This window comes from Camellia sinensis, chromosome 8 (genome assembly GCF_055761805.1).
Source record: "Camellia sinensis isolate YWXY chromosome 8, ASM5576180v1, whole genome shotgun sequence".
In the NCBI taxonomy this organism is placed as follows: domain Eukaryota; kingdom Viridiplantae; phylum Streptophyta; class Magnoliopsida; order Ericales; family Theaceae; genus Camellia; species Camellia sinensis.
Window position 1 is genome coordinate 40,477,280 of NC_138968.1, and position 144,179 is coordinate 40,621,458.

Sequence of the window (144,179 nt, forward strand, 5' to 3'; positions counted from 1 at the left end):
CTAGTTACTTGTTATTTGGTTATTGCCTTTTTTTAGTTAATTATTTTAGTTTGGAATTAAAAGTTTGTTTGGTTTGATTTTTTTTACTGTTATGAAAAATAAAATAAAATAATTATGATTTAAATGTAACATTTTATCTTATTAACTTATTTAACTTATTCTATTTATTTATTTATACTTTTTTAACCAAAACGTTATTGCCAAACAACCCCATAAGTCCACGGATTTTCTCTTACCCACAATCTGTTAAACTAGACTTACTCATTTTATCACTTGGACGCAAGTCATTACATTTTGTGAATGGACAATGTTTTTGCTATCTAATCCACGTCGTAGGTAATTTTAATATAAAATTATATAAGTTTTTATAAATTTATATAAATAATATCATAAAAATGTATAAATTAAATATAAATTCGTGTAAGTTCGTAAAAATTTATGTGATTAATTCATATAAATTCGAGAAAATTTATGTGATTTTATAAATTTATACAAATTTGTATTTAACTTATACATTTTTATAAAATTATTTATATAAATTTATCAAAATTTACGTAATTTTATATTACAATTATATACGGTATACATTACATATTAAAATTTTTTCCTTTATGGATTAACTTTTTAGTTTTTTCTACCATAAAATTTGCACCTGTATCTATACCAAATGGAGTGGCTTACGTGGCCTCACGGCAACCACTGTTGCGCAAATGACGGGCCCTGATTTTTAGAGTCTATTGAGATAATTTAAATTATTTATTTTTTAGAATATATTGAGCATTATATATTTGTAAAAAATTAAATTGATCAGACATTAATAGTCATTTCATCCAATTGCATTTGTATATAAAAAATTGAATGATAAATATGATTTGAAGTATAAAATTAAATACAAATATAATTTGATGAAAGAGTAATTGAAATCTAGTTAACTTAATTTTTTACAAATATATTCTACTTAATATACTTTAAAATATAAACGATTTGAATTATTAAAATGAATTTTAAAATAGACTTCGCAATCTGCACAATAGTGAATTTTGTATATAATTATAACTATATGAGATTGAGAAGTATCAAAAATAAAAAAAAATAGAAACTATATGAGAGAGAGAGAGAGAGTTACTCTTAAAGTTGTGTGATTTTTTTAGGAAAATATCTCGTAACTCAAATTTTGTGGCTCAAATGACTAAAACGACGTCGTTTTGGCCATTTTTATGTTGTTTTATACTCAAAACGACGTCGTTTTGGCCATTTGAGCCATTTTTGAGCCACAAAATTTGAGTTACGTAACATTGTCGATTTTTTTATTTGCTTTTTTTTTTCGACTTTTTAGTTATGTTTGGGATTAAAAGTTTGTTTAGTTTGACTTTTTTTATTTTTGTACAAAAAAAAAAGTGAAATTATTATAATTTAAATATAATATTTTATTTTATTAACTTTTGTATTTTTTTTAGTTAAAAAGTCAAATGTCAAACGAAACTTATGAGTTGTTTGGAATAATCTAAATAAGTGCACTTTTTATCTTTTTACGAAAAGATGTGTAAAAAAGTAGAGAGGTGATGTAATGGAAAAAAGATAAAAAGATAAAAAGATAGATTATTTTAGAATTGCCAAACTTGACCTTAAGTTTGAAAAAAGTAGCCGACAGAGGTAAGTTGAAGAAGTTATTACATATGTTTGAAAATTTATAATTTTAATAATTAATATTGATAAAATTTATTATTAATTTGTAATTATTTTCAACTTTTACATTGATTTGAAAATTTTACCTTAAGTTTCAACCGTACATTATTTATGGCAACTATTATGCCTGAAAATTATTGGTGATAGTTTGCCATGATTAGGCTTTTGATTATAGTTTGCCATAAATGGGCGACCATATTATGGATGGTTGTGGGATAAATTTATGTAAGATTTATTGATTAAAATAATAAAATTCTTATACTTTTTACTAATTTTTTGAAAAATAATTTAATATCTATTGATTAAAATAATAACATTTTATACTTTTTACTAGATTTTATAAAAACAAAAGTCATATATCAAAAAAGTAAGTATCGAAAAGTCACATAAAATTTCTTATACACTATTAAGTCCTATTCCCGCAAGATCCTCTTACTATATTTATTGGAGATTCTAAATGTAAATATATTTCATTTGTGTATTATTATCTTATTAAACACTTTCGAAATGTGTCATTCTTAAAATATAATATCATTTTAATAGTGCACTATTATCTATTAGTATGTTCCATTTGAGAGATTTTAATGTGAAATAAAATTTATGAATTCATAAAAATATTTATGCAACTAAATACTATAGAAGTCATGAATATATAATTTATTAGGGCCTGTTTGGTAATGTTTACGTTTTTAGTTTATATTTACAAAAATTTTATAAACTGATTTTTGTTTTTTTTTTAGAAAAACATAAACTACAAACGAGTTTGGTTTAGACAAAATGTTTAAAAAAATTTAAAAATATAAAAAAGAGTGAGAAATGGCAAGTGGTGGTGGGTGGTGACGAGTGGTGGCGGTGGTGGAAAATGGTGACAAGTGGTGAGTGATGGTGGTAGAAGACGGTGGTGGAAAGTGATGGCAAGTGGCGGGTGGGTGGGTGGTGGGTAGTGGTGGCAGGTGGGTGGTGGTGGTGGTGGTGGCGGGTGGGTGGGTGGGTGGTGGGTGGTGGTGGGTGGTGGTGGTAGTGGTGGTAGTGGCGGGTGGTGGATGGTGATGGCGGGTGGGTGGCAAGTGGCTGGTAGGTGCTGGTGGCAGGTGGTGGATGGTGGTGTCAGGTAGGTGGCGGGCGGATGGATGGATGGTAGTGACGAGTGGTGGGTAGTAACGGGTGGGTTGTAGGTGGGTGGTGGGTGGTGGTGATGCTGGTGGTAGTAGGGGGTGGTGGCGGGTGGGTGGCAGGTGGTGGGTGGTGGATGATGGTGGTAAGTAGGTGGTGGCGCGTGGTGAGTGGTGGCGCGTGGGTGGCAGGGGGGTGGTGGTGATGGTGGTGACGGCGGTGGCGAGGGGTGGGTGGTGGTGGCGAGTGGGTGGCAGGTGGGTGGTGGCGAGTGGGTGGCAGGTGGGTGGTGGATGGTAGTGGTGAGTGGTGGTGGCAGATGGTGGTGGGAGGTGGGTGGTGGTGGCGGAAGACGGTGGTGGAAAATGGTAGTGGGTGGTGGCTAGTGTTGGGTGGTAAAAAAAAAAACTGAAAACTCAAAACGTAAACTCATTTTTCGAGTTTACATTTTTTGGTCAAATTTATAAACTGAGACCACTGATTTATAAATAAAAAATTTACCAAACAAGTTTTTATTTGAATTTTTTAAAATTTTTGTAAATATAAACTGAAAATTGAAAATGTAAGTTTGGTAACGTTTATGTTTTCAGTTTATATTTACAAAATTTTTATAAATTGGTTTTTGTTTATTTTTAGAAAAACATAAACTACAAACGCGTTTGGTAATTGACAAAATGTTTAAAAAAATTTAAAAATATAAAAAAAAAGTGAGAAATGGCAAATGGTAGCAAGTGGCAACGGAAGATGGTAGTGAAAAGTGGTGACGGTGGGTGGTGGGTAGCTGGTGGTGATGGGTGGATGGGTGATGGTGGCGAGTGGTGTGTGGTAGTGGTGGTGGTGGTGGGTGGGTGGGTGACGGTGACGGTGACGGTGACGGGTGGTGGGTGGTAGCTAATGGGTGGTGGTGGTGGCGGGTGGTGGTGGTAAGTAGGTGGTGGCGGATGGGTAGTGGTGACGGGTGGTCGTGGTGGGTGAGTAGGTGACAGTGGCGGGTGGGTGGTGGCGGGTGGTGAATAGTAGCGAGTGGGTGGTAGTGGCAGGTGGGTGGCGGATGACTGGTGGTGGTGGGTAGTGGCAGGTGGTGATGGTGGGTGGATGGGTGACGATAGCTGGTGGTGGGTGGTAGCGAGTGGGTGGTGGCGGTGGTGGTGGCGGGTGGTGGTGGTGGCAAGTGGGTGGCGAATTACGGGTGGTGGCGGGTGGTAGGTGGTAGCGAGTGGGTAGTGGTGATGGTGGTGGTGGTGGGTGGTGGGTGATAGTGGTGGTGGTGGTGGCGGGTGGCTGGTGGTAGCAGGTGGTAGATGGTGGTGGCAGGTGGGTGGTGAGTGGTGGTGGCAAGTGTGTGGCAGGTGGTGACGGCGGGCGGTGGATGGTAGTGACGGGTGGTGAGTGGTGCGGGTGGATGCCAGGTGGGTGGTAGGTAGTGATGGTGGTGGCGGTGGCGGTGGCGACGGCGAGGGGTGGGTGGTGGTGGCGAGTGGGTGACAGGTGGGTGGTGGTGGCAGGTGGTTGGTGAGTGGTGGTGGTAGGTGGTGGTGGGGGGTGAGTGGTGAGTGGTGGTGGCGAAAGACGGTGGTGGAAAATGGTGGCAGGTGATGATTAGTGTTGGGTGGTAAAAAAAAAAAATTAAAAACTCAAAACGGAAATTTTTTTTTTGTGTTTTCATTTTTTAGCCAAATTTATAAACTGAGACCACTTATTTATAAATCAAAAATTTTACCAAATAAGTTTTTATTTGAGTTTTTAAAATTTTTGTAAATATAAACAGAAAATTAAAAACGTAAGTGTTACCAAACGGTACCAAAGTGTTACCAAACGCCACCTTAGTAAATGCCAAAAAAAGAACTAAAGTTGTCGTTATTTGATTATCACTTCATATTTATTTTTATTTTATTTTGTCTTCATTTTGAATATGAAAAGAAGGATCAGTCTTCTTTCCGGTTCAAAATTGAACTAGAACATGTTGTTAGGCTTGTGGAGACGTGCCACAAGTTCTATTTCGATAATCCAAATTATTCAACATGTAAAACTCATCCAACACTTCATCATTGTAAAAAATCACGTTGATCGGATATTAATAGTCACTTAATCAAATCATATTTTCATCAACAGTAAATATGATTTTCAAAATAAATTGTTGATAGAAATCTATTTCGATCAAATAACTACCGAGATCCGATCAATATGATTTTTTTAATAATGAAATACTCGACGAGTTTTACACATTAAACGATTTAGATTATCGAAACATAACTTGTGGTGAGTCCAATGAACCCGAACTGCATGGTTCAATCGTGAAAGGAATTCAAGTTGGCTTGGTAAGATAGCTCGGCATCAAAATAACGATTTGTGGGAAGAAAATGTATATTTAGAGCATCAGCATCAGCATCAGCATCAGCATCAACATGACTCTTGCTATATTAGTTTTGAGGTTATATTAGTCCGACAATGGTTAAAAACACTCTTGCATTAGGCTAGGTATAGGAAAACAAATTTTAATATTGTTACAACATATTGCTTGATGCAAAGATGTATTATTTATAAGTTATATACTATTTTATTATTCATTCTAAAAAAAATATATCTCTTTCATTTAGCAAAATTAAGTAATTTTCACCAAGTGGTTGATCATTCAGTCATCCACTTGATGACCACCCAATATCTTACATTTGACAAAATTGGATAATTTTCGCCAAGTGTCGACCACCCGATTGATCACCTAATATTTTTTATTTTTATTTTTTCTCCTTTTTGAGATAGCGTTAGTTTGTTAGTAAATTGAGATTACAACTAAAGGGTCGCCGTTGCTCTATCAACTTGAACTCTTGGCCTCCCACTTACTACACTCTAAGGTGTAGTTATTAGACCATTGGGCCACACCCCAATGTCATATTTTGCTTTGTTGATTGTTGATTTTTGTTTTAATTATTTAACTAGAAAGGAAAATGAATATTTTATAAAATTAAATTTTAGAATAGAAAATGTTAATAAAATATAGCAGCAAATTTTTTTGCTATAATTTGATTCAAAATTTATTAAGTCTGATGCAAATGCTCTTATATAGGTATTGTTTGGAATGACATAAATAAGTATATTTTTTAACTTTTTTATGAAAAAAAGTGTAAAAAAATACAGAAATAATATGATTCTAAATATCTAAATAAGTGTACTTATTTAATTTATACCAAATAATGTCATAAATTTTTTTTTGGCCGAAAAAAATGAATATACAGATAGGCTACTCCAACATATCTGTCATGGAATATTACCTCATAGCACCTACAATATATTTGCAGAGAATCTCACTGCGCCTACGTCGGGGCTGAGACTTAGGTTCCTGTGTGCTTCAAGCGCTAAAGAGTATGGGATAATTTGGGAACTTGCTAAAAAAATTAGGCTCTGTTTGTTTGTGTTTTGGAACTTTAGTTCTAGTGTAATGTTCACAGTTGGTGTTTGTTTACACCTTTCAAAAATTAATTCCACCCGAACTTTTGAAAACTCGATCGAAGGCGGGAAAATTTGGACTAACCGGACGTCCCACCGATCGTCCGGCCGGTTGACTAGAACAGTGAATTTTTTTTTTCAAATATCATATGTCACATCAAAAATTTCCCACTTAATTCAAAACTCTTTTCAAAACTCATTTACCAAACAAATTTTCTACACTGAAATCATAATTTCAAAACTTACAAATTAAAAATACAACTCCTATTCTCAAATTATATTTAGAAAATTCTACCAAATGCAACCTTAATTTTTTGGTTTTTTAACTTTTTTACAAAAAAAAAATCACAAAAAACCAAATTTTAACACAAAAAGCCAAAAAAATTAAAAAAATAATTTTTTTTTATCAATTTCTCAAACACCATTCAGTGTGTTTGGTTTGAGTCTTCTGGATTAAGTTTTTTAAAAACTAAGTTTTTTGGTTTTCGTATTCTTTTGTTTTTAGTGAATATTTTTTAAATTTTAAACATTTTTTTTTTACTTTTTTAGATGCACCTTAGTTAGATGTATCTAAAAAGTAAAAAATTTGCTAAAAAATATTTTAAAAAATTAATAAATACATAAAAATACAAAAAATGTATTGAATTCTTATATAGATATATATATATATATATATTTATGTTTTTGGTACTTAGTGAATTTTTAAAAGATTTTTTTTACAATTTTTTTTTTAATTTTTAAGTGTATTTATGTTAGGTGTGTTTTAAAAGTAAAAAATTTGCTTAAAATATTAAAAAAATTCAGTAAAAATAAAAAAACACAAAAAATAAGAAAATAGAATTTTCTGAAAAGTGTTTTCTGAAAAATGAAAACAAACAAGCTGATTATGTGGGTGTTTGGGAAGTGAGTTTTTATGTAAGTTTTTTAGTTATAAGATATTATTGGATACAAATTTTTTGGTATTTGAGAAAATAGTTAAATTTTTTGTAATTAGATGTGATATTTGTAAAAAAAAAAAAAAAATAATTATAAAATTAAATGTGATATTTTATTTAAATGTATTTATTTTTAATTTTCTAAAAAAAAAAATAAAAAAAAATCTCAAACCCAAGTTTCCAAACACCACATATATTTAATCCCAACAAAAAGTTATATGCAGACTCAAACCCAAACATTATGGGAGGGATTTAAAGATTTTACCCACTCAACTAACCCCTGCCGGTAAATAATGTCATATATGACATCTTATAACGAGCCGTTTCACACGTCAAGGTCACTGGCTTTTTAAACAGTCTTGGCGCCGACTTCAATTCCTATCTCCCTCTCCTCCGTGTCTGTTTTCCCATCACAACTGCATAGAGAGAGAATTCTAGAGAGAGAGAGAGCGACGGAACCATCAGTCAGCTAACGACTTTTAAAAAGGTCGAAACAGGGCCTCACAACAAAACCAAGCTTCCCAAACACGACACTAGGACTTTTTAGAGAGAGAGAGAGAGAGAGAGAGATTTTGATATATCGAAGAAGATCGTAGACTTTGCTGCAAAAGAACGATTTTCACAAATTTCTCTGTACCTTCTTTGTTTTGGAGGTTCGTCTTTTCAAAACACAAATTTCTCTCATTTCCCTTTTTCTGATTATATATATATATATATATATATATATACATCGTCCTTGTTGGTTTAGCCATCGTTTTAATAATATATGCCGATTTAGTTCTTCTTTTGACAATTCTGGATCTTCAAAATCACGGTTCCAAAAATGGTATGTGTTTTTTTCAATCATCTTTTATCACCTCGATTTTGCTAAGTGTGTCCAGGTTTCGATCTCACTAATCCAACTCCATATAATCCCCATTTCTCTCTTTCTCTCTCTCTCTCTCTCACACACACACACACACACACACATATATATCAGTAATTACTGAATTTAAGTCCTGGGTAGTCTAGTCTCAATGGAGAGTAGGAAATGAAACTTTAATGGTTTATTAGATGTTATAGGCTCTGATCAAGTGAGATTGTTTATTTTATTTTATTTGGTTGGAAAATTTGGATAGGATTCGAAAAAAGAAAGGAAGAGCTTTGTGAAATTACGGGAAATGAAAATATATTTTATTCATATTTTACAGATTTTTTCTTTTCTCTTTCTAAATTACTTCCCAAATTCCCAACTAAACACGGCCAAGGAAAAGATGAATTTGGATGATCTCTCTTGGCTTGTTGATTTTGTTAAAGCAGTTAGATTAATTTATATAATTTTATACACCAAGTTTGACCATTTATTGCAATACTTTAGAGCTCAATTTCAATTCTTTTGTAGAATTATTATTCTGTTTGAATTTGGCCCCCGCTTTGTTCCTGGTTGTTCTATATTTTTTTAAACAATAAAAAATTAAAAGCTACATGTAAATAAATATTGGGCTTTGTGTGCCTGTTGACTGGATTGTAGTGGCTTGACCAATAAGATTTTTTTTTTTTCCCCTCTTTACCGTTTAGCCAATTATCATTTTTTCACATCCTTCTAATATGATCTTCGTTTTTTTTTTTTTTTTTTTTTGTGGTAATTGATTTGATGATTTACATCGGATTACTAATTTAGGCATGAATTCTTTGATAAAAGTATAATTTGGTCAATACCATGTTGCGGTTTCTGATATTTAATGAGTGATCACTTGATTTCCTTAATTAGATATCGGAGAACAATTTGGATTGTGATTCTCTCCATTGCATATTTGTAGTGGAGAGATCCATACATCATCTAATGGTGAGTATTATGATATTTTTTAATTTAAAATAATTACAAATTTGAATTCCTATTTCACAGTCATTTGATATGTAATGGAAATCCTTAATTACATACATGGAATGAAAATGATCAAAGTCCGAAAAATTTAGGGTTTCCATATTAAAAATTGTCAAATGGGTAGCAGAAGGAATCATTTCGACTCTATACTATAAATAAACCCAAGCTACCTTCTGCATTTGCAATGAGTGCTAAAAATATAGTTATTTCTGATGATGTGTTTAGCACACGTCTCTGTAGGGAGATTGAGGTGTACAAATGAAGTTAACTTCAGCAAACAGGGAAATGGAAGTGATTGTTTTCGAACTAAACCTTTCTACTTAAAGACTGATAGCCAAATAATTGAAAAGGCGACCATAACTTACCAAAAACAATGAAAAATAAAATTAAGGGGGTGAACAACAGAACAAGTACTAAGCAATTAATCATTAGCAAAAGTACCTTAGCAAAAATAGAGGTGCCAAGAATGAATAAGAGGACACGAAATCTGTTGTATTTAAATTCCAAAGTGGCTTCTCAAAGTTTCATTAGTGGACTTATCATTACATGCTTCCTTTCTTAATTTTGTTGACATGCTCATCTCTATTCATTGGTTATTACTCCTTCTTAGAGTCTTCAGCTTTTACACTAAACCTGAAGAATGTTGCTTATATTGGGTACTTTATGGTCATTCTATGTATATTCCATTAGTTTTCTTCAATCTGTTCCTGAGGCTCGTTGCTATAATCCTATAATGCACAATTTCCTTTTGCATTCATCTGCATGAGAGTGATTTGATTGGTTGATGAATCTGCAAAGCCCTCAACTAAACCTTTCACAAATAGGATTACTCGATCTTCCCCCTGATTATCTAGTCTAATCTCTATTATTCTAAGTAGTTCCAATTTCAACCCTGCCCTTTCTTCCTCTACTCCACCTTTTAGCCCCTTTATGTTAAGAAGTTTAGCTGCTGATGTGATCTGGCAACTTTCACTTTGAACATCATAAATTTTGATGTATGCATACTCTATAGCATAATTGTAATTTGTATAATCATTCTTTCCAAAGTGGTATTTTTATTACTAAAGCCGCAAATTCTAATTGTTTAGTAAGTGCTTTTGAGAAACTGACCATCCTGTGATGTCTATATATTGTGATGCCTCATAAAGTCAGCCACATCTGTGTAGATGAAGTTTCAGTTAACAGTATGCATAACTATACGCAGCTATTCCTTTGTTCAGTGAGTTATTTTGGATTGGAAGAGAAATCTTAAATTCTGTTGCATAAAAAATTATCCGAGTGCTTTTTAGCAATTGAACATTCTTTGAGGGTCACAATGGTGATGCCTCATTGAGGTCAGCAAATCCTTGTAGATTTAGTCTATGTACCATATGATTTGCTTGTTATTATCTCATAATCGTGCAATAAAATAAAAGCCATCTTTATTTTCTAATGCAGATGATTGGAGATAGTGAGAGCATGGCTAGTCAGTTGCCAACTAATTTTCGGCTGGTTAGATGTGGTAGGTGCAATCACGTTCTCCCGGAGTTTGCGAACATTCCGGTGTATCAGTGTGGAGGATGTGGCACAATTCTCCAAGGTAATAATATTCTTTTTTCTCCCTTTCTTTTCCTCTTCCTTATGCTTTATTTTTACAAATTTTTTTTTTCCCGATTTCCCAACTGCTTGTTTAATATTAGAAATTTGCCTAGAAATTTTTTTATTCCCTTTTAGTAATTTGGATAATTCAAAATTTAAACAATTCAAGCAAATGTTGTATGCACATATACATAGAGGAGCAATGCTACATCTACTTAAATTCTTATTAACAATCTTACTAAAAATGTACATGTCACCACATCATTGAATGCTTAAGTATCATCATTTTTTTAACAACCAATTACGTTTGACTTCTTGTATTTTTAGTAAGATTGTTAGAGTTCGTTTGGGAAGAGGGTTGGTTTTTTGTCTTTTTTAGCTATTTTAGTCTGGAGCTAAAAAGTCTAGTTTGGGAAGGGTTTTTGGCTTTTTTGGCCTTTTTGTGAGAGAAAGAATGTAATGATTATAGGTTGGATGTGATGTTTTTTCTTATTGAGCTAAAAAGTCTATTTTGTTTTTTGTGGCTATTTTAGCCCAAAAAGCCTCAAAACCAACTTCCCAAACGGAGGCTTAGTATATGTAAAATTATTCATAGATAGAGAGACGTTGAAGGACAAAGGAAGACGAAGACATTTTTTTTGGATGAGAGAGAGAGAGAGAGAGAGAGAGAGAGAGAGAGAGAGAGATTCTTGTTTTGATATTCCTTTTTATAACTTTTGGTTCAATCTAAAAATAACATTAAGATCAAAGTCTTGGAAGTTGTTTCCCAATATTTTTCTTAAATTTTGGAATAGCTTTTTCTAAATTTTTGGAATTAATAATCTTATTTTGCAAATTTCTTGTGAAGCAAACGCAACCTTATTTTTTTTGGAATTATTTATTTATATTTTGTGTGGGTTTCCCATCTTTCTTAAATAGCTTTCTCTTTAAGTTTGAATTGATTTGTTACAATCCTTTTTTTTTTCACGCAGCTAAAAATCGCAAAAATGACACCAAGGGCACAGGATCACTCATACATGAAACAGATGCTGCCCAGAAATATGAGTTAGAGCAAGCATCTGAAGACAGAGAAACTGGAAGCTTAAGACAAGAGGAATCGCTTCCTTCCACGGAAGAACTGCCATTGGAAAAAAACAGCGGGAGCGGTCAAAATGAAATTAAGGATAGCAATAGGGAGCAGTCTGGAGATATGAACTTTTCGAGTGAACTTTCTACAGAGCTCACTTGCCATGGAAACGAAGAGTCATCACCAGCAGCCATGGCAGAAACAGACGTTGAGCAAGATATACATTCTTTGGAACAAAACAATGGAGGGGATCAAAATGAACATGGATATTGCAATGGAAATCAGCCTGGAGGTGTTAAATTTTCTGATGGAGTTGTTTCATCAACTGAGCTTAATCATCATGAGAGTGAAGAGTCATCACAGGTTGCTGAAGCTCATAGTGAAGCGGATGAAAATAGGAATTGTTTCGAACAAAACAATGGAAGGAATCAAAATGAATATGGGTATTGCAATGGAAAGCATCCTGGAGGTGAAAACTTTTCCGATGAAGTTGTTTCATCAACTGAGCTTAATCATCATAAGACTGAGGAGTCATCACCGGTTGCTGGATGTCATAGTGAAGTAGAACATAAGAATTGTTTGGAACAAAATAATGGAAGGAATCAAAGTGAATTTGGAGATTGCAATGGGAAGCATCCTGGAGGTGAAGACTTTTCGAATGAAGTTGTTTCATCAACTGAGCTTAACCATCATGAGAGTGTAGATTCATCACTGGTAGCTGGAGCTCGTAGTGTTGTGGATGAAACTAAAAATTGTTTGGAACAAAACAATGGAAGGAATCAAAGTGAATTTGGAGATTGCAATGGGAAGCATCCTGGAGATGATGACTTTTCTGATGAAGTTGCTTCAGCATCTGAGCTTAATCATCATGAGGGTGAAGATTCATCATGGCTAGCTGGAGTTCATAGTGAAGTGGATGAAAATAGGAATTGTTTGGAACAAAACAATGGAATGAATCGAAATGAATATGGGTATTGCAATGGGAAGCATCCTGGAGGTGTAAACTTTCATGGTGAAGTTGCTTCATCAACTGAGCTTATTTGTCAGGAAATTGAAGAGTCATCTCCAATGGTCGGAATAAATACAAAATGTGATGAGAATTGTAAGAGTCTGATAGTTGGAAGCTCGGGGGTGGAAAACCTGCTGGCTGCTAGTCCGAGGGATTCAATCATTGCTGCTCAGAGGCTGTCGAGTGAAAGCATTTTGACTGATAATCTTTTGTCTCCTCACAGTAAACAGCTGGAGCAGTTTCAGAAAAGAGTACATGATGGTTTTGACCGTGTAACTTCTATTGATACATCGGAAAATACGGCACTAGCAAACCCTAGCTCTGAGTTCAGTGATACGCTCAGAGATATGTGTAAATCTCCAACAACCAGTAGCTATTATCCTTATGATGGCAGTGTCTCTTCCTTTGATGAAACTGATGATCAAGTCCCCATCCAGCATCCACAACTATCCAAAAGAAAATTCAAGGAGGCAGAGTATTTCAGTACCAAAGCAATGCCCAGAAGGGATCCCAAAATGCAACATCAAGCTTGGAATCCCACATCAATTTCATCAGAAAAGAAGCATTATGGCATGAAAGAAAGCCAATGGTGTCGAGATGAATTGCTGGAACCCTCAAGACATGGCCATCCAGTTAGGAGCAGGATGAAATTTGGGACGGATGAACGTCAATCTAGGGTGCCCTTCTATTCAAGAGGTTCCCCAGTTGACTATGAAAATGGCAGCCCTTCTAATTATGGACAGAATGAGTTCCAATGCAGTACAAGCTATCATTTGCCTAACAAGCCCGAAAACCCAAAAGAGGAGAACATCAAACTGCTAAAAATTGTTTTTGAACTGCAAGATCAGCTTAACAGAACACATATTTCAGAAGGGAAGGCAGTTGCAAGATCTCCTGGAGTTGCCAGGATGCAGAATTCGATTCCCTCATGCTGTGATCACGTAGCACCAGAGGTAGAAATATGCCATGATTTAAGATGTGCTAGATACCCCAGAAGATGCAATCAAGGAAAAAACTGGCAGACACGAATACCTTTCTCGGCAGAGGCCACAGTCACCAGACACCAAGCCAATCACTCCTGTATACATTGCTGTCCCCAAGATTGGAAGTGTTCAGCCCCGTTGTCTACACACATTTGCTGTAAAAATACCCAGCATACTTCCCACTCGAATCAGCAATTTTACGATCTCTACCGCTCTAGTCCCTTGAGTCCCCGGTGTTATGAAAGCTCCGAGTTTTCCTTACGGAGCTGTGCTGCAAAGTCTGGTGATCACTGGCATAAAAATCATGAGGTGAAGAAATATTCCAGGGAGCGGCGTCAATTAGTGAAGAGATACGTCCGTCCTGTAGCAGGTGGAGCCCCTTTCCTCGTCTGTTATCGTTGCTCAGAGATGCTGCAACTGCCTACAGATTTCCTTCTCTTCAAAAGGAGATCTCTTCGGCTAAGATGCAGTGCTTGTTCGGTTATATTAAAGTTTTCGCTTCAAAATGGGACTCATATAGTTCGATACACTGATTATACTCCTGATGCTATTGCCCCTCCGCCCAGTGAGGTTGATGATTTCACCGATGCCAACAATGGAAGGAACTTCGCATCAGTGCCTTATGGTGGTAATTGCCCACATGCAGACCCTGTTTCATATTCTGATGATTATGGACCGTCCTTCTGTAAAAGTTGCTCTACCGAAGGAGAGCCATTCTCTGCCGTGCTCCCATTCCACTCCCTCAAAAGGGATTCAAACAACAGAAAGACGTCATCTGGTAGTTCTTTTGACCCTATGGAAGAGAGAAAAAAGCAGCCTATCTTCAATGAGTCTCGAAACAAATACAGGAATCATGAGGTAACAGGGTCTCCATCCAAGATGTCCGAAGGGAAGAAATTATCCTCGGAAATTGAGGAATTGCCACCGAGAGGAGGCTCATCACTTCATAAGCTCATGGGATATTCTTCTCCAAATGCAGTGATGGATATCTAGCAAGTTCATATGTGATGTGGATTCATAAATGTCGATTTCGGAGATGATGTTGACTCGTGTGTATGTAATGCAGCGAATGTTTTTGGACGTTGAATCATTCTCTCCTGCCATCAACTGCCCAAAGGGTTGTTTCAGTCCTCAATTCAATCTGTCTGGTAGAATTTTCCGTATCATCTTATCTGATTTGTAGGATTATTTGAATGGAGACTATGCAGCAGGAAGACAGAAGCATAGATGCGGATATAATTGACTAACGGTTGAAAATGTGAAATTTCAGAAATTTGATCAGAGTTTGATAGCAAGTTCCGGTTCTTTGTTCTTCACATTGTGTACAGGTAAAATTAAGTTAGAACTTCGTAGCTTTCAGAGTACAGATTTGTAGAGATATTTCAACATTTAGTAGTCCCATATGATTTGTTCATTTGTGTGATCATAATCACCTGTATGTACTGAACTGTAATAACTGTTTTGGGTATTGTAATATAATGTTTGTTTCAATGGAACTCCTCTTTCCCATCAAATCTGATGCAAGGTTCATTCATTCTGGAGTATATATCAGAAGGTGAAATCTTGACGCTCACAGGTATTGATCTTCACCAGGGAAAGAATGGCTTATTTGTTTCTTCAAAATTGGTCCGATAGCAGATTGAACTTTTTCTTGGTGTATCAGAATGTTCCTTCTGACAAAATACCCCAACTTTCCACGGTTCTGAGCGAGTTGAAGGTTTTTATTTTGTCGATATTCATCTTCAACAGAAAGTTCTGTTCAGTTGACTCATATATTGCTTATTTAGGATGTTTTTCTTGTGCCTTCCGAGCACCTCACAGCCATAATTAATCCAGCGGCAATAGAAGCTCGGATTGTGTTAGCACTGGCACAAGGTCCTGGATTAGTTTGTACCCGTGTAGCCCTCTAAGACGTACTCCCTCTGTCCCAAATTGTTTATGCAGCATGGTAAATAAGAACTCAAAGAAAGCATAAGCATCATAAACAGAGGGAGTATTTGATGAATTCAATTCTCATTTTCTCGTAAGCATTGGCTCATTTTGGGATGTTGGTTATAAGCCAAAACGTAAAAAGTGACTTTTTTTTGCCATAAATTGATTTGGGATGTTGGTTATAAGCCAAAAGAAAAATTACGAAATTACCCTCCATAGATGGAAAATGAAAGGGTAAAAATGTGTAATTTTTCAATTGGCTAGGGATACTTTAGTCATTTCATTATGATTTGACATTATAAACAAATATTAATGAAAAAAGTCAAAAGTCACTTTTTACTAACTTCCCAAATTATTTGTCTAAAAAAGCCAAAAGCTTGGTTAAAAGTCAAAAAGTCACTTTTGGTCATTGAAGTAAACTATAGCTTTTCTGGGTGTCGCTCTTCCATTTTTTATTTCTTTTTTGAAATGTTGTGGCTCATCTATGCTATGTTACTCTCGTTCAAAAAAAATAAAAATCTATGCTATGTTTACTGTTTCAGTTGTATGCTGTCACTAGACAAGCTTGTTAGCCTAGTTTTAAAAAAATAAAAGCAATTTTTCCTGAGAGAGAGAATTTTTGACACGACATGATAGAGAATTAGTTAAATATTTTAATATTATTTTTACTAAAAAATGCCTTGACTTCTTTATTTTTTTATATAACACTATCCAATTTATTAAAAAGTACATAAAATAGAATTTTAATTTTAACACGAATCAGAAATAATAAGACACACCAACACAACCTAAAAAGATATGACACGATGCCGAACTCTAATTTTTTGGCATTATTACACTTGCTTAAGAAGCCTGTGTAGTCTGATTGAATTTATCTTGAGCTTGCCAGTGTCTGAATGACCAAGAGGCAAGCCCCACAAAACCTCAGTTCAAAATCCAATTGAGTCAATGGATATGGATGTCTCCTTCAAAACTACCTAACTTATAACTCTAATTTGTGTACTGTCAAATGAGGCTAGTGTTGAAGTACTCTTTCCCAATCTCGGGTCAAATTGCAATTGGGACTCATAAAATTTAGAAGTATTTACGCGTAGATCTTAATAAGTGAATTTATTATTTAATAGGTCATATGAAAAAAATTTATCATTAAAAAAAGTAATTAATTATAAGTTTTAGCGACAATTTATAAAAATTATTACAAAAAAAAGTCACTAATTGTCAGTTTTTAAAGACGTATGTAAAAAATTATCACAAAAAAATTATTTTTACCGACAATATTATCAAGATTTATTTTCAATAGGACTTGATGGAAATAAAATCCAACTATTAGGACCTATTGATAATTTATCTTATAATTTGTCCAATTCAAACCCCCGAACCTAAAATATAATTTCAAGTCACGCAAATTTTGAGTGGGTTCGGCCAGCCATCAGGTCATGTCCAACCCTAATTCGGTGGCAGATCATTAAAATTTGCGGGTTCGGCCAACCATCGGGTCATGTCCAACCCCAATTCGGTGACAGATCATTTGAATTGTTGATTAACATTCTCTTGAAAAATTCTAATATATATTTATTTAAAAAGATATATTACATATATTCCATCTTCTTTATTTATGATATTATTTTATTTATTACTTATAAAATTTTTTAGTTATATTTCATATTATATTTAGTGACATTTTTTTTTTAATTACAACTCAAAAAATTAAAATTATACCATTTTTCTTTTATTATAACTTACATAGTGTTCCCCGCTCTCTTCTTTTGCTTTTGCCTCTCTCTCTTCCTTCTCTCTCAAACCACATTCAATGAGCTGAAAGTACAGAAACCATTAAATTGCTTGGAAAAGTTTGAGGGGGTTCTCTCTCCCAAGCCACTTTATATATCTTCCCCAAACAGCAAATAAAAAAAAAAAGAAGAAAAAGAAAAAGGAAAAGGAAAAAAAACAGCTGGGATTTCATACTTATCCCTTTTGTTGATAAATAACAATTTTCCTCTCACTGACATAATTAAAGTTCTTTGTTTTCTTTCCTCCTTTTTAATTATCCAAAAGATTTATCATTTAGTTACTCAACTTTAAAATAATATATTTGGACGACTCAATTTTGATTTGATTTTATTTTTTAAGAAAATCTTATAAATGTTCCCTTTTTAATGAGTGAAAAGTAATACAATTTTCAATGTTAAAATGATCACATTTTGCTTATCAATGCTACATTAATATAATAGATCCAACCATCCAAATGTAATAGATCTATTATATCTACTATTCATAATATCAAAGGTCCAACCATCCAAATATACTGTTTTGTTGCCCTGCTTCTACTGATCGGCTGTCCATCATAACAACTTGGCAATACTACTATGCTATTGCACATGGAAGATCTGCCATGAGCAATAAAACTCAAATATCCTTGGCCATTCAAGTGAGTCCTTAAGCTTTGCATCTTAGAATTATGAAAGCATTGGAGGGAAAAAAATAAAATAAAACAATGTTAGAATGACATGAATCTTGAAGAGGAATGAAAATATGATTATTAGTAATAAAATTATTGCTAATAAAATTCCAATATTAATGTTATTCTTAAATGACTAGCATTCCTCCCAAAATGTGATATTCTTATGTGAAAGTAGGAAAATAAAATTCCTACTTAGGGAATGTGATTCCTGCTGAAATAGATAATCTGGAATCACATTCCTATTCCAATCTGTTCCAAACACTGGAATTATGAAAACCCGAAATCATTATTCCCTCTCAAGATTACTATCATTCAAATATAGCTTAGAGGTAAAAGGGAAAAAAATCAAAGTTAAAATCTTTTCTCCGTTCCCTTTCTGTTTTTTCCCTCCACAAATCCATCCAAAATTCAAACATAGCCTATAAAAAAGTAATGTTGGTGCTAGAATGTAGTAGTATGTCTATGCCATGAGGTGACAAAGTGTCCCACTGGTGGTAGTATATGTTAATGTACACCTAAACCTACTCCACCAAACCTAACCCACTACACCACTCCACCTCCACTTCACCTACTCCACTACACACTCCACTTCACCTACTACACCACTCCACCTCCACTTCACCTACTCCACTACACACTCCACCACCTACTACACCTACTCCACCCACTTCACCTACTACATCTCCTATATAAAGAACATACTCACCATGTGTAATATACAACATATATCAATCAATAATACAATCATTTCTCTTTATACATTAAATTTCTACATGGTATCAGAGCAATAGGTTAAACTCTTGGTATTCTTCGCCTTCCGGCGGGCGGCAACCTTGCCTTGACCGCCCGCCGGACCTCAACCAATTTGAGACCTCCATCAACTCGCAAGACCTTCTGCAAGAGCTTCAGTGCCTCCTCAGGTTCATTAAAAGATTCATAAATGGTTGAAATTTCTGTCATCCCACTTGCAATCTCTTCTGCAGTGGTTCCAGGCACAGGTTTTGCATATATCCTAAGGGCATTTTCACAATAGGATCTGGACTCTCGCAGCTTCCCTGTCTTGTAGTATAGGTCAGCAAGGCGTACAAAAACAGAGGCAACTGAAGGGTGGCTGTCACCCTTTGATGATTTGAAGACAGTGAGTGCCTTCTGGTAGGAGAAGACAGCCCCATCAAAGCGAGATAGGGACATGTAGATGTTGCCAATGCTGACATCAATTGAAGCAACCTCATTTTCTTGTCCATTGGCAATCATTGCCCTGCTGGCAAGGAGAAGGTGTTCAAGAGCTGATTTGTAATCTCCTTTAGCCTCACATATGAGGGCCATCAACCTGCGGTCTGCCACTTCCTCGAGAGATGCTGGTGGACTGTGCACACGATGGATTTCAAGAGTCTTCTTGCTCAAATTTTCTGCTTCATCAAATTGCATTGCTTGAACATGGGCCTCAGCCAAATACCTGCAAGTCTCTGCAACTCTCGGATCTGTGTCTCCCAAAGCCTCCATCTGAATTTTCAACCCCTCTTTATAACAATCGATCGATCGATCCAGCTACCCAAGCATTGAATACGTGTCGCCGAGCTGCATATACCCTGAAAATGCCGCGAGAGCATGATCTGCACCTCTGGTAGGCTTCTTGCAGTCTCTCTCTCTCTCTCTCTCTCTCTCTCTCTCTCCTCAGTTTCTATTGAGGGTTTTCCCAGAAAATCGTCGTTGGAGCTGATTGGTGATGGCTCCAAAGCAACCTAACACTGGCCTCTTTATGGGTCTAAACAAAGGACATGTTGTGACCAAGAAGGAATTGGCTCCACGCTCTTCTGATAGAAAGGGGAAAACAAGTAAAAGGGTCCATTTTGTGAGAACCCTCCTCAGGGAAGTTGCTGGCTCTCATATCCTGTTCCTCACCCTTTATTTTTTTATTCTCTTTGTTCCCACCATGTCTCACCCATCACTCTGACCAACCACCACTCTTCTTTTATTTACACATAAAACCCTCTCTCCACTCATTCATTTTATTATTATTATGCACACACTCAGCATCCACAATCCATGTGCTCTTTGACCCTTTTTATCAACCCTTCCACCCAGACCCACACACCCACATATATATATTTTGATTACTTTTCATTAGTATATATCTTTTACTTACTTTTCCATTAGTGGTAGGATCCGCCCAACTTTGCATCTCACCTTTCCTTTTTTTATTACTTTAACATTCTCCTACTTCTCTTCACATTTATTTTCTTTTATCCTTTATTTTCTCCCACTACCTCTCTGTTTATGTCATTGCGATACATTGAACAAAAAAAAAAAAAAGCAGAAGAAGACGAACTGCACACCAAACTCATTTTATTCATGTCGGGGCTGCTCCCCCCGATCACCATTTTACACCCGGAAAAAAAAAAAAAAAAAAAAAAAAAAAAAAAAAAAAACAAACAAACAAACAAACAAACAAACCAACAACACCCACCCACAGGCGGGATTTTTCTTTTCCCTTCTCTACTCTACTGCAGGTCTCTTCTTCTTACTTTTATCTTGGGTGTCCCGTGCCAGTCCGGTCTCCGTGTTTCCCACTCCACTGGGCACGATCACTACTCCCTGCTCCTCCACTGCAGCATATGGCGGCCCTCCAAATCGGAACATCACAGTGGCCTTCCGCTTCAGCTCCTTATTTTCCGCCTTCAGCACACTTATCTCTGCTCGCGCATCCTTATACATGCGTTGGAGCAGCGCCAGTTGGGCGTTTAACTGCTGCACCTCATTTGTCCTACTCTGCAGCCGGTGCGACAAGTTTGTGACCGCCGTCATGGTTTCCACACATGACTTCAAAGTATACTGATTGGCCTCCACATCCGACTGCACTGCCATTCTTTGCTCCACAGACCGCATCGGAAAGTTCAACAGAGCAAACTCCGGGGCGCTTGGTTGAGGTTCCAGTGCCACCGCACCAGTTATCTCTCTTGTTGACTCGTTGAGGTCGGGAAAGAGGGTGAGCAGTCCACGGGAAGACGAGGCCATTTTCTGGGCAACAGAGTGTTACAGACTATCTCTCTCAGCAAAAGGAACTTTCTCTCTCTGACAGTGAAGAGTTTGTTTTTCAGAGTTTTTTTCTCAGTTTCTTGTCTCAGCCTCTGCCTCGGCCTCAGCCTCCGTCTTGGTTAAATAGCCGAGGCAGCCACGCGTATCGCGCGCCACTTGACGCCAAACGACAAACGGGCGCGCCAGCCAAGGTACTCACGTGCCTCGCCATCATATCTGGCACACCTTTTTATGGATTGGGCACGCCTTTTGATGGCACGCCTTTTTATGGATTGGGCACGCCTTTTGATGGAACGCTTTTTGAAAGATTGGGCACACCTTTTGAGGGTGTGACTTTTTAGGGGTCTGACAAGACTCTGTAAATTGTCCCGACATTGATTCCGGTTAGCTCCTTTAAGGGTCCGACAAGACTTAGTAAATTGTCCCGACGCTGATTCCGGTTAGCTCCTTTAGGGGTCCGACAAGACTATGTAAACTGTCCCGACATTGATTCCGGTTAGCTCCTTCAAGGGTCCGACAAGACTCAGTAAACTGTCCCGACATTGATTCCGGTTCGCTCCTTCAAAGGGTCCGACAAGACTCTGTAAACTGTCCCGACATTGATTCCGGTTAGTTTCTACAAGGGTCCAGCAAGACTCCGTAAACTGTCACAACAACTGTCACAATAGTGTCTGTTACAACGGTCCGACATGACCCCGTAAACTGTCTTCTACATCGGTCCGACATGACCCCATAAACTGTCTTCTACATCGGTCTGACACGACCACACAGTGTCTGCTACAACGGTCCGACATGACCCTGTAAACTGTCTGCTACAACGGTCCGACATGACCCCATAAACTGTCTGCTACATCGGTCTGACACGACCATACCGTGTCTCCTATTCTGTTTTATTTTATTTATCAGTTTACTTTCCTATTTTGTTACTCTCTTCAAACTCAAGTTGGTTAGTTCCTATCCTCCTTGAGTTTGAGGGGGGCTGTTAATGTACACTTAAACCTACTCTACTAAACCTAACCCACTACACCACTCCACCTCCACTTCACCTACTCCACTACACACTCCACTTCACCTACTACACCACTCCACCTCCACTTCACCTACTCCACTACACACTCCACTTCACCTACTCCACCACCTACTACACCTACTCCACCCACTTCACCTACTACATCTCCTATATAAAGAACATACTCACCATGTGTAATATACAACATATATCAATCAATAATACAATCATTTCTCTTTATACATTAAATTTCTACAGTATAAGATGAGAGGCATTTACCCAAGCCAAAGCAAGTTAACTGCCTCTTAGGATGGTATTATGAGAATATTTGGAAAAAGACCAATCTATATTTGACATCATAGGATGCTGCAAATGTAATATCATAGAGCTAACTAGTTATTTACAGGTTTGATGACAAATTTATCAACCACTGATTTTTCTCATGTATGCTATACCAACAGCAACAAAAGAAGTCTGATTTTCTGTAGAATTGTATGTAAAATTACTTCGGGGTGATTCTTTTTGGCAATATTTACAAAAGTTGTAGTAGAACAAAAACAAAGCTAGAGTACATACCAGCAGAAAATTACATCATTGCCATACATGATAGAGATCGCCTCATTGGTAAATGTTCCTTTTGCTGCTGCTTCGATTTGACACAATGGTGATCCTCTGGTCCTGGAGCATGTTCAAATTGGGAGCTAACAACCGGGTATACCGATCAAAATAGAGAAGCTGTTTCATGAGAAGTGCAAACTCTCGAGGAAATCTCAGGCCATATGATTCACTAACACGAACCTATGAAACAAAAAGAGAACATAAAAGAAGAAAGTTGAATAAAATAGGGAACATTGAGCTTGAGTAAAATAAAACTTATTACAGCATATGAGTCTCAGCAAATTCTCTAAATTTCTAATAGTTCTTCTGACATTATTCCTTATTGTCTTCATTAAACATGCAAATTCAATTCTCACTTGTACTTCAAAAATTGTATTACTCATCCTCATGCCAAAACATCCCATATGACACTTTTAATACATGAGGGGAAAAAAAAAAGGAAAAAATAATAAAAAAAACTTGATAGAAATAAAGTAGCTCCCACTAAACGTGAGAGAGAGAGAGAGATTTGCATAACTCATTCAAGACAATTTTCCAATTGGTGTTTGGATTTTGAATAATCCCCCGATCTTGAATGTCACAATCTAACTCGCAACAATTCCTGAAGATTCTATACATATGCCCACCAAGAGACTATTGACTACCTAACGGTGTGTTTGGATCTACGATTTGAGCAGAGATTTGTGAAAGGAAAAGAAAAGGTGAGGGAAATAAAGAGAAAATTTAGCTTCTATTGCCCTCACATTTTCCTTTCTCTCCATAAATCGCTACTCAAATCCTAGATCCAAACACAACCTAAAGGGTTCTGTTACAATGACCTAGAAATTCATCTGCCCTTGTTCCATAGACACTAGATCAAGATGTCCAAGCAAGATGAACACTAGATCGTGCAACCAAAAGTGTTCAGACCACCTCATGTGCAACTAATAAGGTGTCTGTCAGTGAAGTTCATAATACAACATCCAGTGACAGGTCCATGGTGAAAGGCCTTAGAAAACAAACCAAAATGTTACCTTAGGTGCCCATATAACTCAAATTATCCATGACTGTTCAAGAGTAGAATAGCTTACCACGTCAAGAAATAGTGCATTCATCTGCCTCTCATCAACAACGACATTAGCAGATGCAGCAGTGGCATTGGTATTTGTTCCCCTGGCTGTTGCAACAATGATTTCTGTATCCAAATCCTGCATTGCAATAAAAGAAAACCATAGATTTAGAACTGATTGGTGTTACAACATTCAATAGGCCCAGACTCCCTCAGATCCTTTGAGAAGTCCTCCCTTTAGAAATCAACATGGGTATGGAAGCTCTCACTTCAGTTACAACATTTTAAGATTACCAATTATACAACAGTGATACCACTTATCCACTAGTTATGACATTCCTATAATGGCTCACATTCTTTCTTAAATAGAAGCTTTCTTTCTTACATAGTAGATTCTATCCTAATCCTTCCACAACTTAAATCCCAGTAAACAATCAACCATTGACTGGATATTTGGTTGGGCTACAGAGTCTCATATAGAATGGGTTGAAACCAGCTCAAACTTTTACTTCAATACTACTGTTCTTTTATGTAAGAAATAATGTATAGAGAAAGAGAGAGAATAAATTGTATGTATTATTATTGATTGATATTTTGTGTAGATATTACAATTACAAGGATTCCTATTATATAGGAGTGTGTTTGGGAGTAGGTGGAGAGTAGGTGAAGTGGAGGTGGTAGTGGTGTAGTGGGTTAGGTTTAGTGGAGTAGGTGAGGTGGTAGTGGTGTAGTGGGTTAGGTTTAGTGGAGTAGGTGAGGTGGTAGTGGTGGTAGGTTTATGGTAAATTCTAACAGCCCCCCGCAAACTCAAGGAGGATAGAAACAAGCCAACTTGAGTTTGAAGAGAGGAACAAAACAAGAAAATACATAAAAATAAAAAAGGATAGGAGACACTGTATGGTCGTGTCAGACCGTTGTAGCAGACAGTTTATGGGGTCATGTCGGACCGTTGTAGCAGACAGTTTACAGGGTCATGTCGGACCGTTGTAGCAGACACTGTGTGGTTGTGTCAGACCGATGTAGAAGACAGTTTATGGGGTCATGTCGGACCGTTGTAGAAGACAGTTTATGGGGTCATGTCGGACCGTTGTAGAAGACAGTTTATGGGGTCATGTCGGACCGTTGTAGAAGACAGTTTACGGAGTCTTGTCGGACCCTTGTAGAAACTAACCGGAATCTATGTCGGGACAGTTTACAGAGTCTTGTCGGACCCATAAAGGAGCTAACCGGAATCAATGTCGGGACAGTTTACAGAGTCTTGTCGGACCCATAAGGGAGCTAACCGGAATCAATGTCGGGACAGTTTACAGAGTCTTGTCGGACCCATAAAGGAGCTAACCGGAATTAATGTCGGGACAGTTTACAGAGTCTTGTCGGACTCTTAAAAAGTTGCACCCTCAAAAGGTGTGCCCAATTTTGTCAAAAGGCGTGCCATCAAAAGGCGTGCCCAATTCATCAAAAGGCGTGCCATCAAAAGGCGTGCCATCAAAAGGTGTGTCCACTTTGTCAAAAGATGTGCCATGAAAAGGCGTGCCAGTTTGTCGGGCGGCAAGAGGCGCGCGATACGCGTGGCTGCCTCGGCTATTTAACCAAGACGAAGGCTGAGGCTGAGGCATACCATTCTGAAACCTCTGAAACCAACCCTTCGCTGAAAAAAACTCTGCCTCTGCGGAGAGAGAAACTGTGGAACACTTTGTTGCCATTCTGTCACCAACCCTTCCGAACATTACCAGTCTGAAATTGCTATTTCGCTGAAACACTTAGCAACCCAAAAACATGGCCTCTTCTTCCCGTCCAGCTACCCAGAACCTGCTCACGCTCTTTCCAGAACTGAACGAGCCCACAAGAGAAATAACTGGTGCGGTGGCCAGTGAACCTCAACCAAACACCTCTGGTTTTGCTCCATTGAACTTTCCGATGCGGTCGGTGGAGCAAAAAATGGCGGTGCAAACTGATATTGAGGCTAATCAGTATACTCTGAAGTCATGCGTGGAAACCATGACGGCGGTCACAAATTTGTCGAACCGGCTGCAGAGTAGGACAAATGAGGTGCAGCATTTAAATTCCCAGCTGGCTCTGCTCCAACGCATGTATAAGGATGCGCGAGCAGAGATAAGTGTGCTGAAAGCAGAAAATAAGGAGCTGAAGCGGAAGGCCACTGTGATGTTCCGATTTGGAGGTCCGCCGTATGCTGCAGTGGAGGAGTATGGAGGAGTGAACGTGCTCGGCGGCGTAGGAAACACGGAGGCAGCACCGTCAAGGGCCGCCCAGGACGGAGGAAAGAAGAAGAGATCTGCAGCAGAGTAGAGAAGAAAAATCCCACTGTGGGTGCTGGGTGTGTTATGGTGGTTTTGTTTTGTTTTTTTTTTGTTTTGTTTTTTTTTTTTTTTTTTTTCTCGTGTAAAATTATGATCGGGGTTGATCCTGACATGAATAAAATAAGTGTGTTTGGCAAACTCGAATGGTAGGTGTGGTAAGGCAGAAAAATCAACTGGAATGAATTTTTTTTTTTTTTTTTTTTTTTTTGTGAAAATAATAATAATAATAATAATAATAATAATAATAATATTAATATGGAAATCATGGAGTGGGCGGTGGTACAAAAATATTGTGTAAAAAAGAGGGAGATGGTGGAAAAGAGAGGCCACTCATGTTATTAAAATAAATTAAGGAATTAAAAAAAGTGATATTGGTTTTGTTTTCAAAAAGATGGATTAAAATAAATATAAAAAAAAGAAAAAGAAAGTGGAGACCATGATGAAAGGTGGGAACAAGTGTGCTGGTGCTGTGTTGTAATGGTCAGAAAGAGAGATAAGAAAATAAAATAAAATAAATTTCAAGGTGCTGTGTTGTAATGGCATTGAAATATCCACCATCATAAAGAGTATCAGTGGTGCTGCATATGTTTATGAGCATTATTTGAGGCCTTTCTTTCTTAACCCACAGCAGACTGTTAACGTCTAGTATGTCCCAAGGAAGAAGGACATCTTCAGTAAGCCAGATGACATTCTAACTGCTGCTGAGAAGTACATAGAAGAACATGGCCCGGAAGCATTTGAGAAGCTTGTTAGCAAGGATAGGGAAACCAAGTTCAGGAGTAGCAATTACACGTATTTTGATGAGGACCACAGCTATTGAGCCTTGTTTGGCTGAGGGAAACACCTTTTTTCCGCTGCTGTTAGGAGTATCTTTCCGGTGGAGAAGCTGCTATGGACTATTTGGGGAGAGTGATGTCGAAAGCCGGAGCCTTGGATCTCGCCACCGGCGTCGGCGGAAAGATCGAGAAAGACGATGTTCTCTCCGCTGTCCAGAAGTATGAGCAGTATCACGGCTACTATGATGCCGAGAGAGAATGAGATGTTATGAAGATATGATGAGGAGGTAGGTATGTAGTAGACAATTCTAGCGGACTAGGTTGAGGTCCGGCGGGCGGCTAAGGTGAGGTTGCCGCCCGCCGGGGAAGCGAAAATACTAAGTTTTAAACCAGCTCTGATACCATGTAAGAAATAATGTATAGAGAAAGAGAGAGAATAAATTGTATGTATTATTATTGATTGATATTTTGTGTAGATATTACAATTACAAGGATTCCTATTATATAGGAGTGTGTTTGGGAGTAGGTGGAGAGTAGGTGAAGTGGAGGTGGTAGTGGTGTAGTGGGTTAGGTTTAGTGGAGTAGGTGAGGTGGTAGTGGTGTAGTGGGTTAGGTTTAGTGGAGTAGGTGAGGTGGTAGTGGTGGTAGGTTTATGGTAAATTCTAACATTTTATTTTATTTTTTTCTTTTCCCTGAAGTAAAATGCAATGGGTATACTAATAATTTCAGGTGTCCTCATCATCCATAGAAGGTCTTGCACCAGACCTTTCTTCACACTAGTTTATTAAGCTATGCTCACTCATCAGACTCCCCTACCCTAATAAATGTAATGATCAAAAACAGCATGGACATCGAGGACAATAATAAAATGTGTTTTTAAAACAAACCAAGATTTGATATGGCAAATGATAAAGCTTACCTGTATTGATGAAAATATTTTTTCCAGATCTCTTGCAAAGGCCTTAGTATCAACATCCTTGTTTGTAGCACCCATTTCAGTCAACGCAGATGCCATTGACTCATATTCTTCAGTTGAAATTGAAGCCAAAAATATTTCCATAGCAGCCCATGTTTTGGGGGATATACGCCCAACAATTCCTGTATTCAAATTTTATTCAAGACATCAGATGTCAATTAATAGGGAAACAAATGAAGTGATTGTTATTTTTAGAGAATACCAAGATTAGGAAATGATTAGGATATCATCCCCTATTTATATTAGTGAAGTTAATAATTACAAGGGAGCCTTAAGGCATAGAATAATTACAAAATAATAACCCAAATAGTAATATATTATTCTAACACTCCCTCTCAAGCTGGTGCGAAGATATCTCTCATGCCCAACTTGCCTAAGAGGTCATGAAATGGCTTACTCCCAACTCCCTTGGTGAGGATGTCAGCAAGTTGTTCACAAGACTACACAAAGGGAGTACGTATTGTGCCACTAGTGAGTTTCTCCTTAATGAAGTGGAGATCAATCTCAACATGCTTTTTCTTGTCATGTTGATAGCGGCATTATTATCACAGTATAACCGCATGGAGTCCGTCTGATCAGTACTGAGATCACTCAACAATAACTTGATCCATAAGAGCTCACACACCCCTTGTGCCAGAGCTCTAAACTCAGCTTCTGCACTTGACTTGGCAATCACATTCTGTTTCTTACTCCTCCAAATAACTAGGTTGTCTCCAACAAAAGTGTAATGCTTTGAAGTCGATCTCCTATCAGTCACTGATTCAGCCCAGTCAGCATCTGTATAGACGTCCACACAAAGATGATCATACTTTGAAAAATAAAGACCCTTACCAGGAGCGGACTTCAAGTACCTCAAAATTCTCATGACAGCTTCGAAGTGAATCTGATGAGGAGCATGCATAACTGGCTAACCACACTGACAGCAACAGCAATATCAGGACGGGAGTGAGATAGGTAAATGAGCTTACCCACTAATCGCTGATAGCTCCTCCTGTCAATTGCTGCTCCTTCTTCATCATCCCCCAATTTCTGATTGGGCTCCAGTGGAGTGTCACAAGCCTTGCAGCCAAGCATCCTAGTTTCTTTCAACAGATCAAGCATATACTTCCTCTGTGAGATAAATATCTCATCCTTGGAGTGAGCAATTCTAATTCCCAAAAAATACTTCAAGCTCCCCAAGTCTTTGATTTCAAACTCACTAGCTAAATATTTCTTCAACAGAGGAATTTCCTCACTATCATCGCTAGTAAGAAGTATTTCATCTACATGAACAATGAGTGTTGTAGTCTTACCAAGTGAGGAATGTTTCACAAACAAGGTGTGATCTGCCTGACTCTGTTTGAAGCCATATTTAAGCATAGCCTGAGTGAATCTCTCAAATTAAGCTCTTGGAGACTGTTTGAAATTATATAATGACTTTCAAAGCCTGCATATTTTGCCTTTTGTCTAATGATCTTCAAAATCAAGAGTAATGTCCATATATACCTCTTCTTCGAGGTCACCATGGAAAAAGGTATTCTTTACATCAAACTGATGAAGTGGCCAATCTAGATTAGCTGCTAAAGAGAGAAGTACTCTGACTGAATTCATCTTAACCGCAGGTGCAAAGGTCCCCTGATAGTCAACACCATATGTCTAAGTGAACCCTTTTGCCACAAGTCTAGCTTTGTAACGCTCAATAGAACCATCCGCTTTGTGTTTCATAGTACACACCCATTTGCATCCCACATGTTGTTTGCCCTTAGATAACTCAGTCAATTCGCAAGTGTCATTCTTCCCAAGTGCTTTCATTTCCTCAATCATGGCAAGTTTCCACTCAGAGGTAGCAAGAGCATCCTGAAAATGGTTAGGAATGCTAACAAAGAAAATATTTGACACAAACGCTCTATATGAGAACGACAAATGAGAGTAGGACACAAAATTTGAGATGGGCTGTTTAGCACAAGATCTCATATCCTTTCTCTTGGCAGTAGGAACCTATGAAGCACGGATACGGACACGGGCACGGGACACGGCAATTTCTAAAAAATGGGGATCCGGACACGGCAGGGGACATGGCAAATTTTTTATTTTTTTTATAAATATTTTTATTTTAATACACATTAATTATTTTATTTATTTATTATATTTTTTAAATAATGTGTTCCAATTAATTTTTTTTATTTTATTTTACCTAGACATTTTTCCTATTAATTAACATTAACATTAGAAGGATTAAAAAAAAAAAAAGAATTTACATACTATATATATATATAAACCTATAATTAATTTTTTTTTTTTAAACTACAGTTTTAGTTTTAGATATATAAACAATAAAAAAAAAACAAAAAACAAGTCTTACATATATATAAATTTATATATAAAGAAATAAAAATTAGTCTAACTCTTACATATATATATATATATAAACGTATAAAAAAAATAAAAATAAAAATAAAAATAAAAATAAAACTATAAATCAGTGTTTACCTTCGAAGTCGAAAACAGACCACAAAGAGAGAGAGAGAGAGGGCTTCGACTGAGACGAGGGCTTCGATCGACTGAGAGAGGGCTTCGACTGAGACGACTGAGAGAGAGAGCTTCGATCGACTGAGAGAGAGAGGGCTTCTATTCAGAAGGTCTTCGCAGGTTCACTATATTTCTTCACCCTCAGTTTTTACTTTTTAAATATTACACTTTGACCCCAAATACATATAACAAATTCAAAAAAGAGCCCCGTCGTGTCCCATAGCATGTCCAAATGTGGACACGCATGTCCCCGCCATGTCCCCTTCCAAAAAAAACATTAAATTAAAGGGACACGCCATCTGGCGTGTCTCGTACGTGTCCCCGGCGTGTCCGCGTGTCGGACATCGCCACGGCATCAATTTTGGAGTGTCCATGCTTCATAGATAGGAACATCAAGATCAATGGACTCAAGAGATTCAAAGTTACCTGGAATCTCATCAGAAACAGGAAATGGCAGTCGAGCAGAAGTGGTCTCTTGCATCCAGTTAACTTTCTGTTTGTTTTTGTCCCTGACATAAACTTGCCCTTCCCTATCCTTAGTGACATTGGGTTTTGTAGTCCCAGTAGGAGGTGGTGGTGCAAGAACAACTGGTTCCACCATAGGAATCACAAGAATCACTTCACACCAAGACTCCCCCTGAAGAGAGGACTAGGACACCAGAGAGGACAAGAAATAGGATTGGGACTCAAAGAATGTGACATCCATGGACATAAACCACTTACGAGAAGGAGGGTGGTAACACTTATACCCTTTTTGAGTAGGAGAGTACCCAAGGAAAACAAATTTGGAAAAACAAGGGTCCAACTTACCACGAGTAGGAGAGTGATTATGGACAAAACAGACAACTAAATATGTTGGGAGGAATAGAAAACAGGGACTAGGAACCGAGGAGGATTTGAAGAGGAGCTTGTTTTTGCAAGGCCTGGGTAGAAAGACAATTAATAAAATGGGTAGCGGTGAGAACAGCGTCGCCCCAGTAGGATCGTGGCACTCATAGAAAAACACATGCACCGAGCCATGTCAAGAAGATGGAGATTCTTACATTCTGCCACCCCATTTTGTTGAGGGATATTGGTGCAAAAGGTCTGATGGATAATGCCATGAGTAGAAAAATATTGCCCTAACCAAGAATCTATGTATTCACCCCTATTATCAGAACGGAATATTTTGATAGTGGCCCCAAACTGAATACAAATCATCTTATGAAAATTGCAGAACACAGAAAAAACGTCACTCTTGTCTTTCATGAGATACACCCAAGTAGTACAAGAAAAATCATCAATAAATGTAAAAAACCAGCGATAACCTTTCACAGACACAACACGAGATAGAACCTGTAAAAATTTATGTTAGAAATATTGATAGAGAGAGAAAGAGAATAAATTGTATTATTGATGGATATCTTGATGTATTACAAGATTGATAAATTACAATTCCTATACAATCTATATATAGAAGAAAATGTGGTAGTAGGTGTAGTGGAGGTGATAGTGGGTTAGGTGAAGTGGAGTGTGTGGTGAAGTGGAGTGTGTAGTGGAGTAGGTGTAGTGGAGGTGATAGTGGGTTAGGTGAAGTGGAGTGTGTGGTGAAGTGGAGGTAGGTGAAGTGGAGTGTGTAGTGGAGTAGGTGAGGTGGTAGTGGTGTAGTGGGTTAGGTTTAGTGGAGTAGGTGAAGTGGAGGTGGTAGTGGTGTAGTGGGTTAGGTTTAGTGGAGTAGGTTTAAGTGGGTGAAGTAGGTGATAGGTTTTAACAGCCCCCCGCAAACTCAAGGGGGATAGGAACTAGCCAACTTGAGTTTGGAGAGAGTAACAAAACAAGAAAAATAAAATAAAATAAAAATGGATAGGAGACACTGTATGGTCGTGTCAGACCGTTGTAGAAGACTGTATGGTTATGGCAGACCGATGTAGAAGACAGTTTATGGGGTCATGTCGGACCGTTGTAGAAGACAGTTTATGGGGTCATGTCGGACCGTTGTAGAAGACAGTTTATGGGGTCATGTCGGACCGTTTGTAGAAGACAGTTTATGGGGTCATGTCGGACCGTTGTAGAAGACAGTTTATGGGGTCATGTCGGACCGTTGTAGAAGACAATGTTGTGACAGTTTACGGAGTCTTGCTGGACCCTTGTAGAAACTAACCGGAATCAATGTCGGGACAGTTTACAGAGTCTTGTCGGACCCTTGTAGAAACTAACCGGAATCTATGTCGGGACAGTTTACAGAGTCTTGTCGGACCCATAAAGGAGCTAACCGGAATCAATGTCGGGACAGTTTACAGAGTCTTGTCGGACCCTTGGAAAAGCTAACCGGAATCAAATGTCGGGACAGTTTACAGAGTCTTGTCGGATCCTTAAAAAGTCGCACCCTCAAAAGGTGTGCCCAATTTTGTCAAAAGGCGTGCCATCAAAAGGCGTGCCCAATTCATCAAAAGGCGTGCCATCAAAAGGCGTGTCCACTTTATCAAAATATGTGCCATGAAAAGGCGTGCCAGTTTGTCGGGCGGCAAGAGGCGCGCGATACGCGTGGCTGCCTCGGCTATTTAACCAAGACGAAGGCTGAGGCTGAGGCATACCATTCGGAAACCTCTGAAACCAACCCTTCGCTGAAAAACTCTGCCTCTGCGGAGAGAGAAACTGTGGAACACTTTGTTGCCATTCTGTCACTAACCCTTCCGAACATTACCAGTCTGAAATTGCTATTTCGCTGAAACACTTAGCAACCCAAAAACATGGCCTCTTCTTCCCGTCCAGCTACCCAGAACCTGCTCACGCTCTTTCCAGAACTGAACGAGCCCACAAGAGAAATAACTGGTGCGATGGCCAGTGAACCTCAACCAAACACCTCTGGTTTTGCTCCATTGAACTTTCCGATGCGGTCGGTGGAGCAAAAAATGGCGGTGCAAACTGATATTGAGGCTAATCAGTATACTCTGAAGTCATGCGTGGAAACCATGACGGCGGTCACAAATTTGTCGAACCGGCTGCAAAGTAGAACAAATGAGGTGCAGCATTTAAACTCCCAGCTGGCTCTGCTCCAACGCATGTATAAGGATGCGCGAGCAGAGATAAGTGTGCTGAAAGCAGAAAATAAGGAGTTGAAGCGGAAGGCCACCGTGATGTTCCGATTTGGAGGTCCACCATATGCTGCAGTGGAGGAGCAGGGAGTAGTGATCATGCCCAGTGGAGTGGGAAACACGGAGGCAGCACCGTCAAGGGCCGCCCAGGACGGAGGCAAGAAGAAGAGACCGGCTGCAGAGTAGAGAAGAAAAAATCTGCCAGTGGATGTGGTTGTTTTTTTTTTTTTTTTTTTTTTTTTTTTTTGTAACAGTGTGATCGGGGTTGATCCCTGAGATGAATAAAATATGGGTGTTGTGCAAACTCGAATGGTAGGTGTGGTAATGCAGAAAAATCAACAGAAAAATTGTTGCTCCTTAAGTTGCTTGGCCACATCTTTAGCAGAAGATCCAGAAACCTCAATCCAAGTTTTTTGAGAACAGTGCACAGGCTGACAGCATGAACTCTAAATAGAAGAGAGCATGAAAGGGATTGGCTGCCATGTCTGCCAAGCTTGATGGTGCAGTAACATAGTAAGCAAGACCACCAACTGGGATAGACTGGCCTGAGGAACAAACATCAATGACTGGAATATGAACAATAGGGTCACACATTAGAGGTGTGAATGGTAGGATCTGGGGTGAACTTGATCTAGATAGTGGCAACCTGACCAGTGGCTCAGGCAGCAAAGTAGGAAAATCCAGAGGGGGGAGATCAGACACATTAAGAGGTGATATTGGTGTCAACACACTAGAAGACCTTGTAGCTGGTAGTAAAGAAGAAAGTGGAGGTAAAGATAGTGATTCAGTGAATGACATAGGCAGTTGTGGAGGTTTTACTGTGTATTGAAAAATTGATGCCATAGGAGGGCACCAACAATAATAGGGAGAAAAAAGGGATGAGCCCATTGAAGGTTCTTGAGATCCTGGGCATAAAAAGGGTGGTGTACCAGACTTGCCAAGTGATTCCAACAAATTTGGAGAGAATAAGCCCATTCCAGTAGCTTCTGGATGTTTATCCTTTCCAGAAAGATTTGAACCAGATGCATCCATGGGGCTTACTGGTGAAGAAGCAACAGACAGGTTATCAACAACTGAAAATTGGATGTCCCCACGTCTCCTCAGCTTTTCTCGGGTAACACTTTTCAAGGAAGTTGAGTTTCTGAGAAGGTAGCAGATTATGTTGCTGAAAATCTGGGAAAGAACATTGTGAAAGCACTTGAATTTGTCAGAGACGAAGAAGATCAGTTAGAAGCAGCCATACATAGCGGCTATTTGGACACTGATAAGGAATTTCTTAGTCAGGGAGTAAATGGAGGAGCATGTGCAGCAAGTGTACTGTTTAGAGATGGAAATCTATATGTAGCGAAAATACTGTTTAGAGATGGAATAGGTAGAGGTCCGGCGGGCGGCCAAGGCGAGGCTGCCGCCCGCCGGTGAAGCAAAATGAGTAGGTTGTTAACCTTGCTCTGATACCATGTTAGAAATATTGATAGAGAGAGAAAGAGAATAAATTGTATTATTGATGGATATCTTGATGTATTACAAGATTGATAAATTACAATTCCTATACAATCTATATATAGAAGAAAATGTGGTAGTAGGTGTAGTGGAGGTGATAGTGGGTTAGGTGAAGTGGAGTGTGTAGTGGAGTAGGTGTAGTGGAGGTGATAGTGGGTTAGGTGAAGTGGAGTGTGTGGTGAAGTGGAGGTAGGTGAAGTGGAGTGTGTAGTGGAGTAGGTGAGGTGGTAGTGGTGTAGTGGGTTAGGTTTAGTGGAGTAGGTGAAGTGGAGGTGGTAGTGGTGTAGTGGGTTAGGTTTAGTGGAGTAGGTTTAAGTGGGTGAAGTAGGTGATAGGTTTTAACAATTTATGTATTATTGATTGATATATGTGTAGATACTATTGATATCTATTACAATGATTCATGATTCCTATATATAGAAGAGGGTGAGTATGTAGTAGGTAAGGAGTAGGTGAAGTGGAGGTGGTAGTGGTGTAGTGGGTTAGGTTTAGTGGAGTAGGTGAGGTGGTAGTGGTGTAGTGGGTTAGGTTTAGTGGAGTAGGTTTAAGTGGGAAAGTAGGTGATAGGTTTTAACAGCCCCCCGCAAACTCAAGGGGGATAGGAACTAGCCAACTTGAGTTTGGAGAGAGTAACAAAACAAGAAAATAGACGAATACATAAAAGAAAAGATGATAGGAGACACTGTATGGTCGTGTCAGACCGATGGTGAAGACACTGTATGGTGGTGTCATAACGTTGTAGAGGACACTGGATGGTTGTGTCAGACCGATGTAGAAGACAGTTTATGGGGTCATGTCGGACCGTTGTAGCAGACAATGTTGTGATAGTTGTTGTGACAGTTTACGGAGTCTTGCTGGACCCTTGTAGAAACTAACCGAAATCAATGTCGGGACAGTTTACAGAGTCTTGTTGGACCCATGAAGGAGCTAACCGGAATCAATGTCTCAATGTCGGGACAGTTTACAGAGTCTTGTCGGACCCTTGAAGGAGCTAACCGGAATCAATGTCGGAACAGTTTACAGAGTCTTGTCGGACCCTTAAAGGAGCTAACCGGAATCAATGTCGGGACAGTTTACAGAGTCTTGTCGGACCCATAAAGGAGCTAACCGGAATCAATGTCGGGACAGTTTACAGAGTCTTGTCGGATCCCTAAAAAGTCGCACCCTCAAAAGGTGTGCCCAATCTGTCAAAAAGCGTGCCATCAAAAGGCGTGCCCAATCCATAAAAAGGCGTGCCATCAAAAGGCGAGCCCAAGTCATAAAAAGATGTGCCGGACATGATGGCGAGGCACGTGAGTGCCTTGGCTGGCGCGCCCGTTTGTCGTCTGGCGTCATGTGGCGCGCGATACGCGTGGCTGCCTCGCTATTTAACCAAGGTTGATGCTGAGGCTGAGGCAGACAAAAAACTTCTGAAAATCCTCTGAAAGAACTCTTCCGTTGCTGAGAGAGAAACTCTGTAATACTCTGTAACCAACCCGTCTCTGAAACACTCAGCAACATGGCCTCTTCTTCCCGTTCAGCTACCCAGAATATGGCCTCTTCATCCCGTGGTCTACTCACTCTCTTTCCCGACCTCAACGAGTCAACAAGAGAGATAACTGGTGCGGAGGCCCGTGAACCTCAACCAAACACCTCTGGTTTTGCTCCGTTGAACTTTCCGATGCGGTCGGTGGAGCAAAGAATGGCAGTGCAGTCGGATGTGGAGGCCAATCAGTATACATTGAAGTCATGTGTGGAAACCATGACTGCGGTTACAAATTTGTCGAACCGGCTGCAGAGTAGGACAAATGAGGTGCAGCAGTTAAACGCCCAACTGGCTCTGCTCCAACGCATGTATAAGGATGCACGAGCAGAGTTAAGTGTGCTAAAGGCGGAAAATAAGGAGCTGAAGCGGAAGGCCACCGTGATGTTCCGATTTGGAGGTCCACCGTATGCTGTAGTGGAGGAGCAGGGAGGAGGCAACTTGCTTGGTGGTCTAGGAAGCACGGAGGCAACACCGGCAAGGACCACCCAGGACGGAGGCAAGAAGAAAAGACCGGCGGCTGAGTAGAGAAGAAAAATCCCACTGTGGGTGTGGTAGTTTTGTTTTTGTTTGTGTGGGTTTTTTTTTTTTTTTTTTTTTTTTTTGATGTAAAAGTGTGATCGGGGTTGATCCCCTGATATGAATAAAATGACAAGGTTGTGGAATGTTGTTGGTGTTATTTTGTGGTGTTGTTTTGTTTAATAAGAAAAATAAAATAAAAGAAAATAATGGATAAAGAAAATAGAGAAAAATATTTGTGGATGGGTGATAAGAAAAACAGCAGTGTGATTTTTTTTTTTTTTTTTTTTGGTGGAATATAAAATAAATAATAATAAGAGAATGGAAAACGGGTGATGCTTACTAACAAGGGATAGGGAAAATATATTATAATGAAATATATATATATATTAAAATAAAAGAAAAGGGTGAAAGAACGTGGATGAAATAAATTAAGAGAAATGAGAGATATGATTAAAGTGGATTTGAAAGTGGGAAAAGATGAGAGAGAGGGAGATAGAGTGGGTGCATGATGATGATGTTGGGTCCATGGAGAGAGAGAGAGAGAGAGGGATGTCCAAGAAGCTTGTGCTTTTGATAGTTACACATTACCCAAGCTGTATGTGAAGATGCATGTTACTGTCTTACACTTCTGCAGGCTTGGTATTCTTTGTGGGGCACTTGCAACACGTGACATTGAAAATTGTATTCGAAAATGATGACATCTCCAACATGAAACGTCTTGGAAGCAGCCCAGGCCTTGTAATCAATATTCCCAATGATGGTTCAACCAGCGGAGTCCCCAACCTTGTACACTGCTGCCATTGAAACGTTCAAGCCAGCAAACATGGCTACCAACAACAGAGCCACAGCTCTACACCCCACACCCAAATCCATGGCTAAAAGAGAGAGAGCAAATCGGGAAAAAAAAAAAACAGCAGTGACGAGCAGAAAAGCAGCGCCAGAAACGCCAACGACGACGACGAGTAAGAGTACAACCACAGATATGTGAGAGGCGAGGTGAACGACGATAGAGGCTAGACGATGATGCGGGTGCCGCCGCCGACATAGCGGAGGAGGGGTGTAAGAAAATGTTGAAGAAGTCAAGGTATGTGTAGAAAATAAGCGGACTAGGTTGAGGTCCGGCGGGCGGCCAAGGCGAGGTTGCCGCCCGCCGGTGAAGCGAGAAATACTAAGGTCTTAACCTTGCTCTGATACCATGTAAAAATTTATGTATTATTGATTGATATATGTGTAGATACTATTGATATCTATTACAATGATTCATGATTCCTATATATAGAAGAGGGTGAGTGTGTAGTAGGTAAGGAGTAGGTGAAGTGGAGGTGGTAGTGGTGTAGTGGGTTAGGTTTAGTGGAGTAGGTGAGGTGGTAGTGGTGTAGTGGGTTAGGTTTAGTGGAGTAGGTTTAAGTGGGGAAGTAGGTGATAGGTTTTAACAGAACCCAAACATCAGAATGTATTAATAAGAAAGGAACTGAACTTTTATTAAAGCTGGGAGCAAAAGAAACTCTATGTTGTTTTCCAAGCTGACAAGACTCACAAAGAAATTCAGACACATTATTGTTTGAAAAAATAGATAGAAATAAATGCTTAAGTAAATAAAAAAAAGGATACCCAAGACGCTGATGCCACAGCCATATATCATCGGTGGTAGTAGGACTCGTGGTGGAAGAATGAGCAAGCTTGTCCGGTTAATCCAGGAAGTAAAGACCATTTTCTGCACTACCACTGTCAATCGTCTTCCTCGTGACAAGGTCCTAAAAAAGACAATGATCAGGAAAAAATGTCATTACAATTCAAATCCTTTATAAGACAACTCAATAATAGCAGGTTAACAGAAACATTGGGAACATGGAGAATAGAATAGAGGTAAAGTAGGAGTGACATGGACTAAACCTTTCCCAGAAATAGAAAAAACAGTACCATTTACAATCCTAACTTTGTCCTGACCTTAAGAGGGCTTATAGGCAGAGAAAAGATCAGAGGAGCCAGACATATGATCTGAGGCACCAGAATAATAATCTAGGGCAAAGACTTATGAGACAGGAAAACACAAGGAGAAGAGACTAAGTTACCTGAGCGGACAAATGACAAGGAAGATGTACTGAGAGTAGTAGAAGACCGGCGGTCCAGCAAGTGACACAGAACATCCTCAAGCTCATGAGTAGGCATGCCAGAGAGACCATCAGAAGTCTGGCCAACGGAAGCAGAAGTAGAATCAAGTGTATCAACGACACTAGACTGATGAGCCCGTGGATAGAAGCCACATCCTCGAGACTGGCCTGACCGACCTCCTTTAGAACCAGACCGATCACCTCGACCCCCGGATGGAGTCCCATGAAGCTTCCAACACGTCTCACGAGTATGCCGTGGCTTCTTACAGTAATCATAGAATACAGACTCCTTAGCGGCAGACGGAGGGATGAGAGTCAAGCTGAGGCCATCTCTAGAGGTAGACAATAATGCTAAGCGGTCAGTAGAGACAGGGGACATCATAGCAGACTGGCAACTCTCCTCATTCTGTACATAGGCAAATGCCTCCTGAAGTGAAGGAAGAATATCCATACTCAGAACCCAACTCCGAATCGGATCATACTCCACATTGAGACCGGCCAAAAACTTGAAGACCCTTTCCTGTGCAATGAACTTCCTGTACCCGATTGAATCAGTAGTGCAAACAAGTTTATAATCCTGCAGGTGATCAAGGCATTTCCAGCCATTGGTGAGGAAGGTTAAGTATTGAAGAACCGTCTGCTCCCCCTGAATAAAGCTCTCAATAACTCAAATGCTTGTGAGAAATTCCCTTTGCGGGAATAGGTGGTAGCCATAACATCCCAAACATCCTGGGTAGTCTCCATAGATAAGTAGCCCTCGCCAATATCTGGTACCATCGAATGAATAAGCCAACCTATAATCAAAGAATTAGAAATCTCCCATTAGTCAGAACCTGGGTCAGTTGTGCTGGATGCCTGTATCCTACCATCTACATACCCCAACTTCCCTCTGCTCTTCAAAAACATAGTCAAACTCTGTGATCACACAAGACAGTTCTGACTATTAAATAGAGAGGTAGTGATTTTAAGACTAGGGTTGGGGTTCTCAGTCATAGTAGTAGGTATAGGGAAACTCTCACTCTTAGGTGTTTGAGAAATAGTGGACACACCGATGGAATTTGTCATAAGACACTGTACTACTGAATCCTCAACAAAACTAGTGCCAATCACAAACCCAAAAAGTTGAGGAATACAAACACAATGACTACTAAGAAAATTAAAGACTTAAAAAACTCATCAACCTTTTTTTTTCTTTACTGCACTTTTTTTTCTCTTTTTTTTTTATTAAATTGAAAGGAAAACGAGGCAGAGGTGAGTTGAATACAGACCACAAACAGAGATTCCAAGTCACGAAGAGAACTCAACAATACATTATCACGAAGACAACAAATGGTCGACAAGGACAGACACACCCAGTCAGGACTGCCTAGGGCTCTCCCAACCTAGTTGGCTACTGCCGTCAGGCCTCCTGGCCTTAACTCGTCGGTGACACACCCAGTTGGGGCTGCCTAGGGCTCTTCCAGCCCAGTCAGCCACTGCCGTCAGGCCTCCTGACCTTAGCTTCGTCGGCGAGTGACGATGGTCCTAAGGGTGTGACAGTGGAAGATGACTGTGTGGTGGCTCTGTGGTGGCTCCGGTGGGTATTGTAGGGGTAGAGGAACTTAGGTTTTAGGGTTAGGCTCTAATACCATGTTATTTTTAGAGAATACCAAGATTAGGAAATGATTATGATATCATCCCCTATTTATATTAATGAAGTTAATAATTACAAGTGAGCCCTAAGACATAGAATAATCACAAAATAATAACCCAAATAATAATATACTAACAGTGATTATATAATGATTCAACAGCTAATTAGAAGTCATATCATGTGAATTACATAACGATTGACGAATTCATTAAGACTGAACATGAAAATTGTGGCAAATTAAAGGAACAAAGTTGCAACTGATTAAACTACAAGTTAACCAATGCAGAAGGTAAACACATACCAAAGTCAAGAAACCCAATACGACCGTCACGTAACAACCACAAATTGCCTGCATGAACATCTGCATGGAAGGTTTCACAGGCAAGCAAACTACCAAACCTGCACAAATTTCACACAGATTGAAATCTTACGGATTATGTACCAAATGTAATTTACATCAAAAGTCTCAAGTAAACAAACTGCAGATATAGCATTCAGCCCTACCATACGTTTAGGGCAGTTATAAGAGTGGCCTCTGGACTTGAAACAAGTGAGCTTATGGAGTCCAAGTCAGTAAGAGGAACTCCATAAAGCCTTTGCATTGTCAAAACTCGTCGGGTGCTGCACTGCTGATATACTTTCGGCGCTGTAGCCTGCCTTGTAAGTCCCATGGCTTCCAAATATCTCCTAAAGGACTCAATATTAACAGCCTCCTTATTGAAGTCAACTTCTTCAAGCATTGATTCCCTTATGTCTTGGACAATGCCAACCTACTTAAGAAATGAAAGTATTATGGCAAGAACTTCAAGCCACCATTATTTTAAAAGATAAAAGATATTGATGACAAAAATATTTAAATCCATTATTTCATGATCAAAAAATAAGTGAAGAAAGAACTAACTGAAATAATAATACCCTAATGAGCCATCACTCTTGTAGCCCATAATTTGAGAAAGTCAGGTATGAGGAAGGGTTCTGGCCAGCATCAGTAGAGTAGGGTTCAAGTATATTTCAAAGTTGTGACAGTTTTGTGTTTGTAGGTTTACAAAGGAGAAAATTGGTCTCAACTTGGCATCGCAGTCTTTTGCAGAAGATATTTTCTTTTACTGGGTCACTTAAGTAAACTATAGCAAGAATATTCTTCAAATCAATGAGAGATTTTCCAAGTTTTTCAAATCACTTAAAAGGTCTACATAATTTTCCAGCCAAGACAATTATACTAATCACTTGTTGAACAAATCTACATCATACCAAGGATGTACGGTTCAACTCAGGATTCAAGAACTCCAAAATGCGAGCAACAACATAGACAAAGTTCAGATCTGCCATTAATATATCTTCTATTCCGGGTTTCAAAACCTTGATCACTACATCCTCTTGGGAGCCTCTGAGCCTTGCACCATGAACCTGGAGATTACAATTTAAAATTCCATTCATTAACTATGCTTTACTCTCCCACAAATAAACCAGTGTAGAAAATAGAGTCAAAACAGTTCTAAACCTGTGCTATTGAGGCTGAGGCAATAGGTGTGGGATCAACATACTCGTAGATACTATCTAGTGGTCTCCCTAACTCCTCAAGCATGATTTTTTGGATCTCTTCAAAGGGAACTGCTGGAGTTCTGTCAAAACAATACTGAAATTCCTGGACATATTCCGGTGGAAATAATGTGGGTGCTGATGCTATGAACTGGAAATCCCAAGATAAATGAAGCATTAGTGGCAGATTAATTGAAAAAAGGAAAAATATTGTTAGTAGACCAAGACCCAAAAAAAAATTAAAAAAAAAATAACCGACTGATTTATTGATGGAATAAATTTGTTGTGTGAACCTAAGTAACATGAACTCTTTGAAATTTGTGAATCATTCATGTAAGACACTTGACACATTGGCAAGGGTATGAGATATGTGTCTGACATGTGTAGTTAGACATACACCCATCAAATATGTATAAATAATTGGTTTTATTATATATCTATGCATAAGACTCACACCGTATGCATAAAATATTTCATAGTAGTTTGTAAACACCATTTCATCTAAAAAACAAAACAAAACAAAATTTTCAAAATATAAAATCTGTGTCCTCGTATTTTTGGAAATGAGAATTAGATGAATGTGACATTTAAAATACCAACACCCGACACTTGTACTTGAGTCAACATAACGTAAGTGTGAACATTCAAAGTAGCAAAGCTAAACTTAAACAAAATGATTACACATTATTGCAACACTCTATCTGTATAAGTAAAACTGACAGCTTACAACTGAAAATCAAAGTATCAGACAAACAAAAGTTCACTTTTGTTTTCTATTTAAAGGTTTACCACTTTAAAGAAACCCAGAAAAGCAATGACCCTCAAACTTACCTGACCTAATTTGATATAGGTGGCGCCCATGCGTTCAAACAATTTCCTGAGGTAAACAGGGGATAATAACCCAAGCTGCATCTGAGTTGTTAATCCAGTGGATGAATTTGCTGACTACAGAAAATTAAAGGCTGTTACCACTTCTATCTAAATCGTATAGTTTTTGTATGAAAGAAAAACTATGTCAGAAGAAATGCAGATAAAAATGAACTGACACCATTAGCTAAGAGTTAGAACAATATATAAACAGAAATCGTAACACAATGCATGCATCCACAAATCAAGACCCATTACTCTATAAGCATCATATGGACATTATTCAATCAATAATTTCAATCACATGAAAGTAACTCCAGTTAGATGTGTTCATTTATTCATTGAGAAATTGGATAAGCTGTTGTGCATACAAGGTGAAATGTTAACTAATGCAAACATGTATATACTGGCAAATCAAGAAAGACAGTAGTTAACGTTGTTTCAAAATGATATAAAGTAGGCATTATCTTTAAATCAAATCTTTTGTTTCTGCCAATCCTAACAAAACCAACAGATAAATGAGAAGGCAACACTTTGACAACATAAAATAATGAAGATTTCATAACAAATTGCCAAAAGAAAAACTGAACTTCACTTACCTTTGATACATCTGCCAGCCACTCACTACCTACCCCAATAACTGCTTGAATACCTTGAGCTAGCCTTAGGGCTCCACGAGGACCTGTGTTAATTGATGTCTGTACAATATCCTCCACAAGTTTGGGCAAGTTTGCCATATTGTCTGCAGGAAATAATGGTTACTCAAAAGCTTCAAAATGGACCCATGCCTATAGAATTATCAAAAGAGTAGATATAAATATAGACCAACAACAGAGAAGGACTGGCAGCATGAAGCACTTGTATATCAAGTTCCACGTCACTTTTGACAGGTTTTTAACCAAGTTCCATAATGCCTGCTAAATGGTACAAGCACTGGCAAGGTAAGTCTTCGTTTCTTTTGTCCTTCTATTTTTAGGACATATTTTTAGCTAAACTCCTAATACCTGAAAATTTAAAAAGTTTTTATATTTCAAAAAAAAGTTCTGCAGGTCAAGACAGACTGAACAAATTTCTTATTCTGACAAAGCAGACATTATTAAACCATGATAATTAAAAACTAAGTAAAAGTGGTTGGTTGGTCAAGGGAAACACACACACGTTCACAATGGAGAAGTAATTGTTGAGAATATAAATAACTAAAGTTTCAAATACTCGAAAAATATGGTCATACAAATACAGGGTACTTACTTGGTATGAATACCCATATTGGGTATGTGATATGTCATGGATACAACTCAAATAAGACTCGGGTACAGCATGGGTACATTTTGGGTATTTTGTGGGTACGTTTGGGGCAAAAATGTAATTTTAAAAAAATACAAATATACCAGAACAATTATATTGTGCCTAGAGGGTATTTTTGCAATTATAAAAATACAACAAATACATATGCTTTGGTTTTTGGCCAATACAGAGAGATATGAAGGTCAGGGGCGGCCCAACCCTTTTGTAGGCCTAAGGTAAAAAATAGAAGTGAGGCTTTTCTTTAAAAATAATTGAGGTTTATTGACATTAATTATAGTTGTCAAATCGTGAATCGATATGGCCTTGTACCGAATCGTGAATCGAATCAAATAGTAAATCTTAAAGATTCAATCACCCTTTTCTAAATTACTTAGAAAAAATATATACACTTAGATATTAAATATATCTTATAAATATAACATATTTAGACTTAAATAATGAAAATGTTGTTTTAAATGATGATCACGTGGTTTAACAGATAAGAAGTTAACACAGGTTCTTATGTAAGATCACCATATTAACTTTTCTTTTTTTTAGATATTGTTTATCAACCATTCTTAATAAATAAAATAAAAAAGTAAACGAAAACGAACTCTCAATTTCCAAGTAATAATAACTTAATAACGATATTGATATTTCATAAGTATACATACTTTTACAAGGACCAATGACACAAATAAAAAATAATTAATTGAAATATTTTATTTTAAAACTTAAAATATTTTAAAAGGTATACATGCTTATTTAAAATAAAATAAAAAAAAAAAAAAACTTGTAGAACCATTGACTTTAACTAACCTCACCCATATAATACTAAATTATATTCATTTCAATAAAATAGTAATAGATAATTCATATTGCAAATTACTTTAATCTTAAATATCTTTAGAAAATACGGTTTTTTTTTTTTTTTTTTTTTGAATGTGAGAAGAAAAAGTTAAAAAACATGTTGGGTTTGACTAAATCTAATTAAATCTTATTAAAAAATCTTTGATCTCCCAAATAATAACAAATCATGTGCATATATTGTTATTTGCATATAACACACTATTAGAAGTTATATTATATCATTTTAACTAAAAAAAATGAAGAAAAAGATAAAATATGTTGGACATGATAGTTTTAGGGATTGCATCAATTGTAAAAAGTGAATAAAATTGTGAATCGATTATGAATCGTGAGATTTATTAGAGATTCACTTTCAAAATAGATTCACTCGTAGATTCATATCGATTTTGCAAAAATTGCAAATCGAATCGTGAATCGCATCTCGAATCGTAAGATTTTGATAATAGATTAACTAGTAATAATTTTTGTATCATTTTTTAAATTTTTTGTTGTATCTTTTTTGTGTAACTCTGCCGGAGTTGTTTAATAACTCTGCCGGTCCTAAGTCCGAATAAAGGAGGAGAGTTGTGTGTTAGGTAGCCGACAGCTAACGTGTAAAACAGCCTCTCAGATCCCTTATGACAATGAATCCTACTTTGAATCGATTAAATGCTACGTCGTTCCCCTTAAGTGATGCGTTGTGCCTGTAAATTTTTTGAATGAAATTGTATATTCAATTGATAAAAAATACAAAGGATACATATGATTATATAGTATTCCTAACCCTAAAACCAAAAAGGAAACAAATTACAATCTCACTACACTGCCATATATACATATATACACAATATTCTCACACTTCCGCTCAAACTCAAGGTATTTTAGCAGAAAACACTAAGAGTTTGCCAAGAAGAAATTGAAACCGGGCAGTGGTGTGAGTCTTGGTAAAGAAGTCAGCAAGTTGCAGAGCCGAAGAGATGAAAGGAAGAGAGATAGAGCTAGACTGCAGATGTTGACGAACGAAGTGACAATCAATCTCAATGTGCTTGGTCCGCTCATGGAAGACAGTGTTATGAGCAATTTGAATAGCACTGCGGTTGTCACAATAAAGAGAGGTTGGAAAAGACTGAGGGACGCCCAAGTCAGAGAGAAGACAACGAAATTAGACAACTTCAGCAGTAGCATGAGCCATAGCACGATACTCAGCTTCGGCAGTAAAGCGAGCAACAACAATTTGTTTCTTTCTTTTCCAAGAGATCAAGGAATCAACAAGAAACATACAGAAACCAGACGTGGACTTGCGATCAATAACATCACCAGCCCAATCAAAATCAGCATAGGCCACCAAATCCAGAGAGGAAGTACATAACAATTGCTGGAAATTTGTGTTCATGTATATAATATGATAGTGGTGTTGGTGGTAGATAGTGGCATGTATAGAATATGATAGTGGTGTTAGTGGTAGATAGTGGCATGTATATAATATGATAGTGGTAGATAGTGGTAATATATAATATGTAAGTGGCATATAATGGGTGCTGGAAATTTGTGTTAATGCATATAATAAGCTAGTGGCATATGATAATGGTGTTGGTGGTAGATAGTGGCATGTATAGAATATGATAGTGGTGTTGGTGGTAGATAGTGGCATGTATAGAATATGATAGTGATGTTGGTGGTAGATAGTGGCATGTATATAATATGATAGTGGTAGATAGTGGTAATATATAATATGTAAGTGGCATATAATGGGTTATAATGATGTTTGTAATATCTCCTATATAAGGAGTGTCATTTGGTCTTGTAAAATAAGAAGTTTTGAATATAACAGAAATATATTCCTTCTTCCTCATATTTTCGGAGTTCTTCTTCCTCATATTTTCTAAGTTGGTATCAGAGCTACAAAAAACACAGCAGCCCTAAAACCGTCATAGCCATGTCGGAAGTCACGTCCGAAACCACTTCAACCCCTGCCGCTGCCATTCCGGTGAAAACGTCAAACTCTCACTCTGTCCAAATCACCACCATCCGCCTAAATGGTGATAATTTTCTCCGCTGGTCACAATCTGTCCGGATGTATATCCGTGGGCAAGGAAAAATCGGTTACATCACTGGTGACAAGAAGGCTCCTGCTGCTAATGATCCGCTGTTCGACAGTTGGGACGCTGAAAACTCCATGGTTATGACATGGTTGGTCAATTCCATGGAGGAGGATATAAGCTCTAATTACATGTGCTATCCTACTGCACAAGAATTGTGGGATAATGTTAGTCAGATGTATTCTGACCTAGGAAATCAATCTCAAGTTTTCGAATTAACTTTGAAGTTGGGAGAGATTCGTCAAGGAGATGATTCCGTCACCAAATATTTCAATTCGTTGAAAAGGTTGTGGCAGGATCTTGACATCTTCAACACATACGAATGGAAATCGGTTGACGACTGCAACCACCACAAGAAAACTGTGGAAGACAGCCGTGTTTACAAGTTTCTTGCCGGCCTCAACATTGAGTTCGATGAAGTGCGAGGAAGAATTATTCGCAGACCTCCTCTCCCATCCATTGGCGAAGTATTTGCCGAAGTCAGAAGGGAAGAGAGCCGAAGGAGCGTCATGCTTAAGAAAAAAGGTACTGGTGAATCAATTGAAATTTCTGCTTTAATTAGCGATGCTGCGGCCAACAAGGCTGCAAATTACCAGCGCAGGTTTGATGATAAGCCACGGGTCTGGTGTGATTTTTGCAACAAGCCTCGCCATACACGCGAAACGTGTTGGAAGATCCATGGCAAACCTGTCAACTGGAAAAGCAGCAAACAAGGAGAGAAGAATCGTGGCTTTCCTACCGCTAATGAAGCCGATTCAGGTCCCTTCAACAAAGAGCAGATTGATCAACTCTTAAAGCTGATAAAATCCAACTCCTCATCCGGTACTCCTAGTGTTTTGTTGGCACAAACAGGTAGAAATCCTAAAGCCTTTTCTTGCCTAAACTTCTCTCCGTGGATCATAGATTTCGGTGCCTCCGATCACATGACTAGTTTTTCCCATTTATTTAGTACCTATTTCCCTTGTTCTGGTCATGACAAAATCAGAATAGCCGATGGTAGTTTTTCACCTATTGCAGGAAAATGATTTATTAAACTAACTGAGAAAATTAATCTCAATGCTGTTCTTCACGTCCCCAAGTTAGCCTGTAACCTTTTGTCTGTCAGTAAACTATCTAAGGATTCTAATTGTCGTGTTACATTTTTTGAATCCCATTGTGAATTTCAGGACCAGAACTCGGGGATGATGATTGGGCGTGCTAGGATGCTTGAAGGTCTTTACTACTTTGATGAAGTACCTGTTAGTAATAAAAAAGCTCAGAGCTTTAATAGTACTAGTTCAATCTCTGTTCGAGAAAAAATAATGCTATGGCACTATAGGCTAGGACATCCTAGTTTTCTTTATCTGAAACATTTATTTCCAGAATTATTTAAAGGGATTGATTGTTCTTCTTTTCATTGTGAAAGTTGCATTTTTGTAAAATTTCATCGCTCTACTTATTTGCCAAAACCTTACCAGGCTTCCAAACCTTTTTATTTGACTCATAGTGATGTTTGGGGCCCTTCTAAAATCACTACTCTTTCTGGTAAAAGATGGTTTGTTACATTTATTGATGACCATACCCGCTTATGTTGGATTTATTTGATGAATAAAAAATCTGACGTGAAAAATTTATTCACAAATTTTTACAATATGATTGAAAACCAATTTCAAACCAAAATTGGTATTTTACATTCTGATAATGGAACAGAATATTTCAATGAGCAGTTGGGTGAGTTTTTGGAAAAAAAAGGGATTTTTCATCAATCTACATGTCGGGATACCCCTCAACAAAATGGCATTGCAGAACGAAAAAATAAACATCTACTTGAAGTAGCACGTGCTATAATGTTTTACATGCATGTTCCTAAATATTTATGGGGTGAAGCAATTTTAGCAGCCTCTTATTTGATAAACAAGATGCCTACAAAGGTGTTAACATACAAAACACCTTTCGATTGTCTCAAAACTTTTTTTCCTGACACGAGGTTGTTTTCTGATTTACCCGCCAAAGTTTTTGGATGTACTGCCTATGTTCATGTTCCTAGTCAATTTCGTTCAAAACTTGACCCCCGTGCTATAAAATGTGTTTTTCTGGGTTATTCCTCAAACAAAAAGGGGTATAAGTGTTTCGATCCTCAAACCAAGAAATTTCATGTGAGTATGGATGTGTCATTTGTGGAAACAAAATCCTATTTCCCCAACACTTCTCTTCAGGGGGAGACAAGTGGAGTAGAAGACCGTTTTTGGGATATTTCTATCCCGCTCCCCAATGTCATTTATCCTACACAAAAACCACATATGTGTGATAATGATCACTTAGGAGAACCAAGTTCTATGGTGCCTAGTCAAGAAGATTCTTGTTTAGGGGGAGAAGTACTACAAAATGATCTAAATCCTGAGCTTCAGGTTTATACTAGGAAACGATTTCATCTGAGGAATAATGACCCGAATGTCCATCCTAATGACCTGAATGTCCACCCGAGTTCTGGCATCGAAATTTTAGGTAATCATGTTCCTTCTATTTCCGACCTTGATGTTCCTATAGCAATTAGGAAAGGTGTCCGAAATTGCATTAAACATCCTATTGCAAATTACCTCTCCTATCAAAGACTGTCTAAAAACCATAGAGCTTTCACATCTAGGATTTCACACTTGTTTGTTCCAAGGAATATACAGGAAGCATTGGATGATCCGAATTGGAAATTAGCAGTCATGGAGGAGATGAATGCTTTAAGGAGAAGTGGTACTTGGGAGATAGTTGATCTACCCAAAGACAAGAAAACAGTTGGGTGTAAATGGGTGTTTACGATAAAATGTAACGCAGATGGAAGCGTTGAGAGATACAAGGCGAGACTGGTGGCTAAAGGCTTCACTCAAACTTATGGGATCGACTATCAGGAGACGTTTGCTCCTGTTGCTAAAATAAATTCCATCAGAGTACTGTTATCTCTTGCAGTAAATTCAGATTGGCCTCTACATCAACTTGACATTAAAAATGCATTTCTCAATGGTGATCTTGAAGAGGAGGTGTTCATGAGCCTACCGCCGGGATTTGAGCAGAGACTTGGAAGCGACAGAGTATGCAGATTGAACAAGTCATTATACGGACTCAAACAATCACCAAGAGCGTGGTTTGAACGCTTTGGGAAGGCAGTTATCAGTTGTGGCTTCTCGCAGAGTCAAGCAGATCACACAATATTTTATAAACATTCAAAAAACAGTAAAATTGCAATTTTGATTGTTTATGTTGATGACATCATTTTAACTGGTAATGATGAAGCAGAGTTAGCAGCCCTCAAAGAGAAACTCGCAAAAGAATTTCACATTAAGGATCTGGGAGCCCTCAAGTATTTCCTCGGAATGGAATTTGCAAGATCCAAGGAAGGTATATTCGTTAATCAGAGAAAATATGTTCTTGATCTCCTTGGAGAAACAGGTATGCTTGGTTGTAAGATGGTGGAGACTCCGATCGAGCCTAACTTGAAGTTACAAGCTGCTAAGGCTGAAGAAGTCAAAGAGAGGGAACAATATCAGCGACTTGTAGGGAAATTGATTTACTTGTCTCATACGCGGCCTGATATTGCCTTTGCAGTCAGCATGGTAAGTCAGTTCATGCACTCACCAGGGGCAGAGCACTTTGAGGCCGTTTATAAGATCTTAAGATATTTGAAAGGAACTCCAGGGAGAGGCTTACTGTTCAAGAAACATGGACATCTTCAAGTTGAAGTATACACAGATGCAGACTGGGCAGGAAGTGTTACAGACAGGAGATCAACATCCGGATACTGCTCCTTTGTAGGTGGGAACCTAGTTACATGGCGGAGTAAAAAACAGAATGTGGTAGCTAGAAGTAGTGCAGAAGCAGAGTTCAGAGCTGTTGCCCATGGAATCTGTGAAGTAATGTGGATTAAAAGAATTCTTGAAGAATTAAAGCTTTCTCACCCGACACCTATGAAGGTCTATTGTGACAACAAAGCAGCTATATCTATAGCTCATAATCCAGTTCTACATGATCGCACAAAACATATAGAAGTGGATAAACATTTCATCAAGGAGAAAATCAATACTGGCATAATCTGTATGACCTACCTTCCAACAGGTGAACAATTAGCTGATGTGCTAACGAAGGGACTACACAAGAAGCAATTTGATAAGCTGACTAGCAAGCTGGCTATGGAAGATATCTTCAAACTAGCTTGAGGGGGAGTGCTGGAAATTTGTGTTAATGCATATAATAAGATAGTGGCATATGATAGTGGTGTTGGTGGTAGATAGTGGCATGTATAGAATATGATAGTGGTGTTGGTGGTAGATAGTGGCATGTATAGAATATGATAGTGGTGTTGGTGGTAGATGGTGGCATGTATATAATATGATAGTGGTAAATAGTGGTAATATATAATATGTAAGTGGCATATAATGGGTTATAATGATGTTTGTAATATCTCCTATATAAGGAGTGTCATTTGGTCTTGTAAAATAAGAAGTTTTGAATATAACAGAAATATATTCCTTCTTCCTCATATTTTCGGAGTTCTTCTTCCTCATATTTTCTAAGTACAATAGTAAATCCTAAAATACAGTACCTCGGAGATAGCGAATGGGTGGAGCGAGGAACAGAGACAAACTGGCAAACCACATGAACAACATTGGCAAGATCAGGACGATTAACAGTCAGATAGACTAAGCAACCTACGAGCTCTTGATATAAAGTAGGATCATTCAGAAGAACACCATCAGTAGTGTTAAGCTTTACATTAAGCTCAATGGGGGTATCAAAAATCTTAGTGTCAGTGAGACCGGCACGATAAATATCCTCATTGGCATACTTGGCCTGAGATAGAAGTAGGCTTTAGAAGAAGAAGCTACCTCAATACCAAGAAAATACCGCAATGCGCCTAGATCTTTCATTTCAAAGGTGCGGAAAAGATGTTGCTTGACCTCAGATATAGCAAAAGAGTCAGAACCAGTGATGATCATATCATCCACATACAATAATAACACAACAAACCCAGCAGAGGTGTGGAAAAGAAATTAAGCAGAGTCCTAAGCACAAGGATGAAACCCAAACTCAGTAACAACAGTCTGAAAGCGATCATACTAAGCACGAGACTATACAGAGCACGCCGAAGGCGACAAACCTGTCCAGAAGAATGGTGAAGGCCAGGAGAAGAACGCATGTAAACCTCCTCAGTGAGATGGCCATTAAAAAAAGCATTTTTAACATCCATCTAATAAAGAGACCAAGAACAAACAGCAGCAACAGAGACTAAAGTACGGACAGTAGTCATCTTGGCAACAGAAGCAAAAATCTTCTCATAATCAATACCATACTCCTGTGAGAAACTTTTGGCAACCAGACGAGCTTTGTAGCGCTCAAGAGAACCATTAGAATGAGTCTTAACTTTGTAGACCCATTTGCAACCAACCAAATTCTTATCAGCAGGCAAAAGAACTAACTCCCAAGTACTAGTTTTCTGTAAAGCAGACAACTCATCCTCCATAGCTTGAACCCAATGAGGATCCTGACAGGCCTCCTTATAAGACTAAGGTTCTGAAAAAGTGTGAATAGCAGACAAAAAAATGCGATAGGAAACAGAAAAACATATATTAGACCAACCTAACCTGTTTGGAGGATGACGCGCTCAAGTAGGATATCGGTGTGCAGCAGGATCAGAGTCGTCAGAAGCATGAGGATCAGCAGTAGGGGTAGAGACAACCGGTAGAGGAGGAGCATTGCGACGAGAATAAACTAACAACGGAGGAGGAGAAGAAGAAACCGAAGGAGAAGCAGCCAGAGGTGAAGCAGGAGGAGAAGATGGAACGAGTTCAGGGTTAACTGTGGAGATGTACTCATCAGACGGGACCTCAAAAGGAAATGGATCAATATGTACCAAATCCTCTTTAGAAACTGGGGTGGTGAGAGGAGGAAGCTAAAAGCAAGGTAGACGTTCGAGAAAGGCAACATGGCAGGAGACATAAAAGCGACGGAAAACAAGGTCATAACAACGATAACCTTTTTGATTGAGGCTATAACCCAAAAAGACACATAAGACAGACCGAACACTAAGTTTGGTCCTATCTTTGCGGGGTAAAAGGACAAAACAAGCAAACCCAAACACACGAAAGAGAGAGTAATTGGGAAGTTGAGAAAACAAGGCCTTATAAGGGGACCGACCTGAAAGAAGGGGGGTAGGAATACGGTTGAGAAGAAAAGCAGCAGTAAGAACTACCTCACCCCAAAACGGAGCCGGAACGGAGGCAGAGAGAAGGAGAAACCTAGCTGTCTCAAGGAGATGACGGTGCTTACGCTCAGCTCACCCATTTTGGGTAGGTGTATCAGTACAAGAAGTTTAGTGAATGGTATCCAATTTGGCCAAATATTCACAGAATTCAATTTTAAAGTATTCCCCGCCCAAGTCAGACCGCAACAATTTAATAGTAGACCCAAACTGTGTAGTGACCATATACTGAAAAGTACGGTATATCTGGTAGAAGTTGGACTTATGAGTCATAAGATAAACCCAAGTGTAACGAGTGCAGTCATCAACAAATGACACATAATAGGCAGAACCCCTTTTAGTGATGTACGGGGAGCAAATATTCCGGCGTGCCCGTATTCCTTTCTTCCGAGCTCCGTCGATATCCGATCACCTGCGAGCAAATAACGGTGAGCTACCCGGCGGTGTGTGGCCGGAAACACCCTCCGACGGTCAAATTAGCACACACCTTAGAGGGAATAGAGAGAAGGGAGAGAGTGTTTGAGTGTAAGAAATTCCTTACAGAGTGTTCGTGTCCCCGTATGGGGGGCGCAGACAGGCTTATATACCTTCTGTGCCCCATATCCACTCCCTGTCATCTCCTGACACGTGGCTCTGCTTTCCCATCTGTCAGCTTAAACCATGCCGTTCATCACCTGCTCTCAACTGCCTGCCAGCATAGCTGGAGCTCGGCAGCCGAGCTGCCCTACCTCGGTCATACCATGCTTCATACCTCAAGCGCCCGACCGGATAACCGAACGAAGGACCGGGCTAGGCGGCATCTCGGCAAAGCTTAGCCCGGGATCCTTCTTTGGTCGGTCTTCTCGCTGGTCAGTCAACTACCTCGGCCGACCGCGCCTTTCCGAGCGCCGGCCTCTCGATCTGTCTGATCGCGTCAATCCTTGGACCGAGCATCCCGGTCTGACCGGTCACTTCCTGGCCGGGCACCTTCTGCACGGTTCGGGGCAGCACATAGTCCAAACTCTGCCCGGCCCAAGTTCTGGTAGCCCATCTCCGGGTGAACAGTCGATCATCTCGGCCCACTGCTCTGCTGGGCCCCCAACCTGTTCGGTTTATACCTCGGCCCAACGCCGGAGCATAAATCACCCTCTCAAGTGAAAACAGGAAAAGGGCTCCAAACATCAATATGAACTAAAGAAAATGGTGTATCAGATATAGAAGTACTTTTATGAAAAGGAAAGGCTATCATTTTGACAAGTTTATACCCCCGACATTCAGTAAGTTCACTAGGAGAAACTTTACCCAATATACCAGAGTAAGCTAAAGACTGTAAGCGATCAGCAAACAAATGCCCTAATCTAGAATGCCACAAGTAGAAAGGACTAGACAGAGAATCTAACTGAAAAGAGGAAAGGGCAGTCAGAGAGGTTGCCATAGGCAGATGCAAGCTCTCTACCACATAGAGGTCCCCAACTCTACGACCGGTCCCAATCTACTGCTTAGACATCCGATCCTACACAGAACAGATAGAAGAAGAAAAGATAACATCAAAATCAAAGGCATCAAGCTAACTAATAGATAATAAACTGACAGATAACTGAGGAATATAAAGGACAGATGGAATAGAGACAGCAGACATAGCAAACAGTAGGACAGACCCAACAAATACAGCAGACATACCAGACCCATAAGCAGCATTGATAGTAATAGGATAGGGGAGAGTACATTTTTGAAGTAAAAAGAGATTGGGGGTCATATGATGAGAGGCACCAAAGTAAAAAATCCTAACAGACGAAGAAATACTTGAAGAAGACCCAAGCAAACTTGAATGAAAAGAGGAAACAATGGAGGTAGACAGGGATGGCTGGGAGGTAAACAATATATGCTGAAGCTGACTAATTTGAGCAGTCAAGGAAGGCAAGTCAGGATTAAGAGCCGGAGCATATGCAGTATATGCAGCAGGAGGAGCCTGTAATAGGTTCTGAGATTGCTGAAAAGATGAGGCAGGCAGACGTCCCTTCTTGGGACAGTGGTACTTCCAATGGCCCCTCTGATGGCAGAAGGCACACTCATCAGAAGCCAGTGGCCCTTTCTGGGGATTTGTAAAAGACTGAAGCTGACGGGTATCTGACATCGAAATGAACCAAAGTTTATAGAATTTTTTGGAGTCAAATTATAACAACGAGGAACTGGCGAAGCAAACTACAATATACCACTATATCAGTACTCAAAACACACAGGGGAGAGAGCCAAACTTCAGACGAGAGAGAGAGAGAGTGAGATCCGACGGAGAGCAAGCAGAGGTAGCTGACCAGAGGTTTCTTCGACTTAGATGGATTGCGACGAGGGTTGCGATGAGGGTTTCTCTGGGTTACAAACCAGAGACACGAACCAGATGACCAGACGAAGGACTGTGACGAGGGTTTCTTTGGGTTACGAACCAGAGACACGAACCAGATGACCAGACGAAGGATGACTCGTGTCCTTTGATCAAACCAGACGAACACAGACGAAGAGGAGTGAGTTACGACTGGCAACGCAGTGGTACTTCCAATGGCCCCTCTGATGGCAGAAGGCACACTCATCAGAAGCCAGTGGCCCTTTCTGGGGATTTGTAAAAGACTGAAGCTGATGGGTATCTGACATCGAAATGAACCAAAGTTTATAGAATTTTTTGGAGTCAAATTATAACGATGAGGAACTGGCGAAGCAAACTACAATATACCACTATTTCAGTACTCAAAACACATAGGGGAGAGAGCCAAACTTCAGACGAGAGAGAGAGAGAGTGAAATCAAACCCAGAGCAAGCAGAGGTAGCTGACCAGAGGTTTCTTCGACTTAGATGGATTGCGACGAGGGTTGCGATGAGGGTTTCTTTGGGTTACAAACTAGAGACACGAACCAGATGACCAGACGAAGGACTGTGACGAGGGTTTCTTTGGGTTACGAACCAGAGACACGAACCAGATGACCAGACGAAGGATGACTCGTGTCCTTTGATCAAACCAGACGAAAATGAGTGAGTTACGACTGGCAATGCAGAGGAATAAAACCAGAGGGCTGATTTTCGAGAGACGATCGCGCTGAAGAAGAGCACCGATGATCACGACTTAGTGAGATTCTAATGAAGAAGACAACACAGAGACAATTCTAGGGTTTTGGCTCAGAGACGGCTCTGATACCATGTAAGTATTCTGAATGAAACTGTATATTCAATTGATAAAAAATACAAAGGATACATCTGATTATATAGTATTCCTAACCCTAAGACCAAAAAGGAAACGAATCACAATCTCACTACACTACTATGTAGACATATATACACAATATTCTCACATCGCCTGCCTCCGGGTGTTTTGAAAAGTGCGCAAGGAGCGCCGCATCAATGGCTGGGTACTGTGAAAAATGGGCAAAGGTTTCTGCATTTTTCTGGACGAGCGCGGGTAAAGAAGCTAGTCCAAACTATAAATTTAAGGTAGCCACATGGAATATAAGAACTTTAACTGGTAAGACTATGGAATTAACAGATATTATGATTAGGAGGAGAGTTAGTATAGCATGCTATGTAGCATAGACACGGACACGACACGAACACGCAGACACGCAATTTTTTAAAAAATAGGGGACACGACATGCTGGGGACACGTTTAATATATATAATTTTACTTATTTATTATATTCCTAAAATAAAAAGAAAATCATTAATTCTTATATAATTATAATAATAATAAAATTAATAAACATATTTTTTAATTTTTTTTAATAAAAAATGAATTTTTTTAACTAAAAATAAAATATTCTATGAATTTTAGGTTTAAGAAAAAAATAAGGATTAAAAGAAAAAGAAAAAAAAAAAGAAAAAGAAGAGGGAGAGAGAAACAGGGTAAAGAGAAAAAAAAATAAATAAATAAGAGAAACAAAAAGGAGAGAGGGAGAGAGAGTGAAATAAAAAGGCAGAGAGAGAGAGAGTTAGAAAAGGCAAAGACGAAAGGGAGGAGAAGAGGAAGAAAATGAAGAGAAGAGGAATAACAGAGAAGATGAAGAGAAGAAGGAGAAGAAGAAGAAGAAGAGAGACGATAAAGAAGGATACCTTAGCTTCTTCGACTGATCTGAACAGGTTAGGCTTCTTCCTCTCTCTTGATATCTCTCTCTTTCTCTGTCTCCTCTCCTCCCTTGATCTCTTACTCTGTCTCCCTCGATCTCTTTTTCTTTTTCTCTTTCTCTGTCTCCCTCAATCTCTCTCTATCTCCCTCGATCTCTTTCTCTCTTTCTCTGTCTCCTCTCCAACAGTTAGGGCTTCTTCGATCCATCTCACGCATGTTCGGAAGGTGTCCCAGTGTGTCTAACTGGAAAATTTCAAAAAATAAAAAGGAGACACGTTAGAGATAGTATTGGACACGTGTCTACTGCATGTCCGTGTCCGTGTCCGACACTCGTACGCAAGGCCTAGGGACATGTCGGTGCTTCATAGATAGCATACGTACAAGAAACTAAGTGGACGGGTGAGAAAGTTAGAAAAATTGGGGATACCGGATTTAAACTGTATTATAGTGGCAAGGATAGACACAAGAATGAGGTCAGAATAATAGTTGCCAAGGGTCTTGTGGAAAATGTAGCGGTGGTCATTAGGAAAGGTGATAGGATTATATTAGTTAAACTAGTTATTGGAGGCAATATAGTGAACGTTATTAGTCCATACGCCCCCCAAGTGAGATTAGATGATCAGACTAAGAGTGATTTTTGGGAGCAAATGGATGAGATCTTATAAGAGATACCCATAGGAGAGAATCTACTTATGGGTGGAGATTTCAACGGCCATGTAGGAATAGATAAACTAGGCTATGAGATGGTGCATGGTGGATATGGTTTTGGTGATAGAAATGAGGCTGGAGAGAGTATTTTAGATTTTGCGTATAGCGGGCTGTTCTTCTAAAGGCCCAAATGAATAACATTATTTGGCCCTGTTGTCTAATAAATATAGTGGTATTATAACACACTTTCTAGTTGGGCCAGGTTCTAAACAACCAATGGATCTATCTTTTGGGCTTGCAAGAGTAGATGGGGTTTCATCCCATAGATTGGGCCCCATGGGTCAAAGGGTCGGGTCTCAACCCGTGTTTAGGAAAAGATACGAAGAAGGATTGGATGGGGGGCTACGAGATGGGTTTCGACCCGAAAGGGCCTCTTCCGAAAGGCATTCACCTGGGTTGTGAGAACGGTCTGTTCGCCAATTGCCTGGGACACAAGGAGTTGACGAGGCTAAATGTGATAGTGATTTTCAAAAGGATATACAGAATTCTCTCACTAGGGGTGAGATTCAACAAGGATTAATTGATATGGTGGATAGATCTGTTGGCGATTTGCAGCGAACAAGGGTGGAAATGGATGGGTGGGCCGATGGCAGAATGGAGGTTGAGAGTGAAGCTGAATTTCTTATTTGCAATGTGGACAAAGGTTGCTTCAAGCCTCATGAGGTGCTGCAAGCTTTGGAAGATTATGGGTCTGCGGAAAGCTCAGTGTTCGACTAAAATTTGGAGTGTAACGGAGGTGATCAAGAGGAATACGATCTAGAGCTCAATAATCTCTTTAATGAAGATGGTGTTGTTGAGGAGGAGCTTGAGAGGGTCTCTGATACAATGGAGCAGGTAAGTGACTCTTTTTACCAAGGTGCCACATGTTCAGATCCTGAAAGGGGTTACAAAGCTCTTAATGTCTCTTCTTTTCCTGGGGAGAGGAATGGGGTTTCACAGTGTCCTGTTCTTGAGGTTCCTTTAGGTAGAGTTGATGACCAAGGAGTTAATCCAGATAGCCCAAAGGCCATTTTGTGTGCTTCTACAATTAATTCTGAATCCTGTAATGCTGATAATACTAAAGGTTTTATCAGTGATACTCAGGAGGGTGTTTCTGTTAATCACATGGACAAGGGGGGCTGTGTTTTTAGTGGTTTTAGTGATAATGAGGTAGAAACGGAGCAGTGACTGAAGGAATTAAGCAAGTTTGTGTCCCAATTGAGGAAAATGAAGTGCCTCATTTTAAGAAATTGCTTGAAGTTATGGGTCTATCGCTAGTGAGAATTAAAGGAAAGTTTGGTTCAAGTAGTAAGGAAAATAGGAACATAACGGGAACCGACGCTAGAAGAGGAGGGGTTAGTGGTAGAAAGGAAGTGAGGGAGTTAAGGAATCTGGTGAGCACAATTAATTATGATAGGTTACATGAGGTGGTTAGGGGTGTTGATGTTTCTCATTGAAAATTATTAGTTAGAACGTGAGAGGATTGGGCTCCTAGAAGAAAGGGGGGGCATTAGGAATTTTTTGAAGAAACATCAACCAGATATTGTCATTTTTTAGGAAACAAAGGTGAAAGTTTGTGATAGGAATTTTATTAAAAGTATTTGGGGATCTAGGCACAGATGGTGGGCTTTTGTACCGTCAATTGGAAGGTCTAGAGGTATTTTAATCATTTGGGATGAGAGGGTTGCTTCACAGAGTGAATCTTTAGTGGGCGAGTTCTCATTATCAATTAGATTTAGGAATTTGGACAATAATGAGTGGTGGTTGCCGGGGGTTTATGGCCCTAATAGTCCTTCTAGGAGAAGGGATTGGTGGGAGGAATTATATGGGTTGTGCTCTCCAAATTGATGTTTAGGGGGGAGATTTCAATGTGGTTAGAAAAGTTTCAGAAAAGCTCAATGGGAATAGAACCAATGGGAATAGAACCAATAGAGCCATGAGAGATTTTAATGGGTTTATCAGAGAGTGTGAGTTGGTGGATCCTTGTTTATTTAATATCAGAATCACTCGGTCTAATCTTTTAGAATAATCGGCTATGTTGTAGATTGGATAGATTTTTATTTTTCTTGGGTTGGGAGGGGGTCTTTCCCAATGTGAGAGAGGAAACGTTACCAAGATTAGTTTCTGACCATTGTCCCATTATGATAGAGAGTCGTCCTTTTAAGTGGGGACTGGTTCCCTTTAGATCTGAGAATATGAGGTTGGAACATCACTCTTTCAAGGAGAATTTTGTGGGGTGGTGGGATAATGCTAGATGTCATAGGTGGGAAGGCTTTAGATTCATGAGAAAATTGAAGTTGATTAAAGAGAAGGTGAAGTGTAGGAATAGGGAGGTTTTTAGGGACTTGGAGACGTCAAAATTTCAAGTTGTGCGTAGGAGTAAGGAATTGGATTCTATGAAGATGCTAGGGGATTTGGTTGAGTCAACAAGGAAAGAAAGGAGTGAGTTAGGATTGAAACTGGAGGAGCTGATTTTTGGGGAGCATATTTTTTGGGCCCAAAAGGCAAAGGTGAAGTAGTTAAAGAAAGGGGTCATTAATTCAAAGTGTTTGCGTAATATTGCAGTTTGGAAAATGAAGAAGAAATTTATCAAGAGATTGGAGGTAAACCCAGGAATAGTGGAGGACAGGTAGGATCATATAGTCCAAGGGATTTTTTATTTTTACTCCAAGTAACTTTCGAAGGATAAGATGGTTAGACTAGGGATTGAAGGACTTGAGTGAGGGTCTATTGATCAGGAAAGTGCAAGTTGGTTAGAAAGACCTTTTGATGAACTGAAAATTAGAGAATAGGTCTTTGATTGTGAAAGGAACAAAACTCCAGGTCCGGATGGGTTCTTCATAGCTGTCTTTCAAGATTGTTGGGAGGTGGTGAAAGGGGATTATTTTTGAATTTTATAATGGATAAGAAAGGTTATGGAGAGAGATGGAGGTCATGAATTACGGAAGGGGGTGTTTGGCGACTTGCAATATGTCGGTGATAATCAATGGTAAACCAAGAGAGAGTTTTAAGGCGTCTCGATGATTAAGGTAGGGGGATCCTTTATGTGTTAGGTAGGATGGCAGATAGGGCTAGAGAGGCAAGTCTGTTTGAAATTTTACACGTCGGTAAAGATAGGATTAGTGACACATTTACAGTTCGCGGATGATACTATATTCTTTTCCTCAAGGGATGAAAGATAGATGGTTAATCTTTTATCGGTGTTGAAACTTTTTGGGGTGATCTTGGGTTTTAAGGTTAACCTAGAAAAAAGTATTGTGGTGGGTATTAATGTAGATATTAGTCAAATTCAGAAAGTGGCTGCCATACTTGGATGTGGCATTGAGACACTTCCAATCAAATATTTGGGTCTTCTATTGGGAGGTAATCCAAGAAGTGAATTGTTCTGGAATCCAGTTGTGGAAAAGATAGACAGTAGGTTAGAAGGGTGGAGTAGGGCTTTACTTTCTTGAGGGGTTAGGTACACTTTGGTTGAGACAGTTCTAAGTGGTATTCCAATTTATTTCTTGTCTTTGTTTAATATTTTGGTCAAGATGGCAAGATCTTTAGAAAAATTGACGTGGGATTTTCTTTGGGAAGGGAAGGATGAGGGCAACAAGGATCATGTGGTGAATTGGGAGACAGTTTCCTTTCCTAAAGAGATGGGGGATTTGGCCATTAGTAATAATATTGTGGCTAGGAACATGGATCTACTTGGGAAGTGGTTATGGAGATTCCCAATTGAATGCAATTCGTTATGGCATGCGGTTATTAGAAGCAAGTATGGGATTCATGTTAATGGTAGAGATTCACAAGTGGTCACTAGGGGTAATGGTCAGGCTCCTTGGAAGTCAATTCTCAAATTTATTTACCCTGGTCTTGTTTCCTGTCTATGAGGGTGGGTAATGGGGACGTTGCCAAATTCTGGAAGGATGTCTGGGTGGGCACTTCTTTTGCTTTGTCTTTTCCACATTTGTATAGAGTGTCTCAGTCTCATAATTGTTCTATTGCTTCCATGGCCTGTTCTTCTTTTTGGAACTTTAATTTCTCAGGAATCTTAATGATAGGGAAGTTGGGGAATTGGTAGCTCTATTGTCAAGGCTAGAACATGTCGCTTTAGTTCTAAATTTGGAGGATAAGTGGGTTTGGGATATTCATTCATCGAGCTCTTTCTCTTGTAAATCTTTTTTTGACAAAATCATCGACAAGCCTCACATACGTCACTTTCAATTTCATAAGAAGATCTGGAGGGCTTGTATTCCTCTTAAGGTGAAGGTGTTCATATGGATCTTGGTTCATGGAGGCACTTTGACAAATGATTCATTGCAAAAGAGGAGACCTTCCCGTTATCTAAATCCTTAATGGTGCATAATGTGTTGTAGGAACGGAGAATCTTTGGATCATCTATTTCTACATTGTTCAATAGCAGTGAGTTTGTGGCAAAGGTTGTTTAAATTGGGGAATGTGTCGTGGGTGGCTCCAAAATGCAGTGCACAAATGATTTTAATTGATTTTCGAGTATTGGGAAGATCGAAGAGAGCCAAGGTGCTTTGGCTTTGTGTTGTCTTTGCAATTTGCTAGGTTATTTGGTTGGAGAGAAATGGGCGTGTCTTCGAAGAAGTTTCTCGAAATGTCGATTTTTTATGGGAAAGAGTTCGACGCTTAGCTTCTTTTTGGGCCTCAGTGAATCCTATGTTCTGAGAGATTTCTTTTTTTCTTATTGCAGCAAATTGGGTGTCAGTTTGTGATATGCAGTGTCAGTGATTTTGGTTTTGGTTTTTGGATTTTCATCTTCTCCTGTTTTTTCCTTTTTATGTTTTCTTTGTAGAGGATTGCTTATTATCGTCTTGTTCTGGCTTTGTGCCTTTATAAAATCCTTCTTGTTGCTGATCAAAGAAAAAAAAGTTACATCTCTCTCCAATAGCTTAAACTTTTATGAGTTAGTTGTTGACAATTTAACAAAAACAAAAGTAAGGCTTTCTCTACAAGTGGTATAATTCATTAATGTAAACTCAATAAACATCTGCACATTCCCATTTAACAAACATTTATCTATCTAAAATCACATTCTTATGTGTAGTGGGCATTTGGGGCTGGCTTTTTTAGTGGCTTTTTCAGTTAATAATGTGTTTGGAAAGTTGCTAAAAAAAACTGCTTTTTGGTGAGTGAAAATAGTTGATGTGACATTTGATTTTTTGAGCTCATGACAAATGGCTTGGTGGTTTTTTTGTTTTTTTAACAAAAGCTGGTATTTTTAGGTGGTTCCCAAATGAACAACTAATATGTCCATACATATATTTCCTTACAATATTATGGCGTTATATTCGATAACTTTTTCAATTTATATTCAAGAATTTAAATCTAATTACAAGTCATTTCATGGAAACATTACAACATATTATGTTATTATATATCAATTATTCTAGAGTAATCAAAACTTAATTTCACAACTTGCTTTCACTTCTAGAATGTCTAAAATGTTAGTCAAAAGTATCACCAAAACCATTAGTAATTAGAACTTTTTGAAAGCAGCCAAAGTTTACCAATAAATAAAAAATAAGAGCTTCTGCTGCTAAAATTATAAGGAAAAAAAAATCTAATTCTAAGTGCAAATACATTGTCTAATTCTATTTATCAAGTAAACAAAATTAGCCGAGATACAGACTTAAGGAACAGAAATATTGAGCCGATCACCAACACCACCATCCATATTGGTGTCAACTAACGCAGATTATTCATTGCCATAAAGATTAAATAATCATATTAACTCCCTCAAACAATGTGTGCCCTTTTACATTTACTATAATTTGAAAAGCAGTGAGGTTCTAAGGTTGCAACACCTTCCAAAATAGATTGCCAATAGCTGTCCCTATGAAAGAAGATAGCAAAAGAAGAATGTCCGAGACTGATTTAATAGAGATGCTTCCTACCCAAACATATGCATGCAAACAACAAGAAATAACAACACGGTAGAAAATGTAAGACACGCTTCTAGGGATTCAAATGATAACAGCAAACTGCAATAAATGATATCTCAAATTTGAATACTGATATATAATTGTTCATGTGCATGCTGGTTTTGGGGGAGGCATTCCATTAAAGAAAAAGCAAAACAAATAAGAAAAGTCCAATTCTTGTACCTTGGAGCCGAGAAGTAAAAAGATCTTGTGACTGAGAATATCGAGCAAAAATAGTCAACCCATTAGAGTGATAGTTAAGCTTCCTTGGCCTGCTTGATATACTTGTAGCAGGCAACTGCAATGAAAGATAACAAAACTCAATGTCCTGTACAAGTGTTGGTGTGTGTGAGCCTGCCATTTGCATAATTTTCATAATCATGAGAACTACAATGAACAAAAAGGTTTCAAATCAATCATCAAGTCATCATCGAGTGAGATGGTAGACAACATAACCAACCCACAATTTAACTCCTCATATATAAAGGATGGATCTAAGGGGGCGTAAGGGGGCAAGCACACCCCCAAAATGTTTAAAAAATACCCCTCCCTATTATACTAAAAAATAGTAATTAGTAAGATAATCCCCAAATTATATGGTTTCTCACCCCCAAAATTATAGAGTGTGCACACCCAAATTAACTATATGACAAAAGTTTAAAATAGTTTCATAATTGAGTTTTGTCAAATGTTTTTGTTTTTGTTTATTTTTGCATGGGGATATACTATTTTTGTTTAATAGGGGTTATTGATCATATTGATAATACACACACACACACACACACACACACACACACACATATTATCCTTAGTTACTTCTATTCTTCTCTTTAAAATTTCATTCAAAAATTTCACCCAAATAGCAGTTCTCACTTTGATTAACTCAACCATCTCACCTTTCTTTGGTTCAATTTATTTGGAACATGCATTTCAATTTTGATTTTTGTCAAGATTAAGTTGCACAATAGGATGGAAGCTAGTTCACATACATTGAAAAAAAAAAACATTGCTTGAGCTTTTGATATTGAATCTATCATAGATGTTTTTTTGATATCGTGAACAAGTGTCAAGCACAATTTCTTATGTCAAACATGAATAGATAGAGACATAAAGCAATAACTACTATTCTTTGGTAAGTTAATGCAAATAATAAAACATACTCAACAGTACTTTTTTTTTTCTCCACAAAATAGCGGTTAGTATGTTACTAGTTAGATTACACCACTGGCCAACGTCTCTTCATAACTCGAACTTGAAATCTCACTCACCTTAATACTTAAGTGCCCTCTCCATGACCACTTGAGCAACTGTCTGGGTCTAAAACACACTCAATTGTATGATCATATTCTTTTACTGAACTATGTTGATAAAGAATGTTTAGTTAATAGTAATATGGTTTGGCTTCTCTCAAGATGGCCATCTCAACTTGAGAAGAGAGGGTTTGGGTTTGGGACTAATTTCGGTGATCTAAACCGTTCACCTTTTAAAACTCATTGAATAGAATATTTATACAAAAAATAAAGATAATTGGACATCAGTAACTATATGAACCAAACCAAACCAAACAAAGACTTAAATCCCATCAAATGGGGTCGGCTAGATAAATCATTCTTCTCCATGCGACTCTATCAAAGGCCATTTCGTTAATCAAATTAAGTAAAATCTTTTTTCTTCACATGACTCTATCAGTATGTTTAAATCAAATTTGTATTATAAAAAATAAAGGACTATTCTTAAAATTATATTTCTCGTCTATTTTTTTAAAATAAATATGATTCCAACATATAACTAACAAAATCCAATCTTCTTGCTTTTTTGCATGAATAGTCTACTGAATGCATTCTAAAACATGAACGTTCGGATCACCGAAATTGGTCCCAAAATGAGTCTGCTTAGCCCAAATGCTCTCTCAAGTTGAGTTGACAACGTGAGGGAAGTCAAACCCAGAGTGATATTATTCATACAAAACCTAAGTGAGAAACTCCAATCATTTCCTCTCCTTTCTCATCTCAAGATCCAAACGGAGAGTAAGAGAAAGAGGAACTTAAACTTGGGGAACAAGAAGCCCCATCAGTCAATCAAAAAACGAGCGTAAACAAAACAAATGAATTAAAAAAATGACTGTTTATAATTCTTTACAAGTAAACAAAAGAAGTTTTACAGATTAAAATTAGCTTAAAAAACAATTAAAAAAATTCAAAATTAATGAAAAGGAGTAAGAGTCATCTCAATTGTCAACCCATGCCAATCCACAGACATAAATATATGTAGATATTGAGATAGAAGAGTGAAACAATCGGAACGATTCAGAGAAACAAAGAAAGATATGCGGAGTGAGAATATGGAAGCAACGAACCAACCAACCAACCTGAGGATGTGGAAAAAAAGGCAATCGACCATGCCCTACGCCTCTGAACAACACTACTGAAACAACCGCCATTTTCCACTCTCACTCCTCGATGCGATTCGATTTGGCCGCAACGCTCTCGCTGACCGATTTGGGATGAACAACAACAAAATGGAAAATTCATATTTAATTGTGCAAATACTTTTTTTTTTTTTTTTTTTTAATGTGATCTTAATTTTCTATTTGTTGCTAATTTGTTATTAATACTCACATGCGATAGTGATTTTTTTTTTTTTTTTTTTTTTTTGATTCAAACATGCGATAGTGATGTATGTATGGTTGTTAAAATATCTTAACACAGAACGTGGAACAAAAAAATCCACGTGGCAACATAAACATGCAACGTCTTTTCATTAATTTTTTCATTTTTATTTCAATTTTATTTTAAATTTGAGTAAAAGGTGAATAATCCCAATCTTTTTACAATTTTTTTTTTGAATTTCCCTATTATCTTAAATTTTAAATTTGATAAAAAAAAAAATTATCTCTAATATTTTATCTTTTTAAATTTTTATTAAATTTAAATTTAAAAAATATTTGATGAGTTCTTGATTTTTTACAAGAAAAAAAAATGATTCTCTCTTTAATTTGATGAAGATTTAACAAAATTATTAAAAACAATTTTTAATATTATTTTATTAAATTTAAATTTAATTATTAAAAAAAAAAGTGAAGAAATAAAGATATGCCTACAAGAAAGATTGTTGGTGTATTTTGGTTGATTTGGAATGCATTCTTACATCATTTGGTATCATTTATAAATTAATTTTTTTTATTATAATTTTTTAATTTTAACTTACAAAAGTTAAAGTAGTTTTTTTTAAAAAAAATTTAATCCCACGGCCAGCAAGTTTGCTGGAAAATTTGTTGGCACTAAAAAAGTCTAAAAATTTCACCAGAGGAGCCAACAACGTTGGTGGGGGTTGTAGTGGCGGCTGGTGATGGTAATATGGACGGATAATATAAATAGATAGGCAAATTATGCGAACACTGAACAAATAGATAACACGTGAACAATTAAGTAATGTGAATAGATAGATGACATGATTTATATGTTCAAAAAGACACATCTGTCCAAAGTTTACCTATATATACAAACGTCACATATTTATACGCGTCACCTATCTATCCAATTATATGTCTAAATATCACTTATTTATACACATATCACTTATCCATCAACATCATCGCCACTTGCCCTTGTCCACTAGCCACCATCAACTTTCTAATGACTTCCAACCAATTTTTTAGCAACTTCTTCAGCGATTTTTTATCAACAAAATTAGACCTTGAACCAAATAAGATGTGGCTCCGTGATGTGTACTTTTCACCGATTAACCCAAAAACAAACTGTCAACCTGCACAAGAGTAGCCCAGTGGAAAAGAGGCGCACTCTAGGATGTATAGTAACCTATAATATCCTGGACTCCTAGCAATCCTACACATTGATCATCAAAAAATTTAAGAAAAAAGACCAGAACACATTCATAACCCATATGCAATTGCTAAAAATAAAAAATCCCAAGCAACTTGGTCCGGATATAACAAAATTGTTCCAGAATTGTCTACAGTCTCTCAGTTGCTTTCCCTTTTAACAATATGCCCAAGGACAACAACACTAGCAGTGACCAAACTTGTGGGGCTGGTGATTACCCCTCAAATCTACTCTAAGAACATTTAGTTCCCTTCTCAATGGGAAATTCATTCAAACTCAAATGGACAATCAACAAATGATATGCTAGTTTAGGTGTACAAATTGCTCAACTAGACCCATCTGAATACCTACCTATTAATGAATTCAACACAACATAACATCAATAAATAGTGGATAAAATAGTGATGCTAACTTACCATCCATGCCAATATCTAATGGTAATTTTGGCACCAAAAACTTAACTGCATACTCTGAACCTAAGATAATGCTTAAACAGTACACATGTATGCCTAATAATCAGTGAGGTTAGGTTTGAACCTTACATCTGCTCCGCAACAGTCCCCAACTTACACCTTTAAGCCTGAAACTAGTGAATGATTCAGCCTATGATTTAATGCAAAGTCAAGAAGAGAACATATGCAATTTTACAGCACACCATGCTTTGCAGGCAGACCATGTTAGATGTCAATAACAGACGTACTTTCAGTAGCCATGTTCAATGTGTATCCCACAAAAATCACAAATCACATCCTCCAAGTTGATGCATATGAGGTAGCAACCACCAGGCAATGATCGTAATATTTGCTAATGAAATGCCAATGACAGATCTAGTTTCAGTAGTCATGTTCTACATCTATCCCACAAGTAACATGAATCACACATCCTCCAAGTGAATTGAGGGAATGAAACTCCAAAAGGTCCTGCAAGATGCTAGTATGAAATGCAAATGCATATGCAAAAATCTCAAACCTTCATTGCGATCATACATTCATTTAAAATTGTCAACCGTACATTCATTAAAAAACATGTTTTAAAGCAGGTCAAAATGACATTTTCATTTAAATTTTAATGGCATGGTGAAATCGTCTCTATCCCTCTCTCTCCATTCACAAATTAAAAAACTGAACAAGACCAAAAACGCAAGTAGAATTTGAAACAAAATAAGTTGCTTTATCATTCCTAGGAGCAACACTGAAATGGAAGGATTTGACCTTAAAAGGAAACAAAAATATCATATATGAAATGGAGAGGATCCCTTTCAATCTATGAATCATGAATACGAATATAGGTTATGAGATGCAGATAGGAAACGGATACGACAAAACTCATCCATAAATATTTAAAAAAAAGTAGTGTTGTACTAAACATAAACATAACCTCAAAGAAATGTGAGAAACTCAGAAACCCCTCTCTCTCTCTCACACACACATACACAAATCAACAAAATAGACAAAAATATAAACAAGACCAAATAACTAAGCAGAATGTGTAACAAAATAAGTTGGCATGTCACTCCTAAGTGCAACAATGCAATGGAACTTGAACGGGAAACTACAATTCCACATATCCAATGGAGAAGATCCCTTTCAATGGATGTCATCCAAACAGTGCAAAAAGGAACAGCCACGATTTTGCAACTTTATTAAAATTTAAATAAAATTATGCATCTTAATCACATTTTGATTCATGCCTTCAAATAAAAAATCTAGTTATCAACTGCAGATTCAGTTGTAAGAGCATGATTGTCAATCACACTTTCATTTAATTTTAATGACATGGTGCAATCGTGCTTTATTTTTGGTGTTTAGATGTGATATGTTGAAATTAATATCTCCATTTTTCGTATGAAACCCAAATCTAAAAGGAGAGGCCTTTCAATAGACACCATCCAAACATTGCAATAAGGACCAGGCACAATTTTAAACTTCAGTAAAATTTAATAAAAAATGTGCATCTTAACCACATTTTAAATCAAAATGTATTTATCAAATGAAAAATGTAGTTATCAACAGCACATTCACTTGTAAAAGCCTGGTTGTCACACACTTGGTGAAATCGTGCTTTATTTTTGGTGTTCAGATGTGATATGTTGAAATTAATCTCTCCATTTTTGGTATGATATGAAGATGATCCAAATCTAAAACACACTCTCTCACACATAAAAGTAGCACGTGTAACAGAATGAGTAATGCTATACAAACAAAAAAATTCATATATAATGATGTGACTCATTGCTGATCTTTCATTTTAAAACAAAACACCACTGAAGATGTATTTATCTACAATAATGGTATTGCCACGTCATTCTTATCAAATTTTTTGTATGAATAGAATTTTCCACAAAATAAATGGTCTGCCATTTAAAATGGAAGGATCCCTCTTGAAAGGGAAGCTACAATTCCATATATGAAACAGCCAAATTTTTACCAGGTCACTAATTCAAGAAAGAAACCATGCTGTTTTTATTTTTGGTATTCGGGTCGGATATGTTGAAATTGACCTCCATTTTTCGTAAGGAACAAAGATGATCCAAATCTAAAAGGGATCTCTCTCACACGCATAAAAAAATACAAACAAGATCAAATACCTAAGTAGAATGTGTAAGAATCAGTTGGCCTGTCATTCCAAAGAGAAACTTTGAAATGGAAGAATCCCACCTGAAAGGAAACACAATTCCATAAACCATAAACATGAGATATCAGCATCTCTATAAAGGATGGAGTGCTTTTCATTAACTCTTTTGATGACATGAAAACTAATAATTTTTCGCATCAATTAGCAATCTTTTAAACTTTTTGAACCAAATGTGAGAGGTTCCAATTTCCACTCTATTCACTACACCAAAAGAATGTAGGATTCCACCATCAATTCAATATGTAGGAATATTACCAATCTAAGACTTCAATAAGCATATGTGCCAACAATTTATGATTATTTGAGATCTTCAGAAGATAAAAGGTAACGTTTGGTAGAATTTTAGAAATATGATTTGAGCATAGAATTGTATTTTGAGTTTGTGAATTTTGAAATTATGATTTGAGTGTAGAAAATTTGTTTGGTTATGAGTTTTGAATTGAGTGTTGAATGTTTGATGTGACATGTGAAATAAGAAAATCTGTTTGGTTATGAATTTTGAAAAGAGTTTTCAAAATTTAATTCAAAAAGTTATAAACTCATAACCAAACACAGAACTCAAAACTCTATTGAAAATTCTGTTCAAAACTCAGAACCAATTTCTTTTTAAAATTCAATTCCAAAAAATAATTATTAAAAGAAATAGCATAATTTTTTTTAATTGAAAATATTACAAACAAAATAAATTTTTTTCAAAATAAATATTCAATTACTGCTTTAAAATAACTTTTGATTGTATATTTAGTTGGAATTATTTTTTTAAAATATTTTTGATTTAAAATAAATATATATTTATTTTTGTTAAAAAAATCAAAAACAAAATCCCCCCCCCTCTTTTTTTTTTCCAAATAACAAGTGCCAATTGCAAAAAAAAAAAAAAAACACTGTTCTGGTCAACTGGCCGAACATCTCGGAGGATGACCGAGTAGACCCAGGTCGCGCTTTTCAAAATTCAAAATTAAAAAAAAAAACTCTCTTCTCCAAACAGAAGCCGAAATGAGTTTTGGAATGTTATATTGGAATTAATTTTTAAAAACTGTAACCAAACAAAGAGTTGAAAACAGCTTTGGAATCATGTTTCTAGAGTTGCTCCAAATACAGCCAAATCCTTTCTTCTATGATTCGCTCCATAAAATTCTGAAGTTGGTTCCTTTCACTATTCTTTCTGGGGACTACAATTATGATTGCATTTGAAGAAATACATTTATAAAAGCAAGCACTAACTAGGATTGGGAGTAGCAAATATCACCCAAGTGTAAATCATTTCTCTTCAATTCTGAACTAAGAAATATTTGACAAATCAAGTATATAGTTCCCATACGATATTTAATGGATATAAACTCCATGCTAGAGCTCAACCAATCATGGCATGGAGACAAAAAAAAAACCATCCATTTTCTTTATTGGTAAGTGGTAACTGCTAACAAAATGATCTACAAAAGAGATCTCACATTATTGCACACCAATGAGTGAGTGAGTGTTTGCGTGTGAGTGTGAAAGAGATAATATAAACAAGAAAAAGAAAAGGAAAAATAGAGAACAGCAACATAGAAGTTCAAAGGTTATCTGTTACTCCCAGAATTAAATGCCCAAATGGCCTCAGCATGTTACCAACAAAAAGAAAGAAAATGAAACTGCATTATTCAAATCAACTAGGTTTACAGTTTTCTCATCATCAACCTGAGGAATACCATAAGTTTTACCAGACAAATATCACATCTCTATTCACTTCTCTGCAGGCTTCTCAAAAAATGTCTTCTTCAACCAATCAAAAGGCTGTGAATCATTCAAAAAGAAAATGAAATTAAGATTCAAACACAAGATAATGATGACATAATATCTATTAAATCAATTTAATAATTTTTTGAAACAAATTGAACGCAAGAGGAGCTCCTAACATGTCAAAAAAATAAGCAGCCATTCAAAAAATGATTTAGGATTTTAAAATTCTTTGTTGATGTTCCCTAGAAGCATATGTTCAATGAAAGTACGAAAACACGTTAGCATTCGGTCTACATGTACCACACCTTTTAAACCCAAACCAAGACTTATCTACTGAGTTGGAATCAACATTTTTTTAATTTAAAAATAAAAATAAAATTACATCATCACGCTAAAAATAAGGGAAAATCCAGGCCCCATAAACACACACACATAGGCATGCATGCGAACACATGTTGTAGAGCAAAATGTTAAATCTCAGCATACATGTAAAAGAACAAAGAGAGAGAGGCATAAGAAACAAACATGCAAGCATTCAATCACTTAAATAACAATCAACAATCACTGAAACCTGAAAAGCTATCACCTAATCCCATAAAGAGAATTCCACCAAAATGATGCATCATTGGAAAGTAATTGGGTATTGCAAAAGCCCACCAATGAGTTTTATAGTGTGGTCAGAAACAAGATCATAATGAAATGTAATGACCAAAACAGACTGCGATCAATGAGAGGGACACAAATTTGATTTTTATTTGCTAACCCAGTCATCCAACATTCAAGAACCAGATGGGCTATGAGATACTTGAGAAAGATTCCTAACCAACTCTTTATTTCATTGAAAGGCCCATGAGAAAAATTAACAAAGCATCATCATATTTAAAAGAAAACAATCAATTTAAAGCTCATTCGAGATTGATCATGAAAACAGATACTTCAGCTCACACTGAGATCAATTTGCATGATATTAACTCGACCAAGAAACAAAAGGGACAGGCTCAATCTTCATCATAAATCTTGTTAATTGTTCAAACCAAGGTTGAGCATCTCAAACTCAGACCATTCAAAGGGAGTGCAATTTCTCCCCACTCTGCTTGGCCCCTGCATCCCCCATCCCGATTATATTTAAATATTTATATGTATATAATATATATATATATATATATAATTTAAATATAACAAGGCTAAAACACTAGAATATTACATTTAAACACTCATTTTTGCTTCTTTATTTCTCATCGTCACTAATAAATTATTATCTGTAATATCATATCTCATTTTTGTTAATACCGTCATTCTTAAAGATTATAAAATTAACCCATCCCGGCGACGCTCCCACTCCCAATATGATTGACGGTGAGTGCATTACAAACCAGCCCTGCCTCGTCCCGTTGCCATCCATCCCTATTTTATTTTTTTGAGTTATGCTATGGACCCTTAGCATTTTCTATAATCATAATATAATCTACCAATTTTCTACCAAACCTTATTTGGGCCATAGCATTTTCCATAATCATAATATAATCACTACGGAACTAGAATTCCTCGCTCTTACATTTTATGCTCTGGCAATAACTACTACACTCCTAAAAACCCAACCTTTACAAACTGGCAAGATCGATCACATTATAAAACATCAATTCATTACACAAAACAAACATCACGTACAAATCTCTAAAGCAGTAATGTAAAATGTTTGTAAATCACTATCAAAAACAAATAAATAACAAGTAAAAGGTAAGAGATAGGTAATTCGCAGATCGACCTACATATATATATAGAGAGAGAGAGGAGGGGGGACCTGGACGATCCAGATAGCGGTGGTGGCGGCACAGACGCCCCACATGGCGGCGGCCTGGATGTCGGTGGATTGGGGGCGGGCGCTTGGGCGGAGGAACTTGAAGAGAGCTCCAGCCATCTTCGATTCTCTTCAGGGGGGATCTAGCAAACCCTAGTTTCAATGCTTGTTTTTAAAAGCTGCTTCTCACTTTTCTCTTTAGAGAATAATTAGGAAACTAATAAATTGGAGACTATGCCCCTAACAGTCGAAAAAGCATATGCCCTTCGATTCGTCAAAACATAAAAAAACAATAAACAGCGGGAAAACTTATGTAGAGCTCCAATGATTCTTGCTATAACTATGCTTGGTTACCAATTTTTAAAAATATTTTTCAGAATTCGTTTGGTATGTGAATTAATTTTTAATTTTTTAATTTTTTTTTTTACTATTTTAGTCTGGACTAAAAAGTTTGATTTTGAAAGAATTTTTTGACTTTTTTGACTCTTTTTGTGAGAGAATAGTGTAATTATTATGGGTTGGATGTGATGTTTTACTTTTTATGGCTAAATGTACGGGGGCGAAATATCCTCTGCTTTCCGTACTCCTTGGACGTCAAGCTTCTCGTAACGGCGTCTATCTCTGCAACACAGAAATGGTAAGTTGTCTGGCGATGGTGTGCCGGATAGACCCTCCGACAATCAAGTCAGACCACTGGAGGAAGAAGAAGGCTATCAGAGAGAAAAAGAGTGTTAGTTATAGAGTGAATTTTGCATACCTCTAACGTTCCTCTTTCTTTCTATTTCTAGGCTGGCCATGCAGCCTCAAGATTGTGCGCGCACTACCTCTGCTGTCCTTCCCTGGACAGGTGACAGTGCTCGCCTCTCACCACCTTACGCGTGTAAAGGCTTAGTCCTCCCACCAGTACACGCAGAACTGTCCAACGATATTGATGCGTGCGTGGAGCAGATGTCCTCTCCCTCACGCCATTGGCCCAGGTGGCACACCTAACCGGAGTACCACGGCTGGCCTATCCCTTGTGGAGAACTATCACCACATGCACGCAACCGAGCTATGTGTCGCCGGCCTGCCCCTTTGACAAAGGGGCCAAGGGGTGATGCTCATGATCGGGCTGATATTGACCGTTTTATTATGGCTTACCAGTTCCGAGGCATACCGGCCTCCATCCGTTCTACCTTCATCCGAGGTTATCTGGAATCTGTCCATCTCGGCTAACCGTTCAAAGGCATGCCGGCCTTCGCCTCGTCCTCGGTTTAGCCTGAGCTACTCGTAGCCCGGTCTCGCCACTCGACTGCGTGCCCTGCCAAATGTCTACAAGTCACAGCTCAGCCGGGCGTAGTTCACGCCTGGTCTACCGATCTCCTTGACCGAGCAAAACAGATCCACCGGCCGTCTCAGTAGAGGAAATAGAGCGGCGCCGTGAAGTTTGTCATGACCGGTACTATCGTAGCTCGGCCGTACTAACGGTGCAAATCTCCCCTCTCAATTGCCCCTTAATCCCATCCGAGCTAATCGTGATTGGGGTTACCCCAGTGACCGAGCTAACGGTCCGTGATTTGCACTATTTCTGAGCTGAGCATGACGGCATCACTTCCAAGCCGAGCATGATTGAATCATTTCCGAACAGAGCATGATTGCATCATTTGTGAACCGAGCATGATTGGGGTCAAACGGCGTCGCCGAGCAATCCCATTTGATCGGTAATTACTTCAGCAGTCTTATCAATGGTCGTACAGCCGTACCGACAGTCGCGTTCTCAGTGCCACGTGGCCTCACGCCATTGGACCGTACAACCAGCTGTCTTGCACGCGCTGGAATTCAAACGGCGCAACCGTTTTGGCCTTTTTCCCCCCTCTTTATGCACAACCCAAGAGTCATTCGAACTCTTCACTGTCCGTCTTCTTGAGCCGAAAGCCCTAGCTCCCAAAATCCTCTAACCTCTTCTGCCATTACTGTCTTTGTGCTTCACCCTCCGTTTTAGTTCCTTCCGCAGGCTACAATCAGGCTCTCGAGGTTGCGTCCACCCTCGCATCTGCCACTGGTAAGTTCCATTACCCTTCCTCGCATTTTCTGTTTTCATTTCTCGAATTTGTTGTACCTGTTCTTCATTTTCGTGCCACTGTGCTCCGTGTCCTTTGCTTGGGACCTTTAAGGCTCTTCCTTTTTAGTCCCAATAATGCCACACCTTAGAAAAAATGGAACTGGTGGAGTGGAGGGGGCCTTTGTGCCCCTTGATTCACCAAGCCTCAAAGCCAAACCTCTGAACTTGATATGAACAATTCGGATCTGGACTGAACCGAGCTAAATGCTCATTTAGATCCGTAGGTAGAGCTATAGCCGAGCAAAAACTATTTGTGGCCTCTCGCTGAGGCCGCAACCGAGCCGAACACAATTAGGTCGGTAAATAGACTGAACCGGGCTGAAAGCTTGAAATCTTTACTTGGTGCCTTGACCGAGCTGAAAGCTCGATTAGATCCGTCAATAGATTTGAACCGAGCTAAAACCTGTCTTGACCGAGCCGAAACGAGAACCAAATCAGAAAGGCTAAATCAGCCATGTCGTTTAGCCGAGGTAGGAGTTAGACCAGCCAGACACCCAAAAATCCTTTCACTAAGCAATTTCCAATAAGAGCCGTGTAATTTATGCCGTGCTAACCCTTGGGATTATTTCTTAACAATGTAGAACAAACTAGGACCGACCAGGAGAGCATTATCACTGGTGGAGCTCAAAGACCGAGCAAAAACACCAACATTTTTGACCGAGATACAAAACCCAATAAGACCGAGATAGATGGGGAAGTACCGATTTATGGTTAGCTCGCCCGGCGCGATGGCGGAGTTTCGTAGGGAGTACAACATTTCTGACGACGTCGTCTTAGAGCTCGCCAAAAAGGGAGACACCCCTTGGGGAGATCTAGACTGGTGCCCGTTCACGGTAGTTTCAATAGTTGAAGGTGGACTTCGCTTCCCGGTCCAACCCTTGATCTGCGAATTTTTGAGGCAAACAAGGCTTTGCCCGACCCATGTCTCCAACAATACATACAAGATAATAAATGGGGTCGGCGAGCTAAACCGGAGGCTCGGTCTCAATCTCGGTCTGGCTGAAATTTTCCACCAATATAGCCTCAGTAAGAATAAAGGTGGGTTTTGTTGGTACCTCAAAGTGAATAAGGGCCGAGCAAAACTCATCGAGGGCAACCCGGACAAAGAGGCCAATGACGACGACTTCTTGTGGGTGTCCGGTCGATATGAAGACACCGAGGCACCTGTACCGGGATGGTATATTAGGAAAGATTTTGGCAGTGCTGGTGAGTAGTCCGGCTGACCGCACTATATTCTTTTTTTTTTCTTTTTTTTTTTCCGGTCTAACACTCGTCTTCTTTTGCAGATAAGCACTTAGCAGCAGATTACTACCGCGCTAATCAAGAGGCCATCGGAACCTTGTTGCGCCATCCGGCCGAGGAACGAGAGTCATCGAAACTCCTCGGCTTCGAACAGACCTACCACTACACTGCACCGCGCAAGAGCCGGGTTACCGACTTTCTACGTGCGCCATCCCCAGAACCAGATCCAAACCTACCACCGATCAGGCTTGCTCCTCTCACCGCCGAACAAGAAATGGCGAAGATCTGGGCAATCAAGTCCATGATCACCAGAGAGGAAGGCGCGTCCCAACCACCAGAGGCAACCGGGGGAACATTCTCCACCCCGGCTGGGCAAATAGAAGGAGCTGTGCTGGCATTGGCCAGCGAGCAGGCGGCTGGCCGGTCAAAGAAGAGGCAGAGGAAGGACCGATTAGGCCAACAATTGGTTGATGAAGACTCGGCCGAACACGCCTCAATCGAGCTGGGTGATCAGACCGATCAACAACTACCAGGGCCATCCCAGAGCCCAGCTACCCCCCCGGTCTGGGCACCCGAGTACAAATACCAGGACTGGGCTGTCACTACCGCTGACTCGGTCTACGCCGACAAGGACCACTCGCTTGGTTTTAACATGACTAAGGGGTTGATCTTGCCCGTCGACATGAAAAAACATGACGAGCTTTCCGAACTAAAGGTCCTTCGCTCGGCGGCAAAATCCATAGTTTTGGTAAGTCGTCAGTCTTTTTTTTTTCAAGTTATCGTCCGGTTATTGCTCGGTTGCCGAAATACTGACAATCTTGCATTTGCTTGCAGGCCGCGCAGAAGAACTATCTCGCCCACGAGCGCATGATCGTCGTGCGGCAGAGTCTGCGCGACGCCATTGCGGAGAACAAGGCCCAAAAGGCCGAGATAGCCAAACTCAAGGCCGCGCAAGAGGCAATTGCAGCGGAGCGAGATATCCTGAGTCAAAAAGTCGACTGAGCTGACGCGGACAAACAACGGGCCGTGAAGTCGACAAAGGCCAGGTACCTCGCCGAGCTGAGGAAACTACGCGATGCGCACAAAGTAGAGAAAGACAAAGCTGTGGATGACGCCGAGGACAGGGGCTATGCTCAAGGCGAAAAAACATATGAACGGCAAGTGCAGGCGACCAAGGACATCTTTTTCCAGTGCGGCTGGAAAGCTGCCGTGGAGAAAGTTGGCCTTGGTCAGGATGCTGACATGTTCATAAATCCACCTGCTGCCTTCATACCGCACTATATGCAGGCGTATACCAATGCCACTCAGAACCGGCTCATTGCAGAGGCAAGAAAAGAGGCCGAGGAAGAAGCCGCCGCCACGCAACAAGCCGAGCAGAATCCTCCCGAAGTATCTCAAGATGCAGAAGATGAAGTGGCTGATCGGGATGTTGCTATAGTGCAAGGTGCTGACGATGAAGCCGAGGAAAACTTGCCCGAGCACGATGTGGAGGAGGCCGAGCAGACTGCACAAGTTGCCGAACAAACAGTCGAATTAGAGTTGGATTAAACCGTGCCTCTTTCTATTTTCTTTGCTTTGTTTTTGGAATGTAACCAGGCTATGTCCTCCCTTATGTACTGCAACTTTCTCAATGAATTAAATTTTTGAGCTTTTTGCCCGTTTAACTTCTATTGCTTTATGGCTTCAACGTGCAAAATTTCCTTAAATGTGTTCAACCTTCAACTAGCAGCTCGGCTCCTTTGAAATTTCAAATGCACCTTTTAATTTGCCGAGCAAAATCTGTTCGGCTCTAAATTGAGGGCTCATGTATGGGGCAGAGCAAAATCAGCTCGGCTTTGACGGGTTTGCAAACTTTATAAAATTCCAGTACTTCAATGTGACCGAGCAAAAACCAGCTCGCCCTTTCAGTTGGGTAGATCGCCAGCATTTCACTTCTGCCGAGCAATGTCAGCTCGGCTTCTCATTAGTTGGACAAAACACCGATATTCCAAATTGGGCCGAGCAAAGTCAGCCCGACCGCTACATTGGGCAAAACACCAATGTTTCATTTAAGTTGGTCATGTCGCCAACATTCCAGTTGGCCGAGCAAAACCCAGCTCAGCCCTTATGTGAATTGGTTCATTCGCCAATCATTTCTTTGGACAATGCACCAACTGTTTGTGCGGTCTGTTTCCATTCCGGCGAGAGGAGATTAGTCCGGTCCCATTCAGGTCGGTCTCCTTGCCCCTGGCACCCATAATTGTCTTGTATCCTTGCGATGTCATTGTACAGAGATGCAATACCAGACAACGAGAGGGCTATTTTTCATTACAAAATACCATGCTATCTCTTACATCAAAATACCAAGAGGCTCAAAGTTACATAAATCTAAACAACAAAAGCGATTACATCTTAAAAATAAAAGACCTTAAGATTGGCTGCGTTCCAAGGTCGGGGGACAGCCTTGCCGTCCGAATCTTCCAAATGGTATGCCCCTTTGCCGGCAAGACCAATCACCTTGTATGGTCCTTCCCAATTTGCACCGAGCTTTCCTTCGCCAGGGACCACCGTGTTGCCAAGCACCTTTCTTAATACCCAGCCCCCAATCTTGAATAGCCTGGGGTGCACAACCTTGTTGTACTTTTTGGAGAGTTCTTGTTGATAAGCCGCTATGTGGATCAATGCTCGCTCCCTCATTTCTTCATGAAGGTCCAGCTCCAATGCCACCCCTTCATTATTCAGATCTAGCTGGAAACTTTCAGAGCGGATGGTTGGCATGCCAATTTCCAACGAGATGACGGCCTCCATGCCATAGGCCAAAGCAAATGGTGTTTCCCCGGTCGACCGCCTTGGCGTAGTGCGGTATGCCCAGAGCACATTAGGGAGTTCTTTAGCCCACTTGCCCTTGGCCTTCTCAAGCCACTTCTTCAGCCCGTCCAGGATGGTCTTGTTTGAGGCTTCTGCTTGACCATTTGACTGAGGATAGGCCGGCGTTGAATTGTAAAGCTCGATCTTCAACTCTTCGCAAAATCCGCGAAAGAGTTTTCCATCGAATTGAGTGCCGTTATCCGAGATGAGGGCCTTTGGTATACCGAAACGGGTGATGACACTTTTCCATACAAACTTCTTCACATCCTTTTCCTTTATGGTCGCCAATGGCTCGGCCTCAACCCACTTCGTGAAGTAGTCAGCGGCGGCGATAAAGAACTTGCAATTGCCCGGGGCCGCTGGGAGTGGCCCCACTATGTCCAATCCCCAGAGTGCGAACGGCCAAGGACTTGTAAGGGGGAGTAGTTCTCTTGATGGCTGATGGATCTGATGAGCGAACTTCTGACATTTTTCACACCGGCGAACGTACTTCTGCGCGTCCGCCTGCATGCATGGCCACCAGTAGCCCTGAGAAATCGCTCGGTAGGCCAAAGATCTGCCCCCAGTATGGCTGCCGCAGATGCCTTCATGGATCTCATAGAGGAATGCTTCCACATTAGAGGGGTGAACACACTTCAAGTATGGCCCGGCGAAAGACTTCTTATACAAGGCTCCGGAAGGGGAGAGCCAAAACCGCTCTGACTTAGCTCGGACCTTGTTGGTCGTCTTCTTTTCGTCCGGCAGAACTCTATCTCTCAGGAAGGCGATGATGGGATCCATCCAGGAAGGACCCAAGTCGGTGCAGAATACCTTGGCTGATTCTGGTTCCTCAATGCTTGGCCAGGGTAAAAATTCTATCATTAAGGGGTTGGAAAAAGCTGTCTGAGTGGAAGCGAGTCCAACTAATTCGTCAGCCGTGTTGTTTTCTTCGCGGTTGATTTGTTCCATCCTTATGGCGGCGAACTTCTTGATCTCTGCACGTACCAGCGCCTGATACTTGGCCATTCTTTCATCCCTTGCTTCATACTCCCCTGAGACCTGATTGACCACCACTTGGAATCACTGAATACCATAAGGGTTGTGGCTTTCATTCTCAGCGCGCTTCTTAGTCCAACAAGGAGGGTTTCATACTCAACCTCGTTGTTGGATGCTGGGAAACCGAGTGTAATTGTCTGCTCGATGATCAGCCCGTCCGGTGAGGTCAGCGCGATGCCTAACCCGGCCCCATGCCTGTTGGATGCCCCATCGACGAAGAGCTTCCACATCTCGCCAATGAACAGCTTCCAGCAATCAGACGGGTTTTGGGAGGTTCTCTGTTCCAAGTCTCTGGTCGGCCCATTTTGGTCTTTTTCCTTGTCTTGGTTGGGTTCATCTTCGTCGGACTTTGTTAGTTCGGTCGTGCTTTGCCCTTCTCCTACTTGCGAGCCAACACTTGTTTTTGTTGCCAGAACCATGGGTTGTGCTAAATCCGTACCAACCAAATCAATCGGGCAGACTAGATGCATCCCAGGGGCAAATTCCGCCACAAAGTCAGCAAATGCTTGAGCCTTGATTGCGGTGCGCGGTCGGAACTTGATGTCATATTGCCCTAATTCCACGGCCCATTTCAAAATTCTCCCAGTGAAGTCTGCCTTTTCAAAAAGCACCTTGAACGGGAACTCGGTTAACACAACTATTGTATGGGCATGAAAATAGTGTACCAGCTTTCTTGATGCCATCATTAGGGCCAGCGCCAATTTTTCCAAGGGAAGATATCTCGTTTCGGCTGGGAGCAGAGTCTTGCTTACATAGAAGATCAATAGGCGTTGGATGCCTTCAGTACGGACCAATACCGCGCTGACCGCGTGTTGAGAGACAGCCAAGTAGAGGTACAACTCTTCGCCCGGCTGAGGTGTGACCAAAATAGGGGCTGAGGAGAGATTTGCTTTCAGGTCTACTAGTGCGCGGTCGCACTCATCATCCCAGAAGAACTTGGACTTCAAAGTTTTAAAGAAGGGCCTGCAACGATCCGAAGACCGGCTGATAAATCTGTTCAACGCGGCTGCCATCCCGGCAAGAAGTTGCACGTCCTTCATGGAGTTAGGACGCTCCAGCTCTTGTATTGCCTTGATTTGTGATAGGTCGGCTTCGATTCCCCGGTTTGTAACCAGAAAACCCAAAAACTTCCCAGTGCCAACTCCGAAGGCGCATTTGGAGGCGTTCAGACGAAGCTTGTGATGCTTTAGGATGGCAAACGTTTCTGCTAGGTCGGCGAGGTGTTGAGACTTCTCCCTACTCTTCACCACCATGTCGTCGATATAGGTCTCCATTGTTTGGCTCAAAAGAGGAGTGAACATCTTTGTTACCATCCTCTGAAAAGTCGTCCCGGCGTTCTTTAGTCCGAACGGCATGACTTTGTAACGATATAAGCCCCTGGGAGTGGTGAACGATGTGATCTCTCGGTCTGGTCTATACATAGCTATTTGGTGGTAGCCGCGATATGCGTCAAAGAAGCTAAACCTCTGATGGCCAGCGGTTAGCGGTTAAGTCCACCAGCTGATCAATTTGAGGGAGGGGAAAGCTATCCTTTGGGCAAGCACGAATGACAATCTTGTAGTCAACGCAGACCCGCCACTTGCCGTTCTTCTTTGGAACCACCACCGTGTTGGATATCCATCGAGGGTATTGCACTTCTTCTATGGCCCCAGCTTCCAATAGGTTCTTCACTTCTTCCGCTACCACCTCAGCATGGTGCAAGGCTGAGCGGCGTGTCCTTTGGATGACGGGCCGTGCATCAGGGAAAACATTCAACTGATGGCAAATGAAGCTTGGGTCAACGCTAGGCATATCGTAAGGCGTCCATGCAAAGGCCTCCAAATTAGAAGTCAAGAATTTGACGTAATCTAACCGCTCGGCGCTCGACAAAGATGATCCCAAGAGGAAGAACTTAGTCGGGTCGTCCTCATCGATGCGCACTTTAACCAAATCCTCTACCGATTTTTCCTCGGCCTTCCTTCCTACGTCTTCAAGGACCTCCTTCCCCTCGGGCCCCTCAATCATCTGGACGAACCCTTTGGTTGCTCGGCTGCCATTTACCGCAACGAAGCATTGTTTTGCCATCACCTGGTCTCCCTAAACCTCTTCGATTTGCCCGGTGGGCGCCAGAAAGCGCATAACTTGATGGAAGGTAGACGCAACTACTTGCATGGCATGCAACCACCCCCTGCCCAAAATTAAGTTGTATGTGGATGAAACTTTCAGCACCCAGAATTCCATCTGCTTTACTACAGAACCCGCTCTGATCGGAAAAATGATCTTTCCGATCGGCCACTCTGGTTGAGAGTTGAAACCAACCAAGAAGGACGTTGCGGGAGCCAAGTCTTTGTCCTCCAACTTCATTTGCTTGAAAGCATCATAATACATAATTTCGACCAAACTCCCCTGGTCGATCAAAATTCTTTTAATGTCAAAGCCTTTGACACGAAGAGTTACCACTAAGGCATCATTGTGGGGCATCTGGATCCTTTCTAAATCCTTGCTTGTAAAGGTAAGGATGTCTTTTGGCTCGGTTTTCCCCCTCTTCACAGTGGGCTGAACAGAGAGCACTTCCCTCATATGCTCGGCCTTCTTGATCATCCCTCTCAGCTCGCAGACCCTGGCTGGTTCAATGATACCATGGATAACGTTGATTACACCCTGCGGGGCCGCATCTAGGGCGGCTAGGCCGTTTGGCTTGGCTTGCCCTGATGGTGCGGCCTTCATTCCCCCATCTATGTATTGGTCAAGATGTCCAGCCGCCACCAACTCCTCCAAGTGTTGTTTGAGCGGCAAGCAGTCCTCCGTTCGGTGGCCCCGTTCTTCATGGAAGGTGCAGTGATATTTCGAATTGAAGCCCCTCCGCGCACTCCCCAACTAGGCCGGCCAACGGACGAAAGGTTCACCTCAAATCTCGCTCAAAATGCGGTAGATGGGGATTTTAAAGACCGTGGTGATTCCAGTCCGTGCCTTCAATTTTCTTTTGGCATCTTTCGCTGCATCACGGGGAGTGTCAGCCCGGTCGTTTCGGCGGCCCTTGTTTCTGTCATCACGGTTTGAACCATGGCGCTGATCTTTTGACCGGTTGTTTGGGCGGTTATCCTCCTGCCCAACCGAGTGAACTTTTCCCGCCACCCTTCTATCTGCCGCGACCGGATTAGCCTTCTCGGTCGCGGAGGCGGCATCATCCTCCACGTGAATGTGCTCATTGATCCGCTACATCAATGACTCCATGGTTGTGGGTTGATGCATCGTGAGTGAATATCGCAGTCTATGTCCGACTGGGAGACCCCGTTTGTATTGAGTGATCGCCAGATTAGTGGGGCAGTCGAGGATCTCATTGTAAGTTTCCCAGTATTTCGCATTGTATGCCTTCAACGAACATCCAGACTCCATCTTGATGCCCAGGAGATGGTCGACCTCCTTCAGTGTTCGTGTGTTGGTTTTGAATCTGGTGACGAAGGCTTCCACTAGTTGCTGCCACCCCTCAATACTCCCCTCCGGGAGCCTTTCGAACCACTTCAAACCCAGCTCTCCCAAGCTTGCTGGGAATATGAGGCACATCAAGGCGTCGTTGCGCCCGTGGCCAGCCATTACTTGTCGGTAATGGCTCACATGCATGTACGGATCCGTCTTGCCGTCGTACAAAGTGAACTTTGGCTGGTGGAATCCGGCGGGGAGTGGTGTACTCTCAATCTCTGGAGACAGTGGCGTGGCTGTAAGTCGCGCCAACTCTTTGTCCACTAGCGCAGGGGCTATCGCTTTGGGGGCTGGCATTGCCATTTCCTCACTACAACGAACTGGAGCGCTCAACCTCTGCAATGCTGGCACTCTCTGAGCCTCCCGACGGCGCGCCCTCTCCTCCAATACATCCCTCAAGTCCCTGGAACGTGTGGAGAAAGAGGATCGCGACGTCGGCGTCGGGCGTGAGGGGCGGTAAGTGCTGTCGCGGGAGAGGGACCTGCTCTCTTTTTGGTCGGAATCTCTAACCCCATAGTTCCCAGTGATGAAGAGAGAGTGAGTCCTCCCCTGGCGGCGACTACTACAACGAGGGGACGGGGTGCACTCTCTGCCGCCATCTTGTGAATGAGGGCATCTTGGTCCTTTAGTTTGTGCTCCAAGCGCTGCGCATGGGACTCCCCTTGGCGTCGGCAGCCCTCTGGACTCTGCGAGCGATCAGTACTCCTCCCACGTTTGTCTCGCGCACTTCGCGAAGAAGTCTCTAGGCCCGCCATGGCGGGAATATTCGGGGGGCCTTCTCTCAGGCGGACATACTCAGGTGTGACGCCATCGACGACGGACAGTGGGGCTTCGTCGTTGTTGGCCATGGAAATGGTCGAAGAAGCTCAAAGAACAAGGGTTGAGTACTAAAGAATTCCCACAGACGGCGCCAATTGTACGGGGGCGAAATGTCCTCTACTTTCCGTACTCCTTGGACGTCAAGCTTCTCGTGACGACGTCTATCTCTGCAACACAGAAATGGTGAGCTGCCCGGCGGTGGTGTGCCGGATAGACCCTCCGACGATCAAGTCAGACCACTGGAGGAAGAAGAAGGCTATCAGAGAGAGAGAGAGAGAGAGAGAGTGTTAGTTATAGAGTGAATTTTGCATACCTCTAACGTTCCTCTTTCCTTCTATTTCTAGGCTGGCCATGCAGCCTCAAGATTGTACGCGCACTACCTCTGTTGTCCTTCCCTGGACAGGTGACAGTGCTCGCTTCTCACCACCTTACGCGTGTAAAGGCTTAGTCCTCCCACCAGTACACGCAGAACTGTCTAACGGTATTGATGCGTGCGTGGAGCAGATGTCATCTCCCTCACGTCATTGGCCCAGGTGGCACACCTAACCGGAGTACCACGGCCGGCCTATCCCTTGTGGAGAACTGTCACCACATGCACGCAACCGAGCTATGTGTCGCCGGCCTGCCCTTTTGGCAAAGGGGCCAAGGGGTGATGCTCATGACCGGGCTGATATTGACCGGTTTATTGTGGCTTACCAGTTCTAAGGCATGCCGGCCTCCATCCGTTCTACCTTCATCCGAGGTTATCTGGAATCTGTCCATCTCGGCTAACCGTTCAAAGGCATGCCGGCCTTCGTCTCATCCTCGGTTTAGCCCGAGCTACTCGTAGCCCGGTCTCGCCACTCGACTGCGTGCCCTGCCAAATGTCTACAAGTCACAACTTGGCCGGGCGTAGTTCACGCCTGGTCTACCGATCTCCTTGACTGAGCAAAACAGATCTACCAGCCGTCTCAGTAGAGGAAATAGTGCGGCACCGTGAAGTTTGTCACGACCGGCACTATTGTAGCTCAGCCGTACTAACGGTGCAAATCTCCCCTCTCACTAAAATAGCCTATTTTGTCTTTTGTGGCTAAAATAGCCAAAAAAGTCAGAAAACCAACTTGCCAAACGGAGCCTCAGAAAATTCTACTTTCTTATTTTTTGTGTTTTTTTATTTTTACTGATTTTTTTTATTATTTTGAGCAATTTTTTTCATTTTTAGACATACCTAACATAAATATACCTAAAAAATAATAAATAATAAAAAAAACCTTTTAAAAATTCACTAAATACAAAAAAATACGAGAATTCAGTACATTTTTTGTATGTTTATGTATTTATTAATTTTTAAAAATATTTTTTCACAAATTTTTTAGTTTTTAGATACATCTAAGTAAGGTGCATCTAAAAAGGTAAAAAAAAATGTTTAAAATTTTAAAAATATTCACTAAGAACAAAAAAAACACGAAAATCGAAAAACTCAGTTTTCAAAAAATTTAATTCAAAAAACTCAAACCAAACACACTTATTATTATTATAATTTGATAATAAATAGTGTTATTTTATCAAATTGAAGCAATGGTACTTTAATGGTCACTTGCTATTTTGGCAATTCTCAACCAACTTTCCCTCCTAAATTTTAGGTATTGTTTGGATATAGGTTTTTTTGTAATTTTATTTTTATTTATTTTTTGTCTTTTATGACCTTTTATTAACTATTTGTAAAAAAAATTATATATTTATATTATTACCGACTAGACAAATATAAAAAATGAAAACAATTTAAAAAATTAGAAAAAAAATAAATATAATTAAATTTGAAAAATTAAATAGAAAAATTAAATTTGAAAAATGAATTGGTTTTCTACTGTTTCAATTCTGTTTTTTCAACTGAATTTAGAGTCACAAATATGTTCATATTTGCTGATATGGTATGTTTGGCAGTTGCTATTTTACTTGCCAAATTTAAGAACAGTTATGGCATATGTCATCTTTGGCAAGTAAAATAACAAGCCATTAGAGACTCACCTTTTATCACTATTGCTAAATTATAACTTTGACAAGTGTTTTGAGAGCTCCATTGGAGATGCTCTTACATCCTATCATGTACCTTATAAGTAGGGAAAAAAATAGTATAATTTTAAATTTTTTGAGTTATAATTAAAAAAAATAAAAAAATAAAATTGAATATTATACAAAATATAACTAAATATGTTAAAATAATATCATAATTAAATAAAATAATTGATCATAATTATAAAAAAAAAACGTAAAATGCATGTAATATAGAACGCTTAATAGCTTATTATAGAATTCTCCTAAACAGGTCACTTTTACGCGTTCATCCCTATCAATCCTGAAATTACATAATAATGATAATAATAATAATAGCTAACTCCAATAAAAATAGTTAATTCAATTTTTATCATCATAATTTAATTTAAATTTTATTTTAGTTACTATAATTTTAAATTTAATAATTTAATTCTTATAAGTAGGGAAAAAATAGTATAATTTTAAATTTTTTGAGTTATAATTAAAATAAATAAAAAAAGATTAAATTGAATATTATACAAAATATAACTAAGTAAATATGTTAAAATAATATTATAATTAAATAAAATTATTGATCTGTACGGGGAGCAAATATTCAGGTAAGCCCGTATTCCTTTCTTCTAAGTTCCTGTCTGTCCGATCGACCTACGAGCACAACGGCGGTGAGCTACCCAGCGGTGTGTGGCCGGAAAACCCCTCCGACGGTCAAGTTAGCACACACCTTAGGATAAAGAGAAAGAGGGAGGAGCGTTAGTGTAGGAGTTCCTTACAAAGTGTTCGTCTCCCAGCATGGGGGGCGCAGACATGCTTATATACCCTTCTGCGTCCCGAACCTGCTCCCAATGGTCTCTTGACACGTGGCTCTGCTATCCCATCTGTCAGCACAAATCCTGCTGGGCGTCACCTAATCTCAACTGCCCACTCACTCTATTGGGAGCTCGGCAGCCGAGCTGCACGCACCATCTTGTCCGCCAACGGTCGTGCTGTGCTTCATGTCCAAGCACTCCACTAGCCAAGCTTAATAAAGACCGGGCTAGGCAACATCTCGACAAAGCCGAGCAAACAGGTATCTCGGCTGACCACGCCTTTCCGGGCGCCGGTCACTTAAATTGACTTGCTTCGCCTCCGTCAAGCATGTAGCTCGGTCCAACCAAGCGTTGCCTTAACCGAGCAACTTCTTTCCAAACTGGGCCACACATCCTCGGCCCAACACTTGCCCGGCCAAAATCTGTCCGGCACAACTCTGTCCGGCCCAAATTTGTCCGGCATAACTCTATATCATTAATCTCCCTCTCAATCATAGTTATAAAAAAAAAAAAAACGTAAGATGTATGTAATATAGAATGCTTATTGTAGAATTCTCCTAAACAGGTCACTTTTGCGCGTTCATCCCTATCAATCCTGAAATTACATAATAATAATAATAATAGTTAACTCTAATAATAATAGTTAATTCAATTTTTATCATTATAATTTAATTTAAATTTTATTTTAGTTACTATAATTTTAAATTTAATAATTTAATTCTTATAAGTAGGGAAAAAAATAGTATAATTTTAAATTTTTTGAGTTATAATTAAAATAAATAAAAAAAAGATAAAATTGAATATTATACAAAATATAACTAAGTAAATATGTTAAATAATATCATAATTAAATAAAATTATTGATCATAGTTATAAAAAAAAAAAAACGTAAGATGCATGTAATATAGAATGCTTATTGTAGAATTCTCCTAAACATGTCACTTTTACGCATTCATCCCTGTCAATCCTGAAATTACATAATAATAATAATAATAATAATAATAATAATAATAATAATAATAATAATAATAATAGCTAATTCAATTTTTATCATTGTAATTTGATTTAAATTTTATTTTAGTTACTATAATTTTAAATTTAATAATTTAATTCTTATACTTTAAATCCAGTTTTAATTTAATCATTTCATCCAAATTTTTATTCATCGTTTCTTCTTATGCTTATAAAATTGACAAGTATTCTAAAATTATTTATATCTCACTCCACGTTTAAACGGAATAACCAAACTAGAATTAGATTTGAAGTGCATGAACATAGTGTTTACTTTAAAATTGTATCACTTTGTTTGGTTCTGCTTTTCAGAAAATTCTATTTTTTTTATTTTCCCCATTTTAAAATAATATCATAATTAAGTAAAATAATTGATCATAATTGAAAAAAAAAAAAAAAGTAAAATGCATATAATATAGAATGCTTATTATAGAATTCTCCTAAACAGGTCACTTTCACGCGTTCATCCCTATCAATCCTGAAATTACATAATAATAATAGTTAATTCAATTTTTATCATTATAATTTGATTTAAATTTTATTTTAGTTACTATAATTTTAAATTTAATAATTTAATTCTTATACTTTAAATTCAGTTTTAATTTCATCCATATTTTTATTCATTTTTTATTTTTATGCTTATAAAATTGACAAGTATTCTAAAATTATTTATATCTTACTCCACATTTAAACGGAATAACCAAACTAGAATTAGATTTAAAGTGTATGAACATAGTGTTTACTTTAAAACTGTATCACTTTGTTTGGTTCTGCTTTTCAGAAAATTCTATTTTTTTTATTTTCCCCATTTTAATATTTCAATGATTTTTAAAAATCTTTTAAGCATTTTTTTTATTATTATTTTTAAACACACCTAACATAAATACACTTAAAAAGTATAATATTTGTGAAAAAAATCTTTAAAAATACACTAAATAACAAAAAATATAAAAAAATTATAAAAATTCAGTATGTTTTTTTTTTATATTTTTGTGTAATTATTAATTTTCTAAAATATCTTACTATTTAGATACATTTAAGTAAGATGCATCTAAAAAAGTAAAAAAAATTGCTTAAAATTTAAAAAATATTCACTAAAAAAAAACGAAAAACAAAAAACTCAATTTTCAAAAAATTGAATTCAAAAAATTGAAACCAAACACACTGATAGGGATTACAAATGAAATTTGAATCAAACTTAAGGAGTGACAAGTGTAATTAATCTCAATAATAAAAAAAAAATAAAGACTTATAATTTAGAAACTCCAATTCATTTCCAATGAGATGATAACAGAGCTGAGTTTTATAAGGTTGAACTTAGGGCAAATAAAAAATTATCATATAACATAGGGGGCTTAATCTCTTTCCTTAAAATAATACAATAAATTCTATAAGTTTTGAGAAAATTATACCAATGTTCCTTTTGACAAATCTAATCGAGATGGCAGATGCATTTATAAATAAGAATAAAATATATATTTCATTATCAAAGATTTGACAATATAATTCTTTTTATTTATACAACTAACAAATTACTCATGAAAATGGTGCTAAATGTAATATAAATAACTAAAATTTTAAACAAACTCAATGTAATTATACTAGACTTATGAGGCTCAATATATTTCTGCAGTCCTCATGAGAGATTATTATAATTTATTCTAATTTTTTTTTTTTAAATTGAACATAAAATAAAAAATAATTGCATAAAAGTGGGGAATAAGCAAGGGCTTAGATAAGGGGTCCCTCTCTTGCCTTACCTTTTCATTCTTTGTGCTGAGGTTTTCTCATCTCTTCTTGTGTCAGCTCAAGCTTCTAAACAAATTGAAGGTGTTAAAATATCCAGGACTGCTCCATCTATTTGTCACCTTCTCTTAGTGGATGGCAGTTTCCTCTTCTTTAAAATCACCTCCCACTCAAGCAAAACTTGAATCAGAATTTAGACACTTATTGTAAACTTTCTGGTCAAGTCATCAACATTCACAAGTTCAATTGCTTTGTTAGCCCTAATACATCTTGTGACCTACAACAATCTTTATCTCAACATATAGGCATAAGTTTGGTTGCTAATTTCAGGAAGTATTTGAGGATTGAGCTTGATATAGTGTCTAAAAAGAAGGAGATTTTTCATCATCTCATTGAGAGAGTAAGATCCAAATGCTTAAGTTGGATATCTTTTTTTCTTAATAAAGCAGGAAGACTCACTCTTGTCAAATCAATTTTGGTTCCCATCTTGATATATTACCTTTCCAATTATCGTTTTCCCAAATATGTTTGTAAAAAAATCTCTTCCATTATCTCAAACTTTATTTGGACGGGTAATCCACACAAGAGGTCAATCCATTGGCTAAGATGGGAAGTAATTTGTAAGCCTATATCCAAAGGAGGCCTTGGATTAAGAGACATATCTCTCTTCAACCAAGCGCTTTTAACTAAACAAAGCTAGAGAATATTGACGTGCCTTGATTCTCTTTTCTCATCCTTCTTTCGAGCTAAATACTGTCAATCTTCCTCTTTCCTTTTAGTACAAATGGCTTCCTCAAGCTCTTGGTGCTGGAGAAGTATTATTTTTGGAAGAGAAGTCTTGAAAAAAGGCATTCGTTAGCAAATTGGGAATAGGAAGGGCATCTCTTCATGGCATGATCCTTGGTTGCCCTTATGTTGTCCTGTTACCCTCTCTTCTTTAATTAACTCAAAGAATGATTTGTTGTTTGACAACTCTTGGGTTTCAGACCTCATAAATCAAGATCTTCACCAATGGAGCTCAACACTTCTATCAACCTTACTTCCTCATTCCATTGTTCAAATGATACAAATAATTCTTATTTCCAGTTTTGGATTTCCTGATAGAATTATTTGGGATTCATCTTCTTCTTGTGAATTCACTGTAAGGTCTGTCTATCACCTTTTAGAACATTTAAAGTCTACAAATTGTTCTGTAACAGAACAAATTTCTAGAGGTGATGTCATTTAGCCTTGTTTTAGGAGCACTTCTTCTCTTGACAAGGTGATTCATCCTACTTGGCCTAGATTACTTGGAAGGAAATTTGGTCACTACTTCTACCCTTCAAGATTCGGTTTTTATAATGGCAATTTTGGCATGATAGACTTCCTATGAAACAAAACTTGGTCGTTAGAGGCTTTCGTGAAAATTTGGCCTGCCCCCTCTACTATTCAGGCTTAGAATCTGCCACTCACTTGTTTCTACGTTGTGAATTTGTCAAACAAGTGTGGTTTGGTTCTTCTTGGCTTTATTCACACCATCAAACAATGCAATCATGTATCCTACTGGTTGGGCAATTGGTTTTCACATCTTAATCTCTCTATTATTAATGACCTCGAGATCTTGTTTCGGATTATTGCTATCCTTTGTTGGGCAACTTGAATTTATTTTGTAGCAAGAAATTCACACATTTACAAGTTTTATTCTTAGCCAAAGACATATTCTCTTCTCTTTTAATAGCCAAAAATCTTCTCTCCTCTTTTAACAGCCAAAGAATTCCTTTTCTCTTTTTTTTTCTTTCTAGAATCCTCAATAATCAAAACTCTTCTATCAGTTCTATATCATTGGCAAACACTAATTCTTCCTCCAATTCATCTTCTTTCTATCTTTTTGATCTTTCAAAAAATAGTTGTGATTGCAACTCTCATCCTGTGGAACTTCTTTGTAGTCATGTGGGTAATTCATCTCCTTTGGGCATGGGTATTGGCATGGTTGCCTTCCTTAACAATACCAAGGTGGGCTAATTATTTAAATCTTTGCCCATGAATGCTAATGCTGCTCCAGTTGCATCAATTTTGTCTGCACTCAAGTGGGCTACGGAAAATAATTACTACCATATTAATATTTTTACTGATGCTAAATTTTTGTTTGAACAGCTAAAGGGAACTAAGGACATCGAAATAAGCTTAGCACCATAGATATTTGATATATGTTTTGTTGCCTAGTACTTTCAATCTTGTAAAATTTCCTTAGCATGTAAAAATCATTTTCATCCTACTAAGAGGTTGGCACGTTTTGTCGCGATTTCTCGTATCCAAGCTTATGGAGATACCCACTTTCCTTTTGACAATGGTTAGGCAATAGAAAATATTTTGCTTTATTTTGATTTCCATTTCTACTTGTAACCATGATTAGCTAGTCTGCTAATTTGTTGTATAGACTACCATGTACTGTTTTATCTTACTAATGGAAGTTTTTATTTTTGCCAAAAAAAAAAAAAAAAAATTGTAGCAAATATGGAAGGTTGTAAAATAAGTGCAAAAAGTGAGAAAATTTTAAAATTACTAAAATGCATTCCTGCTGTTTCTGTTCTTTTTTTTTTTTTTTTCTCCCATCTCTTCCCTACAAACCCTAACCTAACTCATTATCGGCTATCTTGTCCTTCACCCGTCCCAACCCTCCTTTATTTCCCCCTACTTCTCTAGACCCTCTTCATCCTCACCTCACAGCCACCATCTACTTCTTTGCTATTCTCTACCTTCCCAACCTCTCTCCATTGTTGTTTGCCATTCCTTTACCCTCTCAGTCCCTTTCCTTCCCACCTTTCCTACCCATCTCTTCCTACAACCCTATCTCCTCTTACTTGAATTCCTAATACAAAGGAATCGCAACACACATTATATGTCATCCTTTTTGTCTCACTATTATATGGGTCACAGTATTCTAAGGACATTGATTGACAAAACATTAAGTAAATGTGTGATTCACTGGAGTTAAAAGTAAAATAGAGTGACCATTCCATTATAACATTCATTCTCATGTTTGATTCACTAAATAAAAAATACTATAAAAAGAATCATTATTCACCATTATCAGTATTTGATCATTCCATATAGAGACTAAAGAAGGATCAATACATTCCACTCCGTTCTACCTTCATTCCAATCAACCAAGCACAACATAAATGTTTATACAATATTCAACTACCTACTACTATGGAGAAATGCACAACCAATTTAAGAAAAATGTTTTAAGACCCTAATTTTTTTTTTTTATAATTTAACTCACAATGACATAATATGCCAAATAACTATGATTTGTTAAGGTGAGGTGCAGAGCGCCTGGCTTGAATGAGCTTTTCTTAATCACTTAAGAGGTATCCCAGAAGCCCTGAGGAGAATCAAGACCCAACTAAACATTAATCTAGTTTCCAAATCATATTTCTGATACAAAGGAGTAATCTCATCCGTATGAAGTTATGAACCAAGGTTGGCTTACAAAGTTCATTCACCTTAAAACTTCTAAACTCAAGTTTTTTAGTCACTGCCACAATCATCAGTCAAAAAAACAAAAACTACCATTACTCGGCCTCTCAAACACCTACTACTCAAACACCTACTACAGTGATTTTGACACCTGGTTGACACCCTGAATGCCATCAATTGTTCTTGCTGGCGGGCGCCCCTTGTCTGGACCGCCAATAATACCCCACGTCTCAAATTGCCTTTGTCGAGCTCTTGCCCTCTCTTTCTCCTCTTCAAATTTTGATGAGTAACAGTGTGGGCAAGAAACTCCATACTCCCACTCCGGAGCTTCCATGTCAGCATCACTAACTGGTTGCTTGCACCCATAGCATAGCTTGAAAGTTCCCTGCACCAATCCATGGTCAACTGAGACTCGCTTGTCAAACACAAAGCACTCGCCCTCCCAGAGGCTCTCCGTCTTTGGGACTTCCTCCAGATATTTCAAAATGCCCCCTTCCAGATGATAAACCTGGTAAAATTAAGATTAACATCTACCAATCAATTGACAGGGTAGCAACTATCACGAAAGCTAATGCAAGCACAAAATATTGTTATTCTATGAATAAAAAATGAAGAAAATCTTGTGTTTGGCCCCATAATGGGAAGAAAGGAAAATAGTGGGGGGAGTTCATTTCACATAGTGGGTTGGCAGTGAAATACGTCTTTCAAAATGTTGCCTGGTTGTTAACAAGAGAATTCATGACACACTATGTTCATAACCTGTGAGCTTCCAGAACATGATATTTGTGTTTTGCAGCCTTCTATACTTGCATTATGTTCCACAAAAAATGGCACCAAAAAATAAAGCAACAGTTAACAAATATCGTAATTAAGATGAAAACTAAAGGTGCAATTCCAAAAAAAAAGAAGGAAGAAGGATGCTATATAATCCAAAAACCCAGCAGAAGTGTCAAAAGAAGTTTATCTGCTCATATGACTGCTTGGAACACAGCTGCACATGGGGCATAGGGAATGCAGAAAGTGAGGTAAGCAGTCCCTCTGCGGTCATGCCCCATCCAACCCCCAAATTCCCTTGTAGATTACCATCCTTTGGGCTGCCTGGACACTCAACTGAGATTTCAAAAGTACAACTAGGGCTGTACAAAAACCTGAATCACCCGCTCAAACCGATTAATTCGAACCCAAAAAATCAAAAAATTAGTGGTTTCATTGAAAGGAGTGGTTGGCTGCAGGTAATATGAATAAAAAATTCTATTTTTTCAGACGGGCAGCGGTTTTATCCACCTTTCAACAGATAAAAACCGATCCAACCGATAATTATTAAAGAAAGTTGTATACCCATCGTAGCTCTATTGGCCTTCCATGTTGAACCCTCTAAGCCAAACACTATCATGTGTTCCAATTTCCAACAATTCTAAGCCATCTTCTCTAAAGACATTACACATTCCAATGAGGTCTCTTCATTTCCTAAGACTCTCTCTCTCTCTCTCTTCCTTTCCTCATTCTCTCTCATGAACTTTTCTCTCTCTGCGCCTTTTCCTCTCCTAACTTACACCCTCTCTTTCTCTTGCTATCATGTATTCACCCCCCCCCCCCCTCTCTCTCTCTCTCACTAATTTCACTCTCTTTTTCTGCATATCCTCTTACAATCTCTAGCGCTCCCCCCTCACCCTTTTGCTCCTTTCAGATCTGAAATATCATTGCCTCAATAACCCTCCCCTCCTAAAACCCTTCTCTCACTTCGATTATTTTGATTTTCAAAACCCTACAGTGATTCGATGATGAAGGGCCAAACCTTTGGTTGGGTTATTCTTAAAGAGTTGACGCTGAACAGCAACTGGTTGGAAATCACTTGCAAAGTGGATGAAAGACGGTTGAAATGGCAAAAACAGCTATTTTGATTCCTGATGAGTTTCTTCCTTTATATTTCTCTCTGTTATTATTTTGTTGTTCTTTTGATTTTTTCCTCCCTTACGAATCATTCTGTGAATCACTCTTTAATTTTTCGTTCCATATTTTGTTTCATGTTATCTTTTTCCCTTTTTCCGATTAATATTTGTGGCCCGTGCAACTCGACTGAACCCGACCGTAAAGCCGTCCCTTGCAAACGGTCGATCTCAAATAGAACTCCTGGCGGAATTGGCCGATTGCATTTCCAAGCCGCCATAATCAGGTCGGTTGATGGGTGGATAGGAAAACCGAGCCGGTCCAACCCGTGAACTACAACCATAAAAAGTATAATTTTGGCAATTTAAGAAACAAAAAAATTAAATAAATAAAAAATAAGGAGATTACAAAGGAAATGAGAAATTAGGAGTATTGGCCAGGTACAACAATCCACCAACTAAACAGAGCATTAAATGATTTTTTACATAATGATTTCATCAAGTCATGGGCATAAGCAGAGATAGAGATCAGACAAAATTTACCTCTTTGAAACCTTTGCTGAGGAGAAAACTTGAAGCTTTCTCACATCGAATCCCACCAGTGCAATACATTGCAACCCTAGGTGGTATTTTCTGTCCTTGATTCTCTATATTATGTTCTGTGCTTCCATCTAAATGATCCAACTCCACCTGGGCTTCTGGTTCAGCAAGTTGAAATTGATCATCAACCCAAGATGGGAACTTCCGGAATGCCGTTGTACGGGGATCAACTGCTCCTTTGAACCTCCCAATTCTAGTTTCATAGTCATTGCGCACATCAATCACCACCTAATCATAGGTTAAGTCAACAACTAGTTTAAGGTCAAGATGTGCAAGTATATTTGACCACTTTCTGTGTATCTTAATGCTGCGGAACAGATAAGTTAGAAATCATGTCTACGACCAAAAATAGACACGTTGAGTCCTTCCTAGCAGGTAAGGTAACATTATTTCTTTGTCAATTAAAAACTAATAATCTTCAAGCCCAGCATCTTTTACGACTTCACCGAGAGCAATATCAACCAGAAAAAACTAACACTGAGCTGAACATAATTAATTGAAATATCAAGAGGTTCTTAGTCTCAGAACCTAATTCAACAGATTTTTTGTCTATCAGAGTACATCAAAACTGATCTGAAGGGAACAGGCTTCCATTAGCACTGGCCTAAATCTTGTAGTTATTTATTAACAAAGTATATTGTTCAACAACACATAATTTAATCACCTGATTGGAAATTACTGCATTCTAAATATGCATGAATAAATTCAAAGACTGACATAGAGGAATTGTTATTCAGTTACTTACTGTATCTGGATCACTAATCAATGAATTCCAATCCTTTGGGTTTACATACTTTCCAACTCTTTCAACAGGTGATACGGTAGGCATGCCAAGAGAAACAATCTGCTTAAGAATGAAACATTAACAAAAGAAAAGACACAATAACAAAAGAAGAGCCAGGTTGTAGAAAGTATGCCAAAGAATACTTCCTAAACTTTCAAAGAGAGAAGAGGCCTTCAATCCAAATGAAGAACCTATTCCTTTGGCTTAGTAAAATATACCTCTTTCTTTAACTTGACCCTCACATGATCCCATCGGAAAGGTGCATCGTCCCCTGCTGCAAGAGGAGAACTACTACTGTGTCCATGATGGATAGCTTCCTCCTCAGGGCTCACAGGTGACTCCACTTGTCTGAGCCCCTTTAGGCGTTTATCGGTTTGAATGAATTGAAGAACTTTTTCCACTGATTCCTGGATACCACATATGCTACCATTGATTCCCTCTGGTGCAAGAATTATACCACCTGAAACACGCTGGATAGGATCAGCTTGGTGAGGCAGGAACAACATGGATGCAACAATGCACAAGATCAAAATAGTAAAAATCAAGTCGAAATTAGGATACAAAGATGGGTACGCAATAATCTGTTAAAAACCTAATAGAGGAAACTATATTTGATGATGCAGGGCCTAGATAATTCAAATAGACAAGAGATGACAATTGCCAGAAATAAGAATCTCATTTGCATGAGAACAAGGCGGCCATAAGACCTTTATCATGAGTCATCGTGTCTATTTGGCCAAATCTGATTCTGAGACTGCCCTTCCGGTAGGTTTTCATTATGGTCATTGCAATCACTCTCCTATCAGCCAATCTCTAGTACATCTAGGGGCCCATAACAATAATCACCGGCTCACTATGTCAAACATCTGGAGGCTGGTAAAACAAGTTTTTATTGAAGTCATTGTTAGCCTTGTCAATCCAACTCTAGTGCCTTCAACTTATTCTAGCTCACACCCATTGATGATGTGAGTTTTGTTTGAATTTGTACCAATTTGGTGGTCCATGTCAAGAATCCTCATATGAAACCTGCTAGAACCACTCCTACAGCTCCCTCTAGGAACTCATACTCAGGTCTCGTTTGGGAACAGACTATTTTAGTAACTTTTTGACTTTTTGGCTAAAATATGAGGTAAAAAAAACTAGTATGTTTGGGGTAGCTTTTTGACTATTTATGAAAAGATGTGCAAAAAATAGATAGAAAAGGGAATCTTTGACTTTTTGGTATAGGTTATAGGCTTTTTGGCTTTTTTAGTAACTTTTAAGTTTTTTGGCTAAAATGTTAACTTGCCAAATGAGGCCTGAGTATCCCAACATCTGCCGATGGCCAAACATTCTAAGTCATAACTAGGACGCTACACTAGTGACCCGACATTGTGTCCTGTGATTCATGACACCAACATGGATGTATTATTGCATTATTTGGTACTCCTCTGCTTCGATAAGCGCACAACAACATGAACACCCCAAAAACAAAGAACTCCAATTTGGCCACTAATTTAAAATGTTCCAAGAACAAAAGCATATTTCCTATTATTACAATGGATAAAATTATGCATTTCCATTCTTTAGTATAGGTATAGGTTATCTTCCATTTCCAACTCAAATCCAAACAATAAAATATCAAATTACAATAATCACACCTCATATGATTTTTAACATAATCACCATTTGATTGAAAACTAAACAAATAATGAAGAAGAAGAGCCACAAAACACAACATAAAATTGCAACAGAAGATTAAGGTTGTGCTTGGATAGATTGATTTCAAATGTAGGGAGTTGAGGTTTAACTTTTAAAAATATAAGAGATTTGGTTATTATAGACAAATTGAGAAATTTAAGGGGGAAGATAGAGTAAAGTGAGAAGAAAATTATTTTATTACGAGCATAAAAGATTTCAAACAATTACTTTTACATTGGTATTTCCAATGTTTTAAAAGGCGCGCTTAGGCGCGAGCCTAAGCGCGAGGCGCAATGAGGCGCAGCCTTGTGCTTCGAACAGATCGAGGCGAGCCGCAACATGCAAGGCGCAGCTTAGGCGCTAAGGTGAGGGCTTTTTTTCGAGGCGCAAGGCGTGGGCTTCATGGGCTTTATCCATTTTTCTACTCCAATTGTTGATTAAGTGCTTTTTTTTTTTGTGGAAATACCCGCAGGGATTCAAAACTATTTAATATAAAATGACCAAATGTAGTCATAAGAGAGAAAAAGGTGATAAAAGATTGAATGTTATACTTTATATCTGTTGTTGGATATTATATTTCTAATTTTTAGAAGATTGAATGTTATGTTTAGAGATTATTAAAAATGGTTATGATTTTTTAAATATTATATATATATTTGTTATGTTGAAAAATTTACCTATTTTATAATTATGTTTTTCTTTTACTACTTAAGCTTTGCTTTGGTGAGGCGCGCGCTTCGCCTCGCGCTTAGGCTATAGGAGACCTTATCGCCTCGGTGCGCCTAGAGCCTTTTAAAACACTGGGTATTTCAATCTATCATAATATATAGCAATAAAGCTTTAAAATTTGGAGGAGGATTCCCTCCAGTCCAACTGGAGGGGGCTGCTTGGGCCAGTGGGGCCCACCACAGGCCCCGTTTCGATAATCCGAACCGTTCATTTTGTTGGATACTTCATGTATTTCATTCACAAAAAAAATTAATTCAATCCGATAACTATAACTTGTTCAATTTACAGTATTTTTCACTAAAAAAAAACAGATGATAAATTGATAATTGTGTTTTTAAAAAATGAACCATACATTTTTTTTATAACAAAAACAATAAATTGAACAAGTTGCAGTTATCAGATCGACTTAATTTTTTTTGACGGATGAAATACACGAAATACCCGATAAAATAAATGATTCGGATCATCGAAACGGGACCCGTGATGGCTCCACGAGCCCAAACAGCCCCCTCTAGTCCAGATTTTGGATTGGAGGGATATCTAAATTTGAGTTATTCCTTAGTTCCCAAATTCTTTAATCTCAAATCTGCAAGTCCAAATGCTCGTAATACATGATGGTAATGGGTTAAATTTTAATCTTAAAATCCTGATCCAAAACTATCATTTCAAAATTTAAGCTATTCCACGAGGCATCTCCAACCCTTGACTGAAACCTAAATCAAATTTAAATTTTGATAAAAATGACTCAAAAACCGTTCCACTCCTTGACTCAAACTTATATCAAGTTCAGTTTTACCCATTTTTAAACCCCAAATCAAAGGAGACTCAAATATTTACTCAAAATTTTTAAGACCATTTTGTAGCTTTCAAATTTACAACTCTGTCATTACTGAAGCTTTTACCCAACATTATGCTTAAATCTGAATTTGTCCATCGAAGTGCTTCATCTATTATCTATTATATATGTGAGGCTGGAGTTGGTGTTGACCTCTTGTTTTGTAGATTTTTCCAAAATATGGGCAATTATGCCCTAAATTCAGTTTTTATTTTTTATTTTTTTTCTTATCTCTCAACTTCTGATTTTTCCAAATTCATTTCAGGCTTCAGATTTTGAATTCAATCATACAGTTTACAATCTTATTTTCCTGAAACAAAATGATCATATGCACCCGTATCACGTGTGCCTCACTTCTAGTATCAAATAAAGCTTTCACTCAAATTTTTACTAGTGCATTAGTTCCCAAATCCTTTCATTTCAAATTCACAAGTCCAAACGCAACCTAAAATTGTCCACAAATTGTACACTCAGTTAACACATTGACTTACACATGTATATACAAAAAAAAAAAAAACACATTAAAGGGAGAGAATTACCAGGAGCTCACAGAGGTCCTTCAAGGGTTTACGCATATCGGCATGTCGAGGGAAATCAGCAAACTTGTAGAAGGAGACCACAACGAGAGGGTGCAAACTCGACTCAATCGCTTCGAATTCACTTGTCGACTCGGATGTCTTCGAAACGGTGATGGGGTTAGAAGTTGCAGAGAAACATTTGGATGGACTCATGCTCTGAGGAGGAGGACGAGACAAGTGTGGATTGGAGTTAGAGAGAGAAATGTTAGGGTTTGGGAACTGAGGAGAGAGAGAGGAGGTGGAGGTGGAGGTGGAGGTGGGTGTGGTGATGCAGAGAAAGCTAGGGTTTGGGTTGGAAGAAGATGATAACATTCTGAATGAGGAAAATGAAGCTCTGCACCTAAGCATTGGTTATTAGGATTGCATCATCAAGGCAACTGTGACTGCCCCCTCCTCCTTCTATAGGGGCAGTGGGCTTGGGATCCTCGGTCCATACGTCGCCTTTGGGCTTAGCAAAGATATACATATGGTGAGTTTTTTTTTTATATTTTGTTTTGTTTTGTTTTGTTTTATTTATTTATTTATTTTTTTTTGTCGTCAAAAAGTTCGGTTAACATGTTAGTAGAGTTAGGTTATAATTTAGGGATTTTTTTTTTAGAGTCCCTAGTATTAAGACTTTATAATATAAAGAACATCTAATATTTTCATAATGTCTAAGGTCCCTCAATTTGATCCAGAGAAATTCTGTCCAGAGAAATTTCAAACCAGAGAAATTTTGTTCAATTTTTTTGATTTTCTATGTTTTGAAATTTCTCTAGGGTTGAATTTTTTCTAATTTTCTCACAAATAACTCTGTGATTTGCTGCTTTGCTGGCCTTCACTCTTGGTGTCAAGCAAATTATGGAAATTTCTCTGGCCTTTTCCGGAGAAATTCTCTCTAGAGAAATTTTCTCTAGATGAGAATTTTTCTGGAGAGAATGAGAGATGAAATCGAACAACATAAATATTGCTTTCCTTCTCAACAAGAGGGTTTCAAAATTTGATTTCACAAACATTGGGTTTTATACAAATTAAACATTCCAAGTTCCAGCTCGAAACTAAAGAATTTCTTTGGACCAACCCAGAGAAAATTCAGCTCAAAAACTAAAGAATTTCTCTGGTTTCAACCCAGAGAAAATTCAGTTCAAATGATCGTGATTTACTATTTCTTTCTGATAATGGATCATCTGAATCAGCTTTGAAGTAGGAAATTATAAGATCCTAATCACTTGTGATATATATGTTGTTTGTGTTGCAATTAGGATGCCACAAGAGGTGATCCTGGTGATCCTCAAATGAAGTTATGAGCTCCCCACGGAAGTTCCAAACAGCCATCATCCTGTGGAACCCAAACAAGAAGCATTGAATACAAAGAACCATCAAGACCATCCAATAAAACCTCAGATCTTACTCGATTCCTCTGAAATGAAATTCAGGAATAAGGAGGAAACATCTGGGAAAGATCAGCGGCCACTACATGAAGTTCCATCCATGTCAGATTTGGAGAATAAAGGGGCATCTATGCTTTTGAAGGAGGATCAAGCAAGTCGAATCTTTCGGGATTTCCCATATTTGTTTTCTCAGGCCGGTGATCTTATAGTCAATGACGTAGAACAACTTCTGAATAATTACAAACATCTCATTTTCAAGTATGTTTGTCTTTCTAAAGGATTGGGTGTTGCAAACCCTTCTCCTCCGTTGTCTGTTTCGCAAAGTCAATCCCAACATCAAACTGAAAAATGTGAAGGAGTCTGAAGATTCAAGTGCAGTCTCACTGCTTGGAGTGGAAAATTCTGAATACAAGATACCCCAAGATGAATCAGTAGAATCTCAAAGTGAGGGAAATGATGAGATTTCCCACAGTTAAATCAGTAGAATCTCTAGATATATAGGTGTGTTGACATTGTATATATATATGTATCATATATATATATATATATATATATACATTTATCAATAATGAAGAGATAGAACAAACTATAGAACCAAAGGACGTTGCTTCCGTAGAGTCAACGAAGATCAACCTCGAATCGATGATCGCGAACGTTCAATCGACTCCTCTGCTTCCATTCACGACTCGGTCGATGTGTTTTTCGCCATCGTCTACTTCAAATTCATCAGAGATTGCTGCTGACGAAGGGGTGGGATTTGGGGGTAGGGTAGACGAAGATCTTGAAGCTTTTGTTCATTTGGTTGTAGGGGAGAGAGAGAGAGAGAGAGAGAGAGAGAGAGGAATTGTGGGCAAAGAGTCAAATTTCTCTGATATATGTTTAGGGACCTTAGAGATCAAAAAATAATTTTGTGGATATCTTCCATTTATGAAAAGTGGGGGAGGGACCCTAGACTAATTTTCTCTATAATTTAAAACGGCCGTCATTGATTTATCAGTTCGAATTCTAGACCTTCCACTCATCGTATCTTAAGGGTGACTATATGCCACTCTGTCACGAGGTCCTCGGCACATATGGTGAGTTTGGATTCCTTTTTTATATCAATTTTTTTCACTTTTAATCCATCTTGGGTAGGGGAAAAATTGCTAAAAAAAAAGGTTGACATTTTTTTTTTTGTCTTTAATAGATAGTTTTCCAAAAATATTTAAGTTTTTTTTTAGAAAAATTACAAAAAAAAATTCTAGGGTTTAACATTTGTAACAAAATAAATCTTAAATTTTTAATTTTGTCAATATAAATCATGATCTTTTTATTTGTTTTCAATATAAATCAGTTGCCTTTTTTAGCTAAGTAAAACAAATGGGAAAAAAAAGAAGATATTTTAGTCATTAAACTCAATAAAAAAATATATTTTAGATATTTTATGTAAACTTACATTAAGTTTAATGGTTAATATACTATTTGTTTTTGTCAATTTTACTTAATAGAAATAGACAAATAATTTACATTGAAAATAAGTCAAAAAATTTTGATTTAAATTGACAAAATTTAAAACTCATGTTTATATTATTACAATAGTCAAACTATGAATTTTTTTTATGTAATAACCCTTTTTCTTTTTAAAATTTGCTAATTCATCTAGTCTGGTAGAACTTTCAAATATTTTTTGATTTTTTTTTTTTAAATCACTAAAGACTAAAAAAACTAACAAAAAGACAAACCATTAAAAAAATCATTTCCAAAAAGCAAACACACAATAATGTAGGGTGGGCACAAATTTGGGGGTCTGTCAGTCCACTCAATTCAGTTTGCATTTGTAGAAATTTTTAGTATTTGATTTTTATAAAGGAGATTCGGTTGGACAAAATTTCAAATTTTGTTTATTAAATGGGTTGTACTTGTGACCAATAATTGAAGATTTTTTTATTTTTTTTTAAAGATTGAATAAGAGTAATGACATACAAATTGAGATATTATAGGGTGAATTATATTATCAGTTTTTATAATTTAGAATTTATATTAATTTGGTTATTGACTTTTTAATTGTGATATATTTAATTTTAAATTTTAAATCTTATTTTAAATAAGGACAGTTGAAAATATATTGCTTAATTTCAAAAGTAAAATCATCAATTTAATAAAATATAAATTAATTTGACAAAAATAAATATCAAAAATATATTTTTGAATTTTTAAAAATTATTTCTACCCACTAAAGATAAAATTATGTAAAATTGATAAATCTTTTAAACATTTATTTTTTTTATCAAATTAATTTTTATTATGTGTTTGGATGATAATCATGTAATTAGTGGATATTTTTATTTTCATTAAATTAGTTTTTATTTTTTCAAAAGTCAAATATGACGACAACTTTAATCATTATTAAACTAATCTATCAAACAAAAAATTTAAAATTAAAAATATTTCATATATTAAATGGGAAATCCTTGGTGTCTCGAATTGAGCTGCCTCGAATGACTCGAATTTGTGTTTACCGATCGACTGGCTGGACAACCGAGTGGAGCACTTGTCTACCGCGGTTGTAACCTTGTCGACCACAACTGTCAACCTTTTTTACTAGACGACTGGCCGGACGACCAGCAAAACAAAATTCGAGCCATTCGAGGCAAAATCAAATTCGAGGCACGTAGTATTGTTGATATTAAGACCTCTTTTGGCTACTTGTTTTTTAGCTACTTTTTTTAGTTTGTAGCAAAAACCAAAAGTTGACTTTTTTGTATTTAAAGACATTTAAAAAATTGATTTTCAGCCACTGGTGAAATTACAATTCTACCCCTCATGGGTCAAAATATGCTACATAGATAAAGTTGTAAATATTTTAAATTGAATGGAGGTAGTTTGGTCATTTTATTGTGATTTGACATCATAAACAAATATTAATCAAAAAAACTAAAATAACTTTTTACTAACTTCCCAAATCACTTGTCTAAAAAAGCTAAAAGCTTGGTTAAAAATCAAAAAATCACTTTTTATCATCTTCCCAAAACACCCCTAAATATATCGATTACACATTAAAATCCTAACAACCACTCATTACATGATCATCATCCAAACACATAATAAAAATTAATTTAGTAAATAAATAAATGTCTAAAAGATTTATCAATTTTATATAATTTTATCTCTGGTGGGTAGAAATAATTTTTAAAATTTTAAAAATATTTTTTTGATATTTATTTTTATCAAATTAGTTCATATTTTATTAAATTGATGATTTTGCCATTGAAATTAAGTAATGGTATATTCAATTGTTTTTATTTAAAACAAGATTTAAGATTCATGGTCAAATGTGTCACAATTAAAAAGTCAGGGATTAGAGTTACACGAGTTCCAAACTATATGGATTGTTAGTATAATTTGCCCAAAATTATACAAAAAATTCTTATAAAATGATATGGCAAATCTATATCCATTCATTTCAAGTAAAAATAAATAAAAATAAAAATCTAACTATTAAAGTGATTTATAATTATCAAATGTCACCACTGCATCATATTTGTAAAATTTTTAATTTACAAATCACCACTACATCATATTTGTAAAATTTTTAATTTGCAAATCACTTTCCATCAGATAAATGGCCTTGTAATGCTTAGAACACATAAATTTGTCACAAAAGATGTACAAAATATGCAATTATTCTAATGGAATTTAAGCCATAGTGTTGCTAGTAATGTATGTAAATTGGAGGAGAAAAAGTGAAGGAGTTGGCTTCCTTTTCATCCTTGATTTAGATTGGATAGTGTTGTTTGAGCATGTAGTGTTTAGTATGAGTTTTGTTTTGATAATTTAAATCGTTCATTTTATTGAACTCCTCATGTATGTTATTAACAAAAAAAAGTTAGATCGATATCTATAAAAAAAAAAGAATGACAAATATGTTTTTAAAAATAAATCATCTATTCTTTTGTAAAATATAACAGTGCAAAATGTAATTTACTAAAACTAAAATGTCAAAATTAAATTATAATATACCATAGTGCCAAAAATATAATTTAAAGAAAAAGAAAATACAGAAGTTAGCCGCTGTAATAATTTGGCATAAAACAAATGAAATGGAGAAAAGGCTAAAACCTCCCATAATCATCTTGAAATGATCTTACTCTCTTTAAGTAGTTGTCTTACAAAATCTATGTTCACTTATAATATTGGAATGAGGCCTCATTTGGGAACATGTTTTTTTAGTAACTTTTTAGTTTTTGGTTAAAATGTGATGTAAAAAAAATTAGTATATTTGGGATGACTTTTTGGTTTTTTACGAAGAAATGTGCAACAAGTAGAGAGAAAATGAAATCTTTGACTTTTTGATTTGGGTTGTTGATTTTTTAATTTTTTTAATAATTTTTTGACTTTTTGACTAAAAGGGGCACTTGCCAAAGAGGCTTGAATCCAAATCTTATCTGATAATACAATTTTATGAAATGAAAGTGAGATCTTCATTTTATTTATGAAATAAAATCCTTGAGATATGTATTGCAAATTTCTAGATTTTTATTTGCTGCAAGGAAGGTTGGAGGAAGCTAACGTTGTCTTACCATTTGTTCTATTTTCTAGAAGCGGGGCCTCAAATTCCAACTGATCTTATCACTTTAAGAATATTAAACCTAAAATTGGCAAATGTTGTCATTAAGTTTCTTGGCATTTCTCTAAAAGTAATTGGAAAGAGGTTGTGTAAGAATATTGACCACAAAAACAAGTAACTTTTTGTACCCCAAAGAAAATAAATTAGCAAAAGGGTAAAAGGTGGATGACGAGCAGAAAATTATCCACTTTTTAAAGAAAAACAATGAACATAAAATAGGAAAAATTACACTAACCTCGCATCAGGTTATGCAAAAATACAATAAATCTTATAGTTATGAAATAATTGCATTAGGTTCTATTAAGGCCTCGTTTGGGAACAGGCTAATTTAGTAATTTTTTAATTATTTGGCTAAAATATGAGCTAAAAAAAATTAGTATGTTTGAGATGACTTTTTGACTTTTTACGAAAAGATGTGCAAAAAGTAGAGAGAAAATAGAATTTTTGACTTTTTGGTATGTGTTGTTGGCTTTTTGACTTTTTTAGTAACTTTTTGACTAAACGGACTGGTTCCCAAACGCGACCTAAAATTGTAATTGATATAATACTTAATTTTATTTTCATCAATATTCCGTTAACCATATAGTTGGAAAAATAATTTTGATATTTTTTTTCCCATTGAAATGTATATTTTTCTTTGTGCCTTTACGTTATTTTTATTAATTTCAACCACTTTAACATTGCTAAAATGGATGTCAGTATAATTATGTTAAAATTATAAAATTATTTATATTTTTTTAAATATCAAGAGAGGTCAATATAATTTATCTAATATAAAATAGTCAATATATAATGAGTTAATCACATGTTCCTACAAAATTTATGAGTGCCACTTGATACATTTTGAATCACTAATACGTTTGAGATGTTGACTTTCTTTCATTTTAATAACTATATAAATTTCTTTTATACAATCCTATCTTTTTTCTCAATTTTTTTTCTTTTTTACTCAACCTTTCTCCATATTCTCACACGATGTTAGTTCTTTTATTTTCATTGTTTTTTATTAGGAGACTGCTTTTTTAAATTTGAAAAAATCCAAAAGATTTCCATAGGAGCTTTTTATACTAAAGTATAAGATAGTGGCAATCCACCATCCACTTGTCGACAGTAACTCTTAAAGATATTTGACTTTTTCAAAAACTTCGTATGACAATTTAGAGCACATGCCACTCATCTAGAAGATCTTTTATTAATATTTTTATTTCATGCAGTGAACTGGCATGAGAAAAATAAAAATAAAAATAAAAATAGAGAGATTAATTATGGGAAAAGGTTCTCTCTGATCCATGTTGAATTCGAGGATGCGGTTGGATTTTTGTGATCCATCACGGAATTCAAATTGATAATTTAAATTATTTAATATATAAAATTTGTCGTGTATTTTATTTTTACAAAAAAATTATCAATAAATTCTATTTTTAAGATTTATTATTACCTATTAAGTATGGGAAAAGGCCCAACAACACCCCTAGCTGGAGAATCCTCTCCCATTAATTATTTTCACTTATATTTTTTGGGTATGGCTTCTGTCAAGTCCGGGATTGGACTGGACCGTAATGTTGGGTCCGTGGGGGCCCATCACGGGTCCCTTTTTGATAATCTGAACCGTCAATGTGTAGAAATCGTTGAGTACTATATGCCTGTAAAAAATCACGTTGATCGGATATCGATAGCTATGTGATCAAAACAGTTTTTTGTCAACCGCTAATTTGTTCACTGTTTAATTTTTTTAATACAAAACTGATTTGATCATAGCTATCGATATCCGATCAACATGATTTTTTATAAATATATAGTACTCGACGAATTCTACACATTGAACGGTTCATGTTATCAAAATGGGACCCGTGGTGGGCCCCACGGGCCCAACAGCACGGTTCAGTCCGATCTCGGACTAGACAGAAGCCATACCCTATTTTTTCTAGCCCAGCTTGTTTTTAATAAAAAATTATTTGCAGGTTGAGAAAATTTAGGCCAAGTTTGGCTACTGCCAAAAAAGTGCACTTATTTTATCTTTTTATCTTTTTTGGGTCACATCAATCAACATCTCCTCCTTATTTTTTCTACACATAATACAAAAAAAGTCAAAAAGTGCACTTATTTAGTCTTCCCAAACTAGGCCTTAGCTTAAAAAAATCTTAAATAAACTAAAATTACCAATAGGTTCTACTTTTGGGACTTATTATTACCTATTAAGTTCTATTGATAAATTTATACTTGATAAATTTATACTTGATAAATTTATCTGACTCACTTATTTTTATTAATAAATTTACAATGATAAATTTATTAGTCAAGACCTGTAAATAAATAAGTCTAGTTAAAAGAATTGATTGGTAAGTGTCCCAATTTTTATTAAGGCCTCGTTTGGGAACCCTCCATTTTAGTCAAAAAGTCAAAAAGTTACTAAATTAGCCAAAAAGCCAACAACCCATACCAAAAAGTCAAAAATTCTCTTTTCTCTCTACTTTTTGCACATCTTTTTATAAAAAGCTAATAACTTATCCCAAACATACTAGTTTTTTTTAGATCATATTTTAGCCAAATAGCCAAAAAGTTACTAAATTAGTTTGTTTCCAAACGAGGCCTAAGGCTTCTTTTGGGAAATGCCTTATAAGCCATTTTATTGACTTTTTGACTTATTTGTGTCACATCATCTCTTTATTTTTTGCATGTCTTTTTGTAATAAGTAAAAAATCTAACTTATTTTGGCAAGAGCTAAAATGACTAAAGATGGTTAAAATTTGATTTTTTCACTGTTAAAACATTTTTGGCTTTTTTACGTAAGAGGTGATGTGACTAAAAATGGGTTAAAAGTTGACTTTTAGGTCTCGTTTGGCAACAGGCCGATTTAGCCAAAAAATCAAAAAGTTACTAAAAAAATCAAAAAGCCAACAATCTATATAAAAAAGTCAAATATTCTCTTTTCTCTCTACTTTTTACACATCTTTTCGTAAAAAACCAAAAATCATCCTAAACATACTAGTTTTTTCTAGCTTATATTTTAACCAAATAGCCAAAAAGTTACTAAATTAGTCTGTTCCCAAATGAGGCTTAATTTTTTTTTGTATATTCCCAAATGACTCCAAAATAGACTAAATTTAGCTAATAAAACAAAATGTCACATTAAAATCCTGATCATTTCACTTTTTTCTCACAATTATCACATCCAAACAAAAACAAAAAAAAAAAGTCAATTTTTTTTCCAAACAAAACTAATTTAGCCAAGTTAAATTAGCCAAAAAAATAAGACTAAATTAATTCTTCCCAAACCAAGGCTTTACACTTCCCAAAACAACCCTAAACATCCTAACTTTTCAAAAACAAATGATTGAACATGAAATCTCCAACTTTAAGTTAAATAAACTACAAGTCTACAAATAAATTTACTTAAACATGTCGATGACCTCTATTTATATCCAATGGACACTTGGAAATTCAAAGGTTATGAGAGGCCAAATTAAATAAATAAAGGTTTTGGACATAATAAGGTGCAAATTATTCAAAGTGAGATTAGGTGCCAAAAAAACACATTTTTATTGAAAGTGAGATTTTAGTTGCAAAAAATAGTATTTTGAAAAATGAGATTTCGTTATGCTCTCCAAATATATAGGAGTTAACACTCTCAAATGTGATAATCACATATCAAGGATATAGTACTATTCTTTTCCCTTCCAAGTGTAACACCTATTATTACTTGTCAATTTAAATATTTGACTAATATATTACTAATATACACATGAAATAGTACAGTTCTTGTCCTTGAACATTTGGGAGTAGTGTAACTGGAAACATAAACCAATCTTATTTTTGGCCGATCAGTAGTCACTTTTAGTGATCGAATCCCACTTCTGTTTAAAAAAAAAAAATAAATAAATTACATTTATCTCTATTGAAATTTAATTTTCAATTACATTGATCTTTTTTAAAATTTAATAAAATTACTAAAATAACAGAAACCTCCTTTGAAATTTTAATTTTCAATTACACTAACCTTTTCTAAGACTTAATGAAATGGTGGAAACCTTTCAAAAAAAAATTTGAAATGGCCTAAGGTTTGATTTTTTATTATAGATTTCCTATTTTGTTATTTTATCGCAAAAAAAATCAAAAAATATTGACATCATCAAATAATTTAAGGGTGAGGTACGAATAAATCCCAAAATGTGATTTGTGAACTATTTAGTTTTTTTTTTTTTTTTTTATGAATCCAAAGGTCCCATTAAAGTGGACATTACATAAAATGGTAGTCACTTACATGTTTGGGTTTAATTTTTTAGGGATAAAAGTGAGTTTCTCAAAATGTAAAATTATCCATTTGGGCAATCCGCATTATAGAAGTCTTGAATTTTTCCTCATTCTTAAACAAATCTTACATTACGAACAAAAACGTAACACTCTAATGTAACACTTCAATATAATGAACTGAAAAACTCCATGATATACTTTTTCTAAACGTAATAGCGTAACACTAAAAAAAAAATTCCTTAACCAACTAGGCCTAGCCTAGTTGGCTACCATGCCTTCCTTAGGGCTTAGTTCCAAGGAGGTCATGAGTTCAATTCCCCTTAGGGAGTTGAATTAAGGGAGTGCAGGCACTTAGGTGCTTTGCTAAGGGTGGAGAGATTTTCTCCCATAGGTGCTAATCTAACAACTAACAACTAACATTTGCCGATCAAAAAAAAAAAAAAATTCCTTAGTGTACTTTTTCCAAACGTAATACTTCAATGTAACCAAAAAAAAAAAAAACTTGTTATATAGGAAGGTAACCCAAAAGGGGATGAATTGGGTAAAAAAAAATTTGGCCAGAAAAAGATCTCCAAAGATAAAGTGATTAGATGCAGCAGATAATAAATTAATACACAGAAAATAAAATGAAGGGTAAGAAGAGCTCAACACAAGAATTTATAGTGGTTCGGCTCACTGGCCTACATCCACTCCTCAAGAGACCTCTTTGAGAATTTCTTCAGCAAGAATTAATGCACCACCAAGCTTCACCTAGCTTATGAATTTTTACAAAGGATTTACTTCAATCTGTTGAGGACCTCTCAACTAAATGCCTCACTTTACAAGTATTTCACTCAAAAAATAAAGAATGAGAATAAGAGGTACAACTAAATGTCTCACTTTACAAGTATTTCACTCAAAAAATAAAGAACGAGAATAAGAGGTACAACTGTCATCTTTTATAAATATTCTCTCTTAAAATATGAATTGTAAAAGTGGAAGCTCACAGATATGAAAGTGGAAGTATAAATGAAGTATATTAAATGCTCTTGATTGCTCTAGGTTTTTTTCTATATTGAAGAAGTGTGTTGATTCAACAAGGAAGCTCCATCTTTATAGCATTAATGGTTTCTACCTGTTGGAGAGACAGAGAGAGGTTTTGAATCTTCTAGCCGTTGGAGAGGATTATGCAGGATATCTTTCAGCTGTGTTTTATCAGAGCATGGTGAGATGCAGACTGTATGCAGGTCTTGGGAAGAGAAGGCTCATTAAATGCATGAGCTTTTGCTTAATGCTTATCTTCTGAAGTCAACTTCTAAGAAGAAGATGTGCTGCCAGAAAATCTGCTCAGAGGTCAGAAATGATGACATATTCTATACATAAATCTGAAAAAAAGTGGCTGCAAAAAGGGCTATGTCAGTCCAAATCTAATTTGGCAGTTGGATTTTTTAAACCCATATTTTACAGGTGTCGACCCTTGCGAATTGGGTGTTGACCCCTGCGAATTGAGTGTTGACCCTTCGCTCTTCTTTTCTTCTCTGAGTTTTGTTCCAGGTGTTTTTGGTGTCAACCCTTATGAATCTTGGTGTCGACCCTTACTGGTGGATTACATTATACTATGTAGTGTTGACCCTTACTGTTCTTCGTGTCAACCTTTGCTATTGGAGTGCATACTGAAATTTAGTATCGACTTTTGCTGTTTTTGGTATCGACTCTTACTTCTGGAATGCATTCTAAAATTTAGTGTCAACCTTTACTTCTGGAACACTTAGGCATTTTGAGCTTTACTCTGGTGTCGACCCTTGCTATTTTGGTGTCGACCTTTACACCTGTTTTCAAGCATAAATAGAATTTTGCAAACAAGTGCTAATCTCATGTTTTGAGGGGTAAAAAACCATTGAAAAACAACACTTTAAAATCATAAGTCTTCTAGAAACATTAAAGCACAATTTGTATACTATTATTTTGAAAACATGAATAATAAAATAAATTTTAAATATTTGTCAATAATCAAAATCAATAAAAATTTAAAGTTAAATAACTTTGGGCTAACAAAACTCTTTAGTATACTTTTTCTAGACGTAACACTCCATTGTAACACACACAAAAATACTAAAAAACTCTTTAGTATACTTTTTTCAAACGTAACACTCATATTTTGAAATTATTCATTTGTCCAAAATTTACTAAGGAATATTTGTATTCCTTTTGCAATGGTTTCAAGAATCCTACATATTTTTTTTTAGTGTTACATTTAGGAAAAGTACACTGTAGATTTTTTTGTGTTTTACATTAAAGTGTTACACTAAAAAGTTGTGTGTGTTACACTAGAGTGTTACACTAATGAATTTTTTTTAATATTATATTAGAGTATTACGTTTGGAAAAATTACACTAATAAATTCTTTTATGTGTTATATTAGAGTGTTACACTAAGAATTTTTTTTTTTTGTATTACATTAGAATGTTACACTAAGGAATTTTTATGGAGTATTATATTAGAGTGTTACGTTTGAAAAAAGTACACTAAGGAGTATTTTTTTTTTTTGTGTTACATTAAGATGTTACACTATTTTTTTTCCAGTGTTACATTTGAGTATTATATTAAAGTATTACAGTTTAAAATTATATATTTGGCTAAAGCTTACTAAATAGTTTTTATACTTCTTTAGAAATGTTTGAAGAATCTTATATTTCAAGTCATTTTTGTACTAATTTGAAAATGTTTTCCAAATAAAAAGATTTTTATATAAAAATTAATCTAAATTTGATTCTCATGCATTGTGTACTTTACCTTTATAGCATGAAAGAAAAAAAGTAGAAAGAAACGTAATAGAAATAAGGGTATGACTGCAAATCTAATTTTTGAATAATATATTAAATTTGTCTTTTCAAAATCAATTGGACTAATTGGTCTATAAGAAAATCCTTAGGACTAAATGGATCACTATTGCTCAAGATAGAATTTATAGATAATTTTTTCATAATTTAATTATATTCTTTATTTTACCTTTTAAATTTGGGTTAAATTATAAAGAAATAAAAAAAAAAAATTACAATTCTTATTGGGGTTTTGGATAAAAACGGCATACAAACTCTAATTGCAAGTATAATAACGAAAGAAAGCAAAAATTTTATTTTTATGTTTTTGTAATTACACACAATATTGAATGGTAAAATTAGAAATGTAATTAAATTATTTGATAATATTAATATTTTATGCTATTTTTTACACAAACTAATAGAAGAGGGAGCCTATAATAAAAAGCTAAATCTCAAGAGAGGTTTATGTCATTTTAAAAATCTTAAGGGTGTGTTTGTTTTGAAGGATTAGGGTGTAGGATTGGACTATTAGTTCTACCGGATTAATAGTTCATTGTTTGTTTGAAAATTTTTGCCCCAGACTAATAGTCCGACTATTAGCCCCACAAATATGGGACTATCCTATCCCATGGGGAGATGAGATTATTTCCATGGGATTGGTATCCCATGGGATTAGGCTCTGAAATGTCCATTTTACCCTATGCTATTACTTAGTAAACAATTAAAAAAAGATAAAATAGTCTTTTGAATATTTATAAATTATTTTTTTAGTGTTGTTAATTTAAAATTATACATTAAATAAAAAATTTAAATTATAAATTATAAATTAATTAAAAATAATAAATTAAAAATTATGGCCTTATAAATTAAATTTTTTTAGTGTTGTTAAAAAATTAAATTTACATATTAAATAAAATTATTTTTTTAGTGTTGTTAATTTAAAAATATATATTAAATAAAAATATAAATTATAAATTAAATTTATTTAAAAATAATAAATTATAAATTATGGCTATAAATTAAATTTTTTTAGTGTTGTTGAAAATTTAATTTATGTATTAAATAAAATTATTTTTTATTGTCGTTAATTTAAAATTATATATTAAATAAAAAATATAAATTATAAATTATAAATTTAATTTAATTGAAAATAATAAATTAAAAATTATGGCCTTATAAATTAAATTTTTTTAGTGTTGTTAAATTATAAATTATAGATTACAAATTTAAAATTATATATTAAATAAAAATTATAAATTAGAAGGGTAAAATAGTCTTTTGAACATTATCCTTATCCAGTCTGTCTAATAAAACATTGGATTTACTAAAAATAGTCCAATTCAGACATCTAATTCCATAACTAAACAAATATAGGATACAAATCTAATCCAACCAAATAGTCCGGGGACAATGTATGTCGGAACTAATAGTTTGATGAATTACAATCCTCTCTTATCCAATCCGTCCAAACAAACATATCCTAAAGACGTGAGTATAGTTAAAAATTAAACTTCAAGAGATGTTTCTATCATTTCAGAAACCTGATGGGAGGTTTCTACATTTCATTAAACATAAGGGGAGATCAGTCCATTTGAAAACGGAATCTCAAGGAAGGTTTGAGTCATTTCAAAAACAGTGGGGAAGGTTTATATAATTCCATTAAACTTCAGAAAGATAAGTGTAAAAAAGAAATAAATTACACTCACTTTTCTTAAAGTTAAAAGAAAATAAAGGAGAATTTTACAATACACACTCATTATAGTATGTACTTTTAAATATGATATTTTCTTTTTAAGACCATCTCCAACGGTGAATCAAATTTTTAATCAAATTTAAGTAAAAAAAAAGCTAATTTTCTCAATCTGATATTTCTTCCTTCAACCGTGCATCAAAAGGAGAGGGTCGACTGGTAAGGCAATTTTTTTTTGGACCTTTTTGAACCTTTTTGACCGGTTTGAACCTACCTATTTGAAAGGGAACCGGTCGACCGATTGGTCTCCTCCAACGGTTACACACAGTAAAGTAATGAAATCTGTACCCTGTTCTCACTTTGATGAATTTTTTGGTGAATTCTCATTTTGATACCAATTTGCTGAAACCATTGGAGCTCCAAAAATTGACTTTTTCACCAAAATTTAAATCTGATGCCAGGTTTGGTTCACCGTTGGAGATACTCTAAGACCATCTCCAACGGTGAACCAAATTTTTCATCAAATTTGAGTAAAAAAAAGCTAATTTTCTCAATCTGATATTTCTTCCTCCAGCTGTGCATCAAAATGGGAGGGTCGACCGATAAGGCAATTTTTTATTTTTATTTTTATTTTTATACTTGTTTGAACCTTTTTGACCGGTTTGAACTTACCTATTTGAAAGGGAACGGGTCAACAGGTTGGTTTCCTCCAACGGTCACGCACAGTAAAGTAGTGAAATCTGTACCCCGTTCTCACTTTTATGAATTTTTTGGTGAATTCTCATTTTGATACCAATTTGCTGAAACCATTAGAGCTCCAAAAAGTGACTTTTTCACCAAAATTTAAATCTGATGTCAGGTTTGGTTCACCGTTGGAGATGCTCTAAGTAATGACCAATTTTCTTATTTAGTGGGTGTTTGGGAAGTTGCTATTTTAGTAGGCTATTTTAGTTTTTGACTATTTTAGAATGTTAAAATTTTTGTGTTTGGGAAGATAGTTGAATTTTTTATAGTTGGATGTAATGTTTGTGGGAGAAAAAATAAAATGATTATGGGTTGATGTGACATTTTGTCTTATTGACTATTTTAACTTATTTTGTCTATTAGAGCTATTTTAGCCCAAAAAAAAACCAAAAAAACTACTTTCCAAACACCCCTAGACATTATTTTGGGATATTTAGTTATGCACCATGTAGTATTTAATTATGATTTTTTCTAAAAAAAAATTCATAAATAAGAAAGTATGAAATTATGCCATTTTTCTTTTTTACTTATAAGGTACATATGCTATATAACCTCTGAAAAGTATGTGCCATAGTCTTTCTCATAAATAAATGATGTCATATCTTTTTCACTAAAATATATTTATCTGGATTGATTTCAGTATGGCAAGTTAAAGAGTAGGATGGACTATATTTATCTTAAAGATTCAGAAGAGATGAGCCTAATTTATCTTAAAAAAAAAAAAAAAAAAAAAGCCTATGTGAGCCTACATTGAGTCCAAATCGATAATTCGACCAGTTCAATGTGTAGAACTTGTTGAGTAATTTATTTTTACAAAAAAATCACGTTGATCGAATATCAATAGCAATTGATTAGTTCATATTTTTGTCAACGACAAATATGATTTTTAAAAAAATTATTAACAAAAATGTGATCGGATCAAGTAACTATCGATATTCGATCAATATAAATTTTTTTGTAACAATAAAATACTTGACTAAGGGGTCTTTTGGGAAGTGAGCTATAATCCACTTTTCAGATTATAACCCACTTCTCTCTCTCACAAAAAGTTGATTATAATCAACTTATAATTAGCTTTTAACCAAAAAACTAATTATAACCATTTTTTCAAAATAGTCCTAATTTTACATATTAATAGGCTTGTTTGGCATATACTATTTTAGTCCATCTTTTTATCTTTTTTAGGTCACATTAATCAATATCTCTTCTCTATTTTTTACACATCTTTTTATAAAAATTCAAAAAATACACTTATTTAGAATATCTCAAATCACCCCTAAATAATTTAAATTATCAAGACAAATTCTAAATAAATCCCAAATAGGCCAGATAGGACTGTCTAATTAAAGCTAAGTTTGGCATCTTTAAAAAAAAACAAAAAAAATTAAAAAGTCACTATTCTATTTAAGTCACATAACCTCTTTACCACATTAATTCAAACTCAACTCATATTTTATAAAAAGTCAAAAAATACATCACCCATGTTGAGACAATCCAATGAGACAATGCCAGCAAGGGGTGAAAAAGATGGCATCATCCATGTTGCGTCACATCCACAACGTCACAAGATTAATGAAACCCACACTATTCAGCACCTTCCCTTGAGCTTCCTCTCATCATTCCTTCCTTTGATCTTCCTTCGATCTGCCCCTCTCTTTCCTCCTCATCCACACCAAATTAAAAACCCTCCATCCTCTTTCTCTCTCACTCTCCTCATCCACCCCTCTCTCTCTCTCTCTCCTCTCAAACATTTGAACTTTTGGATAAGAACAATCAACAAACAAATGGGTGGTGATGATACACTACTTTCCCCTGAAAACCCATGTACTGGTCGGAAAAGGTTGATATTAGAAGAGTTGATCAACGGCCGAGATTTGGCCACCCAGCTTCAGATTCTACTTCAGAACCCATCTGCAGATCATGGGTCTGTCTCTGTTGAAGAGATTGGGGTCAAAATCTTGAGATCTTTCACTGACACTCTCTCTGTGTTGATGTCTTGTAATGATTCCGGTGAGGTGTGTCAGATTCCGGCGAGTACTCTCAGCTCCGGTGATCAGACTTCTGTAGATTCCGGCGAGAGTAGTAAGAGGTCGCCGCCGGTGAAGGATCGGAGGGGTTGTTACAAGAGGAGGTAGATTACTAAATTAATACGAAGTAATGTGAATATTTTATTTTAAAATAAGATATTAAAATACACATGATGAATAAAATTAGATTTATTTATAATAATAATATTATCACATTATTATTGATTTTTTTTCTTATAAATTTTAAAGTATTCTTTTAACTATATATATATTAGCATGAACTTAAGATAAATAATTAAAATTTTATTTTAAAAATAAAATAGTACTAATTTTAAAATTTAAAAGAAAAAAAATTTGAAATCATGTGTATAAATAATTTTTTTTTAAAAATTTAAATTGTACTAAAGTCTTATTTTAATTGTATTATTATATATATATATATATACATATATATATTTACATATCTATCAATATTATTGTCAACTCAGAGTGCTGGCTAGAGCAATTTTTTTTTTTAATTATTACTCCATTCGTCTCAATATGTTTGTTTATTTTGTATGTTTTCGTGTTTTAATCATGTGACTATATAATGTATTTTTGTAATAAAAAAGTAAATTCTAAATTCTCAATTAATTATTGTAAATAATTTTTTTAAATGGTTAAGAAATAAAATAAATAATATAGATGATTTTTTAAGATGTCTAAAATGGTGAAAATAGATTATTTATCTTCTTCTTTTTTTTTTTATTCAAAATAAATAAATAAATAATTTGAGATGGATAAAGTATTACCATTAGACCCTGAGGGGTGGGTTCAGAGATTAGGGATCAGCCCCAAAATACTTTTATTTGGGTTCGATCCTTTATCGTCTCTCAGCGTGGTGTCCTTACACGGTGATGTGTCTTGGCTCGGGCTGGCAACAAGCCTCCGCGACCCTTTTTAATTTAAAAATAAAAAAAAATAACTTCCATTTGGATTAATTGGGATTTAAAAACAAACTTTTTTTTTTTTTTCCATCATATTTTTCTTGAGTAATGATTCATCTCCCTTTTCCCCTCACCCCCTTTGACCCCCTCTCTCTCTCATTGGTCATCTTTTCTTTTTCTTTTTTCTTTTTTTCCTGCTCCACCAATCACCCCCTGCCACATGGCAAAGGGGTGAGGGGTGATCCCTAAAAGGGGTCCCAAGCATTATTCATTTTTCTTATTTCTATTATTATTTCTTAGTTATTTCACATAGATGTTGGTAAATTTGTAAATGATTTGGAATTATTCACTATGTATAAAGATGAAAATGGATCCTATTGGGAAACTCCTAGTGAATTGATGTTGTGCAATAGAAAGAATCCATCTGTCTCATTAGGCTTCTCTCTTAATAGCTTATTTCACTTTCATGTCACTGTCACAAGTGGAGTCCACCTCAAAAGGGGAATAAAAAAAGATGAATTTGGATTTTTTATTTTTATATTTTTTGTAAATATGTTTTACAATATTAAACTTTCTTGATTACAGAAAGATTTTAGATTCATGGACGGAAGTCTCACCCTCAACGGAAGATGGTCATGCATGGAGGAAATATGGACAAAAAGAGATCCTCAATGCCAAATTTCCAAGGTATCATTAAGAGATTTATTTTTATTTTTTTTAAACTTAAAAAACTAAACAATATCTAAAATTATGAGTTTAAATTTTTAGGAAAACAAACATATTTTATCACGGATTCACTGATTTTATTCACTTCTAGGTGAGGTGGATTTGAACAATAGACGTATTTTTCAAAAATTAGTTTCTAATATGTATAAGTTTATAATCAATTCACAATACATATAAAGTTGATTAGTCTCCTATAAAGCTCATGATTTAAAAAAAATTAACGAATGCGACAACTCGTGATATCTTTACACTACAATTGATAACAATACGTCTTTCAATACTGCTATTTAAAACCGTGATAACAACTTATATATATCTTTTTTTGTGGTTGGCAGGAACTACTTTAGGTGCACACACAAGGTTGCTCGAGGCTGCAGAGCAACTAAGCAAGTCCAAAGAATCCAAGAGGACCCAAACATGTACCAAACCACATACTTTGGCCACCATACATGCAGAGCAACAATAACACTCGTTGATCCTTTACAAAACATTTCAGATTCTGATCATCCTCTGGATTCTTGTTTAATTAATTTTGAATCGAAGAGTCCAATCGAGCAATATCATCATCTCTCACGTTCACAATTCGCTTCGATAAATGAAGAATCGAAGGAATTAGAGGCTCAGAGTGATCGGTTGTCTGAGAATGTATCGTCATTGGACTCGGTTGTTGTGTGGCCTGAGCTAATGACTGGTTCTCATGGTTTGGACATGGAGTTGTTTATGAATCCTGTTGATTTTGACAGTTACTTCCATTTTGATGAGAGTGAGTTCATTTAGGCTTTCTAATTAAGAGTAAATTCTCATGTTTTGTGTACGTAATCATGTATAATTACCTAAAAAAAAATATGTAATCATGTATCCTACTTTAGGGAATGCAAATGTTTTTGATATTTTGCTTTTGTAACTTTATTTTGGTTTCTCTGTCCTTTTTTTTTTTTCACTTTCTTTTGGTGGGGTTGGGTTGGGGTCTTTAAAAAAGCAAACTTTTGTATGGATTTTTTGTTTTCCTGTTTTTTTTGTTCTTGAAACCAGAATAAATTGTTTTTAAGAAGACCCCTTTTTAAAAAACTTTTATAAATAGCTAATTTTTTTTTTTTGTATAGAAATAAAAATTATATGAAAATTATTGGTATTTGTTTACTTGTCATTGTTTATCTAAAAACAATACCAAACACTTGCATTTTGTTTGGTTTGAAGTTTCAAAAATAGTTTTTTAAATTTTGAATTCGTATTTTTTTTAATGAATTTTTTTAAATAATATCAAAGTGTTTTGAAATATGTAAAAAGTATATTGAGATTATAAGGATTAATTACACTTAACAGTATTACATTTTCATATAATCTCATTTTGGTTGTCACAGTCAATTTTTTATACTTTCAATCAAATTGTAATGTATCCTTTCACTCATTTACAGTTATTAAAGATGAAATTTGTCATGTGAGATAAACATGATTTTTTTTTTTTTTAATTTTTTTTTTATCACACTAGAGTCCTTATACTTTTATAAAAAATTCACTTTAATTCTTACTTTTTTTTTTCTAAAATTTCAGTTTGTTCCATTTACTTTTACTTTGCAACTTGAGTATAAATATAAAGAATTGATTGTTATAATTAAAAATAAAATAATCAAAATAAAATTATAATAAAAATAAAAAATTGTTAAATTTATTTAATTAAAATTATAAATATTTTGATATTATATATTTTTTTAGGGCAAATTACATATATCCCTCGAGGTTTGGCTAAATTACAAATACCTCTCTGAGGTTTGAGAAATTACAAATTTTCTCCTGAATGTTATATTTGCATAACAAATTAAGGGGTAATTTGTTATGAAGTTTAAACCTCAAGGGACAAGTTGTTATGAAAATACAAACTTTAAGGGGCGGGATGTAATTTCCGAAACCTCAAGAGAGTATCTGTAATTTAGCCAAACTTCAAGGGAGGTATATATAATTTGCCAATTTTTTTTTATTAAGAATTTTTAGAGATGTATCTGGATTCGCAAGAAAAGAACAAAAATGGTGAGCGCGCCCACAATATTATTTGGTACGGTTAGCAACTGTCACTGTGTGAGTGGGGGAGGAAGAAAAATTAGCTATGTTTTTGGTGGATTCCAAAAATCCCCTCAGGGTTAGGAGCTGAGATTCTCTCTCCGGCTTCTCTCTCCCCTGTGTTTTACTTGTAACGGTAGAAATATATTTTTAGTTGATCTAACGGTTTAAATTTAATTATTTAAAAATAAAAAAATAATAAAAAATAATTTAAATTTGTTTTTCTCACCTAAAACTAGACTGTTAGATCAACTCAAGATGCATCCCCACCATTACAAGTAGAAAGGCAAAAAAAGTGGCCAAGGAGAAAATCTCAACTCAAGGTTTAGGCGCCAAGGACACTTGTTATACCCAATGTTTTAAAAGTAGGATCGGTGAGTGAATTGAAAAAAAGATTGGGTGAATGGATCACTGATTCAACCATCAAATAGAATTGGAATCGAATCGTGATGTCATAATTATTTTATAAATATTTTTATAATTTAATATATATTCATCAAACATATATGTTTATATACATTTTTATATTAATATTATTTGTAAAAATATTAATTATACATGTATTTGAAGAAAATTAGTTTAAATACAATTAATATCATATATTTCTTACATATTAACAAGGAACAATGGTCGTACAGTGAAAATTCATATTCTTTTGAGCTCGAGGTGTTAGGTCTAAGTCCTTTTAGTTTCAACTTTTTCAATATTGGATCAAAATATAGCAAATCGGTCCGTTTCGCTTCAACCTGGACCAGGTTGACCGATTTAGCGATTCAACCACGGTTTCTACCGATTTAGAGGGTATATCTGGACCGGACCATGGACCGGTCGATGGTTCAACTGGCCGATCCGGTCCGGTTTTCAAAACATTATTATACCTATTTTTTTCATCCACCTATGTCAACAAAACATATGTTATGATTGATTCATACTACGTTTGGTTGAGAGATTTTGGAAGGGATTTGGAAAGAAAAAAGAAAAATGTGTGTGAAATTAGGTAAAATATATATATATATATATATATTTTATTTCCAAATCCCTTCTCAAATTCTCCAATCAAACACAGGATTAAGATAATTAAACTTTCATTTAAAATGTGTATTAATTCTATTGAAAGGTAATGAATTCTACAACTTCAAACTAATCAAAAAAACGTAAATTTTGTTGACATACCTTGTCTGATGGACCAAAATAAATAAATAAATAAATAAATAAATAAAATTTTCACACATTTTATCTGATCTATAAATAAAATCAAGCTCAGAAACATGAGATAACACATACACTCATGGGAAAACAACCGCGCTGCATACCCCCAGTGGGGGTCGTGCCCCCAGTGACTTGGCGCGCCCCCACTGGCCGAAAACTTAAAAAAAAAAAAAAAACAGTTTTTTTTTGGACCAATCCCCCAGTGACACCTCACTAGGGGTCGACCCCCAGTGGGATAGGAAGCATTTTTGCATGGGAAAATCATGTGTGTCTTCTCCTTCCACAATCAGTAGTTTCTCTCACTTTTTGTGTCCTGTGGAGATTTTTTCTAAGAGAATTTAATTTATACATAAATTCTATAACAACGGTATAATAGTGTCAATATTGTAAATAAATTTATTTTTATGGTTATTTTACTTTAAAATGAATGGTCTTTATTTAGCTATATCATTCTATATGAAAATATCATATAATTTTTTTATTTGCATATCATTATTTTATTTTTTTTTAAAATGATGTGAGGAAAATTATGAAATGATTGGATTTTTTTTTTTTTTTTTACTGGAAAGAAAGTGATCAACCCGAGCAAATACACGTGGTGCTCTTAGTTAAATTTTATTGGTTGAAATTGTAAGATTGATCACAATTGGATTTTTTTTAAGGAGACATAGGACAAGTGGCCTAAAATGAGTAATGTGGAGTAATACTTCAAAAAAAAAAAAAAAAAAACTTTTTCATCGTGTGGAAGAGGAAAACTTTGGTAGCCTTTGGCTTTATTTTGAAATATTGATTCTAATTAAAAAATTTCAAAATTCATAAACAAATACTCAATTTAAAAATTCTTTTTAAAATTCTATTTTTAAAACAAAAAAATATTTTACAAATATTTTTTATTCTGTTCTTTAATTTTTTAAATTTTTTTTGAAAAAATATTTTTTAATTTTTAATTTTTTCAAAAAATATTTTATTATTTTTTTAAGTAATGGCCAAATAATTTGTTATGATTTAGATATATATTGGGGATTCAAAATTTTTTTAAATTTAAAAAAATTAAAAAATTAAAAATTTTAAAAATATAAAAAAAATAAGAAAATATTTAAAATAATTTTTTTTAATTTTTAATTTTAAATATTTTAAAAAATACAACACAAATGTAATAAATACAACGCAAATTTAAAAAAAAAAAGGGTACTTTTTCATAAATCCATTTTCACTTACTTATGTTTCATTTAGTCCACATTATTTTCTTATATTCCAATAAGTCCTATGGTTGACATAGTTACCAAAATACCCCTAATAATAATATTCACATTTATCGTGTAAATGTTCCGTGGTATGTGTGGGTGCTGTTTTCTGACCTCACTGCCAAATAGGTACTCAGGTGCAGAACACCAGCAGAATAGATTGCGCCCGAACAACCTGCCACAGAAAGATAAGACTCCGGCGGTGGTTCGTCCACCCGAGGGCACTCCGACGATCAAGTCAGTACTCAATTATCTCTCAAAGATAACAAACAGTGCTTAACTCACTAGCCAAGATACAAAAAGCATACCTTAGACCCACGAGGGCGCCTTACTTTTATAGCCTGCAGTAACCTGATTCATGTAGAAGCCTAGCCTCAATGGATTTTGGCTCAATGCTCATCCTAGACCCTCTAATAGATAAAGATAAACTTCCTAAGAGCCTTATCCTTATCTAGACTGAGGTTCTTCCCCATTCTAGGACTCTTGTTCTTTATCCGTTCATTTCGAATTCTGGTATCTTCGCAAATAACCTTAGCCTAGTCGAGATCACCTCAGCGCCATGACCAGAACACGTGGCACCTCGGCTGGCACTTTGGTGCCACCTTAGCCACGTGTTATCATTCACAAAAATATGCCCCCACAATTGCCCCCTAGGTTCTATTATCTCGGCATCCTGAGGTGATAGAACCTATATCATTTGTTCATATAGTACATTGGCTAAAAGCTTACTCTATCCCTTGATTACAGAGGTCATAGTACGTCGGCTCTATCTGTTCAAGACTGCAGTCCGCTTTACCAATACCCAAAACCAAGAACCAAGTTTTTTAAGTTCTTTAATCGAGATCGTCCTCCTAGCCGAGGTCTTTGCTTCATCAAATCAAGAACTCCAAGAGTTCTATTTGCGCATGAGTTGTCATGCACGGTTTCTCAACCGTTTTCGTTACAGGTCTTTTTCTTATTGACTCGTACCTGACACGCGCCATCAGATCCCGTCGCTTCTGCGCGCGCCGCCTAACAGACACGTCGTCCTAGGCACACTAATTGTGATTTTGCCGTCTTTTCGTGTTTAATCAAAAACACCTTATTCTCTCTCCGTCTTTTCACTTTTGCATCTTCGTTCCTCTTCTGCGTTTCAAGTTCCTCTCTCTCTCTAAACAAACCTAAATCCTCTATTTTCGTATTTTGAAGCTTCTGCAACTTGCTCCAATCATCTCCTCCGGCGGGTATTTCGTCATCTGGTTTTGACTACTCACGCTGTCTGACTCCAGGGAGTTTCATATCGACGCCATCTTTTTCGATAAGTCACTGTTCCCCTTTTTTCAATTTTTTGATTTATTTCAAACTTCGTTACGTTTGTACACTGGTATTGTGAATCCATCTATGTTCTTTGAATCTTTGTTTGTGTCTTAAATTCCATCATTTTTGTTTATGATTTTGCTTCTGTCCAATCTATTTCTGGGTATATTTATACACATTTTGCTCACACACTTGCTATTTTGCCACCGTTCTTGGCTTTGCACACTTGCACACACTTCGTTACAATGTTCTTGATTTCCTATTTCTTTCTTGAGTCTGAATCACACTCTTTTTTCTGTTTCCTTGTTTGCATTTTCCAGATTCTTGCCTTTATTTCTTTGCTTCTACATAGATTTAGGCTTGGGTTTTGGTAAAGAAGTCACATTCTTAGGAAAACTGAAACAAACTCTCCTTGATCTTGAAAAACCCTTACCCCAGTTTCTGTTTTGGGTTTAGCCGAGGTCCTTGAAACCCACAAACCTCTTTCTTCTGAATTCTCACACCTTGTCCCTCTAGCGGACGTCATGGGTATGTTTAGGTAGAGGATGGATACCCCGAAAAAACTTAAGCATTTTAGGAGGGAGTTCTCCATCCCTGCCGATGTCCAACTCAGGTTGGCTGGGGAGGAGGACTCTATCATGCCCAATGACAACCTCATGCCCTTCATAGTATTTGCTTTCATCGAGTGCAGACTTAGGTTCCCTCTCAACATCCTTTTTCGCCAAGTCCTTCATTATTACAAACTTAACCCAATGCAATTAGCCATTAACTCCTACAAAGTCATAAACGGTATAATTGCCCTAGCTAGCCGAGAAAATGCTAGGATAACACTAGCCGACATCCAATATTGCTATACCATGTGTGGCCTTAAATCAGAAAAAGACTACATCTATTACCGTAAGCCGAGATCAACCGAGAACAAACTTATTGCCAACCTCCCAGACTCGAACAAAGGTGCTGGAGATGATTATTTCATCGTCTTGGGCAACCGGGAGTTCCCATCAGATGATGACCTCCACCTCTACCCCTTGAGCCGATCAGTCTTTAAAGAGGGAAATGGTAAGAACCAAGTGTCACTTTACTTGCTTTCAAGTCTTTATTACTTTGTTCCTTTTATATGTTCTAATGTCTATTTTTTACTTTGCAGCTCTTTCTCAGCCTCCAAAGGATTTCTACAAAACCTTCTATCCCAACAAAGACTTCAAGAAGCTGTTGGGATTGCCTGTCAATCAGCATAAGGCCCCTCTGCTGCTCAACTACATCTCAACTTATAAATCCACCTTGCCCGACGTCCCTAAGAAGAGCAAGTCTCCACCTTCTGCGACAACTCCCCCAACTACTTCATCGCCAAGGCCTGATCAGGGATCAACCTCTGGTCCTGTGGAGCATCAATATCTGCTCCACAACTAATCCCTCTTTTCCAATGTCAATGACGTCGCCGAGTTCCTATTCTTGCTCCCGCAGGCAGAACTCGCAGCCGCAAACGCTAGAGTGCTAAGGCGTCGGCTTTCGATCCGGCCAACCCCCCACTGGTCTTTCAGCAATCTACTTCGACACGAAAGTCACAGTCGCCGTTAATACCGACGAGATGGGACGTAACAAGGTTGTCGTTGAAGACCTTTTACCCGACATCCCTGGTGGTTTCACAGTCCGATCTTTACCACCGCAATCCTAACCAAGGGCCAAGCCAAAAAGAGTGAAAAAGGCCAAAGCCAAGGCAACAGTTACTCAGATCGACTCTGAGGACACTTTGCCTATATCCAAGCTAGCTTAGGTTGAGAAAAGCTCCTCCACTCCCGAGAAGAGACCTGCTGAGAATGACCCCTCTAAATTTGCCAAGTCAAAGAAGCCGAGGTCGGACTCTGCAGCTACCTCGGGTTCACTTAAAGCTGATGAACCTTGGGCCCCATCTATCATGATTGAGGGCAAGCCAGTTAGAACCGGTGATAGCGCTGCTGACATTCAGGTCAGCGTTGCCCTCTCTACTGCACTGCTCATTCCAAATGACCTCCACTGTATGGTCGAGGTCAGCGAATATAAAAATTTCGCTTTGATGGTGCAGCACTCTGTATTGGTAAACTCCTAACACTTGGTATTCTCTATTCTCTGTTTTTACACTAAAAGAGTTTACTAACTTTGTTCATTCCGCTTTTTCTAGGCGATCTAGCACGCCCATTCCTTTGCGATGCAGGCTGAGGACTTGAAGAAGGAGCTAGTTCACAAGACGAAGGAGGCTGCTGGCTTGCTTAAGTCCTTAAACAACGCTGAGGCCAAAATGAAAGTCCTGATAGATCAGGCCAAGGCAGCTAAGCAAGCCCAAGATGAAACCGAGGAAAAGACAGGTGCTGTAGAGGCTGTTGTTGAGGTCCTCAAAGCTGAAGTAAAAGAGGTCAAAGCAAAAACTGTCGAAGCCCAAACAGAGCTCCGAAGTGCCTTGCCACAAAGGATGCCGAAATCAAAGCGGTGGACGAGAAGGCCTATGCCGAGGGGACAGTCGATGTCCACGAGGAGTACAAGAAACAAGTCAGACAGGCATGCAACAAGGGTTACACCCTTGGTTAGATGGCTGCTTTGAAGGAGTTGACTGTCCCTGAAGATAGTTAAAAACCTTTTTTGCATAGAAATAAAAATTATATGAAAATTATTGGTATTTGTTTACTTGTCATTGTTTATCTAAAAACAATACCAAACACTTGCATTTTGTTTCGTTTGAAGTTTCAAAAATAGTTTTTTGAATTTTGAATTCGTATTTTTTTTAATGAATTTTTTAAAACAATATCAAAATGTTTTGAAATATGTAAAAAATATATTGAGATTATAAGGATTAATTACACTTAACAGTATTACATTTTCATATAATCTCATTTTGGTTGTGACAGTCAATTTTTTATACTTTCAATCAAATTGTAATGTATCCTTCCACTCATTTACAGTTATTAAAGATGAAATTTGTCATGTGAGATAAAAATGATTTATTTATTTATTTATTTATTTATTTTTTTTATCACACTAGAGTCCTTATACTTTTATAAAAAATTCACTTTAATTCTTACTTTTTTTTTCTAAAATTTCAGTTTGATCCATTTATTTTTACTTTGCAACTTGAGTATAAATATAAAGAATTGATTGTTATAATTAAAAACAAAATGATCAAAACAAAATTATAATAAAAATAAAAAATTGTTAAATTTATTTAATTAAAATTATAAATATTTTGATATTATATATTTTTTTATTAAGAATTTTTAGAGTTGTATCTGGATTCGCAAGAAAAGAACAAAAACGGTGAGTGCCATGGTGTCGCCCACAATATTATTTGGTACGGCTAGCAGCTGTCACTCTGTGTGAGTGGGGGAGGAAGAAAAATTAGCTATGTTTTTGGTGGATTCCAAAAATCCCCTCAGGGTTAGGAGCTGAGATTCTCTCTCTGGCTTCTCTCTCCTCTGTGTTTTACTTGTAACGGTAGAAAGATATTTTTAGTTGATCTAACAGTTTGAATTTAATTATTTAAAAATAAAAAAATAATAATAAAAATTTAAATTTGCTTTTCTCACCTAAATCTAGACTGTTAGATCAACTCAAGATGCATTCTCATCATTACAAGTAGGAAGGCAAAAAAAGTGGCCAAAGAGAAAATCTCAACTCAACCCAATGTTTTAAAAGTAGGATCGGTGAGTGAATCGAAAAAAAAATTAGGTGGACGGGTCACTGATTCAACCGTCAAATTGAATCGAAATCGAATCGTGATGTCATAATTATTTTATAAATATTTTTATGATTTAAAAATAAATAAAATACATTCATTAAAAATATTTTTATAATTTGATATATATTCATCAAACATATATGTTTATATACATTTTTATATTAATATTATTTGTAAAAATATTAATTATACATGTATTTGAGGGAAATTAGTGTGAATACAATTAATATTATATATTTCTTACATATTAACAAGGAACAATGATCGTAGAGTGAAAATTCATATTCTTTTGAGCTTGAGGTGCTAAGTCTAAGTCCTTTTAGTTTCAACTTTTTCAATATTGGATCAAAATATAGCAAATCGGCCCGTTTCGCTTCAACCTGGACTAGGTTGACCGGTTTAGCGATTCAACCATGATTTCTACCGATTTGGAGGGTATATCTGGACCGGACCATGGATCGATCGACGGTTCAACTGGCTGATCCGGTCCGATATTCAAAACATTATTATACCTATTTTTTTCATCCACCTATGTCAACAAAACATATGTTATGAAAGAAAGTGATCATCCCGAGCAAATACACGTGGTGCTCTTAGTTAAATTTTATTGGTTGAAATTGTAAGATTGATCACAATTGGATTTTTTTTAAGGAGACATAGGACAAGTGGCCTAAAATGAGTAATGTGGAGTAATACTTCCAAAAAAAAAAAAAAAAACTTTTTCATCGTGTGGAAGAGAAAAACTTTGGTAGCCTTTGGTTTTATTTTGAAATATTGATTCTAATTAAAAAATTTCAAAATTCATAAACAAATGGGATTTTTATTAATAAATCCATTTTAGAGTTGTTATAACCCATTAAGTCCACAAAGGAATATTATAACCTGATTAGTCCCATATACTTTTCTTTTTATTCCATAAAGTCCATTTTTCTAATTTTATATTTTTACATGGACTATTATGCCCTTATATATATATATATACACTGTGTTAATACATAACACGTTCCTGTGATTTCGTCATTCAATTTTGGCAGTTTTTATCATTCTAATTCAAATGGATACATTTCTATCTTGCATGCTATCATTCTATCGTTCTGAGACTTTGATGTGCTAGGGTTTCATTGTTGCTCTGGTTCGGTGATTTTCAAGTGAAGACGACGAATTTCATATTGTTCGATTTTCACATTTTCTGGAGTATAACTACTTCAAAGTGGTTGTTTTCGAGTTTCTGGACAATTGTAGGATTGCATGATTAAGGTTAGTATCATTTTGGTTATGAATACATGTTCACTTTATGTTTTGATTTCTATGATGGATCAGATGCTCTGTTTTTTTATTGCTATGGATCGGATGCTCTGGTTTTTCAATTACATGCATCATACGTGGTACTGTGGAGGGGAGGTCGTTCAGATTATGTGAAGAATGTTATAATATTCCTTTTACTTTGATGTATCCATAATGAGGCTCTGTGTGAATGATATAATTCAGAGTTTATGAATCAATGTGAATGTTTACATCGTGGTCATGTGGAGGGAAGGTCATCAGATTAGTGTTGAATGTTGATCTGCTATAGTTCAGAGTTTGTGGAACAATGTGAATGTTTACATCATGTTAGTGTTACGTGAAGAATGTGGATGTTTGCATTTTACTTTGATGTTTGCTTAATGAGGCTCTGTATGGGTGATATAATTCAGAGTATATGTGGCAATGTAAATGTTTACATCGTGGTAATATTATGTGAATAATGTGGATGTTCTCACTTTACTTTGATATTTGCTTAATGAGGCTTTGTGTGGATGATATAATTCAGAGTATATATATCAATGTGAATATTCACATCTTGTTAATGTGAATTATGGATGTAACACTTGAACTGTACATGTATTCATCTAATTTTTGCATAATGTGAATTTTCATATCGATTTGGATTATTGTTGATTGTTGTGTTGTTGTGTTTTTACAGGAGATGAATACCTTTATGATGTTGGTGTATATATATGGTTGCAGTACCACTGTAATAAATGCTGCCCACACATTGTGTTATTCGCATTTGGTAGACTGTTTGTGTGAAAAATGGGGGGAGTTGTCTGCTGGTTCTATTTCATTGTTCTGTCGGTTGGCAAAGATTGTGTCAGTTGGCAAAGATTGTGTTACAATAAGATTACGTTGCGTTGGCAAATATACTAATGCATTAGTATTTGATTTGTGTTTTGTTTTTAATTTTTTAAGGTACCAATCTGATGTTTATGTTATTGTGTTTTGGATGAATGCATGGTGTTAACTTTCACACTTGTGTAATATAATCACATTATGTGAATAATTGCACATGAGTTGAAATTTTAAACATTTCTGTGGTGTGAATGTTCACTTTCTTGTTACTGTTAACAACATCAAAGTAGATGACATGAACGTTTACATCAATGTAACCATTCACATAATCAACTCAGAAGATGTGAATATTCATGACATCGTTGTTGTCATTCAAATAACCAGAAGCTGTGATGTGAATATTCACATCATCAAATTAATAGATGTGAATATTGACTTGTGTTAAGAAATATCATATTCACACCTGTCATATTGTGTTACACGAACACTTTAAACAATATTCATATCCATGTAGTATGGTTTAAAACATAAGAAAGTGTACGATCATTCTGTGATATGAACATTCACATCATGTCATGTGTCAGAAAAAAAAAAAAAATACAATCTCAATGTGCATGACCAACGCAAAATAGCCCTGAAAATTCATATACATATATTAACTGAAAAATATCTGTACAAGCAGTTATATGGACTTGATTTACAATTAAGCTAGTCTGCTCCAATATGTAAAACCTATTGACACTAAATTGTCTTCAATGTGGATAACAGATTTGGGTAACAGTGATAGGTGGACACCCCCCACCTATAGGTTTTCACATTGCACTGTCTTTCTGTGGTTCAAAAAAATGTGTACTAATGAGACTCTTATTTGACACCATTTAAAGCGATCCAGGCTGGCAACAATGTCTTTACGGTATACATGCGCCCTCATGATGTAATGAGTCTCTTATTTGGCTTTGGCACGGGATTCGTCTCTCTTTCGCTTGCCATAAAATCTATGGGAAGACCTGGGTATTCAAATAAGAACATTTAATTGGCTGAAAAATAGAGGATGGAACCAAAAGCACTAAACAACATTCAACAATCAACAGTGACAGTAATCTCAGCATTCACATCATTGTACACTGATGTAAATGTTTACATCAGTGTATACTAATGTTAGTTTACCCAGTATAGTACTGTGGATGTTTACATCATCTGTGTTTGCAAAATCAATTACGAAAACATCAAAAGTTATAGGGCAATGTAAATGTTTACATGGGTGATCACATTATGTTATCATTGGCTGAAAATCAAAGGGTGTAACCAACAGTACAAACAACACCCAACAACACAAACAAATATGACATTGATGTGACAATGTGAATATTTACATCATATTCCATCACATTGTTGAGTGAAGATTGGGGGTTCTGTGGACATCAACAATCAACAATATCAACAGCGACAGTAATGTGAACATTCACATCGTTATACACTGATGTGAATGTTCACATCAGTGTCTAGTAATGTAAGTTTAGCTAGTAATCAACAATAATGTGAATGTTCACATCATCTATGTTTACAAAATCAATTACGAAAACAACAACAGTTACAGGGCAATGTAAATGTTTATATGGGTGATTACATTATGTTATCATTTGCTAAAAATCATTGGGTGGAACCAACAGCACCAAACAATACCCAACAACACCTAACAACACAAACAAGTATGACATTGATGTGACAATGTGAATATTTACATCATATTTCATCACATTGTTGAGTGAAGTTTGGAGGTTCTGTAGACATCAACAATCAACAATATCAACAGTGACAGTAATGTGAACATTCACATCGTTATACACTGATGTGAATGTTTACATCAGTGTCTAGTAATGTAAGTTTAGCCAGTAATCAACACTAATGTGAATGTTCACATCATCTGTGTTTACAAAATCAATTACAAAAACAACAAAAGTTGTAGGGCAACGTAAATGTTTACATGGGTGATCACATTATGTTATCATTGGCTGAAAATCAAAGGGTGGAACCAACAGCACCAAACAACACCCAACAACACAAACAAGTATGACATTGATGTGACAATGTGAATATTTACATCATATTCCATCACATTGTTGAGTGAAGATTGGAGGTTCTGTGGACATCAACAATCAACAATATCAACAGTGACAATTCACATCAGTGTCTAGTAATGTAAGTTTAGCCAATAATCAACAATAATGTGAATGTTCACGTCATCTGTGTTTACAAAATCAATTACGAAAACAACAACAGTTACAGGGCAATGTAAATGTTTATATGGGTGATCACATTATGTTATCATTTGCTAAAAATCATTGGGTGGAACCAACAGCACCAAACAACACCCAACAACACAAACAAGTATGACATTGATGTGACAATGTGAATATTTGCATCATATTCCATCACATTGTTGAGTGAAGGTTGGAGGTTCTGTGGACATCAACAATCAACAATATCAACAGTGACAGTAATGTGAACATTTACATCATTATACACTGATGTGAATGTTCACATCAGTATCTACTAATGTAAGTTCACCCAGTAATCAATACTAATAGGAATGTTCAGATCATTATACACTGATGTGAATGTTCACATCAGTGTCTACTAATGTAAGTTTACCCAGTAATCAACACTAATGGAAATTTTCACATCATCTGTGTTTACAAAATCAATTCCGAAAACATCTATGTTTATAAATTCAAATCTGAAAACCAGAAGATGGATGTATACATCGGTGATCACATTATGATTGAAAAGTAGAAGGGGGAATGGTATTGCTTACTTTTGTTCCTCATGGTGGGTGGGTATGGTCACTCTCAATGGATGAAATAAACTCAATCCAACGACGAAGAAGCGCCCTCCTTCCGATGTGAACCTTTGCAGCAGTGAGATGAAGAGGAATCTGGGGTCGACAGTGGACGATGACGATGTTGATTGGACGATGTGAATCTAGAGTTACTGGAGGCGATGTGAATCTGGTTTCCTGATTCAGTTTTTGTTTTGGAAATTTTGTAGATTGAATAGTTGGAATGGGAATGGGTTTTGGTAGAATCGATTACACGCGGGAGAGGCGAAGGAGGGGTATTTCGTCCTTTTACAATTAATGGACCTAATGGAATATTCAGAAATAGTTTGGGTTTTATGGAATAAAACAGTTACAAATAGGATTTATCAAAAAAGAGCCCTAAACAAATACTCAATTTAAAAATTCTTTTTAAAATTCTATTTTTAAAACAAAAAAAATTTTTACAAATATTTTTTATTCTGTTCTTTAATTTTTTTTTAATTTTTTTTGAAAAAATATTTTTTAATTTTTAATTTTTTCAAAAAATATTTTATTATTTTTTTAAGTAATGGCCAAATAATTTGTTATGATTTAGATATATACTGGTGATTCAAAATTTTTTTAAATTTAAAAAAATTAAAAAATTAAAAATTTTAAAAATATAAAAAAATAAGAAAATATTTAAAATATATATTTTTTAATTTTAAATTTTAAATATTTTAAAAAATACAGCACAAATGTAATAAATACAACGCAAATTTAAAAAAAAAAGAGAGTACTTTTTCATAAATCCATTTTCACTTACTTATGTTTCATTTAGTTCACATTATTTTCTTATATTCCAATAGGTCCTATGGTTGACATAGTTACCAAAATACCCCTAATAATAATATTCACATTTACTGTGTAAATGTTCCGTGGTATGTGTGGGTGCTGTTTTTTGACCTCACTGCCAAATAGGTACTCAGCTGGAGAACACCGGCAGAACAGATTGCGCCCGAACAACCTGCCACAGAAAGATAAGACTCCGGCGGTGGTTCGTCCACCTGAGGGGACTCCGACGATCAAGTCAGTACTCATTTATCTCTCAAAGATAACAAACAGTGCTTAACTCACTAGCCAAGATACAAAAAGCATACCTTAGACTCACGAGGGTGCCTTACTTTTATAGTGTAACGCCCTCAAAAAAAAATACGTAATACCCATCATTCAGACATGCAGTAATATGAGAAAATCAACGCCTTTCCATTCATCAGAGTAGTTCTTACAACAGTATTACATGTTAACAACAAAAGTAAATGCCCTACGGGCTTACAGCTTTCTAAGTCAACACTTGGTTACACAAAAGAAGAGTACTAACTCTATACAAAATAAGCCCTTGACTTGATATACATGTAATACAAACAAATAATCAAAAAGAGCTTTCAACTCCCATAACCATCCAAGCTATGTCCTTAGAGGCGGCATGCTACCTGTACATGAAAACAATGTCCCATATAGGGTGAGCCAACGCCCAGTAGAGATATGCTAAACACAATATGAGCAGTAACTAAGGCATTAGCAATTGATAAATGTTTAACTCCCATAAATCAATTCATAAACCATTTCCATTACATGACCACTATGTCTATGTTTCATTTCATTTTCCATTTCTTATCCAATTTCCAAATTCATACCCGTGGCTTAGAACCTAGCCACACACTCTAAACGAAATAATAGTTCATATTAAACGTTTCCCATTTCGCAATAGATAAGCATACAAGCCATATCAACACCTCAACAAATAAACATATGAGCTATATCAACACTTCCATAGATAAGCATATGAGCTATGTCAACACTTCCATAGATAAGCATATGAGCTGTATCACCACTTCAAAGGATAAGCATATGAGCTGTATCACCGGAGTCTATCCCCTATCTTCTCTCAAACGTTAACCAGTTTAGAGGTCTATCCCCTATCTTCCCCTAAACCGTGGAGTACATCCCCTATCTCCTCCCACACAACACAATGCATATAAACAATTATCATATACATTATCAAACAATACATAAAGTTAATGTATTCTTTCAACTGTCATATACGATGACACATTCCATTGATTAGTTCTAGTTTGCCTAATCATCATGCATTGTCTACAACAATTACGACTACCCTCCACTGGTAGCCCAAAGCAATTATTTATAAACAGATAATAAATGCGTTAACAAATAATTTATCCATATTTCCAAAAGTGAGCGATTAATAAATCCAACTTCACTAATCCATCTCATAATGAGCCAATTTCATTATATTCAACTCAATTCCATATTTTCTCAACACTTATCATTAATTACACTAGTGACCCAAAAATACCCAAACATGGCATTTCCCTCTTGATTCCCAATATTGACTCCAAGAGTCCATATATTACCAACAACATCAATATACTCATTTTGAAACCCAATTACGTATTTAAGGTCCAAAATAAACAAACCCTCTTTTCAAAATTAAACATTTGAAACCCTAGTTTCCAAAACCCAAAACCATTTATACAAAAACTCAATATCTAGGTCAAAACCCATAGAAGTGAGTAGGAATCCCTACCTCAAATTCGGAGCCCAGGGAAAGGAGATGAAGAAAACCAAAATGCTCCAAACTCCAAGATCCACAGATCAAAACGAAGCCCTCGACGATCAACACAACTTTTACAAAGGCCAAAGGAAAGGGAGGCACTCTAACTAGATCAAACCCTAGAGAGAATGGAGTCTAGAGAGAGAGGCTCTCAAAATCGGTTTTGAAAAAGTAAGAGAGAGAGAGTGAATGTAAAAAGTGATTCAAAAATACCTAATTGCCTTATGATATACGACATTCCCGCTCGAGCGGAGAACAGGACGCTCGAGCGTCACTCACAAAAATCTAGACACGCTCGAGCGCAAGAAGTCCCGCTCGAGCGCCAAGACACAAGAATAAAGTACATCCGAGCGCGAAAATCGGTCCGCTCGAGCGTAGATTTCCCCCTTCCAGAACTCACGACAAAAATGTACTACCCGCTCGAGCTCTAACAAGCCCGCTCGAGCGTGACCCGCTCGAGCACAGGAAATCCGCTCGAGCGTAGAAATCACACCTGCAGAAGTTTTGCAGAGTACCAAAATACTGGGAGTGTGCAATCTCCGCTCGAGCGCTAGACGACCTGCTCGAGCGGAACGATCAATGGCAACAAGATTTTAGACCAAGGCTCAACCCACCTGCTCGAACATGTCCAACACATCCTAAAACTCAAACAAATGGAATCAAAGGATGACAATAAGATAGATACAACTACCAATTTCGTGGAACCAAAGTCCGGAATACAACAGATATCGAAAGGGAAAATCGGGATCGCTATGTATAGCCTGCAGTAACTTGATCCATGTAGAAGCCTAGCCTCAATGGATTCTGGCTCAATGCTCATCTTGGACCCTCTAATAGATAAAGATAAACTCCCTAAGAGTCTTATCCTTATCTAGATTGAGGTTCTTCTCCATTATAGGACTCTTGTTCTTTATCTGTTCATCTCGAATTCTGGTATCTTCGCAGATAACCTTAGCCTAGCCGAGATCACCTCAGCGTCATGACCAGAACATGTGGCACCTCGGTTGGCACTTCGGTGCCACCTTGGCCACGTGTTATCATTCACAAAAATATGCCCCCACAACTGCCCCCTAGGTTCTATTATCTCGGTATCCTGAGGTGATAGAACCTATATCATTTGTCCATATAGTACATTGGCTAAAAGCTTACTCTATCCCTTGATTACAGAGGTCATAGTACGTCGGCTCTATCTGTTCAAGACTGCAGTCTGCTTTACCAATACCCAAAACCAAGAACCAAGTTTTTTAAGTTCTTTAACCGAGATCGTTCTCCTAGCCGAGGTCTTTGCTTCGTCAAATCAAGAACTCCAAGAGTTCTATTTGCGCATGAGCTGTCACGCACGGTTTCTCAACCGTTTTCGTTACAGGTCTTTTCCTCATTGACTCGTACCTGACACGCGCCATCAGATCCCGTCGCTTCTGTACGCGCCGCCTGACAGACACGTCGTCCTAGGCACACTAATTGTGATTTTGCCGTCTTTTCGTGTTTAATAAAAAACACCTTATTCTCTCTCCGTCTTTTCACTTTTGCATCTTTGTTCCTCCTCTGCGTTTCAAGTTCCTCTCTCTCTAAACAAACCTAAATCCTCCATTTTCGTATTTTGAAGCTTCTGCAACTTGCTCCAATCATCTCCTCCGCGCGGGTATTTCGTCATCTGGTTTTGACTACTCACGCCGTTTGACTCCAGCGAGTTTCATATCGACGCCATCTTTTTTGGTAAGTCACTGTTCCCCTTTTTTCAATTTTGTGATTTATTTCAAACTTTGTAACGTTTGTACACTGCTATTGTGAATCCATCTATGTTCTTTGAATCTTTGTTTGTGTCTTAAATTCCATTATGTTTGTTTATGATTTTGCTTCTGTCCAATCTGTTTCTGGGTATATTTATACACATTTTGCTCACACACTTTCTATTTTGCCACCGTTCTTGGATTTGCACACTTGCACACACTTCGTTACAATGTTCTTGATTTCCTATTTCTTTCTTGAGTCTGAATCACACTCTTTTTTCTGTTTCCTTGTTTGCATTTTCCGGATTCTTGCCTTTATTTCTTTGCTTCTACATAGATTTAGGCTTGGGTTTTGGTAAAGAAATCACATTCTTAGGAAAACTGAAACAAACTCCCCTTGATCTTGAAAAACCCTTACCCAGTTTCTGTTTTGGGTTTAGCCAAGGTCCTTGAAACCCACACAAACCTCTTTCTTCTGAATTCTCACACCTTGTCCCTCTAGCGGACATCATGGGTGTGTTTAGGTGGAGGATGGATACCTTGGAAAAACTTGAGCATTTTAGGAGGGAGTTCTCCATCCCTGCCGATGTCCAACTCAGGTTGGCTGGGGAGGAGGACTCCATCATGCCCAATGACAACCTCATGCCCTTCATAGTATTTGCTTTCATCGAGTGCAGACTTAGGTTCCCTCTCAACATCCTTTTTCGCCAAGTCCTTCATTGTTACAAACTTAACCCAATGTAGCTAGCCATTAACTCCTACAGAGTCATAAACGGTACAATTGCCCTAGCTAGTCGAGAAAACGCTAGGATAATGCTAGTTGACATCCAATACTGCTATACCATGTATGGCCTTAAATAAAAAAAAGACTACATCTATTATTGTAAGCCGAGATCAACCGAGTACAAACTTATTGCCAACCTCCCAGACTCGAACAAAGGTGCTGGAGATGATTATTTCATCGTCTTGGGCAACCGGGAGTTCCCACCAGATGATGACCTCCACCTCTACCCCTTGAGCCGATCAGTCTTTAAAGAGGGAAATGGTAAGAACCAAGTGTCACTTTACTTGCTTTCAAGTCTTTATTACTTTGTTCCTTTTATATGTTCTAATGTCTATTTTTTACTTTGCAGCTCTTCCTCAACCTCCAAAGGATTTCTGCAAAACCTTCTATCCCAACAAAGACTTCAAGAAGCTGATGGGCTTGCCTGTCAATCAACATAAGGCCCCTCTGCTGCTCAACTACATTCCAACTTATAAATCCACCTTGCCCGACGTCCCTAAGAAGAGCAAGTCTCCACTTTCTGCGATAACTCCCCCAACTACTTCATCGCCAAGGCCTGATCAAGGATCAACCTCTGGTCCTGTGGAGCATCAATATCTGCCCCACAACTAATCCCTCTTTCCCAACGTCAACGACGTCGCCGAGTTCCTATTCTTGCTCCCGCAGGCAGAACTCGCAGCCGAAAATGCTAGAGTGCTAAGGCGTCGGCTTTCGATCCGGCTAACCCCCCACTGGTTTTCCAGCAATCCACTTCGACATGAAAGTCACAGTCGCCGCCAATACCGATGAGATGGGACGTAACGAAGTTGTCGTTGAAGACCTTTTACCCTACATCCCTGGTGGTTTCACAGTTCGATCTTTACCACCGCAATCCTAACCAAGGGCCAAGCCAAAAAGAGTGAAAAAGGCCAAAGCCAAAGCAACAGTTACTCAGATCGACTCTGAGGACACTTTGCCTATATCTAAGCTAGCTGAGGTTGAGAAAAGCTCCTCCGCTCTTGAGAAGAGACTTGCTGAGAATGACCCCTCTAAATCTGCCAAGTCAAAGAAGCCGAGGTCGGACTTTGCAGCTACCTCGGGTTCACTTAAAGCTGATGAACCTTGGGCCCCATCCATCATGATTGAGGACAAGCTAGTTAGAATCGGTGATAGCGCTGCTGACATTGAGGTCGGCGTTGCCCTTTCTACTGCACTGCTCCTTCCAAATGACCTCCACTGTATGGTCGAGGTCAGCGAATATAAAAATTTCGCTTTGATGGTGCAGCACTCTGTATTGGTAAACTCCTAACACTTGGTATTCTCTATTCTCTGTTTTCACACTAAAAGAGTTTATTAACTTTGTTCATTCCGCTTTTTCTAGGCGATCTAGCACGCCCATTCCTTTACGATGTAGGCTGAGGACTTGAAGAATGAGCTAGTTCATAAGACGAAGGAGGCTGCTGGCTTGTTTAAGTCCTTAAACAACACTGAGGCCAAAATGAAAGTCCTGATAGATCAGGCCAAGGCAGCTAAGCAAGCCCAAGATGAAGCCGAGGAAAAGACAGGTGCTGTAGAGGCTATTACTGAGGTCCTCAAAGCTGAAGTAAAAGAGGTCAAAGCAAAAACTGCCGAAGCCCAAACAGAGCTCCGAAGTGCCTTGGCCACAAAGGACGTCGAAATCAAAGCAGTAGACGAGAAGGCCTATGCCGAGGGGGCAGTTGATGTCCACGAGGAGTACAAAAAACAAGTCAGACAGGCATGCAACAAGGGTTACACCCTTGGTTAGATGGCTGCTCTGAAGGAGTTGACTGTCCTTGAAGATTCTCCCCTTTGTGATGAAGACCGACTTTGGTGCCATGCCCTCCTACTTCAAGCCAATCTGAGGCTAAGGCGGGGGAAAAAGAAGGAGAAGAAGAAGATGAAGACGAAGAGGCTGAGGTGAAGGCCGACGCTGAGGGTTCTGTTGGGGCCAAGTCCCCAACTCTGAATGAGCAAGTCCTGGACTTGACTCAGGATGAGGAGGATGAGGTCTCACAAAGTGCCTCCCTCAAGAAGACTGTGCCTGAGGTGCCTTCCGCCGAGAAGAGCCTCGATCAAACCCTCAAAGAAATTGATGTTGAAATCCAGGCTAAGAAGGTCACTGAGAAGACTTCCCAGTTGTCTTCCAAGGCCGACACACAACCAACTATTGATGCCGAGTAGTCTATTTTGATGCTTTTTCTCTTTTCTGTACCTTGTACTTTTTTTTCTTTCGAACAATATTAGCTTTTGTTTGGCCGATGTGCCATTTTGTATCTGAACAAGTAATCCTTCTGCAGGCCGAAGTGCCTTTTTTCTTTTGAATGCAAGTACAATTTCTTCTTTCAGGTGTTTATATGTTTGTATGCTTTACTACTTTCATACTTAGAATTTTTTGCATGTCTTCAGTTTATTCCTTTAGCTGTACAGTCTCCTCGGAGTAAAAATACCTCGGACATTACTTCCAATTTGTTCATCTCGGCCTTGGTTTAACACTTGAAAACATTGTAAAAATATTTTCGCAAGTGTTATTTAAAACTTGCCACTTTACTTATTGTCTTCTGTCAAGACTTCAGTCTACCATACTTTCCAAGTTTGGTAACCTAGTCATCTCGACAAGTACGTACGTACTTCTTTTAATATTACCTCGGCATATCTTCAACTTGTAAATTTTGCTATAGAATTTTAACAAGTCCCCAAGTACTTTAAACTTTTACTCATCATTATTCTCTAGCTCTCTGCCCCCTAATATGAACTTAAGTTTCACTTAAGTTCTCATTAAGCATGTGGCTACAATCTTGTTGCCTAAGTTAGATTCAAATAGAGACTAGACGAGGTTCTTAACCTTGGTTCCTCTATCAATCTTACTCAAATGCACTTAGTTCCAATCTGGGTTTGATTCTGCCGATACGGCAAATCTAGATTAATCCAGCTTAGTTCAACTTTATTATATGCAAGTATAATTTCAATTCTGCCATATAATGAGTCCAACTTAGTTCAATTTTATTATATGTAAGTATAATTCAACTCTGCCATATAATAAGTCTAAGTTATTCGTCATGTTTCACTTTAGAAACATCGCTAACTTAGTTCAACTATATTATATGCAAGTATAATTCAACTCTGCCATATAATAAGTCTAAGTTATTTGTCACGTTTCACTTTAGAAACATCGCCAAAGGATTGGCTAGTTGTTTTACACAAGTTTAAAATTAAAAAACCATGCTAAATCTTATTATTACTTCGGCTAATAACAAAAAACTTTTAAAAAACAAAAAATCTAATGATAAAAAGACTTCAGGTTGCAAGTATTCTAGGATCTTGGCAACTCTTTGCCTTCACTGTCTTCAAGTCGATATGCCCCATTGCCGGTGACCGAGATGGTTCTATAAGGTCCCTCTCAATTTGGCCAAGCTTGCCCTCTCTAGGATCCTTCTTGTTGCCGACGACCTTTCTCAGGACGAGGTCCCCAACTTGAAACTCTCGTGGGTTGACCTTCTTATTGTAAGCCCTTGCAAGCTGCTGCTGTTATGCCC

General features: G+C 37.1%; 6 protein-coding genes and 1 pseudogene across 10 annotated transcripts; 2 read left to right on the forward strand and 5 right to left on the reverse strand.

The window, feature by feature from the left end:
- Nucleotides 1-7,558: 7,558 nt before the first annotated feature.
- LOC114257129 (uncharacterized) lies at nt 7,559-15,192 on the forward strand. 2 transcript variants are annotated; one of them, XM_028196891.2, is made up of 3 exons: nt 7,559-7,831; nt 10,480-10,621; nt 11,592-15,192. In XM_028196891.2, the coding sequence occupies exons 2-3, from the start codon at nt 10,480-10,482 to the stop codon at nt 14,669-14,671; spliced, it is 3,222 nt and encodes a 1,073-aa protein (XP_028052692.2). In that variant the 5' UTR covers nt 7,559-7,831; the 3' UTR covers nt 14,672-15,192. The 2 variants fall into 2 exon arrangements, with proteins under 2 accessions (XP_028052692.2, XP_028052691.2); XM_028196890.2 differs by having other exon boundaries at nt 7,687-8,004.
- A 3,540-nt stretch (nt 15,193-18,732) lies between these two features.
- On the reverse strand, nt 18,733-20,471 carry LOC145796905 (protein KINESIN LIGHT CHAIN-RELATED 1 pseudogene; annotated as a pseudogene). The gene has a single exon (XR_014337606.1). The product of XR_014337606.1 is annotated as a protein KINESIN LIGHT CHAIN-RELATED 1 pseudogene (transcript).
- A 1,972-nt stretch (nt 20,472-22,443) lies between these two features.
- On the reverse strand, nt 22,444-67,315 carry LOC114257130 (Protein kinase superfamily protein). 3 transcript variants are annotated; one of them, XM_028196892.2, is made up of 11 exons: nt 66,659-67,279; nt 64,474-64,588; nt 43,728-43,870; nt 43,093-43,206; nt 42,224-42,412; nt 41,974-42,129; nt 41,227-41,492; nt 41,024-41,121; nt 27,796-27,974; nt 23,805-23,921; nt 22,444-22,914 (listed from the first exon to the last, which is right to left on the reverse strand). In XM_028196892.2, the coding sequence occupies exons 1-11, from the start codon at nt 66,728-66,730 to the stop codon at nt 22,735-22,737; spliced, it is 1,629 nt and encodes a 542-aa protein (XP_028052693.2). In that variant the 5' UTR covers nt 66,731-67,279; the 3' UTR covers nt 22,444-22,734. The 3 variants fall into 3 exon arrangements, 2 of the variants coding, with proteins under 2 accessions (XP_028052693.2, XP_028052695.2); XR_014337605.1 differs by lacking the exons at nt 22,444-22,914; nt 23,805-23,921; nt 27,796-27,974 and adding exons at nt 31,294-31,695; nt 38,418-38,732; nt 39,051-39,883 and having other exon boundaries at nt 66,659-67,315; XM_028196894.2 differs by lacking the exon at nt 43,093-43,206 and having other exon boundaries at nt 66,659-66,963.
- A 12,705-nt stretch (nt 67,316-80,020) lies between these two features.
- On the reverse strand, nt 80,021-81,424 carry LOC145797720 (uncharacterized). The gene is made up of 2 exons (XM_082885132.1): nt 80,578-81,424; nt 80,021-80,337 (listed from the first exon to the last, which is right to left on the reverse strand). The coding sequence occupies exons 1-2, from the start codon at nt 81,422-81,424 to the stop codon at nt 80,021-80,023; spliced, it is 1,164 nt and encodes a 387-aa protein (XP_082741258.1).
- A 2,163-nt stretch (nt 81,425-83,587) lies between these two features.
- LOC145797721 (uncharacterized) lies at nt 83,588-84,217 on the reverse strand. The gene has a single exon (XM_082885133.1). It carries the CDS (start codon nt 84,215-84,217, stop codon nt 83,588-83,590), a length of 630 nt encoding a protein of 209 aa, XP_082741259.1.
- A 10,586-nt stretch (nt 84,218-94,803) lies between these two features.
- On the reverse strand, nt 94,804-102,374 carry LOC114257131 (Rhodanese/Cell cycle control phosphatase superfamily protein). The gene is made up of 5 exons (XM_028196895.2): nt 101,902-102,374; nt 98,337-98,588; nt 98,080-98,178; nt 97,278-97,562; nt 94,804-95,356 (listed from the first exon to the last, which is right to left on the reverse strand). Exons 1-5 carry the CDS (start codon nt 102,286-102,288, stop codon nt 94,982-94,984), a joined length of 1,398 nt encoding a protein of 465 aa, XP_028052696.2. The 5' UTR covers nt 102,289-102,374; the 3' UTR covers nt 94,804-94,981.
- A 16,594-nt stretch (nt 102,375-118,968) lies between these two features.
- On the forward strand, nt 118,969-121,971 carry LOC114257132 (WRKY DNA-binding transcription factor 70). Its single transcript, XM_028196896.2, has 3 exons — nt 118,969-119,533; nt 120,941-121,042; nt 121,417-121,971. Exons 1-3 carry the CDS (start codon nt 119,187-119,189, stop codon nt 121,856-121,858), a joined length of 891 nt encoding a protein of 296 aa, XP_028052697.1. The 5' UTR covers nt 118,969-119,186; the 3' UTR covers nt 121,859-121,971.
- The last annotated feature ends 22,208 nt before the right edge of the window (nt 121,972-144,179 follow it).

Coding starts and splice junctions, on each gene's coding strand:
- LOC114257129 (XM_028196890.2), top strand. Junction 10,622..11,591: donor ATGTGGCACAATTCTCCAAG/GTAATAATATTC, acceptor TTTTTCACGCAG/CTAAAAATCGCAAAAATGAC.
- LOC114257130 (XM_028196892.2), bottom strand. CDS start 66,730: ATGGCGGTTGTTTCAGTAGTGTTGTTCAGAGGCGTAGGGCATGGTCGA. Junction 43,871..64,473: donor TTTTACTTCTCGGCTCCAAG/GTACAAGAATTG, acceptor TATTTCCTGCAG/ACAATATGGCAAACTTGCCC. Junction 42,130..42,223: donor CCTCAGCCTCAATAGCACAG/GTTTAGAACTGT, acceptor TGTAATCTCCAG/GTTCATGGTGCAAGGCTCAG.
- LOC145797720 (XM_082885132.1), bottom strand. CDS start 81,424: ATGGAACAAATCAACCGCGAAGAAAACAACACGGCTGACGAATTAGTT. Junction 80,338..80,577: donor GGCCTATCCTCAGTCAAATG/GTCAAGCAGAAG, acceptor TGAATAATGAAG/GGGTGGCATTGGAGCTGGAC.
- LOC145797721 (XM_082885133.1), bottom strand. CDS start 84,217: ATGAAGGCCGCACCATCAGGGCAAGCCAAGCCAAACGGCCTAGCCGCC.
- LOC114257131 (XM_028196895.2), bottom strand. CDS start 102,288: ATGCTTAGGTGCAGAGCTTCATTTTCCTCATTCAGAATGTTATCATCT. Junction 98,179..98,336: donor GGGTCAAGTTAAAGAAAGAG/GTATATTTTACT, acceptor ATTCTTAAGCAG/ATTGTTTCTCTTGGCATGCC. Junction 97,563..98,079: donor TGATTAGTGATCCAGATACA/GTAAGTAACTGA, acceptor ACCTATGATTAG/GTGGTGATTGATGTGCGCAA.
- LOC114257132 (XM_028196896.2), top strand. CDS start 119,187: ATGGGTGGTGATGATACACTACTTTCCCCTGAAAACCCATGTACTGGT. Junction 119,534..120,940: donor AGGGGTTGTTACAAGAGGAG/GTAGATTACTAA, acceptor TCTTGATTACAG/AAAGATTTTAGATTCATGGA. Junction 121,043..121,416: donor CTCAATGCCAAATTTCCAAG/GTATCATTAAGA, acceptor TGTGGTTGGCAG/GAACTACTTTAGGTGCACAC.